This window comes from Musa acuminata, chromosome BXJ1-10, assembly GCF_036884655.1.
Source record: "Musa acuminata AAA Group cultivar baxijiao chromosome BXJ1-10, Cavendish_Baxijiao_AAA, whole genome shotgun sequence".
Taxonomy (NCBI): domain Eukaryota; kingdom Viridiplantae; phylum Streptophyta; class Magnoliopsida; order Zingiberales; family Musaceae; genus Musa; species Musa acuminata.
In genome coordinates this window covers 34,118,916-34,224,874 of record NC_088336.1, presented here as the reverse complement: position 1 = coordinate 34,224,874, position 105,959 = coordinate 34,118,916, and the positions used below count along the sequence as shown (strand labels likewise).

At 39.1% G+C, this 105,959-nt stretch overlaps 15 protein-coding genes, 1 long non-coding RNA gene and 2 pseudogenes across 51 annotated transcripts; 10 read left to right on the top strand and 8 right to left on the bottom strand.

Moving 5' to 3' along the window:
- Nucleotides 1-2,597: 2,597 nt before the first annotated feature.
- On the top strand, nt 2,598-7,494 carry LOC135594648 (AP2-like ethylene-responsive transcription factor PLT2). 3 transcript variants are annotated; one of them, XM_065085056.1, is made up of 9 exons: nt 2,598-2,755; nt 2,869-3,923; nt 4,028-4,110; nt 6,314-6,322; nt 6,397-6,491; nt 6,592-6,665; nt 6,749-6,799; nt 6,921-7,003; nt 7,104-7,494. In XM_065085056.1, the coding sequence occupies exons 2-9, from the start codon at nt 3,103-3,105 to the stop codon at nt 7,244-7,246; spliced, it is 1,359 nt and encodes a 452-aa protein (XP_064941128.1). In that variant the 5' UTR covers nt 2,598-2,755; nt 2,869-3,102; the 3' UTR covers nt 7,247-7,494. The 3 variants fall into 3 exon arrangements, with proteins under 3 accessions (XP_064941128.1, XP_064941130.1, XP_064941129.1); XM_065085058.1 differs by lacking the exon at nt 6,314-6,322; XM_065085057.1 differs by lacking the exon at nt 6,314-6,322 and having other exon boundaries at nt 6,918-7,003.
- A 1,255-nt stretch (nt 7,495-8,749) lies between these two features.
- On the bottom strand, nt 8,750-14,437 carry LOC135594647 (probable galacturonosyltransferase 9). 6 transcript variants are annotated; one of them, XR_010480183.1, is made up of 5 exons: nt 12,948-14,437; nt 10,963-11,291; nt 10,211-10,385; nt 10,094-10,142; nt 8,750-9,042 (listed from the first exon to the last, which is right to left on the bottom strand). XR_010480183.1 is itself a non-coding variant. In XM_065085055.1 (2 exons), exons 1-2 carry the CDS (start codon nt 14,214-14,216, stop codon nt 11,013-11,015), a joined length of 1,548 nt encoding a protein of 515 aa, XP_064941127.1. In that variant the 5' UTR covers nt 14,217-14,437; the 3' UTR covers nt 10,621-11,012. The 6 variants fall into 6 exon arrangements, 1 of the variants encoding a protein (XP_064941127.1); XR_010480181.1 differs by having other exon boundaries at nt 10,094-10,385; XR_010480184.1 differs by lacking the exons at nt 10,094-10,142; nt 10,211-10,385.
- A 1,693-nt stretch (nt 14,438-16,130) lies between these two features.
- On the bottom strand, nt 16,131-21,923 carry LOC135594646 (ATP-dependent RNA helicase SUV3L, mitochondrial-like). Of its 2 annotated transcripts, XR_010480179.1 has the most exons (3): nt 19,495-21,920; nt 16,572-16,830; nt 16,131-16,426 (listed from the first exon to the last, which is right to left on the bottom strand). XR_010480179.1 is itself a non-coding variant. In XM_065085054.1 (2 exons), the coding sequence occupies exons 1-2, from the start codon at nt 21,651-21,653 to the stop codon at nt 16,405-16,407; spliced, it is 2,181 nt and encodes a 726-aa protein (XP_064941126.1). In that variant the 5' UTR covers nt 21,654-21,923; the 3' UTR covers nt 16,131-16,404. The 2 variants fall into 2 exon arrangements, 1 of the variants encoding a protein (XP_064941126.1); XM_065085054.1 differs by lacking the exon at nt 16,572-16,830 and having other exon boundaries at nt 19,495-21,923.
- Nucleotides 21,924-24,550: 2,627 nt separating this feature from the next.
- On the bottom strand, nt 24,551-26,597 carry LOC135594644 (pentatricopeptide repeat-containing protein At5g61800-like). The gene has a single exon (XM_065085051.1). The coding sequence runs from the start codon at nt 26,521-26,523 to the stop codon at nt 24,982-24,984; it is 1,542 nt and encodes a 513-aa protein (XP_064941123.1). The 5' UTR covers nt 26,524-26,597; the 3' UTR covers nt 24,551-24,981.
- Nucleotides 26,598-27,832: 1,235 nt separating this feature from the next.
- LOC135586382 (protease Do-like 8, chloroplastic) lies at nt 27,833-37,845 on the bottom strand. Of its 6 annotated transcripts, none has more exons than XR_010480174.1 (14): nt 37,606-37,845; nt 34,307-34,434; nt 33,444-33,529; nt 33,239-33,337; nt 32,873-32,939; nt 32,575-32,650; nt 32,391-32,457; nt 31,246-31,463; nt 30,334-30,401; nt 29,338-29,417; nt 28,539-28,625; nt 28,288-28,395; nt 27,971-28,153; nt 27,833-27,899 (listed from the first exon to the last, which is right to left on the bottom strand). XR_010480174.1 is itself a non-coding variant. In XM_065085052.1 (13 exons), exons 1-13 carry the CDS (start codon nt 37,758-37,760, stop codon nt 28,025-28,027), a joined length of 1,368 nt encoding a protein of 455 aa, XP_064941124.1. In that variant the 5' UTR covers nt 37,761-37,845; the 3' UTR covers nt 27,833-28,024. The 6 variants fall into 6 exon arrangements, 1 of the variants encoding a protein (XP_064941124.1); XR_010480175.1 differs by having other exon boundaries at nt 27,833-27,869; XR_010480176.1 differs by having other exon boundaries at nt 33,444-33,526; nt 37,606-37,844.
- Nucleotides 37,846-39,096: 1,251 nt separating this feature from the next.
- On the top strand, nt 39,097-40,263 carry LOC135595085 (zinc-finger homeodomain protein 9-like). Its single transcript, XM_065085604.1, has one exon. The coding sequence runs from the start codon at nt 39,238-39,240 to the stop codon at nt 40,147-40,149; it is 912 nt and encodes a 303-aa protein (XP_064941676.1). The 5' UTR covers nt 39,097-39,237; the 3' UTR covers nt 40,150-40,263.
- Nucleotides 40,264-41,519: 1,256 nt separating this feature from the next.
- Nucleotides 41,520-46,257, top strand: LOC103969991 (uncharacterized). Of its 2 annotated transcripts, XM_065085050.1 has the most exons (6): nt 41,520-41,628; nt 41,722-42,000; nt 42,107-43,704; nt 43,865-44,275; nt 44,558-44,787; nt 45,865-46,257. In XM_065085050.1, the coding sequence occupies exons 2-6, from the start codon at nt 41,831-41,833 to the stop codon at nt 46,117-46,119; spliced, it is 2,664 nt and encodes an 887-aa protein (XP_064941122.1). In that variant the 5' UTR covers nt 41,520-41,628; nt 41,722-41,830; the 3' UTR covers nt 46,120-46,257. The 2 variants fall into 2 exon arrangements, with proteins under 2 accessions (XP_064941122.1, XP_009381895.2); XM_009383620.3 differs by lacking the exon at nt 41,520-41,628 and having other exon boundaries at nt 41,694-42,000.
- A 466-nt stretch (nt 46,258-46,723) lies between these two features.
- On the top strand, nt 46,724-50,259 carry LOC135581195 (large ribosomal subunit protein eL34-like). Of its 2 annotated transcripts, XM_065085049.1 has the most exons (5): nt 46,724-46,878; nt 47,055-47,134; nt 49,409-49,518; nt 49,618-49,716; nt 49,981-50,259. In XM_065085049.1, the coding sequence occupies exons 1-4, from the start codon at nt 46,800-46,802 to the stop codon at nt 49,709-49,711; spliced, it is 363 nt and encodes a 120-aa protein (XP_064941121.1). In that variant the 5' UTR covers nt 46,724-46,799; the 3' UTR covers nt 49,712-49,716; nt 49,981-50,259. The 2 variants fall into 2 exon arrangements, with proteins under 2 accessions (XP_064941121.1, XP_064941120.1); XM_065085048.1 differs by lacking the exon at nt 49,981-50,259 and having other exon boundaries at nt 49,618-49,899.
- A 316-nt stretch (nt 50,260-50,575) lies between these two features.
- LOC103969575 (putative pentatricopeptide repeat-containing protein At1g74580) lies at nt 50,576-61,821 on the bottom strand. 20 transcript variants are annotated; one of them, XM_065085030.1, is made up of 9 exons: nt 60,485-61,490; nt 59,140-59,211; nt 58,597-58,760; nt 56,708-56,783; nt 53,042-55,753; nt 51,861-52,012; nt 51,449-51,764; nt 51,168-51,373; nt 50,576-50,899 (listed from the first exon to the last, which is right to left on the bottom strand). In XM_065085030.1, the coding sequence occupies exon 5, from the start codon at nt 55,547-55,549 to the stop codon at nt 53,237-53,239; it is 2,313 nt and encodes a 770-aa protein (XP_064941102.1). In that variant the 5' UTR covers nt 55,550-55,753; nt 56,708-56,783; nt 58,597-58,760; nt 59,140-59,211; nt 60,485-61,490; the 3' UTR covers nt 50,576-50,899; nt 51,168-51,373; nt 51,449-51,764; nt 51,861-52,012; nt 53,042-53,236. The 20 variants fall into 20 exon arrangements, 17 of the variants coding, with proteins under 17 accessions (XP_064941102.1, XP_064941112.1, XP_064941107.1 ...); XM_065085040.1 differs by lacking the exon at nt 50,576-50,899 and adding an exon at nt 61,725-61,821 and having other exon boundaries at nt 51,021-51,373; nt 60,485-60,807; XM_065085035.1 differs by lacking the exon at nt 50,576-50,899 and adding an exon at nt 61,543-61,741 and having other exon boundaries at nt 51,021-51,373; nt 60,485-60,807.
- Nucleotides 61,822-63,247: 1,426 nt separating this feature from the next.
- On the bottom strand, nt 63,248-66,151 carry LOC103969574 (aquaporin NIP2-1). Its single transcript, XM_009383141.3, has 5 exons — nt 65,960-66,151; nt 65,609-65,833; nt 64,188-64,382; nt 64,033-64,094; nt 63,248-63,704 (listed from the first exon to the last, which is right to left on the bottom strand). The coding sequence occupies exons 1-5, from the start codon at nt 66,098-66,100 to the stop codon at nt 63,446-63,448; spliced, it is 882 nt and encodes a 293-aa protein (XP_009381416.2). The 5' UTR covers nt 66,101-66,151; the 3' UTR covers nt 63,248-63,445.
- Nucleotides 66,152-72,397: 6,246 nt separating this feature from the next.
- LOC135586110 (amino acid transporter AVT1I-like) lies at nt 72,398-75,251 on the top strand (annotated as a pseudogene).
- A 1,427-nt stretch (nt 75,252-76,678) lies between these two features.
- LOC135594639 (pentatricopeptide repeat-containing protein At1g62260, mitochondrial-like) lies at nt 76,679-79,913 on the top strand. The gene has a single exon (XM_065085028.1). It carries the CDS (start codon nt 76,786-76,788, stop codon nt 78,847-78,849), a length of 2,064 nt encoding a protein of 687 aa, XP_064941100.1. The 5' UTR covers nt 76,679-76,785; the 3' UTR covers nt 78,850-79,913.
- Nucleotides 79,914-80,546: 633 nt separating this feature from the next.
- Nucleotides 80,547-84,395, bottom strand: LOC135594640 (ATP-dependent zinc metalloprotease FTSH 6, chloroplastic-like; annotated as a pseudogene).
- LOC135594642 (uncharacterized) lies at nt 82,812-85,272 on the top strand. The gene is made up of 5 exons (XR_010480170.1): nt 82,812-82,949; nt 83,085-83,213; nt 83,348-83,699; nt 83,808-84,641; nt 84,787-85,272. It is a non-coding gene; the product is annotated as an uncharacterized LOC135594642 (long non-coding RNA).
- Nucleotides 85,273-86,176: 904 nt separating this feature from the next.
- LOC135594638 (2-hydroxy-palmitic acid dioxygenase MPO1-like) lies at nt 86,177-91,669 on the top strand. Its single transcript, XM_065085027.1, has 4 exons — nt 86,177-86,673; nt 91,041-91,103; nt 91,210-91,281; nt 91,351-91,669. Exons 1-4 carry the CDS (start codon nt 86,314-86,316, stop codon nt 91,462-91,464), a joined length of 609 nt encoding a protein of 202 aa, XP_064941099.1. The 5' UTR covers nt 86,177-86,313; the 3' UTR covers nt 91,465-91,669.
- Nucleotides 91,670-93,390: 1,721 nt separating this feature from the next.
- On the top strand, nt 93,391-95,138 carry LOC135594637 (transcription factor MYB106-like). Its single transcript, XM_065085026.1, has 3 exons — nt 93,391-93,659; nt 93,739-93,868; nt 93,996-95,138. Exons 1-3 carry the CDS (start codon nt 93,527-93,529, stop codon nt 94,861-94,863), a joined length of 1,131 nt encoding a protein of 376 aa, XP_064941098.1. The 5' UTR covers nt 93,391-93,526; the 3' UTR covers nt 94,864-95,138.
- Nucleotides 95,139-95,931: 793 nt separating this feature from the next.
- LOC103969567 (tyrosine-protein phosphatase DSP1) lies at nt 95,932-98,001 on the bottom strand. 2 transcript variants are annotated; one of them, XM_009383134.3, is made up of 6 exons: nt 97,863-98,001; nt 97,532-97,778; nt 97,323-97,416; nt 96,465-96,522; nt 96,342-96,385; nt 95,932-96,267 (listed from the first exon to the last, which is right to left on the bottom strand). In XM_009383134.3, the coding sequence occupies exons 2-6, from the start codon at nt 97,747-97,749 to the stop codon at nt 96,088-96,090; spliced, it is 594 nt and encodes a 197-aa protein (XP_009381409.2). In that variant the 5' UTR covers nt 97,750-97,778; nt 97,863-98,001; the 3' UTR covers nt 95,932-96,087. The 2 variants fall into 2 exon arrangements, with proteins under 2 accessions (XP_009381409.2, XP_018674905.2); XM_018819360.2 differs by lacking the exon at nt 97,863-98,001 and having other exon boundaries at nt 97,532-97,856.
- A 2,248-nt stretch (nt 98,002-100,249) lies between these two features.
- On the top strand, nt 100,250-101,114 carry LOC103969566 (uncharacterized). Its single transcript, XM_009383133.3, has one exon. It carries the CDS (start codon nt 100,380-100,382, stop codon nt 100,875-100,877), a length of 498 nt encoding a protein of 165 aa, XP_009381408.2. The 5' UTR covers nt 100,250-100,379; the 3' UTR covers nt 100,878-101,114.
- The last annotated feature ends 4,845 nt before the right edge of the window (nt 101,115-105,959 follow it).

Genomic DNA, 105,959 nt, shown 5'->3' with positions numbered 1-105,959 from the left:
TATAGAAATAAGATATGCATAAAAAAAAAATTATCAATTCATACTTCTATGTTAGATTATGTGGTTTTATTTAATTAGGTAAGATATATTATATATATGATTTAATTTTGATTATGATTATTGGTCAATAGAAAAGAAGTTTATATTATAATAGAATTTCTTAGGGGATGTCCTTATTATAGACTCTCTGCTCTCGTTTATAAATAGATAAGACCTTTAGGGGCTAGATAGACGCATCTCAACACAGTTGAGAGATTATGGTTTTTCTCTCAATCTCCTTAATCCATCAATCTAAGTGGTCCTATGAAAAGATAAGAAGAGAGGAGAAGGAATTTCTAGTTCTCCCTGTATCTCAGATGCGACGATGGTTATAAATTTTATGCTAACAATCTATTCATTATTTTCCTAACACATAAATAGTATTATAGTTGTTAAATATTTTGTACAAAATGATGGATAGAGAAGTAAGAGAGTACCATGTAAACTTAGTCTTAATTAGTCTTCGAGTTCGAACTAAATAAGTGGTATTCCATAGGCTAATTATATATTATCCCTATGGTAAAACCTTTTTAGCATTCTAGTCTCTTAATTAAAAAAAATTATATTGAAATCTCTATAATTATGGAAGTGAAACATTTAATCTCATTTAACCTGACATCGTCAATTGTACTGACAAAAAATATAGCATATAATAGCACATAACATGAAAACGATAGACAAAAATATAATTTCAATAGTAGCGACATATGGTGACCGTGAGTAGCTGTTGTGGTGGTGATCAACGAGAACAATGATCAATCTTGTTGATGATGATCTAAACATCGACGAGGAGGAAGAAGAAGAGGTAAAACGGTGAGGTATCTACATTGGTGCCAGAAGAGAAAGAGAAGGCAAGTGAGGCATTTGCATCGGCACTACACGCTCTGCTTCACTTGCCTCCTCTTCCTCCTCCGGCATTGATGCAGATATAGAGTGACATTAGAGGGGGAAGAGGGGGCAGAGCGATTGCAGTGTTGACGCAAATGCCTCACCTCCTTTCTCTTCCTCCTTCATTGCCAACGTAAATGTCTTATCGCCTACCTCCTCTTTGTTGATGTTTAAATCAATATTAGCAAGATCGACTATTGCATCATCATTTGCCACCACCACCCATGACGTCAACATTTGTCATTATCGTTGAAATTATTTTTTTATCTATCATTTTCATACTATTCATGCATGTGTTGTTACGTGCTATATCTTTTATCAGTAAAACTAATAGTATTAGAAAAAATAAGATTAAATATTTTACTTTCATAATTATAATAATTTTAATATAAATTTTTTAAGTCTAAGGATTAGGATACTAAAAGGTGGTCTAACTATAGAAATTTCAATATAAATTTTATAAGGAGATCTAACTATAGGAGGTAATATGTAATTAGCCCATGTCGCATTGAATTTAACTTGAAAATATGTCAAAATATTCCTAAAGTCATCCCAAAATAAAAAAATTCTATGGAATTACCGGTTAGATGTTATTGTCCTTCTGTGTCGAACGGTGAAATGGACAAGTATTGAAAAGTTACACTGATATATAATCAACATGAAAAAATAGACATTTACCCAAATAATTCAGCAAGAAATTTCTTTCCACCCTACTATATTGCAGTTCATGAATCAAACATCATGTTTGGACATAGTTCCCCAAAAAATTGTCTGATCACATGGTTCCCCAGAAACCTCCAAGCGAGATTTTAGCTTAAGAAGTTTGGGGTAACAACTAATTCCAGCTTTTTACCCACAAGAAAGGTGTCTAAGTGTAGATTTTGTTCAAAACTAATACTGACCCTCAGCAAGCAAGATGTCCAAATCTCAAAAGCATTTCTGCACACTTATATGCAAACCCATTTGCAGACAGCAGCTATAAGAAAGTCAAACGGTGATGGCTGATTCAAAAAGATGCCACACTTGCAGTTTTGCTGATATGATTTCAATGTTTGAACATACAAAGGTAACTATGTTATTAACAATCACTTAAAAGAGTTTCAACATAAAATGATAAACTCTACTCATCCAATCATAACATAAGTCAAATTTGAACGGAAGTCAAACTGATTAACCACGTTTCTACCCATTTCTATGCCCGATCGACGGGTTTTGTTTGACACAGTCTCCTCTCCGACATACGGACGTACGTCAAGACGAGTGGTATCAATAGGGGTCACGGAAGTCACGTATACGTACTTTAAGCGCATTTATACCCGTGTCCTGACAAATCACAGCCATCGATAGTCTGCAGGCGAAGTGGCCGTCGGATGGATGTTTCTCCACTGCGACTCGGTGTTCCATTTTAGATAGATCACATCGGACGGTGCTCCTGTCTCAAAGGTAGCTGGAGATCCCACATGAAGATCCGTGCCGCTCCACGTGAAGGAACCGCTTGGCCGTGCGAATCCCAACAGACACGCGTCGTACAAGAAGCAATCTTCGGCTCAAGATTCGCGCTTCGGCGAACGCAACATTATGATTCGCACTACGATGCCATCGGACGGCGACTGATCACCCTGCCGCACGGGAGTCTCGTGTTCCGCCGTGCCCGACGCACCGCATCGTTCAATGGATCGGGTCACGGACGGTGACCTTAAAGACACGGCGCAACCAATTCCTTCGAGGCATCCATTTTCCTTTGACGGGTTGAGCACAAACCCTAAGGCGTTCTCATCGCGCTTTCCTCTGTCGACTGAAGGCCACGGATCTCAGTTGTTTCTCCAATGTTTGATGCTCCCTATCTTTGCATGCATATGACCAAAGAATTTTCAATTTTGCAGAAAATTTGGGGTGAATGGAAATCTTTATTATTTATTTATTTATTTTGTATATACTCAGGTCTGGATCTCTCCCGAAAAGTATCAAGTAGATAAAGTTTGAGTTCGCTTGTTTCGGTTTCAATTTGGAAACTCTTGTGGGTACTCGATCAAAATTTCGTTGATGGTGCTGAAGCTATTGATTTTTTCTACACATATTTGCCATGGAGCTGTAAAATTTACTGAGAAACGGGAACTAGGGATCGGAGGATAATATTTTGGTCTGAGAAAGAGAGGAAGATCGGCTTTTGCACGGATGAGCGAAGCGAACGTACCATCAGATCCACTGGTAGATGAACAACTTTCCAGGAATCATAACCTTATCCTGCCCCTCCTTAACGAGGGTTCTGAATTGGTAGTTTGCTCCGACAGAGATGGTGGGCAGGCTGCGGCTGAAGCCCCAGAAGCTGCAGAACTGGAAGCAGATTCTGCGGCCATCGACACCCATCACAAGAATTCTGACCCTGTCACCGAGGAGAAACCCAACTCAGTGGGAGAAGCAGTGGGGAAGGGATCTGATGACTCCGAAGCGATAAGTTCTTGTAATATCGATGCTGATGTCGGTATTGTTTATGAGGGAACAACCATCGTAGAGGAATCCCATGGTCTGGAAGTGGCACCATTAAACACTGGTGATTTTAGCATTATTGTTGGTGTTGTTGATGATGAAACCGATATTAGAAAAGAATCTGATGACTTGGAAGTGACACCAATAGGCACCGGTGTTGTTGATGCTATTGTTGGTTTTGCTGCTGGTGGAACCACTGCTAGAAAGGAACCCAGTGGTCCAGTAATTCCATCAAGATGCTGTGATGATTCACATGTTACAGATAGTGTTGAGGCGATGACTAATGGTGCTGGGAAGCATGACCCAAACATGCTGTCTACCAGCTGTGAGGCAGCTAAGGCCACTAATTATGTTGCAGATAGGGAGACTGAATTTGAAGAAGCTACTGATGGCAGTACCATGGTTCCTTTGCCTCAAAAGGCCTTAGAAAAGAAGGTTGGCACACTTGTCACTGCAGCCATGAAGAAGTATGCGGTGCCAAGATCATCCAGTTATCATGGAGTTACAAAGTGAGTTTTGAGGGAGAGCTAATCCAATGGAGGTTTCATATTGATGAAGGTATTGGAACTGATTCATGGAACATGATGATTGCCTGTTCGTCGTTGCATTGCAGGTTGAAGTGGAGTGGAAAATTTGAAGCACATCTCTGGGACAACACAAGCAGAGTTGAAGGGCGGAAACGGAAAGGCAAACATGGTATGAGTTAAAGTTGATGTACCTTATTGATATTGTTGTATTACATTTATCGATGTTGTGAAAGCAAATATGCTAAGAGTGAATCATCACATCTATGATACCCGTGAGATGAAAAGCTTGTTGTGCATGTTTATCATTTAGCATGTATCTCTTTTTTCAAGTTAAAAGAATTCATTTATTACAAATTCAGTGGCTTGTTTATGAAATACTGCAGCAGATTATTTTAACAACAAGCCCTCATTCCCAACGTTTAGTCTATTAAAATGGTTTTGAGGTGACATATGTGCAGTGCTCCAGTAGATGCAATATGAGATTGGTTGAGGGAGCACAATGTTGGTGTCGGTAATGATTAAGCAAAGTTAGTTGACATTGATACCAATTTTGGTAGAGAACATGTGTTAAGAAAGTCTATATTGATTGTACCTGACTTACAAGAAGAGCTGGGTTATTGAGAATGCTATAGGAGAATTAATTGTAACCGTCACTTACTGAAATTGTCTAAAATTTGATTGACCAATCACAGCTACTGGAATCCTTGGTAATAGCCAGAAATTGACCACGATCTGTCAATGCCAACTAAGTTCTATTGATTTCTGACTGATTTCTCAAAAAAAAAAAAGGTTTCTAGATTTTACATAGTTCATCCCATTTAAATTGGAGGATCCTGCAATCCATATTTAAGGTGAAAGGTTTGTAGGAATATATCTGGAGAAGTACTTCGGATTAAAGATGATAAACCAGGTAAACATTATGGCGTAACTATAGTTTTGTGACGGGCATGTAGATGGCACAACATGAGGACTTGCTTAAAACCTATAAAGCACTTCAAAAATACAAGGCTGTGAATGACTGTAGTGACCAAGAAGAACAATAGACATCACTAGACTTTATAGGCATTGTGAACCATGAACCTTACGAGATATTTTTGTAATTTATTGTCAAAATATCATAAACTTGTTACAATTAATATAATTAAAGATATATGAAACTATATATGCTCTAAAAAGACTTTTTTTTGTATAATTATTATTATTTTAATCTAATTTTAACTTTATCTGATTTAGATGTGATTTTCCTGATTCTTCTTAGCCGCTTCAAACTGGTTCTAGGTCCCATGGTAAATCTGATGGGACCAAGATCCTTGCAAACTCTCAAACTGCTACAAATTTTTGATAATTCATCTCTAATTAGTTGCTCCAACGCTTGGGTTGGATCTTCACTAGATTATGTGGCCGATGGTTACTAAGGGTGATATGAAGACTCTGGCTTTTGCCAAAGTTGACATTGGAAGCTATAGTTCTTCTTTAGATAACAATCTGATTGTACAACAATTAATGCAGGAGTTCATCCAGTTTTGGGGTTAATTTTTGAGCCTATATTGAGTCAATTATTGTTTTGCATTTATCTTGATTATATTTTCTCCATAAATTCTATGTTGATGGTTGTTTGAATTCTTTCTTTTGTTCTTCTAGTTTTCTTGTATTCTTAAAGTCTTTTATTTTCTTTGTTTTGGCCCAATAATCTGTGTTAGCCTAATCCTCTTAGACTGTGTTTCTTCATTTGTTGCTTTTTTTTATATTAAAACTCTGAACTCACAAGGATCTAAAGATTCCAAATTTAGATATGAAATAGAGTTCCAGCAAAATCATTTTTTTTAAACTAGTATCTAGTGGACCTTTTGCTTACTGAAAACCCATTCCTTTTTCTTTTTCCCACACCATCTATAGCTTAAGATAAGGGGTCCACTGTTTTGAGATTATTGAAGAGGTTGCACTTCTTGTCTGCATCAACAAAAATCTAAATGCAGCTCACGAGACTTTCACCAACTAATTCTCTGTTCATTTTGATCATTATATTTTTTTATTTTTTTTGTTTTTGGGTATCAAGACATTTGCTGGTGTAGAAGATGGAGGCCTTCTAATCAGTTTGGAGTCTTGTGCCTTGTCCTCTGAATATTGTTGGCACTGTATTACAGTAGCCACAGGAGTAACATGGATTCATGGTTGGTTTTTGTTATTTAGGGAGCAGTAGCTCTCTGCTGTCTCATTCTGTAATTCTCTATTTTTACAATTTATCATTGTTGAGACCAATTTTTGAAGTATTACTGATTCTTTTTTCTGATTCTCTTTGGTGGCTTTGCATTTTTGGCACATACCTGTGCTTATGGTCATTGCCATCGGTTGCTGCTGTGTTTGTGCATCAGTGTATTTAGGTCAGTACTGATATATATTTTTTAGTCTATAAAGCAAAAGTTGTTTCTATAATGATTCTGAGAATCTCATGCAGGCAGCTATGTTTCTGAGGAGATGGCAGCAAGAGCTCATGATCTTGCTGCTCTAAAATACTGGGGTCCAGGACCTACCACCAAACTTAACTTCCCCGTAAGATATCTTTTACCCACCATTTGTAAGATAACTTTTTGAGGTTTTAAGATATTTGAAACTCATAATCTCATTAATACCTTAATTATTGAACTTATAGGTTTCTGATTATGAAAAAGAACTCGAGACCATGAAGACCATGTCTCAAGAGGAATTTGTTGCCTATGTGAGAAGGTGTGACTGAAGAAGTAGTATGATTTCTGGATCACCAAATCATAGTTTTGTTTTTTTTTTTAATCCTCGAATTTCCTTGACAGAAAAAGTAGCTGTTTCTCCAGAGGAGCTTCGATTTACAGAGGAGTGACAAGGTTGGTTTTTCATTCATGCACCTTCTGAATAATAGAATGTTTCTTTATATAGCACACTGAGGATGGCATCCGCTACTGACCAATGTTTCTGTTGCAATTTGGTGGCATTTCGGACCAGAAGACGGAAAGATGGCAAGTGGCAAGCTCGAATTGGTCGGGTTGGTGACCTTAAGGATGCCAAGGACATCTACCTGGGAACATTCGGTGCGCAATCTTCAAATTTGTCTCTTTAACATTTCAATTTATATGAACCAAAACTGATGACGGTGCTATTGATACCAATGTTTACTCTTGTATAAGCCAGATACCGAAGAAGAGGCTGCTGAGGCTTATGACATTGCAGCCATTGAACTCCGAGGGGTGCATGCGGTGACAAATTTTGACTTGAGCAACTACGATGAAGGAGGTATAAAACGATCGGAGGATCCCTGCACACTTGAGATGTAAAGTCAAATAATGGTTGGTTTCAATGAGTGTATACCTTTTGGACTCGGTCTCCCTCTGACCTTCCGAAGCAATAGTTTTTTAAGACTTTTGAGCAGAGTGTGTTGTTTGTAATGTCTGTTCTGGTGGATGTAGCTTTCTCTGGCTCATTTAAGTTGGACTCTGCCGGGGTCAAATGAAATGCCTGGTTAGCTTTGCTTGTCAGAGCTTACTAACTAGTTCAGCCCCTATTCCATTCAGATTCAGTTTGACATGGGTCTGCTCTGAAATGATCTGGGTTGCAACTTGTTTGTTGTCAATGCCAGTCAACGGTCTTGTGCTGCCTTTTCCTTTTAGCAACTGCTGCTTCTGAAACATGTTTAAAGGTATAATACAGCTATAAACAGTAGCACTAGAAAAATGATTCTGGTAAGTCATTCTCAGAGGACTGATGTGACGAGGGATTGATGCAGAGCATTGAACTGGATGCTCTCGGCCATGGCTATTGGATTCTGCTAATAAGTGGTGAGGAGAATAGGAGGAATGCAGTCTTCACTCTTTATCGGCATCTTTATCCTGATTGTTCCTTGGACATGACTTTTTCCAGATGAAAAATATAATTTCTTGCGGAGAGGCTTGCAGGTGTTCCATTGAGCCTCCAACCACACCTGAGCTAAAAGCTGCATAGCTCAATTATTTCGCAAACGTGAAAGATGTTTAATCTGTGTGGAGCATTAAATACATCTGTGGGGTGACTTTTAACTAACCAACTAACTAACTAACTAACTATATATATATACATAATAGAAATAAAGAGAAAAAACTAATTAATTTTCTGAGGCGTAAATGGATATGTCCGACCATCGACCAGATTTGATCAATACAACCTGATGCAATTGCAATCGGGACTAAAAAGATTGGATGTAAGAAGATAAAATGATAAAAATGGAAAGCAGAAAATAAAGGATTCTTCCACGAGAATATGGAATTGTGGGTTTCTTTCTTATGATCCAACGCACTGTAGCATCTTTCACCGAGAATATGGAAAGAAAATATGTATTCTGAAAAATAATTTGGATAGGACAACTCTCAAGTCCTATCTGTCCTTTATGAGTAAAGGCTGCAATCGAGTTGAAATATATTCCGAACGAAGAATGGCATTCAACTGCAACACTCGATTTTGGCACCTTACGAAAACAATTAAACATAATTTGACTTTATTATAAAAATCATATGTAGATTTCTCAAAACAGAAAACTCTTAATAGGGAGAAGGAAATTTCCAATTTAAAATAGCAGAATCAATCCTGATACAATGAGAGATGAGGAATGCATATGCTGATTTAGAGAAGTCGATTGTTCTTTAGAATCAGACTTCCATATCCATTTATAGTCATCAGCCTTAATAGTTAAATCAACATCAGTAATAAAAACAACAACCATATCACCCCCCCCAAAAAACACTTCAAATTAATGTCATAATGCTTCACAGAAACCTTCAAATTAATTAGTGCAGGATTAATAAAAGTTGATTTAAAGGTAACATAAATTTCAAAAAGCCAAATTGTCAAACATCAAACTAACATATTCTCCATTACCAATAAAGTGTGAAAAACTAGATTTGAGTGTTGGAATAAAACACAAAAGATCAGACATAATCTCTCAACATCCTCTATAGAATTCAACAATATAGTCATCTGAGCTTAGGACTCTTTTTTATCATACCTAACGGAATGAATGGCATCCGAGGCCTCCTACCTTTGAAAAAGGGTGACAAGGGAAGCTCCCTCCTCATTAGAGATTCCAGGCATTAGGGGCCACCTACATGCAACGCCTCCAATAAAAGGATGGTTCCAAAGTAAGTGATAAAAATTGACAAAAGCATTAATAATATCAGGCAGGTGAAAGATAACCTCCTCATTAACTTTAACACAATGGATCCCTGTTGGCTCTCCTTCTAATGGTAATGAGATTATGATAGTATTTAGTGTTATAATCATCATTCGAAATCCATTTAGTTTTGAAGAAGGTCTAATATTTCAAGTTAAACTATCTAAGGGTGCATGGAATAAATTGTACAGAATGGATAAATGAGTCCCCTCCTAGTTGAAAGACCAATCGAGAAGTCCTTCACCTCCAGGTCCCTAATCTTTCCTTCTACCTTGGCCGCCTTATCCTTAAGACGACCCAAAACAAGTCCAATTCCATTTAGACAAAATGCCCCTAAAGACTTCATAGATGCAAATACAGAGCGGCCCTCGGCTCTCGTTGCCACTCTCCTCATCTACAATAGTCACTCGTGGCCCCCAGCGATGTTGTCGTTTGACATCGTTCGTCATCACCAACTAGAATGCTAAGATTATCTTTTTACCTTTTGTTTTTGTATTTTCGTTGATAAAACTGATAACATTAAGATAAATGAATCTAGATGTTCTAACGTATGATAATGTAATTAGCACATTAATATCACGAACTAATTTCAACTTCAGTCTTGGTTTGTAGTTCTTTAAGACAAACCAAGTGGCATCCTGCAAGGTCGCTGATGCCACTATCAGAACAACAACAAACATTTGGATCAGGTGATGCCTTCCTTCTAATAAATCTGGTAATAAAACCGACTTACAATTAGTGTCTTGCATCAAACAAAAGTCAGCAAAAACAAATCTGGAGATCAAGATAGTGAACTTGTAAAAGATTCAGTTTCAGAACTTTTGATACAGAGAACGTCAAACTTGAAGCACGTTTGTGAGAGAAGGAAAGATAAAAATATAAAGAGCAAAAATTGTAATTAAAGTGTCCATTCAAGTGTTGTGCACCAATTAAACAAGATGATTCTAGATTTGCCTCTGAAAACAAAAATAAAAATTCATACCTTCAGACTGACATGGAAATCATAAGCTTCCCACAGAGAATGCCTCGAACTGTGCGTAGCTACAAGGGTCAGATGACCAACAAATAACATAGAAAAGGATATGCTCTCAGTACTGACCATTGTGTTGGTTACTTCAATGACTAATTGTGTAGCAGATAGAATGAACCAAAGATTAGATGTCTCCAGTATCAGAAGTAAACTAGAGCTGTGTGTTCCGTGGGTGCCCTTTGGCATCATAATAAACCAAAGTATGTGATCCCTACACAAAACCACCAATTCTGAACAGCGTTACCTGTGCAAGAGGCTATGCAATTATGGTGTGGCATTGAGCATAAGAATTGCAATGACAGTATAAGTAGTGATCTCTGGAAAATTCATGCTGCTACTGTACGTTGTTGCAACATAAGAAAAAACAATATAGACTATGTTGCTTTTTAGATTGGTTACACCAAACAACATTCTCTACCAAAAGATATGAGGGAATAATGGACAAAAAACTCAAAAAAACAAACGGACGAAGATAACCATTGAGAAGAGCATTAATTTTTCTTCCAAGAATTTCATCCATTGATATATATAATACAGATTAATCAGTTCTGCAAATTGTAGTAAAAGAAGATAACTATTGAGAAGAAGCATCAAACTTTTTTCTCAAGAATGACATCATATATAATAAATATATATCAAAACCAATCCAGATGCATAGGAGCTACAGATTGCAATGGCTAAAGCATCTTCAAAGTGTAACCTAAATAAAAGGAAAAAACTATCGGGCCAAGGACATACATAATAGAGGAGGATATCTTTCCATTATAAAGTAAAAAAATAAAGACAGGGCACTTTGCCTGGTATCACAGGTACTAACTCACAATCAGGTTTTTGAAATCCTCAAGTAGGCAAGGCTTCATGGTCTTATGAATTAGAGGCCAAAGTTGCAGAGCTGGAGGAAGTCCATTTCGGTGTCAACGTACTTCGTCCAGAGATGCTTGTATTGGTTCAGGGCCACATCGAGCCATGGTTTCATGTTCCCATCAAAGTGTATTACAGCTGCATTCTGAATCTCATCAACACTTACACTTGGATTATAACCAAGGCCCATAACATGCCAATTCTTATCCAGTGGCTTTGTGGTAGTGTAGAAGGTGACTAGTCCTGCTGAAAGCACAGATGATGGGTTCCAGAGAGTTCCATCCTCATTCTATCATAAGGAGACAGCATCAATCCAGATGTCAAGTAACTCAATATTTGCTTAAAGAAGAATTTGAAGATATTGGCTAAATGTAATAAATAAATTGGGGAGTAAAAGAAATAGAAGCATGATAGTTAGCTAAAAAGTAAAAAGAGTGGCCATGTTTAAATATTTAGTTCATCAACACTGAGCTCAAATTTCAGTTCTATTTGAAGTCCTTAGATGAACTTCAAACAGTTTTTACTTCTTTGATTCCAGACTATGGAAAACCAAAGTAATTCAAAGTATTACATGCTTGAACCTACCAGTGGTCAATCGACTGTGGGCTTTAGTGATGTCCAATCAACTGCAGGAAACACTACTAGACCATTGATCATCAACCACGAACAAACTACCACTATTTCTTGAATGACTCATGGGACTGTACAACAATTGTTGACCTTGGCATGTTGCTCTTTATGACCTGCATGACTAGGGTTTGTATTGGGAAAGTAGCCTCCTTGAAGGGATAAGACTGTATTGCCAGACCCCTCATTGGAGAACTTATGCACCATCCCCCTTTTCTTTTTCTTTTTAAAAATTTGCCAACATCACATGTAAACATCTCTTAACAAATGAATTTGAAAAGTAGGAATCTCCTTAAAAGAAAATAAAGAAAGAAGACAAGATAATAACTCTAAACTAAACTAATACTAATACATGAAAACCAAATCATAATTCAAACATGACATTAAAGGTCTATTGCTACTACTACAACAACAAACGATAATGTCCCAACTACTGGGATCAACTATAAGGATCTTTGGCCACCCATGAATAAAAATATTTTTTTCTTTCCTGATGACTTCAAAAACATCTCACTATTCTCATGTCAAATAAATAAATTTTTATATATTTTGATTATTGATTATTCAATCTTAGATTCATAAAGTATAATTGATATAACAATTTTTTTATAAACATTTTTAATCTAAAAATACCTAGTGATCACACAAACTCCTAATCACCTTCTTTACTCTAACTACTTAGATTTTACTTGATGAGCTATATCTTCATCCATTTCTATCTTTGTGAATAATAAATCCAAGGTGCCTAAAACTTTTAATTATTGGAGTTTATTATATATCTTAGGTATACTCACTAGACAAATAGTCCTATACAAACAGTAAACTCACAAGATACACTCTCTATGGTTCAAATACAAGTGAATACATTATCATACATATTTTTTTTTTATAAATCAATATAATCAGTGGATACAACATTTCTTTTCTAAGAGCTACCATAATTACAACATGCAGATAAATTGTTTAGTTGTAACTATATCAAAGATGTATGCTTAAATTACCCAATGAAGATTATCCAAAACCATAATTAAAATTTTCTACTACATTAGGTCTGGGAACAATACTAAGGTCCTAAATAAAGAAGCGGGAGCAAAAGATAACGATGTGGACTGTACTGCTTATATAAAAAATGTCTGGATATTGCTAATATAACTTCAGCAGAAGAGAAACAGCGAATAAGAAGAAAATGACTAGAATAACTCTATGGTTACATCTCAGTCAAAAGTATTGTTGAGAGATTTGCAAGAAAAGACAATACTAAGAAGTGCTTTTAAGAAACATTAGACATAAGTGGTAGAAGAAGAAGAAGAAGTCTCACCATTCTCTGGTACTGATGGAATTGCTCGGTGCATCCCTCTCTCCTCCATGCACCGAGGTCAAAGACGTTCACCCCATAGGCCCAGGCACATGTTCTGGGGCTGAATCGATCCCGGATTTCATGATTCGAGAAGTTCAAATACCTGTTGTACCTCCTGAACCCACCGAAGCAAGTTTCGACAGCCCCGTTCACCTTCCCATCCATATCGAGCCTCCACAGTTGTGCCAGATCCTTCTGCACCACTACATCGTCCTCCAAGAGCACAATTCGCCTCAGCTTAGGGAATATTTCGGGCAGGTAGAACCTCAGATGGTTGAGCACCGACAGGTCACCCCGCCCACCCTCAACCAGCCGGACCACTGGCGAATAAGAAGCGTTCAAGAACCCAAAGTCCGCGACAGACCTCACCTCCACCTTGGCGCCGCCAGCCGGTGGGCGGCGGACGAACCAGACCTGCATGGCGGGCAGGTACATGGGGTCGGTGACGACATGGAACACGTGCTTCCAGGGCTCCTCCGCGTTCTTGATGGCGGAGTTGACAGCCACGGAGACGGCAATCACGTTGTCGGAGAAGATGGCGTAGTGGTAGAGATCGGGGTCGGCGAGATCGGACGGGGCCGCGGCGGTGGCGCGGCGGTAGGGCTCGGGGTGAGCGATCCTCTCCTCCATGAGACGCATGGCGAGGCAGTGGAGGCTCTTGGGAGTGGATCCGGCGGCGATGGATCCGGCGAGTGTACCGAGCTTCTTGGAACGGTGGAGCTGCTCGCGGGCCGCGAAGATGGTGTCGCTTAGCTTCTGGATCTTGATCTGGGTGTCGAAGGCCTCCTTGGACTCGCCGACGAGCTGGCGGGCGAGCTTGACGCGGTCCTTGGCCTCTTTCTCGAGGGGGCGGAAGGCGTCCTCGTCGTCGATGGGGGCGGCGAGGCGAGCGGAGAGATCGGAGAAGGCTGCGGCGAGGCCCTCAAAAACGTGGAGCTGGCGAGAGGAGTCGAGCTTGAGGCGGCGAGCGTAAGCCGCATACGCAGTGGCAACGGCGGAGTGATCAGCGGCCTGGCGGTAGATTAGGTCGAGGCGGGCGCGGAGGGGGTCAGAGGCGAGGAAGCTGCGGCGGGGGACGGCGGCGGCGTCGGTCGGGTGGGAAGGGTAGGAGGAGAGGAGGACGGAGACAGCGGCGAGGCAGAGGAGGGTGAATACGGCGGAGGCGAAGACCTTGTAGGAAAAGAAGGCGCGGAAGCCAGTGGCGGGACGGGCGGAGCGGACTCCGGCCATTACAGTTTTCGACAGTGGTTCGCCACTTCGCGAGTTAGGGGCCTCAGCACCAGATCTTATACTGCTGCCCACTTTGGCCCGTGGCCACCGACGAGGAGATGGATTGGGGATGGAAGGTGGAGATCGCAGCCCCCAACGGCGTGCCGTAAAGCGGCGAGACCATTGACGTATGTCGGCGGTGGCGTGGGCCTCAGCATGGATACATGAAGTAGTCTGTTCGGTTGTTCTCCATTGGAAAAGATTAGAAATATGATGGAAGCATAATGAGAATATTAGGTACACTTGCATAATTGAGAGATATCGAGGATTAAAATGCAAAATGCGAATAATTATTTGGGCAACGCGTTTTGACGACAGATGCGTTTGGCACTAATTAATTAGTTGGGTTTCAATAATATTAAACTTACATATGCTAGGTTTGATTAGGGAATTAATTAATATGATTATGCTATCATAATTCAGCTCGCTACTTTGATCCTAGCGTTTATATATATTGTAAATTATCTCTATCTTTTATCACTTACGTTAGATTTCTTCTCTTCTCAAAGAAAGAAGATAGCACACAAGAAGAGATCATTATCCCAAGTCTTAGAACAGCGAAGAAATCTTGAAGACACATATAGTGCAAACTGGTAAAAGGATTCTTGATTAGGAATCAAGAATGATGTTTAGCTGCTGACATTAGTCCAATACAAGGAAAAATGAGAGGTGACCTCCATATATTATGACATTTGAAGTCTCACATCAATGAACCATGTGATCCATCAAAATTTTGTCGGTTCTCAAAACAGACGTTAAATCATTTGCAAAAAAGCAAAATCAATAAGTTTCTATCATTACTAACGTTTAAAACCTCCGTATCCGAGACCATATAGGCGGGTTAATTACATATTACTCCTCTAATTTTTTTATAATTAAAATATTTTAATATTTTAATATCTAAATTTAAAAAAAATTATATTAAAATTTTTATAATTATAAAAATTTAAAAACTAATTATACTTACCTAACATCATCGATTTTATCAATAAAAATATAAAAATAATAGACAAAAAAATAATTTCAATATCCCAATTACATTTTTGATCGTGACGATGACAAAAATGCCAAACTCTCTCTATTTGCATCGATACTGACACAAATACAAATGTAGAGTAGAAACGTTTTGTATCTATATCGACGTCGACAACGATGCTAGGAAGAGCAACGCCACTCTGCATCTACATCAACGTCAACACAGATGTTGAATGACCCTTTCAATACTTTATATCTACGTCAATACCAACACCTATTTTATCACCTCACCTCATTGCTCTTCCTCTTTATCCATAGTAACCACTCGTGCGCCCTAATAGAGCCATTATATGCCATTACCGAAAACATAATTAATATATTAAAATATTTTTTTACTTATCATTTTTATATTTCATCAATAAAATGGATGACGAGAGGAGGTTAAAACCTCCAACTAAGTTTTTACAATAAATGTTGCTTTTGTTTTAAAAGAAAGGATGATAAGTGAATAACAGAGAATGGAAATAGGAAAGCAACAAAGACACGATCATGACTAAACCATATCTGGCAAAAAATTTATTTATTATTACACCAAGAAAAGGGATTGTCCAAAAAATCAAGATCGATCACAGCATTGGCATCAACCGAATCAGAAGTCGCAGCTCGCAAAACTATTCCCTGTAGCTTTCTCATCTCCTTTGTTGCAATTACATAAAATATAAAATCACCAACCAAAAATCAAGTTACTAATATCAAAAACCTGTACTGATTTGGACCACAAAAATTTTTGCTAAGAACCATCACTACAACAACTATGGTAAGTCCAAAACGTAGTTACCAAGTAGTACATTAGAGCAAAACAGCTTCTTTCCTTCCATTTTTTCTTTTAATCTAGCATCATCACTTAAACTTCAGTCACATTATTACCTCATATTCATGGTTATTGCAATTTCTTCATTACAGGTAGCATTAACCCCTCAAGTTTACAAATTTTGACCACACAAAAGAGTGGCTAATTTGACAAGACACTGTTATTTGAAATAACAAAGACACTCAACCTCACAAGACATCACAGTTTGATAAATTAGTGTGAGGTCAAGAATGCTGTCCAAATGTGATTACCTAGACAGAAACACCAGCTAATCCGGTTCCCCATTCATCCAAAATTGAGGATTCAGTCTTTCAAATTGTTTGGCCTGCAGGGACAATAGATAAATCGAGATTTACCTTCTTCACGTTGACGTAAATTAACTAAAATTTGCTTCCAATGAAATTATCTGTCAGATGAAGAGCTTCTAGGCTAAAAAACATATTAGATTAAGCAACAACCATATTCACCACCTTGTAAGTAATTCTGCTGAAAGGATCAAAATCTTCTTTTGCAACACAGGCGCCTCTTTGACCACAAGTTAATTATCTCCTTTCCCAAAGCCATCCATAAAGCCCATGGAGACACAAGATACTCGTGGCACAACTACTGAAAAGTTGATCATCGACAAAAGAACACACAGATTCATGGCAAAAGATTCACGCAAGCAACATTCGTCAGATGACAAACCCCTTTGAACGATTACTTTGTCCGGATTGATTATGCTTTCCCCTGTTGGTCAAAGTGAGACTTATGCATTTGAGAATTTTAAGTCATGAACTAGAGTGTAATATATCATGCTTGAATAAGAACTTTATATCAAAAAACAACAATCAAGTGGCTTAATTTATGGCCTTCAAACTTTTGACTAGTATCCTAAGGGACAATCATATGAGTAAAACAGCTAATAGATGATGACACATCAATGAGTAAACAAACAGCTTAAAGGATCTGTCATAGTTGCACCAAAGTACCTGAAGGTTAAAGCAACTGATATTATGCTCATGCTATTTTGGTTCATCTCTATGTGATGTCTTGATATAACAAAATGCATATCTTGCATGGTATAGTTCTGAACCATTTCATATCTAACCTACTCAGTCCCAAAGTACCTAAAGGTTAAAGCAACTGATATTATGCTCATGCTATTTTGGTTCAGCTCTGTGTGATGTCTCGATATAACAAAAAGTATATCCTGCATGGTATAATTTGGAACCATTTCATATCTAACCTATGCAGCCTGCATGAAGACTAAATCCTGGATTAATGCCTCTTCTAGGTATGATAGCATCTGAACCTTCAAGCTCCCTGAAGGTAATCAACTGCGGTAAGGAAACATTATAAAATAATGACTGGCATACTAGCAAATCATCTCCCTTCAAATAAAGTCCCTTGGTTACCCACACAACATATACATATATGACTGAGAATTTCTAATGCCAGCTAAGTCACCATATAAATCTTCTTATCGAAAATAACTACTCTGATGAACATAAAATCTTAAGTAACTAATGCTAAAGAAGAATGATTAGCTACAATTTCCAGATATCACATGTCAGAATTAAACGATCCCATTCCTGGGTGACACTTTAAGTTGCCACTTGATACCTAGGTGTCAAGACTTTAAGCTAGAAGGAGAGCTCCTGCGTTTGCAAGGGCAAAACCCAGATTGGTAGGAGACTTGTGCACTTGACTTCCCATTTAAAAACCAGAATAAGTAAAGATAAACTTAATTCCTCAGTTCACTGCTGACAAGGGGAATGGTAGAACAGATATAATATCTCAATTAACTACTGCCTGCCGCCTCGGCCCCCATTCTTGATCAGCGCACTCTCCCACTCTGGAAAGCAAGAAACCAGTTGCTACCCAGAAGTCTTACCTCGGCAGAAGGAGAATGATGAACTACAATTTTGAAATTTAAGAAGTTATCTCATTTTTCTTTGGTACCGAATGAACTTTTAGAAGATTTTGATACTACACCTGCTTCCTAATGTGTCCTTCCCAACTCAAAGTGCTTTCAACAAGAACTATTTCACCAAGATGAAACTCAGCTAAACAAGAATAATTTGTCAGTATTCTTTTTTTCTTTGAATATTTTTAAAAATCCTAGAATATATATGTTCAAAATGCAACAACATAAACTAAACCATGATTTCTATATTTAATGCTATTCCTATTTGCTTCACTATAAATTTGTTATCCATTACAGCTCCAAATGTACAACACAAATCCTTGCAATCTCAATTTTAACAAAAGCATTGACTCAATGCAACTGTAAAGATGCTTCATACTGACTCTTCTGGTAGTTATATAGTCTATGTGATCCAGAAATCAGTGTCATATGTCCTAGAAACACAAAGATATTATTGACAGTGACATGGCTGTCCTACTCATGGACAGTCCTAGTGTTTGAGTAGTTCAACTACCAGAATAACGAGTATATTTTGATAGACAACATAAATGTTCTAACCACTGGGCCATCCAATGGTGTGACATAAAGTTCCCTAGAAAACGGAAGATTATATGGTAAGGAAATACATAGATACCCTCCTAGTAATGGAACCACTTCCTAAAACTCTTAACCAAAACTGTTTCAGGAAGATCTTCCAAATCATGGACACTGCACATATGTTCTCTAATCCACAATCTGGCAAAGATAACCTCATTCAAACAAATTCTCCTGAACATGGTGTTAAGTCAGCAATCCTAGTGTGAGGGGTAAAATAAAATTTGGATTAATTATTATAATAAACAAATCATTCACCTGTATAGACAGACTTGGAAATCAAACTCATGGCATTGCAGGTTTTAGGCAAAGTCTGATATTTTGATGCTATCTTTCATTTTCATCTGCATATTGTTTCAAATTTGACCTCCAACAAACTAAAAGCCCTTTCAGATATCAGCCTCTATCCTAAAAAATACCTGACAAGTGTTAAGGAGCTTTAAATTCCGATTGACATTTTCATATGCTCAGGCACCCAACAAAATCAATCAAGCATGAATGCTGAATCATTTTGTTTATTCGAGCTTCTTAGACAGGTATCTTCCAAAATCTCTTAACCAGATAACAAATTTCTTATACAAGTAACTTTTTATTAGACTGATTTTCCTCTATCTAGTATCTTCAGATAAATCTGGAATACATCAAACTTCTAAACCCCAACATGGAACTAAAGAATTCAACTTCAATGCACTAAAATAATTTACCTCAAACAATTAAGAAGAAATCAACACACCACAAAGCTTGAATCATCCACTGGTAATGTAAACAATCTAACAATCCACTGATAGTTTTAAACAATCTCAGTTATTAGGCAAACACAGAGAGAAAGTTAATTAAACTGGAAAAGCTTAAGATGCGAACAACCAGTAAAGGCAGGCAGAAGAACTTACATTGTAAATGTTTGAACAAGTGATATTGACCTTTCATATTCATCTTGAGAAACAGGTAATGCCTCATCGTGAACATCCTGCTCTGGAGCCCTTGGTCTTCCCTGTGGTCTTGATTCAGGCTTCCAACAAACTTTTGCTAGAGACTGACCGAGTAAATCGGCAATGTCCGTGGCCATTGTCTCAGCCTTGCGCGCATAAGGAAATGTATCCTCCTTGAAATGATGCGATAACCACATGTACATTGACAAAACCTGATGCTTTGTCTCAAGGTCCAACAGCTCAGCATCATTTTTAGCTGAACCTTTTGGCATCCCCATTGCTATAGTAACCGGGCGATTCTGGCTATAGTGTGAAGCAAAACGAAGGAGATGATACATTGCCTTGGGATCCCTAATATTGACTGGTGCAAAACAGAAATTAAAACGATCTTGAAGCGACAAGACTGGTATCTTTTCCAGCATGTTGGCAACTTTTCTAACACTATCATGCTGACACAAGAAATAGTAACCATCAAGGCGGCAGTTCTCACGGAACTTGTCCAAAAGCTCACAGAAAGTTGCTTTCGGGAACTGTGCAGCAAACAACTCCACCTGCTCAAAGAATGGAAACAGTCCAACTTTCTTCACCTCCTGAAATGGTTGCTGCAAGCACTCGATCAAATAATCCAAATCATCCAAAATGAAGGTTGTCGCAAGGCCGTCAGGGTAAACGCTCCCTCTCCGTCCGGCTCTTCCAGCTATTTGCTTCACCTGGGATGCAGGAACTGGCACCATTTTATCACCATTGTATTTCGATAATGAATAGAAAACAACCCTTCTTATGTTCAGATTCAGGCCCATCCCCACAGCATCACTAGCCACCAGAACATCGTACTCATTGTCCTGATCATTGAACAAGCTAGCCTGCAGACGCCTGGTCTCTGGCGGCAGTGCTCCATAGATAACACAGCATTTATGTTTGGTCAACTTCTCAACTGCCATCTTCACCTCAAAGATCTCCCTCCTCGAGAAGGCCACGATGCAGTCACCTGATCGCACATTTGTCATATTGCCTAGCAATGTCTTCGCCTCTACCACCAGGGGCTTGAACCGCTCGTAGCGGTTCACCTCCAGGTCATCGCCTGTTTCCTTGCAAACATTCTCGACTACTTTCAGCACGCTCGGGTCTCCGCACAGGTGGATCTCGTCGGCCTTGAGGCCGAGTAGTGCACGGGTCCAGGCGTAACCCCGTGTGGGGTCAGCCATCATCTGGACCTCATCGATTACAGCAACGTCGTAGCACTCCTCGGTGGATACCATTTCGATGGTGCAAGCAACATGGTTGGAGAAAGGAAGCGTCTTCTTTTCCTGACCGGTGTGGAGGCTGCAGTAGACACCGGTGGCGTTCACCCGATCGAATACCTCCATGGCGAGGAGCCGAAGAGGACTGCAGTAGATGCCACTGCTGGCCTCCATGAAGCGAACGAGGGCATTGTGGGTCTTCCCGCTGTTGGTGGGGCCGCAGTGGTAGATCACACGGCGGCGCATGGCACGGGCGAATGGGAACCAGGTATGGGGGCGGGTGAGGTCAGCGGACTCCATCAAGGAGCGGAACCCACGGAGCTCGTCCGGGAACTCGTGAAGGCAGAACTCGGCGAAGATGGGGAAGAGGAAGCGGTCGGCGGCCAGGGACGGACCAAGGGCGGAGAGGTGGCGGAAGGCGGCAGGTGGGCAGCGGCGGAGGAAGAAGAGGCGGAAGCGGCGGGCAGCGGTAGGGAAGAAGGACGAGGGGATGTAAAGTGCGAGGGCCTGGTCGGAGGTCCACGGGGACTTGGCGAAGGAGGCGAAGACCCCGACAAGGGCCTCCCACTCGCTGCGGCTGAGCTTGGCGGAGCCGTCCTGGGCGGCGCGTAGCTCCCGGTAGATGGCGGCTGGGTCGGGCGGAGGATCGCCGTCGGTCGCGATGGGATCAGGGGCTAGGGTTTGAGGGGAGGAGGTGGCGGTGGTGGAGAAGGAGAAGAGATGCGGTGGGAGCCATGGGGAGGAAGGGGAAGGGGATGGGGAAGGAACCAAGGGCAGTCGAAACCCTAACACTAATTGGGGGTGTGGGCGGGAGAGGAGGACGCGAAAGCTCGACAGGCAGGCGGGGCGGAGGCGGGTGCGGAGGAAGGAGGAAGCCATTATGGCGGAAGAGGGGATGTTGCAACAGAGGGTGAAGAAGGGGGAAAACGGTGGAGGAGGCGAGAAGAAAGCGAGCGTCTATATTGATGTTGGGAGGAGGGCGGCTGGGTCGGGAGGGTTTGTAGCGGGACGGCAACACGGACGTACCGAAGAAAACGGGTTATAGTGAGAGGTAAAGGCTCCTTGTCGAGTCCAGCGTTCGCAGGATACTGGGCAAACTCGCTTAGAAGACCTTCTAATCATTTTTCACATAACATCCTTCTTTTCTTTTTTTTTCTTTTTTTTTCCTAAATTTTAAAATAAGAAAAGTAACCCTTAACCACTCTCTTTTTTTTTTTTTCTTCCTCCTCTCTCTTACTTTTCAGATTCATTATATTTTATTGAATCAAATCATTATATTAAATTTACCCAAAACTTGAATAGATCCTAAATAAATACTACTAATATATATTTTTAATGATAAAATATAAAAATCACTAAAAGTTATAAATACAAATATAATAAAAATAATAAAAATAATAAAATTATGAAAAAAAATGATAAAATTATAACCTTTAAATTTTAAGGTGAATTCTTGAAAATTTTGAGAATTTATGACAGTGCATTCTAAGTTTTAAAAAAATTATATAATTTTTTTTATATAAATAATTATTTTACTCTTAGTCCTATTGAACCTATCGATTCTTTTGCCCAACACTACCACCTTGCACTGCTCATTGGTCACCTCTACATTAACCCTTGCACACGTAGAGGTCAACTAGAGGGTAGAGGGAGGCAACTTCACACGAGCAATTGAGGGGTAACCCTAAATGGGGTGATGTAGGGACAACCCTGTGTGATAATAATACTCGTGCTCCATCTTTCACACGTGAGGGCTATATGACAAGATATACAGGGTTGAAGCCAACATAAGTGGCAGGAGATCTAAAAGAATAAATTTTCAAACTTACAAGGGCAAAATAATTTTTTTCACATAATAAGGAGATGTTTTATAATTTTTTTAAAAAAATTAGGGCGTTGTATAAGAAATTCTTAAATTTAGATGTTCTTTTCAATAATTCACCCTAATTTTATTTTAAATTTATCAAAAAATATATAAATAAAATTTGTAACTCTTTAGAACTAAATTATTCAAAATTAAGTATTTTAACTATTAAAAATAGAAAATTTCATAAAATATGACTTCATTAGACAATTTTAAATTTTCATAAAAATTTTGATATATTGGATAAAATAAATATAATTTATATTAGTTTTAAGATGAATATGTTGTCATTTGAATATGGTCCAAAAACAGTATAACCTCATTCAAAAATAGTCCAACTCAAGTCTTAAAAATTCTTTAGTATCCTTAAAATTTAAAAAAATATTTTATGATTCATCTTAAATTAGATAAAATAACAAATACATAATTTCATATTTTAAAGGATTAAATAGATAAATACTATTTTAATGACAGAAGTTTGGCTAAAAAATAATAAGATTTGGATCCAATTATATCATTTTGAAACTCTACAAAAAAAAAAAAGTATAACTAGGTCCAAACCTTGTCAAAACAAATCCATAAAAACTTTTGAGATATCCCAAATACACAAAATAATATGATTTCCTATTTTGAGGTTTTAAATGATCCTTTTTGGTATAGTATATGAATGTGCTGATTTTTTCCAAATCTAGCTAAATTTGACAAATGGATTCATCCATGAACCAATTTACAATATTTACACTTGTTGATTAGTTTGGATGTAATTTTGATAGTTTGGTTCAAAAATAGTAGGATTTGGATTCTGTTACACTATCTTTGGATCTTATTAAAAAATAAGATGTAAGATACACAAATTATATTATTTTCCCTTTTTACCATTTTTAATGAGTCATTTATTATGGTATATTCAGTATGTGAATAAACTGGATTTTTCTGATTTCAACTAAATTTTAAAAATTTAATGAATCCATTAATAGATTTGTAAAAGTTACACTTGTTTATTAGTTTAAAGTTTGATTAAAAATAATAAGATTTTGGATATAGTTATACTATTTTTGGTCCTTGCAACTATTTTTGGTCCAAAATTTATCAAACTATAAATCCCATATACCACAAACAAGTGTAATTTCATTCCAGTTATTCTATTTTTCAATAGGTACCAACAATAGTATAACTATATTCAAATCGTATTATTATTTTAATCAAACATTCAGAATTACTTCCAAACTTAGTTAAAAAGTATGAATATTACAAATTAGTTCATGGAAGCATCAAAATTTATGATATTTAATATAATTTAAAAAAGAGCTTATTTATATGTTGAATTAATCACAAAAAAAGACATTTAAAATCCCAAATATTGAAAAATTATATCATTTTATGTGTCTAAGACCATTTCAAAAGTTTCCGAAAGTTTGAGTTTGTTTTGATAAGTTTTAGTTACTTTTCTTTTTTTTTTGATAGGATACAAAATAATATAATTGAATCCATATCTTGTTATTATCATTAATCAAGCTTTCAGAATTACTTCCAAACTAATTAACATGTGTAAATGATACAAATTGGTTGATAGATTCATCAAAAATTGTCAAATTTATCTGAGTTTAATAAAATCCAACCTCATTCACATACTGAAAATACCAAAAAAGGCTCATTAAAGGTGATGCTTCCAAGGATGACGATATTAAAAGGCCGTATGCCTAAACAACTAATGCTCATGCTTAGAACATGCAAAGTTGAACAACTCACAGAATCATTTTCCACTTGCATCACAATGTGCTTGCGTAAAGCTTTGCTCGACTCAACTTCTTCCTGCATAAAAATCAGCCGAGGATATCATCTTTCGTTCTGATGCGTAAAAGACGAAGAGAAGCCAGCGAGCAAAGATTATGCGAAGGAAGAGCATCCGGGCTAACCAATAAAACAGCAAGGAAGCACAACTTCAGATAGATAGAAGCAACTGTATGATCAAATTTCATTTTTGTGCTAACAGAGTTTAATTTTCAGATTGTTGGCACTGTACTTTGGATTCCAAGTCCGGTAGAGTCAAGAAAACGAAGGGCCTGGGCATATATTTCTTCCTGTGGTTTGGGAATCAGTAGTGTTGGGCTGTCCTAAACCATAAAGAACTTTGTAACCATGGAAGCTTAAGCCATGAAGAGGTGCATCCCTGGATAAGTTCTAAACATCCCTGGAAAAGTTCTAAATACTTTCATCAAACGCTAATTGAATAGTCTTCTCCAGCCTATCTATTACTTACCAAACAGATCTATGGCCAAGCTGATGACTAACAAAACAACTGCAACTGTCATTGTTCTCTCTCTATTTTAACCTCGCCTCACCTCACCTAAAAGGTGCATAGTTCAGTCTGCCATGGAGCGATCCATCACCCACCTCGACCGAACTACAACCAACATTCTTTTTCACTCTCTTGTCACCCATCAACTTCCTTATCCTCGCAACATCCTCCCACCTCTTAGCAGTAGCATATACATCAGACATAATGGAGTAGATCCCACTGTCCTCAGGGTTCAGCTGTAAAAGATGCTGAGCTGCAATTTCTGCGATCTCCACATTGCCCTGTATTCGGCAACCAGCGAGCACGCCTCCCCACACATATGCATCGCCCTTCATCGGCATCCCTTTTATCATCTCCATCGTTTCCTCGACCAACCCGGCCCGACCAAGCAAATCTGCCATGCACCCGTAGTGCTTGAGCTCGCGTTCGACACCATATATGCTCTCCATCTCATCAAAGAGACTCCGAGCCATTTCAATAAGTCCTGCATGGCTGCAGGCCACCAAGACTCCTAAGAAGGTCACCCCATCTGGCTCAACACCCACAGCTCGCATCCTATCGAAGTACTCCAGTGACAACTGACCGTTCCCATGCACGGCCAGACCAACGATAATAGCATTCCATGTGAACAAGTTCTTCCGTGGTGTTGACTCGAAAATCTCCACGGCAACGCTAATGCAGCCGCACTTTGCGTACATGTCCACCAGCCCCGTCGACAGATAGACATTAAGTTTAGCCCTGTTCTTCTTGATGTACTCATGGATGGCTTCACCTCGGTCCAATTTCCCTAGCTGAGCACAGCAAGAGAGTACTGAGACCAAAGCAACCTCATCAGGCCTCGTTCCCGTCGCAAGCATCTGATCAAAGAATGAGATGGCTTCCTCGAACTGACCCATCTGCGAGTAACCCGCCAAGAGCGTACCCCACGACACTACGTCTCTTTCAGGCATATCGTCGAAGAGTTTGCGTGCAAAGGCAAAATCGCCAGCCTTGACGTAACCGTCGATCAAGGTGTTATAGGTGACGACGTCGCGAGCCGACGGGCACTCATCGAAGAGGCCTTGGGCTTCCAGCAAGGAGAGGCAGGAATTGTAGGTGCTGATCAAAGAGTTGCGGACGTAGAGGTCGGCGGCGAAGCCGAACTTGAGGGCTTGGGAGTGGAGGGAGCGGCCGAGGTTGGGGGAGCGGAGGCGGGCACAGGCCTTGAGGGCGAAGGGGAAGGTGTGGGAGTCGGGAGCCACGGAGGAGCGGCGCATGTGGGCGAAGAGGAGGAGGGCGGGGACAGGGGAGGAGAGGAGGGTGTGGGCCCTAATGAGAAGGTTGTGGGGGAAGGTTGAGGGGCTGGGGATGCTGCGGAAGAGGGCCAGGGCGTAGGCGGTGCATGAGTCGGCGGGAGGGAGGGAAGGGGGGATGAGGAGGAGGGTGAGGGCGTAGAGGATCTTGGTAAGGGCGAGAGAGGGGTGGAGGGAGGCGAAGCCCTGAACGGTGATCCGGGCATGGATGGACTTGACCTGGTGGAGGGTCGTGCACTGGCCTCGGTGGAGGAGATGGAACAGCGGGTGGTGATAGCGGTGGGAGAGTTGCATAGAAACCGCATTCGAGGGTGGAAATTTGGGAGGAGAGAGGACGCTGATGGGGTTATATACATAGAAGCGTGCACTTGTTATTTGGTTTCGTTTGGTGTGCATATAACATTTTTTTTACTTTCTCATCTTGTATTTAAAATCTCACACAAATATAGGGAAACCAACTACTATACTCATTGGTTGGCTTCACAAGTAACAAAAAATTTGGAGGGCGCTTCCGAAACTCGAAGAGAGTCGTCAGCAGATGAAACCATGGTCTTTTACGCTATGAAGTTATGCTCTGGGGAACTTACACCATAGTCTTTTACGCTATGAAGTTATGCTCTGGGGAACTTACACACAACATCTATATCGTGGCTTTCGGTTATATAAGCTTTCGCATGCATGTAAGATTTTGTAGGATGCTTCTATGCGGGTTTGACAATGGGCTCGTCTCGGCAGACCAACGTCGTCCCCACGAGACAACTGACATCCGCTAGATAGATACATATCTATAAACACTTGTCCTGCATATCGATTCTATCTTCAATCCTTCATTTACCAATCAGACAAATTCTCTGCTCTAACACAACCAGCTACCAAGACGATCTCAGAATTTTGTCTAACACTGTTTTGTATAATATAACACTTTCTTTGATTTTTTTGCAAAAAAAGAGTCACTAATTGTTGGGTATGATGAGCGAATGCTCTCTCCAAGCAATTCCTGAGAGCAGGAGACTGTTCTGGAATATTATACATCTCGGGGCTGATTGCAGGAGCAGCCGGGAGAAAGGACTGGGGACCTGAGCTCAACATAGTCAATGATCAAAACCTGCTGGAGAAACATAAGAAACCAAGCTTCTCTTACAAGAAGAGCACCTATCTTATAAGTACTTCTTGTAGTAGAGACCAAGACATATCGAATGAATGACTTACAAGTAATTTATTCCTCAAATTTAGATGGAAGCACATGGAGTTCATAAAGCATAATGCCACCATTGCATCATGATACTATCTTTTGTTCAACACATCCATATTGCAGAGAATAATGTCTTTCGTGGCTCGCAGACGATTGCCTTCGTAATTAATGAAGCATTGTCCTCCAATGCCATGACAATAAAGAGCCTTGGAGCTACTTTTAACCCTTGCAGTAATGGACAAAATCACACATACGATTTCAAGAAGTCTGGATCTGCAGATCTTGCTTGCAAATTTCTTGACGAGATATACATGTTCTGCAGTTTTTCTGCAATAAAAAGTTATCGCTGCTTTATTCCCACAGTGATAACAGTCCACAAGAATTTTTTATGTATAAATGTTGGAAAAGTACCTTTATCAAATTCCCAAAAGCAGAAGTAATAAGCTGCCTGATTGGTACCACAGTTATTGATATGGAACTTCAACATTCAAAGTGATACAGTTTATTTAATTTCTTAAAATTGTAACAATTTAAGAGAATAAAATTTACCTATTATTTTGCAAGCTCAGAATGGAATAAGAACTTATAAAATGGAGGAACCAGTCAGATGCTCGTCTCCTCTAAAACTACAGGTAGGTCTAAATTCTCACTTCCCCTCTGAATCTTAAGCAGAACAGTGTTTCCAACATTATACTCATCCAAAATCTTCAATAGATCAGCTTTGCTACGAACCTGACAGGTAAATGTAAGAGTTTAATCATATAATGTACTTGTAACAGAAATGCCAGTACTGACACTACAATCTTGTTTGGCAAAGTAAAAGATCGAAAGGGGAAAATTGTGGAATTAGCTCTATACACACTCACAGGCTTATTATCTACCGCAACAATAACATCCCCAAGAACAATATTACCGGCTAAACCTCTTGTGGTAGGTAGCAAACCTGCTTTGGCTGCAACACTATTCTCAGGAATCTACAATGCAAATTTAAGATTCTTTTTAGTAAAAAGACTAATAACCCTTGCAACATGAAAAATTATCAAAAATTTCTTCACAAAATCTACAAGCTCTCGCAATCTGTGTCTACAGAACAATCTAACCCCACATCAAGATGTACCTGCAGCACAAGAGCTCCATTCCGAACATTAAATTGATTAGCAACTAGATCTGGCGCTATCTCCATATTTAAACCAGCACGCACAACCTTACAAGATCAGGCTATTTAAGAAGCAGATAAAAGACTGTAATTGCAACAATATAAACCCTTGAATGAAAAAAAGAAAGCAAAAAATCTAAGTGAATATTTCAGATTCAAAAGTAGTGACTTGAATACCCAGCTTACCAGCATGTCTAATCATGTACCTATCTTACTTCAATATAAATTCTAGACAGGAATGTGTGGGTAAAACCTTCACTTTCTAGGTGTCCTCAGTGTCCTCCCTTCTTTACAGTTTCATCCAAGCATAAGATCACTTGGTATTAAGTTTCCCTGACAGTTATCATCCAAGTTTAAGATCACTTGACAGTAGGTTCATCTCTCCCTATTTGGCTCCATTGTAACCGAACGTTTATCCCCAGTTTATAGATAATATTGCCAACATTCATTCAGTCTTCTCATTGCTAACTATTTTGTTTTGAGGAGTCTACAATTTCAGCTAAAATTGGACAAAACAGAGAGAAGTGCTAGGTTAAGCTTTTCCAGGTTTACATCATCCTCCCAAAGATTTCTTGTAGCTGCATGTGTTGCACGAGAAAAAATGTGTTCCTAGTTATTGATTTAAATTAAATAGTTGAAGACAATTGTAAAATAAAGATGCCATATGAATGTCTAAGTACCAATAAAGAAACCAAAGAAGCCTAGCTCCTGCAAAGGAAGCATATACCAAATTAATAATTCATATGTAAGGTAAGCCTACTTTTCCAAATTGGATTAGCTGAGGGACAATCCTAAGGACAGTTGAAGACGGGATGGCGAATCCTACACCTGCTGAGGCCCCTGCAATATGTAGATATTTTAATAATCTTAGTATCAGGCACAAAATACACAAAAGCAAGCTACTTATTAATTAGAATATTTTGCTTCATACTCTTCAATAGACAGAAAACATGCAGTTTTACAACAAAAAATAATATCTGACAGTTTATTTGTTCAATTTAAATACTTCAAAATTCAAAACCTACTAATGATCATAAAGGTACAATCATAAAGGAGATTTAATGATCATAAAGGTTCACCACATCATCATCAACATCATCTTCTTACTCCACCACATGGATCACGTCAACGACAACAACAATAAAGCCATATAATCACTACTATTTGGGATTGCGATATCTTGCCACAACTGAGCTCTATAAGAAGTCATATCCTTGGTTTAACTTTAGAATAATTAAATCTTTATCTATAGTTTCTAGTAAGGTCTTATAGATATCCTTCCACCTCTCCTCGCACGCCTTATAAAGTGAATCATAAAGTGATTCGATTTTAACCACTTATGCCGACGAAGTTGTTGATGCAGGACTACTGCTCTATTCCTTGATAGATTGGTACTGGTACTATATATATCCAGCTGCCATCTAATATTGATACTAGAATCAAGATTTTAATCCTTGCTCAAATCAATAGTTACAATTAGCGCATGCTTACTCTAAATATCGTCGTCTTGGTAAAGGATTTACAATGTGGAAAAAAAATCAAAACCAAGTTTGACTTTGAATTCATGTACAACTGTTACCTGTTAATACTGTGTCCACATACAGTTGTGAACAGTGAAGTCAATATAGTCTGATTTACATCTTATGGAAAAGAAAAATGACAAAGGAAAATTGAGTCCTCCATGCAAAATACATTGCCTGATTGCAAAGTTTTCTCATAACATCATACCGCTGAATAAATGAACTCAAACCTTTACCTGTATTTGTGAATATTGCTGTGTTAATTCCAATCATGTTTCCTTTCGAGTCCAGCAAAGGACCACCACTGCCAAAATATCCATTCAAAGTATCAACTTCCTATCTAGTAACATGGCTGAAAAGAAACTCACAACTGATTCAACTAAAAAGTTCTCTCTAGTAAAAGAAACTTTAACTAGGTAGCACAAAAAAAGAAGAAATGTGTGGGTGAACACAATTAAAAAATTATTAGCAGTTAGAGTAGATGGACCGCCACCCTGCTTTAAGCAAAAAAAAGAACATTATTTCAAACGAAAAAAAAGGCAAAAGAAAGTGATAAGTTGGAGAGAAATTTATGCATGTAAGTAAAACAAGTTATGCGCGAGACCATAAGCTCTCAAACAATGTCATTCTTTTGGTTAATCAACTTACTGTGTTTCTTCTCAGTGAACCTAACCAGTGGACTTGTAGGTCATTATGCCACATAAAACATAGTCAAAATCATCATAGTTCATTTAATGTCAATATGAAGTATATTCCAAAATTGGAATTTTAAATGTTTAAGTAATAAGGAAAAAAAACTCCAACAGGAGTCCAAGACTCAAGAAGGTTCTCGAGGATAAGAACATCCTTCAACTTTGCATATTCTATAATCATCTTATCAGTTCATAGATATCTAAATTTCACACAGCGACTTTTTCTTTTACTCTCAATGGTTTACCAAATAGATAAGAGAAGCAGAAGATAATCTGGTGAACTCAGTTTTTGGCTATTTATATGGAACACACTACAAGAATATGAAATTTGCAATAATATTTGACTGGACAGAGAAGCTAGACTGATTTAGAATTGAATATTCGAATGTACCTCATACATTTTCAAATAAACTTATAAGCAAAACAATATTTGGGACTAGGAGATCCAGAACTCACCTATTTCCAGGATTGATGGCTGCATCTGTCTGAATGCCACCTCCAATTGTCACTCCAGTTTTGCTAACAATATCGCGATTCAGTCCACTAATAACTCCAACAGTAAGAGTATGATCAAAACCAAAAGGATTTCCAATTGCTAAACACTGCTGGCCAACTCTTAGGACTGAAGACTGACCGACGTTAATTGGCTTCAAAAGATCCGCAGAGGCATCCACCTGTAGTAAAGTAGTACAAGAAAATTTTCACAAGGATATTCCTACAGAAATAAAAGGATTTGCTTTATTGACACTGCATGGAACTTGAGTTTGTGGTTTCAGAGTTCAGAGAACTTCATGTTCTCTGAATTTGCTCACCATACATGTTCTATATTGCAATCTGTCAGCTTCAGAAATATTGGAACCTTTCAGATCTTTGAGGAATACTGCCAAAGTGTGTGAACACCTGAAGAGTAATACTACACTAAGCCATAAAGGATCTTGTTTTTCATTACTTTCTTTGCATGTATCGCATGATGGCAGACTTTTCTTTTATTTGATCTTTTTATGCCTCTTTTAATGCAATTATTGCCCTTTTGCAAGCACAACCAAGAATTTTAAATTATATGATAACTTTTCATCTTAATTAGAAACCATTGTGATGTCACGATTTGTGCTTCATCATAGACTCTAAACCTGTTTATTTGTGCTTTCCTTCAAAAACAAAAATTGTTTGTCCATCATCAATTTGTTTGCCAGTGTTCTATTGTACGAGGTGTCATACATAGTTAATAGTTATTTGTTTACGTATCCTCTTTTTAGAATCTCTGCAAGTTATCATATTACTCATAATCTAATTCATTTACCCTTTAAGGTGAAAGATATTCTTGCCTGGATGAAAAAATTAATTCAATTGTCAATTTATGAACATATCTACACGTCGATCACAGTCTAGAATAAAGATGGATAACCTGTATTAAAAAAAAAACCTGATATCTGTACTCTTTAGATGATATGATACTCTAAATAACAACAGTATCAAATGCAAAAGTTGGTTAACAACCCTGCAAGCAAGATAATTTGGGTTGTCAAAAGTTAGCTTGGATCACAACAATTAACATCAATATTCTTTTTAGCAAAACCATCGAATTCAAGTAAAAGATCTACCTTCAAGACAGCAAGATCTTTAGCACGATTTGCACCAATCAGCCTACCCTCAAAAGTCTTTTGTACCCTTTCAAGAAATGAAAATGCTTATAAGAAATAAATGCATTATAGTAAATAAGGAAATAAACATTAGCTAAAAAAATAAGCAGAACGTTCATTCCTGGGGATTAGTAGAAAATCTTACCCTTCAGCAACAAGGATGTTCACACGTGCAACAACTTGATCCGGGTTTGGATTCTTTGAAAGAGCATTGCCAACAACTAGAAAAGAAGAAGATAAAGAAATAAATATCACAACTCACAACAAGAAAACAGAAAATATTAGCTCCATCATAACTGTCCCATCCATCAAAACATGCAAAACAGCAGATGGTTATTACCAAAAATAACAGCAGAAAAAGGCAAAACTAGTAATTATGCACGAAAGATTTCCCTACAAGTCAAATATCTATTACATTGACTAATAAAATTAGTGGCTCTTACCGTGATAATTTGTCACGATGTGTCCAAATTTATCCCAAACAACTCCAGAACCATTTCCTTCAGGCACCTGGACTTTGTAAATTCAAAGGAAAAAATATAGATAAAAGACCAATAGATAATGGAATTTCTATAACAACTCATACCCTCGGCAAATACTGTCATATCCAAAACAATGCATACAGTTTATTAACGCTTCTAACACATAAAATTTGTTAGGCACGCTTGGTAATAGTAGTATCCCAAGAAAGAGTATATACCGGATGCCACAATTTATTCCTCAACAACACACCATTAAATTTGTTGGACAGGCTTGGTAGTAGTAGAATCCCAAAAAAGAGAATATATATCAGATGCCACATTTTATACCTCAACAACACCAGTTGCATTAAGCCGAGGGCGTAATGTTACATCAAAGATGTTGATGACAGAGTAAGTGTTCTTCTCAAAAATTTCCACAGTTCTTTCCTGTCAAGCAAAAGCAAGGTGTGTGGATTCATATTAGATATCCTGATAAAAAACTTTAATCAATTATTTGTAAAAGCAGAACCGAAGAAAAAATAAGAATGTATACCTCTGAAGGAAAGAGCGGCCCAGATAAGAAAACACGAGGTGTGACGTCTTCAGTTGTGATAGATGGTTCTTCCAATGCAAGAGCTGCTATAAAAAAATATTGAAGATATTAGGACTAATATTGTAACACAAGGAACATGATAAGTTCTATTTTGGATATGTTAACACCATAAGTGATGCACAATACACTAACACTGAAGGGAAACATACATATTACTGCATAAAGAGCTGAGAATCAGCATCACATGAAGAAGAATTTTCAAATGGAAACAGAAGTCCAGAGAATAATTTAACTGTAACCACCCTCATCTATGGCTGGCAAATAAAATATGATTACAAACAGCAAAAAATAAATCATAAGTAGTCCAATCCACAAGTCAAGAATAGTAAATTAAAGAGATGCACACTACAATGTGTTGATCTTTGCAACTGGCATAATCCAATTTTAGGTATGATAAAACAAAATAATAAAAAGATCATAACTAAATTACAACAAGATCCTCAAAAGTGTAACATATGTTCCACATTGACAAGTAGAACAAGAAAATAATGACAACAAACTAGCATTTTGTAAGAATTATTCAATAACTATACTAGTGTATGGTAAACGTGGATACTTCAAAATGCTTGCCATATTTACATCGAACACTGAGACTTACTGGACAATTCTTAAGATGTGTTAAATGTTCCAGAACATAATAGGATTGTTATATCATTTACACTTATTTGTGTTAGCATATTGTGGATATGTACAGAAATTCATCTATGAATCAATATGGTTTATAGAGTCACTAAATATAGGTATGCTGAAAGACAACACTTATGTGACACTATGAGAACGGTTCCCTATTGTTGGTCAGTTACCTGGAAAGTACTTTGAAGTGTGCAAGCAAAACCATAATGTTGAACCAGCAAACAGCATTCGCCGAGAAGTAAATGGGAAAACAGTTTTCATAGTGTCACCCAGGTTAAAAGTCTGTTCATCAGATGACCTAGAATATGAAAGTTGAAAACACGGCATTCATATCAGCAAAAGAGAGATATTGCATCAAAAATACTATAAAATAACAAAGAAACAGAGAAGGTAATTTGGACACAAGAATGTATCAAAAATCATAATGAAACTCATTTATTACGAAATTGAACATAATTGTAAATGAATATTCTGTCAGGGTGTCCTCCAATTCGAGGAGAGTTGACCTCCCAAAGATGGAAATAAAGGAAAAAAGGAAAGAGTTTGATTACAATCTATGATAAATCTACTATAATAACCAAGTTTTGATATTTTAACCCGATATCAGTATCGCTTCCTTGTTGATTGCTGTGGTAGTAATATTTGGCAGTACACGACCTATACCACTTGAAATCATTGAAAAAATAACATAAAAAGGAGAATTTCTATTAGTACCAAGCCATATGGTAGATAATTGGTCCTTGGTCAGACTGAAAAGTACCAGCCGCTACATGTTGGTTCAACAGGTAGTTTGATACCTTGACAATAACAAAATCAGCAAACTTATACAGATTTACGGCCTACATACACCATACATACTGTAAACTAAAAAAAACTTATGGGAGTAGAATTTCCCCTTTAACAAATCTCCATAAATTATATCTAAAGACATATCTAGCTCTAAATATGACCCATAAAACCTTATGGACTCTCCCAATTCTATCTAAAATAAATCAAAATGTTACTCTGTAAGCAACACAAAATAACAACTAAAAATATGGACCGAATACATTAAAATAACAGAAGTACAGCAATAAAAAAGAAAAATGCAACTGAAATGCCCTTTATATGGTTGGCCAAGGTGAGAATTTCAAGAGGTGGTCCTGGGTCCAAACACTTTGTACCAACTCCCTATCCTTCTAATCCACATTGTCCTAAGATGGCAGTCCATGAACATCTTATCAGAGAAAATCCTTGATCTTCATCATCCTTCTTCTCTTCTTGGCATGTCAAAGAAGGTTGATGACCTCAATATATGACGGTTATTCTGATACATCACCAAAATCAATCAATTTCTACAAAAATCTATCTTCTGAACTTCTATAAGAACTAGAATGTGCTGTACCCTCATATGATGCTGCTCTTGGGATCCATCAAAAGTATTGATTTCTTTAGTACATTGAGCTTTGATCCAACCAAAGTTTTAAGGAGATGCTAGATGTTAAAATCTTTGTTCCATTATAGTGCTTCTAAATAGTTGAACAGCCCTTGTCTAGGTCTGCATAGAGCTGGCAAGCTGCTGGTTAGGATCTTCAATGTCACTCTTCAGCATTCTGAAATCTTTGACATGCTAAGGCTTCTCCAGGATGATCTGGGGGATCATCAGGTCCTTCAGAATTATACTCCGCAATAGGGATGAGGAGACAGAGTAGTAGACTTAATTTATTCTGATGATGCAGGAGAGGTTATCTTTTCATCAGCCTAATTTGTTGAGGATTTTGGGGTAGTAGAGCTCATATGTCAAGTTCCTTGAGCCTGAAGAATCAAGTGGATTTACATCCTTTATCATGTTGACCATGCCCTCTGCGATATGCCTTCTTCATTGATACTAGTGTTAGAGGATTGTTGTTAATGGTTATTGAAGTCACCTAGCTATGAAATGCAAGGTAGCAATGATGTGACTGTAACAAATTTGATGCTGGATGAGGCAAAGAAGCACTGTTCAAAATAGTTAGAGTTATAGAACCCTATAGAGACTACCATCAATAAAGAAAGATATATAATAAAATTACTCTGATGGTACTATCACCAAAAGGGGTACCCTTAAATATTTTATGAATTAATGGTATCCTCTGGAATGATTAACATCTCATACAAATTTTGGGAATAACTTGAATACAGGTATGACAAATTGATATACATAAACAGGTAAGCAATTGTTGGGGTTATCATATAGGTGGTCATATAGATCTCCATGGACATCATAAATGTTGTTGCAAAGCACCACAAATGTTTGTAGTGAATGATCACCTCACTCTAATATCAAATGATAAAAATACAACCCATTTATCAGGGCATTCTCTGATTAGAGGTTGAGAATTGGCCTTGAGGATGAAAGAAAGAGAAATAATTGTTTACTACTAAACTACAATAAATCTAGAATCACAAAATAACCAACAAGGTCGTATCTAGTGTCAACAAAGATTTGAGTCCTCACAAGGTACATGATCTAGGATCTGACCGCTTGATAACAAGATACTTTTAAGCAACAAAAATAATCTCAATCTATCATGACAAAGAAGATGCGTAGCTTGCTCATCTCTCTACTTTGATTTTCTAATATCAAAGTCCAAATCAAACCTCAACTTCAACCTTCATTTATGCATTTTGAAATAGGAGGATTGCTCTCTCATAACTTTATTACCATGACCAATAAGGTAGATATCCCTACCCACCAAATTCAAGAAAGAAATCAAATCCATCTTCCTGAGTCTGCAACGGACAGGATTTTATTGCAAGATGTGGATTGATGCGGTTGACAACCAGTCATAACCTTAAGTTGTCGACAATAAAGATTTGGATCGTTCACATACGGTATCGGTATACCAAGCACCATCATGTACCACTAGTTAACACCAAAAATTAATAAAAAAGTAAATATCAAGTGGAACCAACCTATATTATCCTGTACCGGTCCTTGGTCAGACCAATAGATGTCGGAATATACCAATCCAACCGGTATAGATTTCTGACCACATCAATATAATGTTAAACACGTGATTATAAATTGGCAAATCAGATTTCAAATAATGGAGATAAACAACACTGTAAGTCCTTGATTATGAAAATAGCAATGCTTTAGGATCCCAGTGATCAGCCAGAAAGAGTCAATGGGATCAGATTCGAACGGCTGATAGAGGTCTATCTTTGGGTTTCTTCTTCTATGGGAGTCCATGGATTACTCTTCCGATACACCTCTTACAAACTGAGAGCAACAAAAGGCCGTGAGTAGCAAACACAGAAAAGCTAGAATTGGCCACCACAATTTATCAGAAAATAACACCTTAAGTCCTTTAAAGAAAACAACGGTGAAAGTTTGCACTACGAAATCAGCATTCAGATGGGGGCAGACCAGATTGTTCGAAGCGGATCTTGAACCCAAATACGGTAAAGACATGATTAACATCAAGAGACAAGGAGCGGGGTTTACGAGCGAGAAGAGGCGGCGAGGTGGAGATGAGGAGCAGGCGCGGTGGGTCTTTGGGAGGAGATAGAGGAGACACCATCGATGAAGAGCTCTCGCCGGCCGAAGCATCTCGGAGGTCGAAAACTATGGAGTGGTCGGCTGCAAGCCAAGACGAGCATTTGTGGGAGAAACGTTCGCGGAGTTCTCTTCGAAAGAGAGAGTGAGAGCGGACGAGAACGCGAGATAGAAAGATCTGATAAGGTTAGGGTTTTAACTGATCGTAGAAAAGGCTTTTTGCCTTAAAATTAACATTAAAAAAATGGCGGATTTTTTAGAAAAACTTATTTTTCATTTGGACAAAAAGTGTGATTCAATTTTTAATCATTTATAATGTATCTTTTTATTAAAATCAGGTTGGACCAATTTCTTAGTTTTTTTTTATTTTTTTAAATACTACACGAAATATTTATACTCATTCTTTGCTGACTATTAATTTTAATGATATCATACACGAAATATTGGCTTTTTTGTTTCTTTGTTTTTACACTTTTGTTAATGATGTTGTAGCCTTTTCAGATTCATCTCTTAAGTGGATTGAGATGTTGCATCATTACTGATGACAAGAAGAGAGAGAGAGAAAAGGAGGAGATTATTGGGCTAGACTGTGCTGGATTCTTCCACGTTGTGATTTAATGTCATTTACATGGTTTCCTGAAGGCTAAAATCGACCTGTCAAACCAATTAATTCCACTTGTCGCTGCCAAGTGATGCCGATTTGAGAATATTAGACTAAGTACATTGACTCGATGCGACATTTGGGGGTTTTTGGAAGTCTTCAGATCCCGTTTTGTTGTGTGGTTTAACTTCAAAGATACAATTGCACTAAATGTGAGTGGCGTGGATAGAGAGGAACCTTCAATAATTACATCCACTTTCCAAAGCGACTTCCCAAAGGCACGTACGCAATGTCATGGTTGCGTGTAATAATCCTCGTAATCGTTATTATTATTCAGATTGGCATCGAGTTTGATCCACCATTGAAGCCACTATGATAACAGCAGTGGATGTGGAAAAGCTTATATGTCTAACTAACTATCTTATATACATAATAAAATTTTTGGGATCAAGTGATGTTGATGATTAACATATGGGGAATTATCAAGTGATTAAGAGTTTATCGACATTCATGTTATGAGTTATGACACATCCTGTGGAAGCAGTAAAAGTAATATGAATTTTCCTGCAGTTGGAGCAGAGCAGAGCGGCCAACAAGGCTCGATGACGAGGCACCTACCGGTGTGTATCACAAGTTCCCTTGCACGTTGTTCCCCATCACTGCACCAAACCTAACCATGACGTATTATTAACTCACCACCGCCTACCTAATTGAAAACGTGGGGGGCGTACATCGCATGCCACTTGTAATCTTCTTCCTCATCCTCCTTATCTCTCTAATTGTGTCTTTTTATCCTCTTCTCTCTAAGTCGCCCTGTCTTATCATCATCATCACCACCATGATTCTCTCTTAGTTTCTCTCAGCTTCTTCTCTCTCTTGCGTTAATTGCCTCCATGGCCCCTTCGGGAAGCTAATTCTTTTATATTAACCGTAAAAAAAAAAGAAGCTAAATATCTTAGTCCTCTTCTCCCTTCTCTGCCATGGACCACACCACAAAGGTCGCGGAGCCGGAGACTGAAGGCAAAACCCTCTCCTTCCCCAACGGCACGCTGCGGAAGCACCACCAGCGGCAGCCAGCAGTGGCGGTCGAGGAGTTCCTGTACCGGGAGTGCCTTAAAAACCACGCGGCCAGCCTCGGCGGTCACGCTCTCGACGGCTGCGGCGAGTTCATGCTCTCGCCCGCAGCTGACCCCGCTGACCCCTCCTCCCTCCGCTGCGTCGCCTGCGGCTGCCACCGCAACTTCCACCGCCGGCTCCCGGATCCCCTCCACCACCGCCACCGGCACCATGACCGGGAAGGGGAGGATGAGAGGAACAGGGTGGGGGGAGACGAGGAGGAGTCGGAGATGGATGGCAGGCGGGAACCCACTCGGACCCACCGGAGCTCGAACTCACCTCCGCCCTTCTACTCTGCTCCCCGCATGCTCCTCGCTCTCAACGGCGGCCCGGTCCCGATCCCGGTTAGGCCTATCGTCACCCCCATCGCGGCCGTGGCCGCGGCGACGCCGATGGCGGCGGACGTAGCGCAGCCGAGAAAAAGGTTCCGGACTAGGTTCACCCCGGGTCAGAAGGAGCGGATGCAGGAGCTGTCGGAACGGCTGGGGTGGCGGATGCAGAAGAGGGACGAGGGGAAGGTGGAGGAATGCTGTCGGCAGATAGGCGTGGACAAGGGCGTGTTCAAGGTCTGGATGCACAACAACAAGCACGCCTTCTTCGGACAAGCAAGGAAAGGCGGGGCCGGTGGCGGCTGCGGAGGCAGCGGGACTGGTAACGGCGTCGATGGCGGAGACGTCGTCGGTCGAGTTGAGGAGAGCAGTCACAGCGCGAACGGCGTCGACGACAGCCGCGGTGGCAATGGCCATGCGATGAATGGTTCTTCCTCCTCGTCTTGAGTGGGCTGAGCAGTGTCGTCTCCCTCTCTGCTAATGCCGATGATGTTGTAATTACAGTACTAAAGTGTACTCACTGTTACTGTGCTGCACTTCTAAGAATGCATCCCTTAGATTCCTTACAACCTTCAGTCAGCTAGAGAGAGAGAGAGACAGAGAGAGAGAGAGAGAGTGCTGCTTTGTGAATCAAAGACGGAAAAAAGGATAAATTATTTACTTGTCTTTTAACGATCACAATCCTGCATTTACATGACAAACGTCAGTTCTCTTTTCTAATCAAACTTTCCAAAGTTGGCATCTTGGGAATTATACTTCATTAAAGAGGTAGTTGGCTGCTTGACTTTGTTAGAGCAAGTATTATATACTTGTGTAGCACTACTACTTCCGATTGCTATTGGTCGCATGGGGCTTGCTTTGGTGGTGGTGTTAAGCTTCCTTGATGTTATATTTTATGGGTGAAAGTCTTTAAAAAGTTTATAATTTTAGAATTTTTTTCATAGGGCGTTTTAAACTTGAAAATCTTTAAAATAATATTTTAATAATAATAATAATAATGAATAAATAAATATAATATAATCGTCGTCCATAAATATGTTCCCTCCACGGGTCTACCGGAGGCTGCATTATTAACGTGAATTCCAAAAAAAGTCAGATTTGAATGAATGAGCCTATTGAAATCATTAATTGATCGACAAAATATTTCAGATTAATTATATATGACCTTTCGGATCTAATTAGTAACGTAATTTTTATATTTAAAAAAATTATATTTAATTTTTTATAATTTTAAAAATAAAAATAAATAATTTGATTTATCCTAATATTGTTAATGTGACATCATATATATTGGATCTATACAAAAGCAATGAGTAAAAAGATAATTTTAACTTCTTTATTATTTTTAATATATAAAATATTTTAAAATTATTTTTTATTGATATATATATATATATATATTGGAAATTGGAATCGGAATTGAAATCCCATAGCTTGAAATGAATTCGGTTTGAAACCGTGATCGAGATGATGGGAAAGAATGCAAAAGTAGTTTCGGTTATGTGCTTGCTTCTCATGTTTCAAAAAACAAAAAAAAAACAAAAAAGCTGATATATTTCTAATTGAATGTTCTGTGGAATTCAGAACTATTGATGGAAAAAAGAAAAATCATGTTTGGAAAATGATTGATGGTGCAGAGAATGTAGAGAGAAGATGGAGGTGGCATCTATCGACTCCCACCTCGTAAGATGCTGCTATTGGCTTAGTCAGCTTTCCATAAGAATCAGCTCATCCCTTCTCGAACCACTTGGCAGGAAAACAACGCACCATCCGACTTGACGAATTGTGCCCATTTTGTTGCGAGAAAAAGGACAGTAGCAGCCATGAGATTTTCCAGGGCCTGAAGCCAGTTGTTCTCCGGTTCTTTTCCACCCTCCTCCTCCTCCTCCCTTAAACGGCACCTGATGCCTTCCCGCCTCACATCAGGTAGAACTGAACACCATTCTGCCACCATGTCTTCCAAATCCCAGCTTTCACTCCTTCTGGTGTAACGTTTTGCTTGTCCTTCACATTTCACAGTTGAAGAGTTCATTTCTTCTGTTTAATTCACTGGGGAAGGACTAGGAATTTCTTGAATCGCCTTTATGGATTGCTTCAAATCGAGATGAAGTGCTGGTGAAGTGAAGCCATGGAAGTCCGAGGAGTTGCTTCTACCGGTAACCATCTCGGTTCTGTTCTTAACAAGCCATCGAGTCACGGTTTTTACACAAGGATGGCTCTCTTTTTTGGCTCCTGCTGGTTCTTCGTCACCGATTCTTTGATTTGGTTGTTCAGTTTCGTTGCCATGCATCTCTTCAGGTAACCGAGGTTTGATAATTGGTGTTTCAACTTACATGATTCGAAAGCTTCGGTTTGTATTTACTTTTCGAGTGGTACCATCATTTCTTTCTGTTCCTAATTGTAGAATTAGGAAAGACAATAACGCTCAGGGAGTTGACCTCAAAGTTTCCTCGATGCATGATTCGACGAGAGTGGAGCCATTTCCCCAAGTCGGTGACTCATATATTAGAGAGGAGAAAGAATCTCCAAGTTTGAGTTTTAAGTTCCAGTATCAGTTCTCCGATCATCATAAACTCGGTGAGGAACAACTGCTGCGACCGGTTGCGAATGAGGCATCTCTGAAGACTAGCATTCGCAAATATCACTTCTTGTCTGAGAAAGATTATGCCGGTCTCATGGAAGAACCAGAAGCCAAAACTTGCAGTGTCCGAGCGTCTTATGTTCAACTCGGCCTTTTCTCTTTGTATGATGACGAGAATATTAGTGGCGAGCTAAGTACTGGTTTTGAATCATCTAAAAGTTGTCACCTACCATGCGATACAGTGCACACGATTGATAAGCTGGATGGGATCAGAGAAGAGAAATTTTCTAATGTTGCGCGGTTGGAGGAGGAGAACACCAAAAGTAGTTCTGAAACTAATTTACCAAGTGAATTTGAAAGAACCGATCAAGCAAAGTTTGTGTCGGAGGAGTTTTCTGGCTTTGATTCCGACACCGAATCCTTAAGTGCAAGTGATGGTTATTCCGTGAAGGACCTCATCGTTGATTCAGATAGTGATGACTTGTTGTCCGAGTATAATCATGGAGCAGAAACCACACGAGCTTCCATTGATGGCGCTGTATACAAAATAAAGCACTCGGAAGGTATCAGAAGACTGGAAGAAGCACAGCCACAACTCACTCGTGATTATGATTCAGAATCTGTTTCTGTAATCGGTAAACATTCTTTCACTGGTGATCAGAGAAGACATGCAAACATCAGCCTAGATGAAAATTCTCTAGAAAATGAATCAGGCAGCCCCCAACCTGAGCAAAATGGGTTGACGAATCGTGGGGAAGCTGGATCAAATCAAGTTCGGAGGCTTGATGAATCAAAACTGCCGACTTCAAATGCCTTGCAAATGGAACTTATGGAATATAACGAGGATGAGCTTCGCGGAACTAAAAAGCAGAGAAATCTCATAAAAGGTTCTGACGACATCAGCAGACATGAGGATGAGGGTGAAAAAAATGCAGATAGCAAAGATGGCGTTGAAGCTATCACAAACGAAAAGTTGGAGCTTTCAAAAGGATATGATGTTTCCCTTGACGGGTTTCTCGGACAAGAGGATGATGGTAAGCTCATAGCAGAATTGGATGAACTGACACAGGAAGAAGAGTTTGAAAGGAAAGATAATGTACGAAAGAAAAGCAAGGAGGACAAAAAGACAGAGATGAAAGATTTGGACGATGAGGATTGCGATGAGTTGGAGTCTCTCTGGGAACATCAAGATCTAATAGAACAGCTCAAAATGGAACTGAGAAGAGTGAGGGCCATCGGTCTGCCGACCATCCCAGAGGCATCAGAAACGCCCAGAGCGATCAATGATCTGAAACTACGGAAGATGGATGAGAAGTTTCTGCATGAGGACCCCATGGATGAGCTACACAAGTTCTACAAGTGTTATAGAGAGAGGATGAGGAAATTTGACATCTTAAACTATCAAAAAATGTATGCCATAGGTAAGTCCAATGTCTCAAACTTGTATCTTTTACTGCTGTTGCAGTTCATGGATGGCTACTATACCACCAAAATTGCTACTGTTTGGCATCTGATAGTAGTTATTATCCTAATTATAAGTCAATTTATATCAAGGGACTGAGTGCAGTGTCTGAATTCCAGGCTTACTCCAGCTGAAGGACCCCCTTCTGTCAATGGGATCACAAAAGTCCCTACTTCCCAAGATCACATCCATTCTTTCTCAAAGTTTCTGGGCCTGTAGTCGTCAATCTGGTATCAGTCCATCGGAGAAGTTCATCAAGGAGCTACAACATGACTTGGAAGTGGTTTATGTTGGGCAAACATGCCTTTCATGGGAGTTTTTGCGTTGGCAGTACGAGAAAGCGCGGCAGCTACCAGAATGTGATCCGTATCGGAGCCATCAGTACAACCGAGTGGCTGTAGAATTCCAACAGTTTCAGGTGATGATGCAAAGGTTTATAGAGGATGAGGCTTTTCAAGGGCTGAGATTACCCAATTATGTTAAACATAGATGTGCTGTTGAGAATCTTCTCCTAGTGCCAGTCATAAGAGGTAAGACAAGATGTAGACATTGGTTTGGCATCCTAAAAGAAGTCCCCTGGTTAATTATTTCAGCAAAATTTTTCCATTGCATAGATGTTGAATCACTGATGAAGGCACAGAAAAAGCATGCATATTGAATTGAAGTTCTTCCCCTTTTCTTTAAAAAGTTGAAGCAAATCATCTTCATCAAAGTGAAATGGCTCATGATTAAGTTAAAACCTTGGAGTGACTTGTTTAAGAATGAAATCTGCTGGTTCTGTAACATAGGACTGTTTGTTTAATTTGTTTCAGAGGATAGCTCCAAGGAGAAGATGGAGGATCAAGGCGATGGTAATTATATTGTTACTAGTGAAATACTAGAAGACATCATGGAGGAGTCCATTAGGATCTTTTGGGAATTCGTCAAGGCAGACAAGGATGAAACTCCAGGGATTCTGAAGGGTTTGATGGGAACTCATGTTGAACTGCAGGATGCAGCAGATTCTGAGCTCATGACAGACATCCACTCCAATTTGCACAAGGTAGATTGTGATCTTCATTTAATTTGGAGTTTTTGATTAAACCATAGTTTTTTTACATGCCTATTAATTATATATATATATATATATATATATATATATATACAAATAAAAAAAGGGCTTTACATATATATCATATCAAAGTTTGGAAATCGTCATTATGAATTTAGTATGGCATATGTCCCTCCAAATTTTTAGATCATTTATTTTACTCTTGTTAGCATCGATATCATAGAATCTGGCCAACCATTATAATTCGTGGTCACAAATAGCTAATTTGAGTCAGAAAAATATTTAAAAAAATCGGATACCGAAAATACCTTTTATTGTTCTAACTGATTACCATACCCTTTGTTTGTTCACTTCACCTTCAGCAAACTTAGGCTTCTTCTTTCCTCTTCTCCTTCCCTTTCATCACATGCTTCATCCCTTAAGGAGAAATATATTTTAAGAATTACATCAGATGCTGTAAAAGAATTGGAGATTTAAAATTGAAATAAGTTATTAAACAGGCTTGAAGCCCAGAAAGGATTCAATCCTGTCAATTAGAGTCTCAACATCATTATGCTAACAATCAAAGAATGAATATTAACTACAATGACTTATTTATATATGCACATATGCTAAATTTAAATTTGAATGGGTAAATACAAAATAAAAGAACGTTAAATGCAGAAAACTATTTCGTCAACTAATTGATGGCTTTTGTAATTGTGACATAAGATTCCAATAGAATTCTGCTAAACTTGTGATTAGCTAATATGACATGAACTATTGGTTTGCGATGAAGGTGTACTGAAACTCTCATTCCTTTCTAATAGGAGTGATCAAGTTTGAAAACTCTTTATACTTATCCAAATAGGGCAAGAAAAGGCGATTAACCTTCTCGAAGAGTTCGTCTATTTTTTCTTGCTAAAGTGAGACATCCATGTTGATGCTCTATTTCTCTGAACTGTGTGTGACACACTTGGTTTTCTGTTTCAGTGACAGGAAGAGGAATCAGGAGACAGATACTAAATATCCAGATGAATTTTCATCTGATCTAATCATCGACATTGTTGTATTTTCTTGTGTTTGCAGAAAGAAAAGAAACTAAAAGACATTTTACGAACCGGTAATTGCCTTGTCAAGAAGTTCAAAAAGCCTAAAGAAGACAGATCTAATCAGGATATCTTCTTCTCTCAAGTAGACCTCAAGCTGGTAGCAAGAGTACTCAGAATGTCAACAATTTCAACTGATCAGCTCGTGTGGTGTCATGCAAAATTGAGCAGTATAACATTCACAGAGAGAAAAGTTCAGAGAGAGTCTTCTTTTATGCTCTTCCCATGCTGGTAGTAGACATTTTTCCTACAATCAGTGCATGCATAAATGTCTTTCCTCAGCAGAGTCTTGAACAGTCTCAGATACCTGTGTCAAAGAAGAAGTATTATAATGTAAGTTTTGTCATCATAATATAGAGATGAATGATTGGTCTGTCTATGTTCAGTTTGTGGGCAGCATGTAAACGAGATCAATTTTAAGGGGGAGGGAAGGGAGAACTGCAGATAGAGGTAATGTGAGATGTCAAATTATGACAAAAAAAGATTCATATAATTTATCATAAATAAATGAGATTTGCATGACTAATATTATTATTGTCGTTGCATGCGCACTTCTACTGGTTATCAAAAATTGATCGAAGGAATACAAACTAAATAATAAGAAGCCATCAACGCACCAAAATTCACGTAACAACATTATTAAGACCTCGATTACCGTAACAACATTGCGTGGTGTTAATTAACTCGGACCGGTTCGGGCTGGAGCAAACCCGAAGCGAACCGGGTTTAGACCCGAACTTCTTTCTTCTATAGAAGTAACAGAGGCAGATTTAATATGATCCGTTCGATCTAGGTCGTCTTATTTTGGCGTTCTTCTCGGGCGGCTCCTTAAAAGGCCAGATCCATCGATCGGGTTTACTCCTGTCGTTGGTCTCGTAGACGGAAGAGGCGGAGAGGGAGAGGGAGAGGGGCGAAATGGTGCAAAGATTAACGTATCGTAAGAGGCACAGCTATGCCACCAAATCGAATCAGACGAGGGTTGTCAAGACCCCAGGTAAAGATCACATCTCGCCATTCCTTTCGTCTGTTCCAGTGGACGCCGGATCTGTTGTCGATCGATGTGTTTTTTTTCTTGCTTTATCTTTTGCAATCTGATTGGCGTGTGCGTTTTGTACTTCGACGTCTTTTACTGCTTTACTTTTGTTAATGGTGTTAATCTTGAAACCGCAGGTGGGAGGCTTGTGTATCAGTACACGAACAAAAGGGCGAGTGGGCCGAAATGCCCTGTCACTGGCAAGAGAATCCAAGGAGTATGCTTTCCCTTTTCTAAAATTTCATTAAGATTTATCACTTGGAATTTGGCTGTTTGACTGTTACCGCACTTGTTTGTTGTAATAGCATCAGACGTTTCTTATATGGTTGCCGCTTCATTTTGCTTGTTGATAGATTTACGATTGTTTAAATTGGTGTAAGATGGATGCAGATCTAATGTGATTTTTTTTTGGAACCCATTCATTCATCTGATCCATAAGCTCTTGCTGGGTGTCATGAGTATATGGTTTATGTCATTTGTTCTCTTCTGCACTTATCTACTTTTACATGATTATACTTGAGCCTTATATCAGTGCATAATCATCTTGCTCAAGGAAAATATTTTATGTTGATGAGTTCAGTCATTTTGAGTGTATAATTAAAACAATGGATGTTGTGTTGATTAGTTGTCTATCTTTTCAGAAACGAATTACACATAATACAGCTAAAGTGAATTTGTAGACAACAAATTTTGGTGTTGTATTGTATTTTATAGCAGTGATTTAAATAGGCGTTCGGGCGAAGAGAGGCAAGGCCTGAGCGCATCATGTGTGCACCAGGCGGCGTGCTTCAATGAGAAGCTTTCGGCGAGCGCCTGATTCAATTACGCGAACCGAACCGGTTTAAGGCTGGTTTGATTCATAGTTTCTTACCTCAAAAGCCATGCTTCACGCCCGACCCCGAGGAACCCTAGCATTGCTTCTGCCTTCGTCACCGACGCTCTTTGCCGTTGCCTTCACCTCAGAAACAGTGCACTTAGCCTTCCTCTGTTGTCAACTGACGAGTCCGAGGGCCCCGTAGCTTCCTTCTGCTATCGCTTCTTTCCATTGTTGAGGGAGAGGACTGCAGGTTCCTTTGCCACCTACAGAGTCCCTCTAGAGCTTCGGTTGCTGTTGTTGTCTGTAGCCTTCACCGTTGTTGTCCGCAACTTTCGTCATTGCCCTCGGCTTTTGTCTCTGTCACTACTACTGTCCGTAGCTTCTCTTGTTGCCGCCGCTGCTGCTGTTGTTCGTAGCGTTGTTGCAACAATCTTAAACTAATCCTTTGTTGTCGCGTTATCTCCCTCTGTTACTGTTAACATTTTTTTCTTCCCCATCTAACTTTAAGTAATATACTGTTAACAGTATATATTTTTTATTTAATATCATATTTTTATTTAAAATAATTATATTATATATATTTTATATTTTAATATTTCAGAGAATATTTTCTCTCCCTCTAACTTAAGTAATAATGTATGTAATATACTGTTAACAGTATATTTTAATTTAATATCATTTTTTATTTAAATAATTATATTTTTAATTATATTATATATATTTATATATTTTAATATTTCAGAGCGTATTGGGCATTTTGAAACCTTGGTGCCTAGCATTTTTTAAATCACTGTTTTGTAGAATCAGAGATGGTGAATCATTGTATTTTAGTGATTCTTGTTAACCTATGCATTCCTTTATTTGGATGATGTGCTTTTGTCGAAGCCTTCATTTGGTTTTGTCTACCTGCTGTTTAACTTAATAGTAACAACCTTGCTAACATGTCATAAAGATGGGATATTCAAATTTTTGCATGATCTGAGTGTCTGATTGAGGAGATTAATTAAAATCATACTTACCTTAGAAATGTCTAATAAATATTGGTGGTGTGCTTGCTTTAGGCTGATACAAGACGAAGGGTTGATGCTCACTAGCTTGGCAGCTAAAGCATCCAAGTCTCCTTTAAGGATCGTGGTCTGGATCTCCCTATGTATTTGTATGCATTTGTGTCCTGCTCTTGGTGGCAAATGACTACAACGTGTATGGGACCTTAATGTGCTGTGTGCACAATGTATAAATAAGAAAGATAAAGGGTGAAGGTATGCTAGGGATTAGGAAGACGTGAAGGGATAGGTGATGTGGCTTTCGTCCTTTATGTTGTCTCATTTTATGCTTCTAATAATTAACTGTTTGGAGGTTGAGAAGTTGCTCATCAACGATGAACATCATAAAGTTTGTCACTTATCAGTAATCCAACAATGACCTAAGCCTGCATACGGTCTTCAGATGACATAGGTTGATCGCTGATACTTGTGTGATAGCTATTCCCTTTTTAAATTATATCGACTGCTTATGCTATCCTGATGAACTATGCTTTATATTGGCGATAATGCACATAAAGTTGTGAATTTGCTGTAAAATGGTTCGCAATTTCAATCTGTTAGACCGGTGTTAATTTGACAAAAATGTTATAACTCTTCTATGTTTGATTTGATTTTTGTTTTGTATTTTCAGATACCTCATCTAAGACCTGCTCAGTACAAGAGATCCAGGTTGTCCAGAAACCGGCGGACTGTGAATCGTGCTTATGGTGGAGTTTTATCTGGAAGTGCTGTTAGAGAAAGGTTAACAGCAGATTCTTTCAACTTTTCTTTTTTCCTGGTTTTATTTGTCACCCGATTTGATGTTGCCTGTATCTTAGTTTACTTTTGCTGGTTTTGTAGAATTATTCGAGCTTTTCTGGTTGAAGAGCAGAAGATTGTTAAGAAAGTTTTGAAGATCCAGAAGGCTAAAGAAAAGCAAGCCTCAAAGAGCTAGACAAGGTTGAGAGGATCATAAATGCTATGAGCTTTTTATTACCCAGTTGAAAATTTTGACACGAGTATATGATGAGGGCTTGACAATATAACTGCTAATATTTAGAGGCTGATCTTGTATTCCTATGGTGGACTGATTGTTGTAGCACAAAATTTCTGGGACATTGAATCCCCATTAGTCTTTGATTATTTGTTGTGCTCAACTCTCTTTTCCTACATGTATTCTTTGTCAGTTATATTGTTTGCTAAGTAACTACTACGATTTTTCAGGGTGATTGTGGCTGCAACTTCCTGATACAACTGTCCAACTGTTTCTGTTGTACGAGGAAGGCGGCGGTGGATTGAGTCCAATATTTTTATCTGCATAGGCTTCCGTAGAACATTTGGATTGAGTAGAGCCGAGTGTGTGCATAGGCTTCCGTTTAGAACACATTTTTGAGAGCTTAAGCTCCTTCCAAATTGATTCATACGGATACTCGGGTGTCCTACGAGGGTATTGTTTCTCAGCGATAAAAGTTAATTCTGATATACATGCTGTTTATTACTTTATCAGGACGTTGTGACATGATTTCGTTGATCGTATATTCTCTTGCAATGTGGCGTGAGCTCTTTAGCCTATTAAAGATGTCTCAGACTATTGGTTTTTTCTTGTAGTTAATTATTTTTAGCGTCTCAAACTTTATATTTTAAAAAATATATATTGATATCCTTGTAGTTACGAAAATAAAACATATAGGTTCATTTATTCTAATAGTTTTAGCTTTATCGATAAAAATATAAAATATAAAAAGATAATTTTATTGTTCGATGGTGGATGGTGACATCGTTGGCATCGATACCGACAAAGTTGCTTGGTTGCTTTCGGTGATGATAAGATTCACTTTCACTGCGATGTAACTCGCCTACACGAGAAGCACATTGTCGACCTTATCGTTGCCTGCCTCGCGTTGCTCTGCATTTATGTCAACGTCAACGTAATTATCGCTCGACAATTGTGTCGGCGTCAATGCAAATGGTGTGATTGCCACGACGTTTACAACGAAGATGGTTGTTGCCTCGCTGTTGACTCGTCGAGCGGATCCCAAACCCGACCCTTCCCCTTTTGCATTTATGTCAGCATTAATGTAGATTCTGAGCGGTCATCGCCCTTCGATCCAGAGGAGGAGGGTCCTTGTAGTCATTTGATATTCTGCAGGTAGCTTTGTTTCAGCTGGAAGCTAAAGTAATGCCTTCATGAGAAGAATTTGCCAACATAAGCTAAAGTAACTTATGTTGGCAATACAAACATTCAGGAGAAGAATTTGCAGATGAACAACTTCATCAAAGGAATATAAATAATTGACTGGTGAATTGTTTGTACTTTTCTGATCAGATAACTTAACACATTGTAAAAAACAGAGACAAACTACATCAGAAATCTGTATCTAATACATGTGACAATAGAGAGAGTTTAGTACCGAAGCAAGTAGAATTTAGTTCTACTTTTGGTCAGCTCCCCGGATCAGTCGAACCATTGTGGCCAGCATCCAAAGAAGAGTATCAAAGCCAGTAGAATTTAGTTCTACTTTTGGTCGGCTTCCTGATCAGTCCAACCATCGTGACCAGCATCCAAAGAAGGAAGTCAAACTTTATGAAACTGACTTGAAATGGATCACAGTACATCCTGTAATCATATCATCGATGATATACCTCCCTGTTCAGTTATGTTGCAATAGTTCAGTATGTAAGAAAAACATACATGGATGGGAATCTTTGTGTAGCAAATTAAGCACTCGTATTGATCTCTAGTTGAAGAATCAGCTCTCTCAAAGACCCTTAACAATCCCCATACTGCAGTACCTATTGCGTATGATCTGCAGCATAATCACAGCCAAATCAGTGAGCCATTGAAAACTTCACATATCATATGAATAGAACACGTTGAATTATAGAATAACTTAGCTGCCAAGCATTTATAACCACAATTTCTTCCATTATTATTCTGGAATTGCTGTCATACCATCACCATCACTGCTGTCAGTTTAAGTGTTTCGAGAAGCAAGCACTTCGATTTACTGACATGATCAATCAACCAAAAAAGGAAAACAATATCCAGTTTTAGGTTCTTATGGCAGAAGAATTAATGATATGCAAGAATAAACCAAACATACTGATGATCCATGAGCATGAATTACAAACAGCCAGAGGTTTCCCGCTAAGACAAACAGAAATAAAACCTGAGAATCACAGTAGAACAATCCATGAGCCTGAGATATTTGGATCAAAAAGTTTTGGTGCTCCCTCTCAATTGTCCACAAATAATCTACAGATAATGAAGAAATTAGCTTAAGTAAAAAACCAACAATATATAATTATTCAACAATCTGAATATAGTCAAATCAACTAAAAGTTATTGTATGTTATAAAACTAAGATTATAACTGCAGAAAACAATCATAAGCTAACACATCAGGAAGAGGCTTGGAGACCAGAAGGCAGGGTGGAGATCAAATTTGCACAGAAAAGTCTACTTAAAGATTGTTGGCACAATATCTGCCTGGGTTAATTGTTCCAAGCTTGGTAGAGGATGAAGCGACAAATCCATATATGACTATTAGGGGTTAAGACTAACATCCACCAGGATTAGTGTGGGATCCAGATGATAAATCTCTGAAGCATCAACTGTATAGCAAAAAGCTCATTTAAGTGGAATGATTGACAAGGGAAAAAAAATGATGGCAAATATAAAAATGTACAATATCAAACACTAAGCTTGGACATGTATTGGTTCTCATCAATTCCAGAATATTTGGCAAGCCCAATTGTCAATGTGAAATTTAAGCAGGCAGGGAAACATGTAGAGTTTAGAACTCCAACCTGGAAAAACTAAAGTAGGGTGATTATGTGCGCATGGTTCTGGCCAATGCAACAATGGAACAACCTAAATCTAGTGCCAAACTCACCCTCTTAACATAAAATATCATCCTTTTCTTCCAAAAAGAGGGAGACAACTTGTTGTCTGTACAGTATCATGGCAAGTGATAGAAGATATCTAAGGTCATCAATCAGATGGATAAATATTTCTTGATATCAACCATATTTTTTAGCAGTCCCTGGATTCAGAAAATTGGGTTTCATTGTAATTATATCTCTAGTCAAGTTGAAGCTATAATGACATTTCACTGTCCTCAAACAGTCACTTGGCAATTGTGCATAATAATAACAAAAGTCATACCACGAACAAACAAAAGAAAGAATAAGCAGGCACTACTATCGGAAGAACCAGAGCTAGAAGCCAGTTATAAGGAAAGAGAACTACATATTCTTTGGAGAAAATAACATTTTGAGAATACCAGATTGATCAGCTGCTAACCGAGTAGCATTAGTATTATATAATTTGCACTGGCTTCTCGATTCTTTTGATGGTATTGCCATAGTTGAAGTATGGTTGTGAACTGATTGGTGTCTTTTTTGACAGGCCTTAGAATATTGGATATTTTCATCTTCAAGACAGCAAGCTCCCACTTAAATTAGCTCTTTGAGATGTCCTAATTAAGAGCTTGATTAAGTACAATATCCTCACGAAATTTCATTTGGCGTTGCTTTCTCAATAACTTTTTATCTCTTATTGCATCATAAAGCAGTTCATAAGCATAATAAGTTATATGACCTTTTTTCATCAACTCCTCCACAAGAATCTTAGGAGCTGCTATTTCCCTTTTATCAACACTGAATATGGTATGCACTACTTCTGGGACAACACCACTCCTCACCATTATGTGAATGAGGCCAACAGCTTCATGAACTCTGTGGGTTACAGAAAGACAGTTTATTACCCGTCCAAATGTTCCCATTGTTGGAATGAAACCTTTGTTGATCATGACTATCAGAAATTCATAAGCACGGTCAGTATTTCCAGTCCTACAAAATCCATTGACTAGGACACTGTAAGTGTATGTGTCAGGCAAGCAGCCTTTGTCGATCATCTCATTATAAATCTTCTCAGCCATATGAATGTTCAGCTTCTCAGAAAATGCACAGATCATAATGTTATATGTATCAATTGTTGGAAAGAACTTATCTTGTTTCAATTTTCTGAACAGATCATAGGCTCCATCAAGATCACTGTTCCTGCAGAATCCATGTATCAATGTGTTAAAACTAATGGTATCTGGAGTCAATCCTTCATTTGTCATCTTCATAAGCAAATCAGAAGCTTCTTTTACTCTATTGGCATTGCACAGATTTTCTATGAGTATGTTGTATGTGATAATGTTTGGATGACATCCTTTCTTAACCATCTCTGTAAAAGTTTCAATGACATCAGATGTTTTTCCAGCTTTGCAGAGGCCATTCAGTATGGAATTGTACGTGATAGCATCTGGCATAATACCATGAGTCCACATCCTGTCAACTATTTCCAAAGCTTTATCCACCTTCAGTCGCTTGCAGTAGCCATCGATCAATGTATTGAAGGTAAAAACATCAGGAAGGTATCGTTTGGCTATAGCATCATTCAGAACAACAGTTGCATCAGAAACATTTCCCATCTTGCATAATCCGTTTATGATGATGTTATATGTCCAAATATCAGGGCTACAACCATTTTCGAACATCTCACCCATGACTTCCAAAGCCTGCAGTATAAGGCCTTGCCGAGACAGCCCCTTTATTAGTGAATTGTAGATAATAATGTCAGGTTTTAGAAGCTTACGCTGAGCTTCATCAAACACCTCGAATGCCCTGTTGATGTCACCTTCCTCGCAGAGCCCATTGATTAGAGAGCAATAAGTCACGCGGTCTGGCACAAACCCCTTGAAAAGTGCATCTTTTAGAAGTTTACAGGCATCTTGCACGCGACCCATTTTGCAATATCCATCAATGATTGTATTATATGTAAAATCATCCGGCAGGCAGCCTCGATTTGCCATCTTATGCAGATATTGTTCAGCTTCGACAACCTTGGAACTTTTGCATAAACCAGAGATAAGTGTGTTATAGGTGATCACATCCGGAGTCAGACCCTCACCCATTTCCTCTAACAACGAAACAGCCTCAGACAACTTACTATCCTTACACAGACCTTGGATTAGTATATTGTAAGTGAACAGGTTTAGAGAAATGCCCCTCTTCATAACCTTGGCAACAAGCTTGTAGCTTTCTAGAACATTCCCTTTATGACAGAGGACATCTATAAGCTTGTTAAATGTAACTATATCAGGGCATAGTTTTCTACTTAGCATTTCTTCAAACAGATTGCAGGCCTCACATCGACAGTCCTCCTCGTAGAGCCCACGGATGATGGTGCAATACGAAACCGCATTGGCGTCGCACCTTCTCTGCGGCAGATTCCTCAGAAGCCTCAGGGCTGCGTGCGGTCGTCGAGTTCGACAGAACGACTTGATCCTGATCGTGAAGGTGTAAATGTCGGGAACAATTCCTTTGTGGAGCATTCTGAGGTACACTTTATGCGCTTGATCGTAGTGCCCGAACTCGACCAAAACGTTCATGATAGCATTGTAAGATATAACAGTCGGCTCACAGCCATAGAAATCCATCCTCTCGAACGTATCCACCGCGGCCTGGACCTTCCCTCGTCGCCCGTAGCTCCTCATGGCGCCCACATATACCCCTTCGAGCGAGGAGTTGTCGAGGTTCATTCTCATCTCTGAGATTACATCCTCCATGGCCTTGAACTCTCCATGGGATCCGAGCTTGTCCGCCATGCACTTGTAGGTGAAGAGGGTGTGCTTGAAGCCATCGTCACTCGCCGCCGAATTGAACATCTCGAGAGCCCGAAGTGGGTCCTTTTGGTGCTTGATCACGGCGGCTACATGTTTGGGCAGCAAAGTGCGGCCCATCACACTGGCACAAAATTACATAGCATCTGCGGCGATTCTTCACCTCCGACGACGACGATGCCAAACAGGTCGGGTTGAAGAAACGGATCGAGGCGAACTATTATATAGCGTGTCTCTCAAGTTCGCTCTCGCGCAAACAACACGATTTGACTTGGACGCGAAGACGTTGAGAGGGTACGAGCGCCGTCCGTAGGTCTCTCCGGCCTTAAAGCAAGCAAGAGCAAGACTTGCTTAGAAAGAGCAAATAATGAGATTTATCTAAAGAGGAAATATTGCCGGATGGATTTGTCTAATTATTTATCTAAAGAGGTATATTCCAAAGAGTTTCAATTGGTGAAATGAGATTTTGTATACCCTACCAATCATATTTTCAAATTGTACAAGTTTTTACATGATCTAAATATTCGAATAGTCAAATGACGATTTAAAATAATTTCATTTAATTTGGAGTTAATTTAATTCTTAGAGAAAAAAGACTAAATGGTTTCTTTTTTTTCAATCGCTCAAAGATAGTAAATATATAAGAGAATATAATTAATATTTAATATCTATTATTATTATTTGTTCAGCGATTTATATTTTATTTTTAAGATATAGTTTATATAATTATTTTATATTAATGCAAATAAATTTATAATACTATTTTTATTAATTATTATTTAGTTAGAACTTGTTATTATTGTAATAGCATTACTTGGTTTGAACTGATTCAAATCTTATATTAGGTTAAACCGATCCAAATCGGAGGATGGATTGAAAAATGAAGGAAAAAAGAACAAAAAGATTTGATGGGACAGAAAAAAAATGAAGGAAAACATGAGGCTTTTCTAGAGAATTTGATGTATTTTTTCAGGTATTGATGGATTTATCCTCACCGATGTTTAAGAACATTCATGTTCGTTTTCTTGCATGGCACTGAAAGAAAAATTCTACATCCAAATGCATATGACACCATTTTTTAATATTAGGAATCAACCAAAGAATTGTCCGCCCTTTCAATCAAAACTACCTACGAGGAATTAGGTCTCTCTATTTCCATCAGTATGGTTTACTTAATTTCTCCACTGCAGTCTCCTAACATTTAATACAGCAGAAAATTAAATCCCATATGTTTATAAATATGTGCCTGCAACTTATAATTTTAAAGGGGTTGCTGACCTGCCTTCGCTTTAGCCGTCGCAGAACACTTATGGCCCAACCCATGATGTTACATAGGAACCTGAAATCCAGGAGCCTGAGAAAGAAAATTTTGCAAAATAAATCAGCTAAAAGGTTATTGTGTCTAGAACAAGATAGAGCTTAAAGAAAAAGTATGGGTTTGAATTTTCACAAAAGTATGTGGAAGCATTATCATAATCCCCATTAGCATGAGTAGTGGTAAATGAATCCCTCGACAACAAATGAATTATTACCTGAAAAATTTTAGGAGAGGAAAAGAAAGAAAATGTAACATTCCAGCTTATAAATAAACATGAAACATCTATAATTTCAATGCAAGCCAATCGATCTAACAATTGCATTGGCACCCTTACGTTATCCGTCCGCATGTAAGGACCCGTAAAAGAATCAATAAATATATATAATAATATCTCGGACTTAGTTGAAATTACTTAAGTCATGAGATACCCTTATATTATCCATACGTAAAAGATCAACCTAATTGCAACATCGCTTATGTTTCAAAAGAAATGTAAAAGAGCAAATTGATTAGTTCTGAAAATGAGCAATGAACAAGTCTTGACATCTCTCAAAGATGATATAAAATAAAAAAAATAAAGATTTTAAAAGATAAATGAATAGTTCAAGTCCACAAATAACTACTCACAAGATGTTAATTGAATTCACAAATTTGTATGTTAAGCTTACGAAAACTTACTAATGCACTTGACACCTGGTAAGTAGTCGTTTGCATATTTACGACTCGTTTGTCTTCTAAAGTTTTTATTTTTTTTATTATCTCTTTTCTCACTTGCACACTAAGTTTTGCTAAATTGTTTGTAAAACCATCCTCTTCGTGAGATGTCGAGATTTGTTAATCAATTTTCTCTTTTATAAGTCTTTAGGGATCCGAGCGAGATTACGACTAAACTGATCCTTTATGAACATATAATGCAAGAATACCTCGTGACTTAGATAATTCAAAGTTAAGTGATTTTTTAATAAGAACTAACAAGTTAAAAGGAGTCGTAAAAAAAAAATCTGCACAAGCCAACAGAATGAAGATAGCTTCTGTAGAGGCAAATAATAATGTAATATAACTTTAACAGGTAATAGATTAAACAAGATGATAAAACTGGTGGCATGACACGTAGTATCTGACCAAAATCTAAAGTTCAACTTCAGTTCCCACTTTCCACTATATAATGTAATTTTAATGATAGCGGTAGTGGCCTATTTAGAAGTGCTCTACGTGTAATCCATTCCAAAAGCAAAAGCATGCCACTAACTTTAAAAATCAGTTGAGGATTACGATATTTTTTATTTTAAAAAAATGGAGGTAGGTGTCATTCGTACACTTTTATAATTTCAAACACTAATATAGATATGTAAGAATAGGTTGAAATAGCATTATCTTTTTTTTTCCTATTTAAAACATAACAGTGCATTATGAGATCCTTGTCATGCCAGTATGATGGCTACAACAAATTTTAACTGAAACTTAAATAAAATGCATCTATATGGCCAAGGAGAAGATACTGCTGAAAAAAGAAAGCACAAAAATAGTTTGTAACTTAACTTGATAAAACAAGCCAAAATCAAAAGATCAGGAGACAAAAAAGGCTTTATTGTTCCAAAAGAATTCTTCTTGTGTCATCTTCTTTGCCACATGAAAGCAAAGTATTCTATAAAGTTTGACAAAAAATCTGTTTTTTACCTAAGCAATAACTAGAGGTACCATTTACAGAATAACTGACAGATGGATACAAGAAAAAGCCAGAACCTCAAGGCATAAAAACAACAAAATTCAGTGAGAAATCGTAGATTTTAAGGGTTTCATTATGAAAAGAACCATCAATTCGTAAGTCTAATGCATATCAGGGGCTTACCATTAGAGCGGCAGAGCAGAAAGAAACGGCACCACTAGCATTCGTAGGATAATCGCCATATACAGCTTCAATTCAGTGACTCTGTACTGCTGCCAATGCTAGTCTCTCAGAGTCATCAAAATTCATAAGAAAACCTCTAATCATCCATCTGACATTGCTGTCTTCTGAGATCATAGATTAATGACAATTCAGGTCAAGGATAGTAGATCTACAATAATAAAAAGAACATACTTCTCATTAATTAAAATATCATCACCACAGCCTCTTGGTAGTGCAGTGTACGCAGATTTATATTGATGAAAATCATAAGAAGGGCTGCCATTTTTATCACAGCATATGACAATAAATCATTCTCATATGCATGCACGAATTATAATAAAAATCTGAAGATTACTAGAAGATAAACAAGTTATAACTATGTTTAATGAACATTTTAAGCTTGTTTAAGAAGAAATAAACTATAAATTTATCTTCACACAAGGGACACAAATACCACAATTATGGAGGAAGAATATTGAGAGAATAAGCATAACTGCAACTCACCTCATGGCAGATCTCACAGGTTATATCGCACTTCTTGCCGCACCAATGTTGCACACATGCCCTACGAGCATACTACACATTGCAAAGTACAAAATGTGAATAACTTAGGCATAAACAAAGCAACAAAAAGCTTAAGAAGACATTATACTACATCCAAGAAAGAAACTTATAATAAAGAGCAAAATTCAACAGTAGCTAATCAAGCCAGCCCTATTGATGTTTGCATCAGTTGCTTTCAGAAAGATGTAAGATATTAGTAGAACAAATCCGATGTTGAAAAACTAAAGTTTAAGAACAAGTATCCAAAAGAAATGATGGGGCTTTTCTATTCCATCATCAACCCCTGGATATCCAGACTTTATTGACATGTTTCAAAAAGTTTAAGCTCTTCTGGTGAAAAGCAATATAAAAATAAAATATACTATATGCAATCTCTCTGAAATTCAAGTGGGCAGAAATCAATTGAGAGCAAGCCATCAACAGCTTCTCGTCTCTATAAGGCCACTCAATTGCTAGAATCTTAATCTAGTGGTCCTCTCTGCACCTCCTTTCCCGTGCTCTCTAATACAAATGCTACATTCATATTGGGATAATAATATATCTACAATTTTATTCTGCTAGTTCTTTAGTATTACGTTTAGAGACTCTCAAACTAAAGAAACTACACGACACTGCCGCAGAGCAGAATAAGACGCAAGACAAATCAAAGCCTTGTGCTTCAAAAAACAATAGAAAAACATTGGTGTGGCTAATAGTATAATATGAAGGAAGAGCATAATGAGCTCATTCAGAAGAAGAACCTGTATTCAACAAATCAAATGGTTTTGCATTTTTTTAGAAAAATAATGTTTTCTACAAATAATCTACAAGTCACTCGTAGAAATCACAAGAAGAATATCCACAAAAAGAAACATATATTCTCATTTACTATACCTTTGCATATAGACATAGCACTTAAAACTGATTTGCATGCATATTTCAAAACCCAAGAAAAGCTAAGTCATGACAAATACCTTACAGATAAGAAATATGACAATATACAAGAAATTAATTCCTGTTCGACTAGATTAATATACATGGTTTTCATATCCATTTACTGCAAATAAGCGTATAGCCATATAGAAGAGAACATGGTGAAAATTTTTAACACATCAGGCATCCTAACAAAGGAGCAAAGCTTAGAGGAACATGAAGGTCAACTGATTTACTTTGCACAATATTGGTGTGGAAGATCGGTGGACAAGGTATATAATAACTGGCATGAAATATGCATTTTTACTACTAATTCACAATTCAGCGAAGAATTGAAGACGATGAGGCTAAGTTGGTCAAAAAACTTACAGACCTTCAAGCTGCCACTGCAAGTGAAAGGGGAATCTTAGTTTTGACGTGATCATCGCCTTGCCATATTTGGCATTCAACCATCTGAATTAGAGGCTCTTCTTCACCAACCTCCTTGTCTTCCTCTCCTGCTTTCTCATCAGCAGAGCTGACAGCCGAAGTAGTAGGAAAGGTTGGTTGACAGCCATGGGCAGGCCAGCAGAAGGCGACGAACCCTCCCGTGCCTTGTCTTCCTTGTCATTAGCCGATCCGTATGCAACACCAAATGATCGCCCATCTCCTTCCGGCGTCTTCGCTACCAGAAACTCCTCGAATGCTCCTGCAAACCTAATGTTTTTTGACAAGCAACTTGAGAACATATCCAATCAATGATTGATATCAAAGGAATTCTTGGTCGAGAAAGAGGCAACAAAAACCAAGTAAATCACGCGCGATTCGAAGGCTGAGACAAAATTTGGAAACCCTCAAATGCCGCGAAAATTGCACAAAATCGCAGCGTTGTTTTCCGCACGAATCCAGAATTTCACAAGGGAAATTATTTCCCCAATTCCTGATGTTTTGGATCAGAAACAGAAGGCCAAATCAAGAAACGAATTATGAAAACAAATCATGCTAACAAAGGAATTCTTCATCGAGAAAGACACAATATGAATGGGAAGGCACCAAATCGTCGCGTTTATGTCCGCCAGCATCCAGAATTATTACAAGAGCGACCTAAACTATAACAAAGAAGTCAAAATAACAAAAAAAGAAAGAGGAAAAACATTTCTTTTCTCTGCCCTTTGTAGACACAATATGAATGGGACTCAAATTGATCTTTTAAAACGAACAAAAGATTTTTTAACATCATCAATATTTAAACAATTAATATAAAGGATTAAAATCATACAAATTAACTAAGAACTAAGACAATCAACCAAAATAATTATCCATAAAATCACGCTATAAAAAAGACGAACCGTATAAAAAAAATTGAAACACTCTGTCGTCGAACATCAAAAACAAAATAACTATTCGTAATTCATAATATAAAACATCAGTTAAACATAAAAGTATCCCTACCCATCACGCTACCGTGTCTTCTACTTCTTCCACCTTTCTCTGCCCTTTGTCCACCAATCCCCTCCTTTTTCCTTTCTCCCATCTAATTCTTCCTCCTTTGTTATCATTTCTTTTCCTCTTTTTAATCATCCAATTAGACAAAGACAAAAAGAAGGAGACCAAAAGAAGCTCTTAGGGCCTACCTGGGAGCGGCAGCTTTCGGATCGTCTTACGGGTCAAACAGGAGCTGATCATGTGAAATCTTATAAAAGATTATGAAAGTTGGTTTGCTGTTTTGTTTTTTTGACTTTTTGATTCTATTTCGAAGGTTCACATATCTTATTGGGATTAATCACATATTACCCTTATAATTAGTTATTTTTATATTTTAATTTCTATATTTTTAAAAATTATATTGAGATTTTTATAATTATAAAAGTAAAATATTTGATCCTTTGTTCTAATAAATTTTCTCTCAATTAATTTTTAATCATATAAAATTATCTTTTAAAATTTTAAAATTATACTTTATAAATATAAAAATTTAAATATAACTCTTAATAATGTACAGATTAATTAATTATAGGAATAATTTATAATTAGTTTATTTTATCGATTCTGATTTGTTAATAGATAAAAATTATCAATTCGTGAGTTGATCTGATTAGTTCACTATCGAAAGTGTAAGTCCTTCGTAATGACTCCTCCTTGCTGACATGGAGGGTTTGCACGATAATCTTATGAGGAGAGCTCGCTAGGGGAGGTGGTTTGTAGGGGTGATCCAACCCTCGTATAGTGGAGTTAGGTTGGAGAGCTAAGTCATTTTTGCTATTGAGTTACCTCCTAGTTGTGTCTTCAGATGATATTAAGGATCTTATACAACAGGTTTGCACTGGGGGCATTCCAACTCGACCTCTCTGATGCTTGAGTTAAAGAGATGGAGAGAAAGATTAATAATGTAAGTGAAAGAGCGAAGAGTTTTGCCTCTCTTGTCTTTGCTTAGCCTTGGGCTTGACTTTTATACCTAAGCACTTGGTGATGTGGACAAGTGCTCGTTAATATCTCCCTCTTTTCTTATGTGACAGAAGCATTTAATAAGAGTGACTTGCCGGTGTATGACCCCCAGGGGCATCGTATAGAGCGGATTATCAAGGTAGCTCATCAGATCTAACTCTCATTCTTTTTTGGGTCAAGCAATGCATGGTCCCTCTGCCAATCGTCCAAAAGGGAATGTTCATGAAGTCGGGCCATACCGACAGTCATTAATAAGAGACGTGATCTCTTTCTCGATTGTGGTGAAAATGAAGAGAGGATATTGTGAGCTCATTTTGGGAGGTTGGGACAGATGTCGTGACCTCCTGTTGTCTTTTACGGGGAGTAGGTGACTCCCATGTTAGTGCTTAGGTATTGCTTCATTGGTCTAAGTGGTGGGAGGAGCTGATAATGTTAAGATTATCTTTATCATGATTATAACTGTATGTTGATTTAATGTCAACACGACTTTGGGTGATCTTATTCTAATTCATTGATAGTTAGGTATTAGATTTTTATATATTCTTTAATTATAGACAAATTGTCATGTCACAAGAAAATCATTTAGTAATGTTATTTCTGATAAGGACTTTATTTCTTCTTGTTAGGGACTAAATGAGCTGGCAAAAAGCCTTTAGCTTCATGTACAAAACACTCAACCCCTGGAGATTCAAGTCTACAGATCACATGATGCTAGTGAAAATATATAGCTCCACGTTAATGCTGCCTTAGAATTTAAGGCTTCAAAAACCGCATTACCATATCCAATATTTCACATAGCTCACGAGTAGAGACTTCAGCTAATATATGCTGATAGATTATTGGAGGCAACAGTTGGCGATGCCCAGAAACCTCCTCCTCCTCCTCCTCCTCCAAGATCAAGGCCCCTTCACTAAATGTTATCGAAAGCGTTGTTGGTAGGACTCGCCATTTCCAGGCTCTGCAAGCGGCGGAGCTTGAAGGAGGATAGCTTCTGTGCAGCAGTGGCTTGTGGTTGCCTCTCGGTCATCCTTATGAAACTGTAGGAGCATGCTCCTGACAAGGTGCCCAACACCGGGCCCAGAAAATACACCCAAAGCGAGTCGTAATTGCTGCTCGCGACGGCCGGTCCGAGTGTCCTCGCCGGGTTCATCGATCCTCCAGATATCGGCCTGCACAACTCGATTCATCTCAACAGCTGTAAACCTAGCCATTTTGCTTGCCATTATTCACATCCTATGTTGTATGTTCTAAAAGTGATGTTCTTAATCGATTCCATCGATCTAAATTAGTGGTGTGGTGTGCTGAATGCCCGTATGTGGTAGCTGTTCTTTCAGTATTGAAATGACACACTGTGTGAGCAGGTAGGTTATTGTTATTGTTGTGCATGAACGAGACTGCGTTTCATCTTCGAAGATACTCGATGTGCATGGATTTAGGTCTTTCTTGACCGTGTCTAAACTAGTTGAAATTGATCAGAATAAAATGTTCTTAGTTTACCCAGCTAGAATGGAGGTTATGCACACCGATGAACCCACAGCTAACCCTGCCAACTCTCCTACCTGCATCAAACGAAGACGTGTTCCACCAGGTGATCAGAAGAAGAGCAAGCATGAAGTATTAGAGCTCAAGTGAAAGCAGGATAAGAGGCTCACAGCTTTGGTGTCCGTCGCCACCGCTGACGTGACGAACATCATGCAGAAGGTCACCACGATTTCCATGACCAGTGCCTTCACCGCCGTATCCGACGGCGCCGTGGTCCCGAGATCGGTGATCGGGTGCAGCAGCTCGCGGAGGACGAAGGAAGCGATCATGGCGCCGGAGATCTGAGCAGCCATGTAAAAGGGGACCTGCAGGTGACCGTAGGAAGAGCCAATTGAGTCAACCGTAGGTCGCTGCATGGTGACAAACTGATGGGACTTGGATCCAGAATCAAAGTTTCATTTGCAAATGATCATTTTTCTCCCGTGATTGCATGCCAAATTCTGAGGATTAACCACCTGTTTACCATGTCAATACCAGCCGAGTTGATGTCGAAGCAATACCTGGTTCGTATCCCCTTCCGGCTTTCGGTCCCAATTCTGTAGAAATCGAAGGGGACAAGAAGGCTGTCGGCCTCCGGCAATGAGGATTGATGTGGCTTGTGCTATTATTGGGGAATCCTATTGGTTCGATTTGAGCTTGCCATGGGTCCACTAATCATGGCATGTTGCAAGCCACTTGTTGAATTACAAATCAGATTACGGCTCTTTTCTCGAGACTTCTTTGATTCCATGAATCTGAGCCACAAACAATGGGAACTAATATAAGGATTTTTATTTTTCTTATTTTTTGGTTCATATAGTTCAAAAGGAGCTCCAAGCCAAAGTCCTTAAGGCACACAAGATCCTCAAAAGATTCATCACACAGTCAGTCATGCACCTGTCATCTACCTTCCACCACCCACCACAATTATATCACCGAACTCCTCGAGTACTCATGTTCTATAGGGCAAAGCCCTTCCAAAGCAGGATTGCTAGTGGCTAGCTATGAAGGTGGAGTTTTGGCATCAACAGGAGTCAGATGGCGATGCAGCTAGAAGCAGAGTACGCAGTTTGATAGTTGTTGTGGCCCACAATCATAAATCATGCACTCAATTATTGTTGAATTATTCTTCTGACAACATGGATATAGAGTCATGCAAAAGGCGATTGTTTATTAGATGCAAAAGGTATCATATCAACAGAAGTTGGAAGAAAGATTGCCTCTCTCTTCGATCCACTTGTGAACTGGAAGAATCTTATCATCACGTAATCATCGAGTGGATTAAATGTTTGATGTATTAACATAGAAGTTTCGTCTCATTTAGAGATCCAGGACGATTCGATGGAACTCATATTTATGAAAAAAGCTGATTGGTTGTACTACGAAAAAAGCTCGGAGTATCGATGGAAAGGAAGAAAATGGTAAGAACAAAAAACCAGTGCATCGGTTTGTTTATATGATGAGCTGTCTTGCAGCATAACATCATCTTAGAAGAAGAAGAGCAAAAGATGATGCCTTGCAAGAGCTCGATGCGCGGAAAAAGCAATCTCACCTGAATCCATGGAAAATGCCTGGCGACGGCGAAGGCCAACGTGACGGCAGGGTTCATGTGGGCGCCCGAGATGTGCCCCACGGCATAAATCATCACCGTCACGATCAGTCCTCCGGCGACTGATGCCCCGAGCTGCGAGACCAGGCCTGGGTTGCTCTTGCTCAACGCGGCGGACCCGCAGGTGGCAAATACCAGTAAAAAGGTAGCGATCGTCTCAGCTACAACCTGAAGTGCATGCCATCCACAGCCATGAACAAGTGAGTCGTCTCGTGAACATGAAACGAACAGCATAGATCAGAAAAAGCCCAAGCAGGATATATGTGGATTAGCAGTAGTCGATCGACACAGCACCTTTCTTGCAAGAAAGGGTGGGAAGACTTCTTTAAGGCTCTTCTGGTGAAGAAGAGTCGGAGAGATGTAGGAGTTCTGAGCCGTAACTACATCGATGTCATGGATTTCATTGGAGCTATTAGGCCTTGTGGAGGAAGCCATTTTTCCAAGCTCCAATGAACTCCTCGAGTATGGTGTCTGAGCGCTCTCCACATGCTGCTATTTATAGAGGGAGCTGCAGTGGTTGATGATGGCATGTCCTGGAAAAGAAGGCTGTGGCATCTGCGGTCAGCCGGGTTTCCAATTTACCAATGACCAAAAGCTGTCCCTACACAGGTGGCTTCTTGGCGCAGAACATGCCTAAGCTCAGCCATCCATATGAAAGACGTGAAAGATATCAGTTGGGTCACTCAGCTACTGCCGACCTCATCTTTTCTCTCTCTGAGGGCGAGACGCACTAAGACTATGAAGCCACGGTTTATAGTGCCAAAGAAAGAAATGGAGTTTCGGATTACAGGACATCTCTACCTCGATTGGTGGGAGAAACTCGAGCTGGGGCAGGCAACATCTGGGCTTTTGTGGATTCCAACACTCTCTTGGAAGGGTAATTAATTAGGTATAGCGACTGCACTAGCAGTGGACTTAACTGTTCCTCTGTTGACTCATGTCGGGGACAAAGGCGATGATCTCTGTGGACTCGTATGAAGAAGGAAGTCATATAGACGCTGCGGAAAAAACGAAGGAAGAAAAGATTCAGAGCATACAATATAATACGAACATTTACAAGTGACAGATGATTGATATCTTCCACTTGTGTTGCTGTGACCTTTATAAATCATGGTAATTTGGAGAACGTATGTAAGACTCCTGCACAGTTATATTCTCTTCTCTTTTCCCAGTGTCGGGGAGGTATAGAACTCGTTTAGTCGGAAAAGCTACAGAATACAGTAATCGCCACCTTAATTGGTGGTGCATCTTTCAAGTAGCTTGATCATAATAATATACATTCGTTGGTGTATCTTTTCCAACGAACGTCATAACATCAATCATGAAGGACCTGCGCTTGCAACTCAAGAAATTTTAGCTCCACAGTTCATTATTATCATTATATCTATGTACTTTCATCTGTCAACATTTTCTTCCAAAAGTATAAATCTATCAGCTAAAACCAAGTACAGTTTTGACTTTTAATGTGTATATTTATGAATATATATATTGAACTTTTAATGAAAAGAAATCTTACCTAAAACGAGTTTAGGATAATGCAATTAGTAGGAACAATTCAAGGAGTCATCAAAATAAGCATTCAAACACTTGTGCTTTCTTATCATGTATCGATTGCTACTTTTGGTCTTATCAAAACATCAAGAAGACCTTCGAACAGCGATACTCGACAGGTAGTGAAGTTGCAATGATGCTATATCGTGGAATGATCCACACTAAAATGATAGATATATTATTATACTTTGGTCGAACATCAACCGCAAGTCTTTCGGTGTCTCATTAGTGTGACAAATGAATTGACTTGCTACTATTATGTGAATCGGCATTTCTCTCCTCCAATGTCTTAGACAATCACAAAAGTGGACAGAAGTGGAAGACATTTGGAGGTTTAATGAATCCCTGCTCTCGAAGTTGAGATCAAACATTCGATGAGGATGCCAACTAATTGAGAAGATTTTTGTATAAGATTGCTATGTCCTTTTTAGGAGTTGATTTATGAGAGAATTGACTGATTGCCATCGAGTCAACTTTAGGCAAAGGGGACAATGCATGTTACTTGGACCAACCCCCACCTTCGAAAAGCCACATTATTGAAGAAAGAATCTGACATGCGAGCACAGTTGGGTGCACCATCTGCTCCACTATCGATGTATATGAAAACAGTAACATGATCGATATGTGTGATATATTTCTTCTTTTTCTGGGAAGAAATCAGAAGGTGGTCACACCACATTTGATCTAAGGATCATTTACGGATTTGAATAGTTGATTTAAATACGTAATTTGAGTACATGATAGAGGATCAATCACATTTGTATATACATCGAAGAAGCTAATCGAGGAGTTTGGGTTTGGTTTCCAAGCTTAAGGAATATTAAAAGAAAAGTAAAAAAACCCACTGAGTCTAAGTTCATGCACACTAGAAGACAACTGAATTATGGGTAGGGTTTTAGCGTCAAGGGATGAAAACCCACTGAGGTGATCCAAGTGATTTTGTGCAGGCATCATTGTCACAAGACGGTGTGAATTGACGAAGAACTTAGAACTGAGTCATCGACATAGACTTGCCAGCTTATGAAAGAAGAGATCTGTGGCAATTATTTTGTTGGATGATATTATCATAGGCAGCAGCCACAGGAGGTCTCCGAAGTCCTAAAGAATTGAAGTGAGAATAATGTCCCTACATTAATTTCAAAGAAAGAACACATCAATCTTTTTGTTTCTCTTGTGGTATTTATTGTTAGAGAGACTTTCATAACCTTTGAAGATTATGCAGTAAAATCTCATCAACATATTTATATTTATGGCATTAAGATGTATAGATATGGGGATAATGGGGATATCTCTCACTAACTTCTCTTTTGCAGGTTGGGTTGAGCATTGATAGAAGCAAAGCAGGGCCAAGAAATGCATTCAAAATTCTCACTGATGAACTGTGGGGGTAAATTAGTAAGAGACATAACTTTGATGATAAAAGTTTCTCCATGATAGATTTTGATTATGATGTGTGGAATTTTTTTTCTTGAAAATCATGAAATCATATTGTGGAGGTGACTAAGACCTTAACATTACAAAGAGAGATCAATCTAAAACTCTATCTTCCTTAAGATTTCTTAGGATAAAGATATTATGGATCTTAGTCTACTCAAGTAGGAAATAAAGGCACAAGAAATGAGATTCTAATATTTCTTAAACCCATTGAAAAAAATGATATGCTTGATTTTTTTATTGATAGTGTATATGCGTTTATATACACAACAAGCGATTACAAAATATGATAATTATATGATTTTTTTCAATCAATAATAAATATAAAATATTGATAGAAAATATAATGATCCTCGTTATTGATAGAATCATGATAATATGGTATCATAATTTTTATGATTTGAAATCATTATAATATATCATTGACGACGGATCATGATAATTTTATCATAATTTATTTTCTTTAATAATATTCTTCGTAGTACTCGTCACTAAAACGTAGTAGAATTGATTTGCATATAAAAAAAAAATAAGTAGAAACAAACCTTAAAATTATGAATGTGAAGTAAGGAAATAGATTGAAAGTGAAATAAGTTGCAACTAAATGCGGAGGTTGTTCACTCCAAATTACCATCCAGAAACATAATTTTCAGGTGGGGTTCTCAGAAAATAATGACAATGAGGTTGCCTTTTGGACAGGCTGCTCGTCGTCGACCAAAAATACTTGGAAGCAATCGAGTGTGCTTGTCTCTATTTCATGCGCCATAGTTGAATTGGGTCTTACATAGTGGAGTAACTACAGGAGGAAGAGGAGGAGGAGGAGGAGGAGATGTAGCGTGCGTTTGGTCCTCACCACTAACTGAGCTGAAACTAAAACATGATGACCAATGGCTGCGGGGAGTACTCTTCCACAGTGGAGGCCACTGGCACATGGCGAAGATAGGCACGCAGAGATGCACTGTCACCGCCAAACTGGGAAAAGTGCGTGAGAATTCCCATCTTTTATGGATCAGAGACCACATGAAGTGTCTTCTTCTCCATCAGAAAAAGACCTACCCCTTTCCCAGAGAGATCATACAGCACCCAGCGCATGCATATAATTTGGTGTGGAATTAGTCGCTCTTCCCCATGATACGATGGTGGTGGTGGTGGTGGTAGTGGCGGTGGTGAAGGTGGCGGGGTGGTGGCCCTACTACGAGTCCTTGATGCCTACCATATGGTTGGTTTGGGAATTCTTGGCTAGGAATAGCTTCATGCTCACCAGGCGTTGATGCGGAGTTCCAGAACGTCCTTGATATCTCTGTGAACGACAGCAGGCATCACATAATACAATTCGATTCCTTATCTCCACAGGAAAGGAATGCTGCCTCCCGTACGCTGTCACGAGAAACTAGAAAAAGACTATTAAATGAAGTGGACAGAAAGATTCTTGGATCGACAAAAACATGAACTTGCGTTATCAACCCTGGCGATAGCATTCTTCGATCCTACGTTTGGCAGCAACAGTTTGAGTAAGCAAGCAGCAGTCGGAGTCTATATTCTGCACTGAGTCTGAAACTGACTCCTTTCCTTGAGGTGGTGAATTTGATCTTAGGACTTTGCAAAGGGTTGACAGTAAAAAAAGTCAAAGAACAATAAAACAAAAAAAAAAACATGTTTATCGTTTTTGTTTGATTCTTAAAAAGAGAAAGAGAAAAAAAAAAAAGACATGAGGATGGAAGAAAATGAATCTTATTTAAAAAACATGAAACATGTGGATAATTCTTTAAGATTCAAAGATCTCTCATATATTTTTGCTGGTTATTCCAGTCATATATATAATTCTCAATATAAAAAAATTATAAGATATATCAAAATTAAAGAGTGAAAAATGTTAACTAAATTGTTGCAACTTGGTGTTGACGGAATGCTAAAGGTGAAGAGGGCCCACAAATCTATTGGATCACGGGCCATTTCAAAGTGTAGGCATGCTAGCCTTCTTTGGAGTGGGCTACAAGCTATTGGTTTGATGTTCTTTTCTTTTTCTTTTGGTTGACTGAAAAAGGATCTTTTTTTTTTTTCTTTTTTAATAAGCTGATAACATAATCCTACAAAACTTGTGGTTTAAATAAGTTCCTCTTCTATGGGTCTATCTATTCAAGACAGCCAAAATTGACTCAAGCTATAAGTCATCGTCCTATTTATGTTTCTATGAATAAACTTTATATATCATGATACACATTGAGATATTGACATAGTTAATAATTGACTTTATATATCATGGTACACATTGATACAGTTAGCAATTGGCTTTATATATCATGGTACACATTGACACAGACTTTATATATCATAATGCACATTGACACAATTAATAATTGACATTGATATATCAACTGACGGGACCAAATCTCCGCATTTTTCATATTTTATATCTTTAATTTTTTTATTGTTCACTATAATATTATAATTTTATATAATAAATAAAACGTAAGGTTAAGATCTCCTCCCTCTTTTATTTATAGAGGTCATTCATGGTGCTAATGTCGCGGAGGAAGGAGAAGAGATGCTTGGTGATTACCAACTAAATATTAGGTAGGGATCCTTCTCTCTCTCTCTTCTTGTTTATTTTTCTCTCTTAGTATTTTATTTATGTTATGTTGGGCTCTCTTTGTATCATCATTGTATTATAATGAAATTATAATCGATACAAATATGATATGTTAGCATCAAATCTATCTCTTTTACATCCAGAGAGAGATGCTATATGTCCCTTCCCTGATAATGGGAAAACCCTATCGTACTCTTTGCTCACCTCATCTCGCTCGTTGCAATCCTTTCTGCCCATCGGGATCTCTTCTTCTTAGCTCATGGTGATTCCTCTACCTATTATTTATCATTCTCGCTCGTATTTATGTCTATTATGACCTAATCCCTTTAGATTTATAAGTCTCCAACTATATTCTTTTTGTCTCTTCCATTGAACCATCTCCTTCCTCGATAATTCGTCTCTTCTCTTTATTCCTTGTTTCAGGTTTTTCTTTTCTTCCCCGTTGTATTGCTCCCACCTCTCTTTTGGGCTAATATCGTCTTTGGCTATGATAAATCTGATTTAAGCCTTTTTTTCCTTCTACTATCCAATTCGATTGTATCAAATCCATCTCACAATTTTATCACCTGGACTCGTAATCTCATCAAATATTTTCTTCGATATCCATCGTCTCTCTTTAGGTTCTTTGTTCTCTATTATCAAAATTTTGATCGGTAACCTCTCCATTCATCATGGATTTAGCCGATGGTTATTTCTTTTTCAATTTTTTTTAATTATTAAAAAATTAAAATTAAAAGTATTTTATATTTTTTTAATTTCAGGTTTAATTTCGAAAGACCTTTCGGTGCTAACAATACTTTTATTTAAAAAAAAAAAATCAAACTAACCACACAGATAAAGTGAGCTCACTTCTTGTGAGAAGTTGATTTGTGTGACTTCATAATTCAATCGACACCAACACCATGTCGATTGAGGAGCACAGTAGATGTTATGTCTTTTTATACTTTTGATTCCGGCAAACTGAAGACTCCTAAACGGCAAAAATTTGCCACATTTATGTTCCCAAAAAAATCAAAATGTTCTATAAACTTCAACCTGACCAAAAGAATAGAGAGAGAGAGAGAGAGAGAGAGAGAGCGATAATTTAGGCACCCACGAGCAACTCTCAGTAGCAAATTAAAGCTATAAAATGGAAGTCAATGTTCATTATTAAGTAACGCTGACATAATGAAGCTTCCACAAAAGCCCAGAGATCCATCATCGAAGAGATTCGTTGTCCGCCAAAGGCCAAGAACTCCAAAACATGACAGCCACGGATGCCTGCAAGAGTTCAAATAACAGGACGACTCTACCATATAACCAGGAGACAGGCATAGATCATCGCCTTTGATTTGGCTGCTTTTGGTCCCATCGAATAAAGTAGTCTGCTCACGAGGGAGACGGACTCCAAGCTTCATGGTCATAGCTAGCAGAGAGGGAGGGGCATGCAGGGACCATGGATCTATCGGGTTAGCTGCACCTTGGATCATCGTGCTCATATGTTAGCATCCTACTCCAATGAAAGATAAAGAGGCGATGCTTTTGATCGACCCTTTGATTTCAGTGGAATCTGCGTGACATTCTTGTCTGATGATATTTCTCCAAGAGTTTGTAACTTTGTCTTAAACAACCCATAAAGAAGAATAATAAACCAGAAAAAACCACACACACACACACACATACATACATATCCAGATAGAGCCTACAGCTAATCGGATTGTGCTGACTAATCAATAACTCCTCCCATCAACGGAGGTCAAGTCCACACCAAACTCTTTGTTCCCGAGACGCCGCCGCTGCCGCTTGCGTCGCTGGTGCAAGTGGTTGAGATCACGTCCTTCCTCTCTCTCTTTGTTTATTGATCCATAACCAGTTCTGTCTGTTTCAGCGAGAACAAGAGGATGGCTGTGAAACCATCAATATCAGATCCGGAAGCCGGAACTCATGCCGTGTCTGTCGTCGGTGACGAGGGTGGCCCTGGCGTCACCGTGCCGCTCCTCCGCCCATACGGGCATGAGATCCAGTACAGGAAGCAGCGGCAAGAGTCTCCGCAGGCTGGTGCTACCTTTGTTAGGACTTGTTTCAATGGACTCAATGCCTTATCAGGTGACTCCTCCTCTTCCTGACACCGTTTCTGTTCATGGATTTCTTCCATCTTTTGATCAGTATTTTGTAGCGAAGCCATGGAGTTCTTCTTTATATTTTTTTATTTCTGTTTATTCTATTATCTTACAGCTAATTTCATCCCTATCTTTTGGAAAAATCCAATTAAACTTAGCACCAATCTCTTTCCCTATGAGGTTTGAAGCACTCATGAACAGTGTTTGATTCACCATACGACTAAAAATGAGATGAATAAGGTGACATTCCTATGTTAATAATCACACGATCCTCACAAAATTATTCATATCTATCTAAATTAGTATTGAAAATTCTAAAAATATCTCTAAATTCATTTTGAATTTTCTTCTCTCAAATTCTAATTGTTAGGAATATGAGGAACCTGTAATTTTGTGGGATGTTCATTTTGTGTGAAATATAACCTATTGTGACTACAATTATAGTCTTGAATTGCCATCTTCATAGTGTAATTTGTGTTCTTTGAGCCACGGATGTGTATTTTTATCATGCTTTGCTGATCGTAGTTGCACATTTCGTTCTACGTTCTCATTTTGGTCACACGATTCATGAAATATTGGTGACTCTCTACGAAAGCATCACAGAAACAGATTCCCGATTCATGGTGGTCTTTGTTTCGCAGGCGTTGGGATAGTATCGATTCCGTATGCGCTCTCGAGTGGCGGATGGTTGAGCCTCGTCGTTCTCTTCATGCTGGCAGCCATCTGCTGCTACACCGGACTACTCCTACAGCGCTGCATGCAGAGGAGCCCAAACATCAAAACCTACCCAGACATCGGGGAGTTTGCATTTGGCCACAAGGGAAGGGTAGCCGTCTCCGTCTTCATGTACCTCGAGCTCTACCTCGTCGCTATCGGATTCCTTATACTGCAAGGGGACAACTTAGAAAACCTGTTCCCCGGCGCCAGTATCCGGATCGGAATGCTTAACATAGCAGCGAAGCAGCTGTTCGTCATCCTCGCCGCGCTCGTCGTCCTGCCGACCACATGGATGCGGAGTATGGGGCTGCTCGCTTATGTTTCTGCCGGCGGAGTGCTGGTTTCCGTCATCATGGTCTGTGCTTTCAGCTGCCACGGTCGAGGTTGGCTTCCATGAAAGAGGCAGACTTGTGAACTTGAGTGGATTGCCAACTGCGTTAGGTTTGTATGCCTTCTGCTACTGTGGTCATGCAGTGTTCCCCACCTTATGCACCTCGATGAAAGACTCCACCAAATTCTCTAAGGTCAGTGATTTGCAGGAAATCACTCGTTGATTTATGTATTCTAGTTTGTCTTAACTCCCCTTATCGTTCGCAGGTACTGATCGTCTGCTTTGTTCTCTGCACTATCAATTATGGATCAATGGCGATCATTGGATACCTCATGTATGGCGACAACCTGAAATCCCAAGTGACGTTGAATCTCCCCATCGGAAACATAAGCTCAAAGATTGCGATATACACGACCGTGGTGAATCCTTTCACGAAATATGCACTGATGGTTACACCCATCGCAAATGCCATCGAAGAAAGATTGGCAGAATACCACAAAAGCTTGAAACCGTGCCTTACGAGAACACTCCTAATGCTCAGCATGGTTACCGTAGCTTTAGCGATTCCGTTCTTTGGATACCTCATGGCATTCATTGGATCATTGCTGGGTATGGTTGTCTCCATTTTGCTCCCATGTCTCTGCTACCTCAAGATCTTCAAACCCCACTGCATTCATGTGGTGGAGCTGGTGACTATTTTCTGTATTCTGATGATGGGGTGCGTGATGGCAGTCACAGGTACTTACACGTCTTTGAGAGAGATCTATCACAAACTATGAAGAGGCTGTAAGGTGTGATCAGCCTTATAAGAGAAAATTTGTTGACTGGTGAAAGGTTAAGCTATCTCATAGCATCATTGCAGTATGTCGTATAGGAAATCTATTGATGATTGAATAAGATACTATATATATATATATATATATATATATATATATATATATATATATAGATGTTAAGCTTATATATTTTTTCACACATAATACTTCCAAATATTTTACTTATTTTATTAAAATTTTAACTGTTATAATATATCAAAGAAGAAACATAACAATCACTAGAATAATAATTAACATTAAAAAATGTGGGTTTTATAACCAAAGGAATATAAAAAAGCTAAGTACTATTGAAAACATCTATATTTTGCCTATTTAATAGAGAAACTAATTCTTTTTTGTTAGAAAGTAAATTTAAATAAATGTAAACCATAATCCTTAAACTCCCTTCTTTTCTAGGGTGAGTAACATTCTCCTAAGAAACAATTGGCAAACATCTTTGGTTATATTTTTTTTATTAGAAAATTAATTTTATAATTTTTAATATTATTAAGGGCAGATTGAGGTGATAGATAAATAGTGAAAATGAGTGATGTGGATAGTAATTATGATAAGACTCGGTTGACGTCAGATGACGCCTCACGCAACAGCACCTGGTCAATGCAGACCGGAACGCCGACCGAGGTGCATTAACATCCTGCCAAAGCTCAATTCTTCACGCCACGCCAACACAAAGTCAGATGCTACCAGTCTGCCTCCTGCAAGCGGGTAGCTCAGGAAGCAGTATGCTTCCCTATAAATACCCTCTCTTTCATTAGAAGGGGGGGGACAGACACACAAAAACCCTTTTTCATTTGAAACCCCCTCCACATCAGCTAACTTGATCGTCGGAGGGGTCGGGCCGAGCGCCTCGGCCCGACCTTTGTGCAGGTGCGAAGCCGAAAGTTCCTTCCGGACAATCGCCTCAGCGGGCTCGAGGAACGCCCCAGAGCCGCGTCGGCCCCGAGGCCACGTCTCATAGTTGTTTCCCACAACAACGAGTAACACCCAAAATAGTATCCCTAAGGGTAACCCTACGTGCTTGAGAGAGTCAATTAGTTTATCATCCATTAAGTTTATTTTGCATTTGATTAAGAGTGCCCTATTTACTTAAAATAAAATTTTATCTATATGATAATAAATTTAGTATAAAATATACTTCTAGTGTTTCTATCAATGTGGCAAGGAAAAATATTCTAATTTTATTGATACTAGTATCACATAATTTATGATTAATATAGACATTAAGTAATAATTTTTTTTTTATTCTTGAAGTGAAATGATGATAGCTTACCTTTTTCACAGACATTATATGACATATTTGTATTTATAAATCTTATATAAATAAATAAATAATATATATATAATATAATATATATATATATATATATATATATATATATATATATATATATATATATATATATATATATATATATATATATATATATTGACACAACGGATGCAATGTGTCAAGAAATCTATTGAACTTTTGATTGGTAACGGAAGGGGCAAAACACCGCACACGCGCGCAGGAAATATGTCGAATACATGATAACCATTCGCGTTGGAAGAGGTGAGATGAGATGAGAAGGTTGGCTCCGCCGATTGGGCGCAGCCGTGCGATCCCCGCCGCTCGTTCTCGTGCTGGCGCTGACCCTCCCCTCGAAGTCCGCCGGCGGAATCAGGCCCTATCCCAGCTGATACGAAGCGGCCGCCTCCGCGAAGCGCGCCGGTTCTTTGACGCCCTCCTCGACCGCCGCAGTGTCGTCTCCTGGAACTGCATGATCGGTGGCTACGTTCGCCACCGCGAGCTTGTCGAGGCCCGGAAGTTGTTTGACGAAATGCCACAGAGGGACGTTGTCTCCTGGAACTCCATACTCGCGGGCTACGCACTGTCGAGGGACCCTGGAGAGCTCGAGGAGGCCTGCCGCCTCTTCGAACGCATGCCGACCAGAGATATTATCTCGTGGAACACCATGATCACTGGCTACGCACGGAATGGCAGGATGGAGGAAGCCATGCAACTCTTTGGCAGAATGCCCGATGCGAACGTCGTGTCCTGGAACACCGTGATGACCGGATATCTTGGTGTTGGTGATGTTCAAAGGGCTGTCGAGCTGTTCGACAGGATGCCTATCCATGATGCTGCTTCCTTGAACGCACTGGTGTCAGGCCTCATCCACAATAACAGGCTGGAAGAGGTGGAAGAATTTCTGCTTGGAAAAAGACGAAAAGCCAAGGTGATTGATGGGGCTATTGATGCGTACAACACCTTGATCGCTGGTTATGCCCAGCAGGGAAAGGTCGAGGAAGCAAAGAGATTGTTCGACTTGATTCCTCATGGTCCGAATCAAGATGCAGAGATAGATGCAAAGAAAATGCATCGTAAAGTGAGAAGCTTCGAACGGAATGTTGTATCATGGAATTCTATGATCATGTGCTACGTCAAGGCTGGTGATATTCTCGCAGCCAGGGCACTCTTCAATGAGATGCCTGAGAAAGACTTGGTAACATGGAATACCATGATTGCCGCCTATACACAAGCCTCAGCAATGGACGAGGCTGAAGCTCTTTTCCAGGAAATGCCCAATAGTGACTCATGGACATGCAACTCAATGATATGTGGATTCACTCAGAAAGGCCAGGTGGAACGAGCAAGGAGAATCTTCGACGAAATGCCCCAAAAGAGCATCGTCTCTTGGAACGCAATGATCGCTGGATATGAGCAGAATGGAGACTATGATGGAGCAATTGACTTGTTTGCTAACATGCTAGTTGCCGGTGAGAGACCGGACCGGCATACTCTGTCTTCGGTGCTCAGTGCTTGTGCTGGTCATGCAAAGCTTCTTCTAGGGACTAAAGTGCATCAACTGATCACCAAGACGATCATACCAGACATTCCAATAAACAATGCCCTCGTCACTATGTATTCTCGCTGCGGCAAGTTGATGGATGCCAAAGCCATCTTCGATGGCATGGGAAGTCAAAGGAACGTTGTCACTTGGAATGCAATGATTGGTGGATATGCACAGCATGGGCAGGCCAGAGGAGCTCTTGAGCTCTTTGAAGAAATGAAACGGAGGTGTATTAGGCCAACTTACATAACCTTTATCGCCATCCTCAATGCATGTGGCCATGCCGGGCTAGTGGCTGAAGGTAGGAGAGAATTTGATTCCATGGTTAATGAATTCAGAATTGCACCTAAAGTTGAGCATTATGCTTCCCTAGTAGACCTTATAGGCCGGCATGGGCATCTCAAGGATGCAAGGGAGGTGATAAGCAACATGACAGTTAAACCCGATAAAGCCGTATGGGGAGCATTGCTAGGTGCTTGTAGAGTTCACAACGATGTGGCATTGGCTCAGGTTGCTGCAGAGGCCTTGGTGGAGATTGAACCTGAAAGCTCTGCTCCATATGTATTGTTGCATAACATGCATGTAGATGAAGGGAAATGGGATAATGCCACTGAGATAAGGAAAAACATGGATAAGAACAGGGTTGTGAAGCAGCCTGGTTACAGTTGGATTGAGATGCACAACAAAGTTCATATATTTGTTTCAGGGGACACATCACATCCCTCTTCACATGAGATTTTTTCACTGATAGAGAGTTGCAATAGGCACATAAGAGACTCACAACTTGATTGAATTGTAGAATGGTGTTATGTAAATTATGGCACCAAAGTTTTGCATTCACTAGGAATTTTGAGTCCATGTTGGTTATTTTCAAGTTAGCTCATCAAAATTAGTACAAGATGCATCCCCAACAATCAATCCATTTCGAGCCAAGTTGCCTCTTCAGTGCAACTCTCGCTAGGTACATATTTCAGGTCTCTAATTGCTCTTTTCATCAGTAGCTTAAGAAGAACAGGGCAATTGAAGGTGAGAAACTGATAAACCTTCCTTTGGTTTGGATAGATGAGGAGATTTATTTACTGGGTTAGTCATTAGTTATCTAAATACATAGATGATTTTAACCAATTAAATAGTTTGGTTCAAGGTGGCATTTCATCCTTTTAGATTGGGAAAAGCATTTTTATGATTTTTTAAAGAAGGATTTGATCTTAGTATTTCCAAAAGAAGGAATTTTGTTCTTCTGGAACTTAGCCAAGCATGAGGAACACAGATTTATGTAAAACATCAACGGAATACCAAAATGGAGCTTTTAGCAACATACATCTAGTTTCTGAGGAAAACTTTTAACTGCATCAAACTGTAGAGTCTCTCAAAACACTTTTGCTTTTGGTGACCTTATAAGTTGCTTATGGATTCGCGTACATAGACTGCATCACACCTTCAGCAGATCCCAAAACCCAACATCTTTGACTGAATTGCATCTACGATGAAATTACTCCTATGGCAGCTTTGATGTTCCCCTTCTATGAATTGAAGCGGGGATCATTCTACCCCTTTCATCTGTCCTCAAGTCTTGCCTTCGAATCTCTAGATCTTCTGGAGAAGTGCATGGAAGGATCTTGCAAGATAGGTATTCAGAGGAAGTGAGAATTCTTACGTGTATATAAAGAAGAAAAATAATAAGAAAGCTTGAGCGAGACAATGTAGCATGGAATGTTGTGCTATCCTGCTGCACGAATAAACATCATACCTCTCATGCTCAGAATTGGTCTATATGTTTGATGAGTACAAGGCAAGTATGGCTTATGGATTGCATGAGTTCTGCTGAAAATGTTCATTTATATTCTAAGCTTCACCTATGTTTTCCTCCGATCAATGAAGTAAACTTCCTGGTCGAGGTTTTACATTGCACAGATATGCTTGAATATTTGAAAGATATGAACAAATGTAAAGCCTGAGATCAGTACTTTTTGCGTGAAGAAAGAAGGTGTCATTGACCTGTCTTGATACAATCTACTGTTTTACTTGGCAACTTTCTTATTAACATATTTTGCAAAATTCCGGAGAGAGTTTTCCTGAAATAGATGTTGAAGGCGGCAGAAATAGAGCAACAATGATGATAACGATATTTTTTATTTTCACATTTATTGATGCTCTGATAATGTTTTGTGGTTGGTCTTTGCTTAAAAGGTTTTTTTTGCATGGGTTAGTTGTTGAAGTTCTACATTTTCATATTTTTTCCAATTCCAGAACCCATACAAAATCTTGTTGGATGATACTGAATGGGATGCTATGGATTATGTCAATAAGAAAAATACTAAGATTGTTTGATATGTCGTTGCTGATTGGTATGGTTGGTACAGTGTTATACCAGTATGCTATGATCTGTATACCATTGTCCTTTAAAACCATATGCATACTAACCTGTGTGCACACTTTGCATTTTTCCCCTAATGGAGATTATAATCTAGTGGACAGTCATGGCTACAGACTCCTCAAAATTTTGATTGTTCCATAAAGCTTGTATAGATTTTATTATATATACACATTAACCGAAAACTTATACATGCATCACCAATTGACTGCCTAGCATTTTTCATTAGGCAGCATATCAAGTCATGTCACTGGGAACTTTTACATGAACTAACTGGACACCTCAAGCAACAACCGGTTCTGTACCAGCTCTTGTCTCATCTCTTTGTTGTGCAATATCGATGAACTCGGATAAAATTGCTCTGAACTCATCACCTGTGAGAGTCTCTTTTTCTAGCAGTACGTCAACCAAGTGGTCCATGGCCACTCGATTGTTCCTAATGTGTTTCTTTGCTATTTCATAGGCTTTGTCAATGATATCTTTTACCGACTTTTCAATGTCTTCTGCAAGCTTTTCAGACATGGAATTCCTAGCTAGCATTCTCAGAACCACATCACCACTTTGCACTGCTGGATCCACCAATGCCCATGGCCCAATCTCAGACATTCCAAACATGGTGACCATCTGATTAGAATCAAAAGGATCAAAAGGTAAGAATGATAATTGTATGTCAGCTCTGAATTTATTTTAGCTTGAAAATATGAAATGAATAGATTTTCTTTTACAAGTCTATGTTAAATAAAAGAGTATACCTGTTTTGCTATCTGTGTTATCTGCTGCAAGTCTCCAGAGTGGTTACTTCTGTTTCACCAAATATTACTTCCTCTGCTGCTCTGCCACCTAAACCTCCAACTATTCTAGCAAAGATCTGCTGCTTCGAAATAAGACTTGGGTCTTCTCCAGGGAGGAACCAAGTAAGGCCTTTAGCTTGACCTCGAGGAATAAGAGTTACTTTTTGCACTGGATCATGTCCAGGGGTGAGTGTCCTGCAATTTGGGATCCAGTTAATTAAGAGTGTTGAATTGATACAATCATAAGAATTTGAGATTGATTGATATCGAGGAGAAATATGTTGATAAAAGAACACCTAAGAATTTGAGGCATAAGAATTATGCTTATGTCTCCTAATGTACTGAAAATGTGAAGTATTGGGGGGTGAACTTCATAAAAATTCTTAAAATCATGAAAGCATTCAATTGTTACATTGTTAACATTGTTCAATATTCGAATAACATAGTTTAAGAGTTTGGCAAGTGTTTGACTCATGAACACATGGGTATATATTTGATGGGACTTGCAGACATGGACATGCGTGTCCATGGAATAAAAATAGCTAAATCTGATACCTCATGACCAGCCCATTACATTATGATTCTTAACCTTGTGCTTTACATCTGACAGCTTAATGATGCCTGGCTATTTGATGCTTTGGATCACAATGTTTTCCTATCTTATCATATTCAAAGATGACTCAAACCTCAATGTTTCAGATACTTGAGAAGTTCTCTTTGTTCAAGGAAGCTCTTTTGTTAACCAATTGATCAGTATAATTTATGTAAGCTCATGTATGATGTCTCAAACTCTTTTCCCTTCACTTTCAAAATGCATCACTCAATTTGACTTCCAACTAGCTTGTAACTAAATGTTAACAAATTTGTGAGATTTTGTACCATGTACAAGATATATTCCTATATTTATGAGAGCAAGAAAATAGAAAATTCTATATATTTCTGATCAAATGCAAGATCTGAATATTCTATGTGATTGACAGTAACGCCTCTTAACTGTTATGTTCCTTTTTCGGTTTGTCAATGGTAAAAACTACATTATGGAAATAAAAGAGAGCAATTATACAGTTTTCTACATCTGGTTTCCTCTGCTTGAAGTCCTAGTAATTTGGTCCATGTATATGGATAACTTTTCTGGTACGATCTACATTTTGCATTAATTCTTTCATGCTGTGTCTACTTTGTCATGATTATTATGTCAGTTATGTCAATGCAAAAACTAGAACAGTCATCTTAACAATCTGTTTCTTGCATTCACTGCAGTACCCAAGTTCACAGATGTTGATACATATGGACATTGAAGATGAAACGCTTTTGCATGGTGGCTAACAAATTACAAGAATTGCAATTATAAAGAGAGAAAAGTTATACTTACGCGCAAATGGCATGTCCAATCTCGTGGTAAGCCACCAGTATCTTGCTTTTCCCATCTGTCATCTTGGTTCCTTCCAAGCCAGCCACAATGCGATCGATTGAATCATCAATCTCTTTTGCTGTTATTCTAGTTTTTCCTCGCCTTCCAGCAAGAATTGCTGCTTCATTCATCAAGTTTGCTAGGTCTGCACCACTGAATCCTGGTGTTCTCATTGCAATAACACTCAAGGATATATCTTTGTCAAGCTTCTTATTGCTGCTATGCACTTTTAGTATTTCTTCCCTTCCTCTGATGTCAGGCAATCCAACAGTTACCTGCAAGGCAAAGTAAGAGTAAATAGTCACTCTCTCGTAAGGTAGATTGCACAGTTTTGTTATACCTGCTGAAACTGACAAACTATATCTGCTTTCATGCCTTACATTTGACTGTAATCGTATGTTAACTGTATTATGATAGCATTGCTAAATCTTGTGGCCTTGTCTAATAACAGTGTGGAAACAATTTTGTTACCTGTCGATCAAATCTTCCTGGTCTGAGCAAAGCTGAATCAAGAACTTCTGGTCTGTTAGTAGCAGCAATTACAATAACTCCACTATCACCACTAAAACCATCCATTTCAGTGAGTAGCTGATTCAGTGTCTGTTCTCTTTCATCATTTCCTCCTCCAATTCCTGTTCCCCTCTGCCTTCCTACTGCATCAATCTCATCAATAAATACCAGGCATGGAGAGTTCATCTTTGCCTTGTTAAACAGATCCCGCACTCTCGAAGCCCCGACTCCGACAAACATCTCAATGAATTCTGAACCTGACAGAGAAAAGAAAGGAACCCCTGCCTCTCCTGCAATTGCTTTAGCCAGCAAGGTTTTGCCAGTCCCTGGTGGACCAACAAGGAGCACACCCTTTGGAATTCTTGCTCCGACAGCAGCAAACTTCTCTGGGGATTTCAGGAATTCAACAATCTCCTTGAAATCCTGCTTTGCTTCATCGACTCCAGCTACATCATCAAAGGTGATTCCTGTGTTGGGTTCCATCTGAAACTCGGCTTTTGACCTGCACAGAGTTCATAAGCATCAATGCTTTGTGTGCGTACCTTCTTCTGAACCAGTAAGCCTAAGTTCCTACATTGCTATCAAAGATTTTACTTGAGCTCAACAAGAATTATGTTTTGTGTTGAATTATTTATTTCTCTATGATAACTGATTACCTTCCCAGTCCAAAAGGCAAGTTGGGGCTTCCTGGAGTATTCGGTGATGAAGATCTAAGGAACAAAGTTCCCAGTAACAGCAAGGGGAAGACCAGATTTCCCAACAAGTCGAGGATTGCAAGTCCCACATTGGGTTCCACGGGATGCGCTGCAAAATCTACATCCTTCTCTTTGAGTTTCCTGAGAAGCTCCGGGGGCAATCCAGGAAGCTGCACTTTGACTCTCTGGATCTTTTTCAAGGCTGGGTTAGATATCTCAGCAACGGCGACCGTCCCATTCTCAAATAGATCCACCTTCTTCACTGCTCCTTCGTTCAGGTACTCCAAGAATCGTGAGTAAGACATCCTGCTGGATGCAGACTCTTGAGGACTCTCTGGCTGAGCCATTGCCGGCTTAGCTACAGATAGCCCTGCTCCAACGAGGCCCAGCCCCACAGATTGGAGCAGCTTTCTTCTTCGAAAATCGGCATCCGAAACCGTTCTCTGGTTTAGGTTCTCTCTCCTCACAGATGATTTAATGTGGCACTTTCTGGCAACATCCAGGGAGTTGCAGACGGAAAGGTGGGTGGCAGCGAGAGACACAGCAGCAGGTGACATTCTTCTTCCTTCTTGAACAGGAAAGTTCTTCTGGTTCTAACTATGCTAAGCAAATGAGATGTCAAGGGACCACTTGTACCGAGGCAGATGGACAATGGCGGTTGCTGGTGGTTTAAATAGCATGAGCAATGCAATGGAATTCTGAGTTGCAGAAACTTCAAGGTGAAAATGTTCATTCATCAGTAGTAGTGTCTGCTGAAAGAAGAGAGACATCGCATGATCTGTCGATTAAGTCGAAGCATCCAGGTAGTTTCAGTAGCTCCGTTGTCGTTATCATCTCTTGACTTGTATCTGCTTGTCTCGAAAGATCAGGATATGTTAGGGATTGGCAAGCTGTGTTGTGGAGTTTGCAGTCTGCTGCTTCCTACTGAGTTGTGACATTGGTGGGCAGGTTGACCACACACGTGGGGGACTCGGCTCTTCGATTGATTGAGGTACATCGTGCTTATCAGGACATGTGGAAGCGGCTTCTGTGGTTCCATGAAGCCTGAGGTGAATGCTCGACACTATCAACTGGAGAGTTCTGACTGGTTCTGGAGATTACTGGAGCCAAATTCTAAGTAGCCAAGGTGGTGTTAGATGATATTTTTAGAAAGGTGTAAGCATATCACAATGAAGCAAAAAAATATATGGTACATCGAATTAATAATGATGGGAGAGTATAAAGAACAGGTAATCATCATCACATGAAGGTCTTTAGTTGTAAAGTATTTGATTATTACATCAAATACTAAATAAAAAATTAGAGTTTGACAGTGACGTAGAAAAAAAAACGTTTAATAGATATTAATATCGAACCATTCAGAATTATATGACTGACATATTTTATATTGATGTTTTGAATGTCAACAATATAAGAGGTTGCCATTTTTCTTCCTATCTTGCCTCGATTGATGAATACATTATTTGATATATGGCATTTAGTCTCCGGTGGCCCAAACTGCTCGGCCATGGAGCAGGTGAAGGCGATGACAAGGTTGCACGGCTTCCAGAAGCAAAGAAAAAGAAGCTTTGCATCTATCATTTTCCCAATCGTCAATTCCACGCAGGTAGACTGAGCGGGCAAATTGATGCTTCGCGAGAAGCCAAAATAATATTAAATAACGAGTTATTTGCTATATATATATTTTTATTTAAATCTATTTTAAAAATCAATTATATTGGATAATAGTCGCCATGTTGGACTTGGACTCGTCCATTCTTAGCTACTGGGATGAGAAAAAGGTTGGAAGGAGATGACATGTTACGACGTTTACGGAATTAGACTTGGAAGGCTCATCGGAGTCGTTCATCGGTGGTCCCAACTCCATAGCGACAACGTGGGATGCATCTATTGGGTCTTGAAGATGTTATTTCGAATAATGCTTCGCGTCTCCAACTTTCTCTGTGCGTTCTTTTGTTCAACACCTGTCTCGTGGGGTCGGGCGTAACGGATCATGTACTTGTCAGGAAAAAATTACGTGTGTTCCCGAGGACACGAAGCACACTTGTCGTTCTCGATATCCGGGAGGCTCCACCTACAAATAAATGGGGGCCCAGCTCTGAGGGGAACGGGACTCGTCTGTTCCCTGCCTCGGCCGGAACAGGTGAGTAATTACGAGTTCGTGGGCCCGCCCGGGTGGGAAAGACATCCCCAATCGGGGGTATGTAATTTTCATTTTAGTCGGATCCAATAAATGCATACGTGGACGATTAATTAAGGTATTCTTACAGACGCGGTCAACGTAGGCTTAACCCCCAAGCAAGTTGCAGAACGGCTTTCATCCTTCCTCCTGTTAAAAGCTTTCCGCCCCCTCTTCTCTCTCATCCTCTTCTTGTTGGCTGCTGCTGCTGCTGCTGCTAAAGATTGGCGCCGAGAAAGAATCAATCGGTATTAGATAGGGATCGATCGAGACGGATAGGAGAGATCGAGGGAGAGATGGGGAAGGGGGGTTTATTTGATTTGGAGCGGCACTTCGCCTTCTACGGGGCGTACCACAGCAACCCCGTCAACGTCCTCATCCACATGCTCTTCGTCTGGCCCATCTTCTACACCTCCCTCCTCATCTTCCAATTCACCCCGCCCTTCTTCCATCTCCATCTTCATCTTCCTCTACCGGGAGGAGGCGACGCCCTGACGCTGCCCTTCAACTTCGCCTTCGTCGGCGCTCTCGTCTATGCCCTCTTCTACCTGTTCATGGACAGGAAGGCCGGCTCCCTCGCCGCCATCCTCTGCTTCCTCTGCTGGTTCGGCAGCCACGCCCTCGCCGTCCGCCTCGGCTTCTCCCTCGCATGGAAGGTCGGCCCCTTTTTACTTTTCTGCCTTGAGATATTCCTTCCTGACTAATCCCTCCATATCTTCACTTAATTTATTTATCGGAATGGTGTGTTTATGCCTTCCATTTTTTTCAGCCTGATTCGAATTCATTCGATTTATGTTGTTATTTTCTTTCCTTTTCTCATCCCCGAACAGCAATTGATGAACTGTTGAACATGCCTTTACTGTACATCCCGTCGACTATTCATCGTTCATCGTGTGCTGTGCAAACTTTTTGTTATTGTTTTTTTCGTGGTGGGTTCGTGTTATGCTACGTGGTACTTCTTTAGCATTGTTGATGAGATCAGGTCACCTTGTCGACAAGTGATTTGCTCCTGGTATCACTTTTTTGGCATTGGATTCTTGGCCTTAAATTAGTGAATGATTATTGTTCCTTCTGGAGAAATGATTTGATGTGGATATAAATTTTGGTTGCTTGTTAGCTAAACGCATGTGAAATTCTCTAACGTCCATGAACTGGTAATAATTGCTGCTAGTTCATAAGTCTCTTGATCGACCTGCTGTGTGTCTGCTAATCCTGTTTATGGCCAATGGAGACACATTCCTGATAGAAAGCTCATGTCCTATTTCATTCTATATTCCAGTCAATTAACTTGAGGCTTGGGTCTGACTAGCAGTGCTGAAGACCAGTGATCATTTCATACTAATTAAGTTATGATCTAGGAATAGCTAATGATCAGAGTGAACAATTTAAAAGTTCCCTAGACAGAAGAGCTAAATTTGATATTTGCAGGAAAAAAAATTGTGGTTTTTTATTATTTATTCTGTAAAACCAAAGGAATACTGATTTAAGATACTCCAAAAGGGAAATGCCTAATTGTCCACGTAACATAAACTTATTTCTGTGAGAAATACAAATTCCAGTAAATAAAATCTCCATATTGTGATATTGTGCATTAACAAGTCATAAATGGCATAAATAGATTCTCAGGAGGTGTCAAGCTGACTTCCCTGAATGTGCAAGTGGAAACCCTTTAAAAGAGATATAAAGACATCAAGGAGAACTATCTGCATTATAGAATAAGTGGTTGTATGTACTCACTGATCACTCGTTATGAGTTGCTGCTAACTAAAAATATATATTCATAATGAAATTATAAAAAATATATTTTTATCATATATTCTGGAGTTGTCCTTTGCATATACCCATCCTTCCCCAAATTGCTCAATTTTCCAAGTGCCATATCTTTCGATCCATATATCTCATATTTGTATTCCTGATCCATATGTATCTGATAGTTAATCTCAAGTATCTTTTGCAACCGTGAGCTTCTGAATCAAAGAAAAATTCCTTTTCTGCAGGATGCAACAACTTTCATCCTTATTTTAAGGTGATTTACATAGTAACCTGAAGATTAGTCTGTCATCTTTCTCTCCACTTGTAACCTTCTTCTATTTCATCCATTATATATTAGTGAGGTGACAAAAAATTTTGTACTAGCTTGACATGCATTTTATGCTAATGAACTGGTGATTTTATCTTCACCATCTATTTAGAACCCTCTGCACTTTCATGTCCTCCAGAAATTTAGTCTCTATTCTCCACTTGCCACAGGGAAGTCCTAAGAGAATCAACCAACTACACGTACTCTACCATGTTTGTCCTGGTTGGAGGGAGAAAACTGCAGCTGTCAATCAAAAACAAAATAAGATTTACCTTTCAAAATTTGTGTCATATGCATACATGCAACACTTATAGAAACATGTTTCAGGGATCATCTGCCTGCCTGCTTTAGTATATAGGTTAGATTAACTAGAGGGGCTTTTTTTTCACACTTCTAGACAAAATATGACATATAGCTCTCTCTCAGTTACATATCTCCTGTATTTTTTCTGGGAAAGATACAATTGTTAGTACTTATGATTATACTCTGTAATATTTTTATTTTTATTTTCTGTGATTGACAAATATGTTTAGTCTTCATCCTTTTGAAATAGCAAAATTGTGTTACTGTTGCTGGATTTGCTTCTTAAATAAAATAAATTATTTAATTATGCCATGGTCAACAGTATCATAAAGAGATGTTAAACTGTATCAAATGCATTTTATTCTTTTGTAGAGTGGGGTGCATGGCCTGGAGCACATTTAAATAGTTAGCTTTTGCAATAAATCCTTGATCAGATGAGAAATTGTTGTGAAAAGGTTGCTTTATGATCCCCAGCTGCAAGCCTGCTAAGGCTATTGATATCATAGCAAGAAAGAGAACTACTGAGTGAAATAAAGAATTTCTAATGCATTACAGCCCAATATCCGAACAAATATATGCATAATTTCTTTTTATTTCTTATGAGAGTTGTCAACATGTGATAGGCAGAAACAAAAAGTCATGTTTGGTTTTAGTGCTTGTCCTTTCCCCCCATTCGGATAGATGGTTAAATTGAGTGAAGCATCTACATCTCTACGTCTCATCAAGATTTTCCCTCCAAAGTTCACTTATTTATTTTTCAATATATAATCTTTTACCTTTCTTAGACATTTAGCCAAAAGAATCCCTTTTTTTTATAGCAGCAATAATTATTAAGATCTGTATTTACCATAATGCAATGAAGGTTGGTTTTTGCCTAGAATTAGTTTTTTCTTTTCTTGGGAAACTTTAGTTGAACTTCATAGTTATTTTAGTTGTTATTCTAAGATTCCTTCAGTACTTTGGAAAGAGGGTGATAGATATTGGTTTAGTCTATGACTATTTGGAATCGAGGTACAGATGGTTGACTATTTGCTTAAGAGAGTCCTTCAAGGATTTACTTTGTTGGTGCAGGCATAAGACATGTTCAAATATAATTGAGTTTTAGATGGTAATATGATTACCATCAATTCAATTAGTTTGTTGTTTATCTATGAGCAAGTAATACAAATTTTTTGATATCTTGAGTCAGATTTAGGTTTGGTATTTCCGGAGTTTATAGCTAGATAGGAGATGCAGTAGGTGGTTCAGTGAGTTTATCTGGAGTCTTTCCCTTATCTCCTCTGTTTCTGTTTTTTTCTTTTTATTCTTTGCCATATCTATCCTTGTTAACATCAATCCGTCCAATTATCATTAATCTGTCCAACCTGCTAGGAGCTAATCACTGTAGATCTTAGCCAATCACATCTCTTTAGTTTTCTATCCAGAACTTTGTCCATAAAATAATCTATTGCAGCATATAATTGATTGTTTGTTAAAATCATTAATTTTGGTTTTGGTGGTCACCTGTTACTTGTAGTAGATTAGTTGTATAGCAACTGGAGGCTACTGTTTAACTGAATCTGATGACAGAATAAATGTAGCATGTTCTCTCAGCAAGGGCTAAGTGGCTTTTTCTTAAAGAGTGGATTTATTTCTGTTGTTCGGTAGCAGCAAAAATGAGTTGTCCAATTTTCCCCAATCCTTTGGACCTTCCATTCCTAGTTGGCTAAATCAACCTGATTCTGCATTATCAATTACTTTGGCTTCACTTACGTAGTTAAAAATTTAAATCTTGGTCTGACAACTCATTTTATATGGTCCAGCTAAATTAACCAGAGAAAAAAAAAATTCAAATACTGACCAGTAATTATATGGTTTCACACCAACCTTGACAGAATCTGTAAATACAGTTATGTTTCAATTTAAACTAATGTTCCTTTTACCACTCTTCATTTTTCTTTTGTTTTGTTTAACTTAAGAAACTATAGACTAGCTGCCTTTTTCTCATGTTTTGTTTAACTTAAGAAACTATAGATTAGCTGTGTTTTTCTTATGTTTCGTTTCACCCAAGAAACTAGACAAGCTGTTTAGGTCACCTTTGGCTTTCGTCTAAGTCTTTAGTTTGATTAATTTTTTTGTTTTAAGTTTCACTTTTAAAAGGAGTTGTTCAATTGCAACCAATTCATGTACATTGTTAATTGTTGAGTTTTGTCTAGTAGTTTCTTTCTTGTTTTTGCCTCATTTCTTCATTCTATTCTATATCCTGCTGCAATTTTTTTAGCTTAGAGCTTGTTGTTACTGGTCCCTATTACCTGTATACCCTGTGCCCAAATGAGTTATACCAGATTCAGGGTAAAACATGGAGAAATTTTGTGAAATACCCTCTTTATATAAAAGAAGATGCCAGAATGGCATGCCTTGTGTTTCAATAACTACATGATATGTTTTGGTAGCACCTGTGCACATCTTTTTTTAGATATTCATCTTATTTCTAATCTTCACATTGTTTCATTAGAAACTTTGAGCTGGTTGCCATTCAAATTTACCGAAAGAATTTCAGCACAGTTTGTGCAGTCCTTAAATGTTGAACCGCAGACAAACTGATGTGACTGGTCTCAAGTTTATTCTGCTGAAATCGTCTATCCAACATATTGTACACAGGTGGTTCTGGCAGCTCAGTTGTTTTGCTGGAGTTTCCAATTTATAGGTCATGGAATGTTTGAGGTACGCCTGCCACAGTGGTGTAAACTAAATAATTGCTGATTGGCAAGACCTCCATTGTTTCTTCTTCTTGAGATGATACAACACAGTTGCTTTTGTCCCCTTTCAGAAACGAGCACCAGCTCTTCTTGATAATCTTTCTCAAGCATTCCTGATGGCTCCATTTTTTGTTCTGCTCGAGGTAACAATTTCCAAATCTTTACACTAAGAATGATTTAATATATATAGTGACTAACATTTTCTAATTCAGGCACTTAGTTTGTTGGGATACGAGCCATATCCTGGCTTCCATGCCAGCGTCCGCTCGAAGATCGACACGGATCGCAAGGCATGGCAAGCCAGCAAGCAGAAGAAGGCTTCTTGAGTTGCAGGTTCCTTTCAGTTGCTTGTGGTTGGGGTCGGATGTCATCAAATGCCGATATGCTCATCTGCAATATGTCTCTACACTGTCTAGTAATGTTGTACGACGGCTTAAGCATAAAAGGGTGAAATAAGGTTCTAATGTTGCATCATTTAATTCCGTTTGTGGACCAAAAGATATTGTGACTATTTAAAATGTTTTTTCTTCACTGTTTTGCAGAAATTAATGTTGATAAGCTCATAGTTACTGTGGTGACGATAGGCAGAAATTAATGTTCATAAGCTTCTGTTTGTGACATGAGTTGGCATGACGATGGTTTGGAATAGAACCAGAAATCCAGCCTGGATGGTTCAGCTCAGGTTTCGATTGCATAAAATCAAAATAAAAATTAGAATGGTGATTTTGTTTCCAACCGATCAAATTATATAAAAAAAATATTATTATGTGTATTATGCATATGAGAGTTAATTATAGAGTACTTGATGTAGCTAGTAGCTAGTAATTACATTTAGCATTTAGATTTTTATATTTTAAAAAATTATATTGACATCTTTATATTTATGAAAATAAAATATCAATGTTTATTTATCTTAACGTCATCGGTTTTATTAACAAAAATATGAAAACAAAAGGTAAAAAAATAATTTTAATATTTTAATTGAAGATGACGGATGACATCAATGATAGTGGACAACAGTGTTGTTGGGGTCGTGGGTGGTCGTTGTAGATGAAGAGAACAACGACGAGAGGTAAGGGTCACTCTACATTTATGTTGACTTTGACGTAATTATCGAGCAGCGTCGCTCGATATCTACATCGGTAGCCTATTCATCGCTCGATAACTACATCGATGTTGATGTACATGCAGAGCAGCGTCGATCGATAATTGCATCAACATCAACGCAAATGCACAGCGGCACTGCTCGACAACTGTGTCGACGACCCTTTTGTCGCTTGGCAATTACGTCGGCATCGACGCAGACGCAAATGACATCAATGGTGGTGGACAACAATGTCGTTAGGGGTGACGAGTGGTCGTTGTAGATGAAAAGAACAACGACAAGAGGTAAGGGTTACTCTGCATTTATGTTGACTTCGACGTAATTACCGAGCAGCGTCGCTTGACATCTACATCGGCGGCTTATTCATCGCTCGACAACTACGTCGATGTTGATATAAATGCAGAGCGGCGTCGATCGATAATTGCATTAACGTCGACGCAAGTGATCCTTTTTCTATGAACTAATCTTTATTTTTTCTTTTGCGATTGATCCTTTTTCTAATTATGATCCTTTTGCATGTAATTATTGATTATTAGGGGGTGCTCTCTTCATTATGTTATTAGGGGTGTTTGACTTTTAATTTCTGCACTCCAATTAACCGATACGATCATGTCTTATGACAATGTATATGGTAGAGAGAGAACCTTCCAAGCTATGATCGATGCTTTTCCTCTTCAATCAATCAATCTTAAATTTCCTTCTTTTTTGCTTTCGGCCGAAGCACACGTGTTCTTCTTCTTCGCCGATCATAATGGTGTGTGGGGGCAGACAGTCCATCCAACTCGGTGTGCAGAGTCAACAAGCATCGGTGCAAACTGAGAAGCGACAAGCTTCGTTGTCCACATCGAAGGATTAGATGAGCGGATGTCACCTTAGCAAAGAGGGCTTAAAATGACTGCAGAGAATGCTTAGAACTACGAGCGATGCTTCTTTTTGGGTCCCGTCCATGTATTTTTCGGATTGAGATTGCGACAAGTACGATAACTGCAGCGAGCAACCATCGTTCGTTCACCCACTGTACATCCCGATGAATCTTTGGAAACACGGCATACTACACTCGAGGTTGGATCGAAGGTCGTTTACGCCGTGACACACCTCCAAACAACATTTATTTCTGCATGAAGACCCATCTGTTGTTGTCATCTATTAATCCTCGAGACCTTGGCTTCGTTGTAACCTCTTACTCCTTGTGCATGTCACTTGCAGTGGAGATCGGCTCTTTGAAGCCCCCCCTTAGAGCTTAAGCATATCTTGCTCGATCTGCAGGTCGGGATCCGACTGAGATGGGTCGATCACCATGCTGTGACAAGGTGAACCTGAAGAAGGGACCTTGGACTGTGGAGGAAGACCAGAAGCTGCTCGCTTATGTTGAGAAGCACGGCCATGGGAGCTGGAGAGCGTTGCCCGCCAAAGCCGGTGAGCCGCCTGAACTATCGTCGCCGCGACTGCGTAAGAGCGTGGTTGAAGAGAGTTGTGATGCTTCCTGTAATTGCAGGACTGCAGAGGTGTGGGAAGAGCTGCCGGTTGAGATGGACCAACTACCTTCGACCGGACATCAAAAGGGGGGAGTTTAGCCCGCAGGAGGAGAAGACCATCATCCAACTCCATGCTCTTCTTGGGAACAGGTGACGGCTGCTGCTACTCCATGAATCTTGATTACGTCTGCGGTCATTCACGTCATACTACCCGCCTGGAAGCGTTCTTTCCTCTGCTAATGCTGGTAGATGAGAGTCTCGTTTCCCTTGCTTTCAGATGGTCCGCGATCGCCAGCCATCTGCCCAAGAGAACCGACAACGAGATCAAGAACTACTGGAACACCCACCTGAAGAAGCGGCTGGCCAAGGTGGGCATCGATCCTTGCACCCTCAAGGCCACCAGCAACACCCTCAGCTCCGCCGACGGCCGACCCAGGAGCGCTGCCAACCTCAGCCACATGGCTCAGTGGGAGAGCGCACGCCTCGAAGCCGAGGCCCGCCTGGCGAGGGAGTCAAAGCTGCGTGCAGCTTCCGGTTCCATGAACCTACAGCAGCAGCAGCAGCAGCAGCAACAGATGAGATCCTCGTCGTTGGGCGAACCCATTTCATCTCCCTGCCTCGACGTGCTCAGAGAACGGAAGAACACTCCAGGCGAAAACGTCGACCTGGAGTCACCCACCTCCACGTTGAGCTTCCCGGAGAACCGTCCTCCAACGACGGAGTCCGGCACCGGGCTCGTGGACGGCGATGTGGCCGTCGCACCGGCGAGCCAGCAAGGAAGCGAGAACTCGGAGCCAGAAGGCGCGGAGTGGAGATTCTCGGGAAATGATACAACGGACTGCCTCACAGGCTTCTCTGTCGAGGCCTTCGATGGGGAGGCGCCATGGCTATCGGAACCGTACGCTTCGCAGGCAGGGTGTTCATGGGGGCAATTCGGAGCAGGATTCACCGGAATGCTGTTGGGTGAGTTCGGGGAGCAGAAAACTCGGGACCACTCCCGAGATTCCCATACGAATGGGCACGAGACCTGCGCCGACGAGGAAGAAGAGGAGGGGGAGGAGAACCGGAACTACTGGAACAGCATTCTTAACTGGGTCAACTCTCCCTCCTCCAGTTCCTCCCCGGTGTCCTACAACCCAGATTAAGGCACTTCCCTCGCGTCTTTTACGTACATCTTCCACGCCATGAACCACTAGGCAATCACGTATCCTCCCTCTGAGATCGAACCTGTCTCGATACTCTCGGAACCACACCGAGATTAGATAAAACAATAAGAAAACGCTGAGAGATTGTTCATTCTCTCGCTCTCTCTCCTTCCTTTCATTTAGTTGTGTTTATTTCCTCTCATGATTTGCTATATATCCTGCAACTCTGCTTGCAAATCTTAACACAGAATTCATTGCACGAGATTCGAACTGGATGTCTCATCTTCTACATCTACAGAGTAATGCAAGAGTTCCACATGTCTCTCACCCACCATGTTCTCAGCACCATGAGAGACGGCTTTATCCTCACAAACGCCTGCTGCCTTCCATTACGGTGGAGGCATGTACCACCTTTGACCACCAATTCTTCACGCCCAAAACAAGTGTGTGTGGTTGGAGATGGAACACTCACTCCTTGCAGATGTAGGCGCAATAGATTACTGGCATGAACAGGCACAACCCACATGCGATCATAACTCCACGATTGCACTCCCACCATAAATCACGTAAATTGTAGTCATAAAGAGGCGGTCCATGGACTTGTCGGTAAAGCATAAAGACATCTGTTTCCCTGTCCTTCTCTAAGATTAAATGCCGAAACCAAAGCTAGCTCTGAAAGCTCATCCTAATCTGCTGCACCAAGGAAAGGAGGATGTGGTCATCGTTAGACGTCGCCGTCGCCTCATTTAAGGCAGTGTGGCTGTTGCTTCGGCTTCTTCTGACACCAACCGGAAAACTAATCTGTAGTTGAAGCTGGGCCATGGCTAATCACAATTGACTTGAGCAACATTAGCTCCTCCTCATTTAGTATATGTGATAATCTAACATCTTAGGATTTCCTAACAGGCCAATGATGTCATAAAAAAGTGATAACAGGTAAAATGGGCCACAAATATCAGAGAAAAATATTTCCTCAAAATAAGATATAATGTTCACAAACACAGGCTGAAAATTCTGATGCATGCAAGATAGATGGGATTTGGAGGAAAAGAAATTGCAAGAAATATATGAAAACTGCAATCTCCTCCGGGAAATCAATTAATCGTTAACACTCCATTACAATTACCATAAGCAGAAATCTATGTTACTGGTACATTACATTAATGTGGATTCTCTCTCCAAAATCATGCTGCAGTGATTCTACGAGAGCCCAACTCGACCATGTCAAATACAAATGCAAAGTGATAATAAATGCTTAAAGCTGGAAGTGTCGAATAGCTCGATCAACCTCTGATCCGAAACCCTCGCTTTAGCAGCAGCAAATTGCTGGTACTCATCGAACACAGAAGACAAGCACCATCTTTGCAGCTTTCTCAAGCATCCAACCACACAACCTGTTCGATGCTGCACGACAAACCCGTTCTGAAGCTTGCTACTCGAACAGCAACCGAAACATACAAGAAGACTAAGCATCTTACTTTTCCTCTGTTGCAATGGATAAGCAACGGGCGATTTCGGGCATCTGAAGGGAACAATCAAGAAATCATGAATATAACACTGGATTTTTATCTTGCAGAAAAAATTACAAACATGTTTAGTACCAAGCACGACTCTGAGAGCCTCTCGAATTTTGTCCTCCGGAATGTTGTCAAAAGGCTCCTGCAAGGATTCATTTTTCCTTGTTATTTTGGACATATAAATGATTTAAACAAGAGAAAACTATTTATTCATCATCATATTAAATATTTAGCATTGGTATCTTCATATGATCATATAATTAATAAGCATAATATTTTCACAAACTACTTTGCTTCAAATACATTCTTTAAGATATTTGAGTTTCTTTCCTCTGTCTTGTTTGATACCTACAAGTTCCAACCTTTCATTATAGGATTCCTCCACAGCCATCAGATGTTCCATCTTTTCAGTCCAATCCAAGACAAGAAAGTCTTTAGTTTTGGCAAAATTTATTGTAGAGATATGGTCTCCAGGCTGTCTCTGTCCTTTTACCAAAAGAAAGCTACACTAAGAACAATGTTTGTGTCTTCACTCCTTACATATCATTTTCAGTGAAACAGGAACCTCCTTCCAACTTTCTTCCATGCCACAATACTAGAGATTTGAAACCCTAACTATAGCTGCCCAATTAAAGCTCTTTATTCCTTGTGTCTATTGATGAACCACATCTTGGGACAAGGAAATCAATACTTATCCTCCGAGACCAGCTCTTCTCAACGCCCACTGCAACCCTCAAAGTTTTGACTTGAGGTGTTGATCATATCAGAAGCGACGAATTAATCGATGGTTTTGGAGCTTCGTCATCTGCTTATTTACATTAAATCGTAGCTAATTCTTCTTTTTCTCCAAAGAATTATTATCTTAAACATCCAAATAATTCGTAAAATGGAAGTTCGGAAAGCAAAAGCAAATCATTATGCAGCCAAGATCGGATCACGTACCTTTGAACACTCCATGCCGAAGTGGAAGAGCCTTATCCGATTGGACTCGAGAAACACCTTGTTTGCCTCCGGATACGGCTCCGGACACAGGTATCTGAATCGAAAGCAAGATAAGAAAGAGAAGAGGCGGCTGCAATCAGCCGCACCGCAACAACGACGACGGGAAAGAAGGAAATGGTGACGATGGAGAATAATAATTCTAGTCTCACACGACCGAGCGCAGTTGCAGCGTATCCAAGAAGCTGAAGTTGGCAGCGTCGGGAAAGCCGGACCGGAAGACGCCGCGGTCGACGGTGGCGAAGTTGAAGGGTGGAATGAATTGTCCCAGTCGACCTTCCCTTGCTATCACGCTACTTCTCCTGCTCTCATCCTCTTCTGATCTCAGTTTCAGTTCCAACTCTACTGCAGCACCTCTATGATTCCCCATCTCCGGTGACGTATCTTCCACGGTGAATTCTGGGCAAAGAAGGAGGCAGTTGGTTATTTATAGTTTTAATAGCACACCATCGACATGGTGGGGAGAAGAGATGGGAACGGAACCCAAGAAGATCCCAGTTGGAAGACTCGGAGCTGCATTATTGACTCTTGGAGCAGGACAGCCTACTCGTCAAGGCTGACGAGGAGGATTTGCGGGTCTCTTTGACGTGTAAGCGACAATGAGATGTTTCTTGCTCTCCACTGCATCGACTTTTCTTCTTCTTCTGTAACATCTGCTCCGGAGTATTATGTTAATATCATGCACTGTAGAACGTTTCCTTCCATGCGAGTTTTGTCAAACACATCTTGCGAAGGATAATGTAACGTTCTCTTTCTATCATTTAAATCACTCAATTCGAAGTCAAGTTCTTTCCCAACTCATCGATTATAAACTATTTGCACCGATGATTTCTTTGATGAAACAAGAAGATGCGGGCTTGACATCGTCATGGAGCCCTAAGTAGGTAATTGTTGGTGAACAAATGTGTTGCTGGGGAGTCAGTACGACTAGGTGTACGGGCCGATGTTGGGAGCTTTTTACAGGGTGATTCGGATGATGTGGTATCCGAGTTTTCGAGAAGGAGTGTCAGTTGGCATTGATCGAGATCGGGACTGATTGATGACTCCTTGGTGCCGAGCAAGTCATGCTCCCATGCCGAGTCCCTCACCGTCGATGAGCGGTAGCCCTCCTGCAAAATAGCCTCCGTCGGATGGTACCCGACCGTGGCCCCTCCGACGAGTAAGTTAGTAACGAGAAGGATTGCTCTTTTCCTTCTTCCCCCTTTTTCTTTTTTTTCCTGACCAAAGGCCAGTCATGGGTTTTATACTGTAGCGAGAAGGCTGATGGTGCGTCAAACGGCACCGCCCCGAGCCCCCGGGACTAGACGTGTGGTTCAGGGTTCTGACTTAGCATGCTGTGTCGGCTATGACGTGTTCAGATTGCCAAAATGTACCATATCAGTACTAATGCATAAAATGATGATTGGATTCCACGAAACAAATCCAACATACGTAGGGCATATAATTGTTAACCATATCCCATTAGGTTGTGTTAGATCATTGCTGGCGAAAATGTGCTACCACATGGCAACAAGGGCCGGAAATCTCACTGACGAACATCGATACAAAGGATGCATCACCTCCTTAATTAGTGTGCAAAGTGCACCTCGACGTGGGTTCTCCAATTGCGAGTAACCAAGCAAGCAGAAGAAGAGGTCGTCACGGTAGGTCGGGACATTTGTCTTCTATGCAAGTCATGTTAGGTAAACTCAATCGTGCACAAAGTCACATATTTATATAGTCAATCGAATTCGAATTCGAATTCGATCATATAACTTTTGAGACGATCCTAATCTAATTTGATGTACGATTTAATTTAAATAGAACAAGTGTGATATGCGGATCGATGTGACCTCAACTTGCAGTCGGTAGTGGATTCAGAGAGTGCAAGATACCACTACGCCACACCACGCAAACATAGCAGCGGCACCAAAGAGGGTAAGGCGAGGCAAGGCAGACGACCACCACCACAGAAAACAGTGGCCTCCGTATATGAACCCATCTCTGGTTGGTTCCAAATAGAAATGGGCGCATCCCTAATCGGATAGCTCCCGTTTCGTTCGTGATGCCAAAATAATTGCGTCTGCGCCGAGTAATTCCATACGATAAACTCGTTTGATGCGTCGATGAATAATGTATACATTGAGTTCCATTTCATGATTGCAACATAAGAGGATGGAAGACAATGGAGGGGTAGCGAGTGGAAGCACCACTCGAGGAGGAGGAAGGCCATGAAGGGTGCTCGATTGTAATGCTTGCTTTCTTGACTTCCCCGTATCGGTTTTGGAGGAGATTATGCAGATATTGAGCAGCTTTTTGTTGCTCTGCATCTACATCGACATCGATATAATTATCGAGCGACGTTGCTCTATGTCGGTATTGATGTTGAGTGGCCCTGTCACTGCTTGTGTCGACGTCGATGTAAATCCAGAGTGACCCTTAGCTCTTACCATTCTTTTCCTCATCTACAGTAGCTACCTATAGTCCCCAGCTGACACTGTCATTCGTCACCACCGACGTCGTTTATCACCACTAACTGAAACGTTGAAATTATCTTTTTACTTATTTTCATAATTCCGTCGATAAAACCAATGACATTATGATAATGAAGCTAAATATTTCATTTTTATAACAGTAGGTATTTCAATATAAATTTTTTAACACTATGAATCAGAATGTTAAAAGGTCCACTTTTTATTAACTACATAATTCTTTATTAAATACATAATTCTTTAGAAATCACTTTTTATCTCAACCGTCAATCTATTTTGAACAAAAAAAATAAAATTTTAGAAATAGATCCGATCAAAATAGATAAACGGCTGAGATGTAAAATGAAAACGTGATGGGCGGTTTTAGAGAACCGTCGATGTGTCTCGTTTGCTTCGACACCTTCCGAAGAATTTGCTTTAACCAGTCAAGTCTTCCCCACTCTTATGATTTGCTCAACTTTCATCGTTGCCTACGAAGGAGTCGAAGAACAACCGCCGAAACCCTAATCCTTGATCCCTTTGACCAACCATGTCCGCTTCGCCTCCTCGGCCAACAACCACAGATCCGACGGTCCCCGCACCGACTTCTCCTCCCTCTCCTCCCCAGTCCGATCATGAATCCCTGCCCGTCGCCGCCGCCGTCGTCACCGTCGCTCCAACACCGGACCAGAAGGTCGCGGATGACACAGGGGAGGCGAAGAAGGAGGAAGAGAATGGAGCAGCGGAAGCAGAGGAGGAGGAGGAGGAGGCGGAGTGCGGTTTCTGCCTCTTCATGAAGGGGGGCGGCTGCAAGGACGCCTTCATTGCGTGGGAGAAGTGCGTGGACGATGCCGAGAAGAGCCAAGAGGACATCGTTGACCGATGCTCCGAGGTCACGGGCCTCCTCAGGAAGTGCATGGATGCCCATGCCGACTATTACGAGCCCATTCTCCGGGCCGAGCAAGCTTTGGTCGACGCCGCTGCTGATGCTGCCGCGTCTTCTGATGATCCTGACCCGCAGGAGGAAAAGAAAGGGAAGGATTCTTGAATTCCTTTGTCCGTTCCTGTTTCTTTTTGCGGCTTTTAGTTTCTCCGTGTCGTACTGTTCGACATTGGATTCATTGATGGATCACCGAGTTCTTTTAACCCAAGCTACTTTTTTAACTTCAAATTGTGGGAATAATCTACAGTGGAGATATTCCTGCTTGAGCAACTCCAACGAGATGTCTTCCTTTGTAGAACTAAAAGAATTTTGAATTCATACACACATTTTTTTTCTTGTTAAGCTACTTCTAGTCTGTTCTATGGTTTTTGTAACCGTGATATTTTCTTTTTGAGTAGTTGCATATTCTGAATACAGTAACTTGTAGTTGGATACATGGTGCAAACCATCGAAGCATAATATCTGCAATTATATAACCGATCCTGAGTTTCTTTTCTTTGAAATATACTCATAATATGATCAGTTACATTGTTCTATCATCCATATGGTGTAATACCACCAAAAAGATTGGAAAGAAACAAATGCCTAGAACTAACATTTTGATGTTATTTTTTATCAACAAATAAGTTCTGTCATATTCATGCTTTTTTATGATAACTAGTCTACCTTGGAAGTCAACAAATATCCTAGTATTGCAATTTGCCAATCTTTGTTATTTATTCAGTGTGTTTTGTCCTTAATTTGACTAAATTAGATGAGACTTGTTGATGGTGAGATTAGTCAGAGGTGTTATTGTGAACATACTAAACGTTGTTCGCTGTGATTGTGTACGACACTGTATTAAACTTGTCTTTCATATTATTGATTGATTAGGTATTGTGACTTGAATTTCAGCAAAAAGAGGCCTTTAAAGTTGCATGACCATGTTAATGGGGTACAAAATAATTTTATTGATCATCTTAAACTCCGCATTGTTGATTTGACTGAAGGTTTTGGTATCTTGTTAGGTCCTAAAATCTTTCTTGTTTAAACAGTCATGGAACATTTCTAGAATCAGGTATTCATGCTCTTTAAAATTCAAATTCGGACAGATTTTGCACCAAGAATCATCAGACATTTCCATAGCTGGGTAAGAGAGCAACTATGAAAATCATGAGGATGTTGAAGTTTTCTGCACTGGGAATTAGAATCCTACATCGCAGATGAGGTTCCTAAAGTTTTAACCAATGCAAATCCAACCAAATACATCAATTATTTGTCCATTTATTATCTATTGTTAGCAAATTCAAGGATGAATGACCGAAGTATTGGTTCTAAATATAGAACAATCTGACTTTAGTTGACACACGTGTGGAATTTGATAGTGAACAAGAAATGGAAATACAGCATTACCATGATGAATAAAAGATGGGAAAATGAAAGTTGCAGCAGTCTTTAGCTTCCCATTCACTGATATTTCTAGTTGAAATGGAGCCGTTTGTCAGGAATGTAAATTAAATCATAGATTCTATATATCCAGGAATTACAACCTAGTGATAGAACGAGGCATATTTGACTACAAGAGTGCTGCAGCTGTCATGGAAGATCTTTTTTATTTTGTATTTGGTGTTTATTTGATTAGAGATACATTATAAGCAAACTCTGCATATTTGGAATCTCAATGAGACAAGTACTGTAGTTCTTTTCCTTTTTGGACCTAAGAAAATTAATCATTAAGACAGAAATGCTTTATTATTGAAAGGGTTATTGAAATGGCTTGTTCAGATTGGTTTTTAGCAAACAATATATGGCATGCAATCTTAAAGGTCACTAAGGAATCTTCATATCTCATGATTGTGGCTTGAAGGTTTCTGGTTGGCAGTTTTATAAAATAGGCAACACCCAGTAAATCAGCATTTTATATAAGATATCTATTGGACAAGTTAGGTGTTTTAAATTGCATATTCTTTAAGTCCTGTTTTATTTGACTAAGATGGACATCATTCAAGACTAAAGCACCTGGTCAAGAGATAGACCCTAACTATTCATTCTTGTCTCGGGAGATGAAAGAAAGCCATAGGAACCAGAAAAAAAGTTTCTTTTATTTTGACATGATCACAACCTTATGAACTTTTAAACAAGAACTGATTCGTTGCATTTTATGGATGTAGATTCTTGGATTTAAACAAATGTTTTTCTTCACACAGTCTATGCCAATGCAGTTCAAGGATTCTAAGATCTAGTGTGACTATAAGCCTCTAGGTCTGATTCCTGAAACTTGGAGAAATTAGGCTTTTCTTCTTTAATATTGGCTCATTGACATTTATCATGCTCCATTCTTTTTCCTGTCAAATTGGGATTGCCTTTAGGATAGAACTTTGTATGAAAAGGCTCCATGGAATTGAATTTTATTACCGGTTGTTAACTTGATATAATCATCTGAAGCTGGTATCTAATTAATTGTCATGACAAATCAAAGCCTGAAAGGATTGGCTTGTAGAATATAATCTGACGTTGACTCCAGAAAAGAGTTGAGGAAAATTTATGACCAACAGATTTAGGTATGAAGGCACATGCCTTATATCCCAAAAGGCTAATTGGCAAAAAGAAAAGAAAATTCTTCTTGGTTGCAGTTTATGCACATATAGCCAAGTAATCATTCTTTGAAATCTCCTAGGCTGCGTATAGTCTTGAAGAAAGGCACAGGCTTTGTTATATGATTCGCTTTGAAGACATGATTAAGCTAAAATGCCAGTGGAACACAATCCCAGTTAATGTAATATTATGCCAATGACTTTGTTTGTGAATAAAATCTTGTTTTTCTATTTTATAATTAATTGCAGTCACCGCAAACTGACAATCTATTTCTTGTTGGTGTTTCTTGTTCTGATGCACCTAAAATCATCCTTTTATGACCATTACCTCTTGGTCGTTGTCACATGATAACAGTTTGTTGGTTCTCATTCAATTTATTGTTGGCTTCACATGAATTTAGCTGTGTTTGAAAATTTAAATTTGGTTACTCTATAAAGTATTAGATACTCCAGAATGCTTGCTGTAGCCCTATTGAGGATGTGACTAGTATTAGTATTTATCTGATTCTTCTCATATGATATCAAACTTTTAAGTAATTATTAATTGCTGAGTACTCTTTGGATGCTTCGAAACTCTTTGTAGAAATTTCTTGCAGACTTAGTTTTCTTGAATGTAATATTTTGATGATGAACAAGATGCATGAAATCGTTTTTATTGAGCCCACGTAGATATTCATCACTCATTAGTTTCTTGATAAAATATTTCATGATTTATTGCTACAAGTTTTAACCTTCTAACCAACTGGATATGGTTTTACACAATATTCTATATTCAAATCAGCTCTATCACCTATGTGGGTCATTAATCTTTCCATGATTACATGTATTTATGTAGATATATGCATTGCATTGTTATGGATCAGTGTTTGACAATATTTACCTGGTTGTCATGGTGAATTTGATTTTGATCCAATCTTGGTGCCTCTATTCTTTGTGTGTCTCCAAATCAAAGTTGGACTTTAATATTGATGTGGAACTCTTTGTAATTTTTCGTAAACTTTTGATATCTATAGTTCAGAATGCCAAAGGAAGTTTTGGACTAACATCTTCCATCTGTCAGCAAAAACCTCTTAATTCCTTTAGTGTTCTCTAAGAACTGGCACATAAATACATCATTAAGCACTTTGGCTTAGGATCACTCATGTATACTGGAGAGCTGCTTTTACATATAGTTCTGGTCACAGTGTCAAATCCAAAATCATTCCATTTTGTGGCAAAAAGTTTATTTCTTTGTTGTCATAGATGACAAGGTGAAAAAGTAGTTATGCAGTTGATAATTAGGTTCTTAGAACTTAGCCTCTAAGTGTATCTTATTGGTTTTGGGAGCTGATTAAATTGGTATGTTGTTTTGTTATGCCTGTACGAGGACAGATATGAAGGCTTGCAAAACTTGATACATGAGTATTTGCTTCTTGTAATTACCATGCTGCAAGCCATTTTGTGACCTTAACAGCACCACGTCCTATTTATTTCCACTATGACCATATGGAACTCGTAACCCATGGGGTTATATCTATATGAGGAGAAGAGTACATGCATATCTAACCAAGTGAATTTGGTTTGGCTGAGAAGAGTACATGCATATCTAACCAAGTGAATTTGGTTTGTTTTACATGTAGTTCTTTGTTTTAGTCAAATAGAAGCTTTAAACATGTGAAGATTGGACTGGTACATAGTACCAACCAGTATTTACTAAGTCTCACCAAGCATCAATACAGATCATATAGGTCAGTACCAATTGGTATTAAATATCAAGTATTTTATTATATTTTTCAGTGATTTAATACTGGTATGTATTGTAAGCAGCATTGGTTTGGCATTTAAAACATTGGAATTTCATGTTTTTGGTGCTAAATTTTGCTAATGAATGTAAATATGCCTGAAAGTATTGGCGAATATTGCAGGTTACAATTTGCAGTGTTCATATAATTCACCTGCCTTATAAGCACATATGAGCCAGTGTACATATTACTTCTAGACATGTTTTGTTAATTACAGCTTGGATTTTGTTTTCTGTTTTGTTATATGTGCTGGACAGGTTATTCATGCCAGTTTGATAGTTCAATATCTGATATTTATATGCTTCACTTGGACTTCATGCTTGTTTTATATCAAATATTACTAGTATTTAGAAGCAAAATAAATGGGGGGCTAATTACATATTAGTCTTTTAGTTAGTTATCTTTAGCATTCGGTTCTTACATTTTAAAAAGTTATATTAGCATTTCTATAGTTAAACAAAGTGAAACATCTAGATTTATTTACCCTGACGACATTAGTTTTTATCGATGAAAACATGAAAATAAAAAATAAAAAATATAATTTTAATATTCGATGGCGGACGATATTGGTGGTGGCGGACGACGGTATTGTTGGTGTCGATGCTGACGTAATTGCTTGACCGTCTTCGACAATGATAAGGATCGTTTCATTGCAACACCACTCGTCTCTACGTGGAGCGTGTCGTCGATCTCATCGTCGCTCGCTTCGCGTCGCTTTACATTTGTATCGATCTTGATGCGGTTATTGAATGTTAAGATTATATTTTTATCTTTTGTTTTCATGTTTTCATCAATAAAATTGACGTCGATATGATAAACGAATCTAGATGTTT

What these genes read in the sequence shown, in the direction of transcription:
- LOC135594648 (XM_065085056.1), top strand. Translation starts at nt 3,103, where the DNA reads ATGAGCGAAGCGAACGTACCATCAGATCCACTGGTAGATGAACAACTT. An exon ending in CCACCAAACTTAACTTCCCC is followed by an intron (nt 6,492 to 6,591) that starts GTAAGATATCTT and finishes TTGAACTTATAG; the next exon opens with GTTTCTGATTATGAAAAAGA. An exon ending in TTTGTTGCCTATGTGAGAAG is followed by an intron (nt 6,666 to 6,748) that starts GTGTGACTGAAG and finishes TTTCCTTGACAG; the next exon opens with AAAAAGTAGCTGTTTCTCCA.
- LOC135594647 (XM_065085055.1), bottom strand. Translation starts at nt 14,216, where the DNA reads ATGGCCGGAGTCCGCTCCGCCCGTCCCGCCACTGGCTTCCGCGCCTTC. An exon ending in TCCATCAGTACCAGAGAATG is followed by an intron (nt 11,292 to 12,947) that starts GTGAGACTTCTT and finishes TCCTTATGATAG; the next exon opens with AATGAGGATGGAACTCTCTG.
- LOC135594646 (XM_065085054.1), bottom strand. Translation starts at nt 21,653, where the DNA reads ATGGCTTCCTCCTTCCTCCGCACCCGCCTCCGCCCCGCCTGCCTGTCG. An exon ending in CTTGTTCAAACATTTACAAT is followed by an intron (nt 16,427 to 19,494) that starts GTAAGTTCTTCT and finishes TTGTCCCTGCAG; the next exon opens with GCCAAACAATTTGAAAGACT.
- LOC135594644 (XM_065085051.1), bottom strand. Translation starts at nt 26,523, where the DNA reads ATGCAACTCTCCCACCGCTATCACCACCCGCTGTTCCATCTCCTCCAC.
- LOC135586382 (XM_065085052.1), bottom strand. Translation starts at nt 37,760, where the DNA reads ATGCTCGTCTTGGCTTGCAGCCGACCACTCCATAGTTTTCGACCTCCG. An exon ending in CTCGCCGCCTCTTCTCGCTC is followed by an intron (nt 34,435 to 37,605) that starts GTAAACCCCGCT and finishes TTCATATTCTAG; the next exon opens with GTCATCTGATGAACAGACTT. An exon ending in AGCTAATCCAATTTGGAAAA is followed by an intron (nt 28,626 to 29,337) that starts GTAGGCTTACCT and finishes TGATCTTGTAAG; the next exon opens with GTTGTGCGTGCTGGTTTAAA.
- LOC135595085 (XM_065085604.1), top strand. Translation starts at nt 39,238, where the DNA reads ATGGACCACACCACAAAGGTCGCGGAGCCGGAGACTGAAGGCAAAACC.
- LOC103969991 (XM_065085050.1), top strand. Translation starts at nt 41,831, where the DNA reads ATGGAAGTCCGAGGAGTTGCTTCTACCGGTAACCATCTCGGTTCTGTT. An exon ending in TCAAAAAATGTATGCCATAG is followed by an intron (nt 43,705 to 43,864) that starts GTAAGTCCAATG and finishes TCTGAATTCCAG; the next exon opens with GCTTACTCCAGCTGAAGGAC. An exon ending in TCCACTCCAATTTGCACAAG is followed by an intron (nt 44,788 to 45,864) that starts GTAGATTGTGAT and finishes TTGTGTTTGCAG; the next exon opens with AAAGAAAAGAAACTAAAAGA.
- LOC135581195 (XM_065085049.1), top strand. Translation starts at nt 46,800, where the DNA reads ATGGTGCAAAGATTAACGTATCGTAAGAGGCACAGCTATGCCACCAAA. An exon ending in CTGGCAAGAGAATCCAAGGA is followed by an intron (nt 47,135 to 49,408) that starts GTATGCTTTCCC and finishes TTGTATTTTCAG; the next exon opens with ATACCTCATCTAAGACCTGC. An exon ending in GGAAGTGCTGTTAGAGAAAG is followed by an intron (nt 49,519 to 49,617) that starts GTTAACAGCAGA and finishes CTGGTTTTGTAG; the next exon opens with AATTATTCGAGCTTTTCTGG.
- LOC103969575 (XM_065085040.1), bottom strand. Translation starts at nt 55,549, where the DNA reads ATGGGCCGCACTTTGCTGCCCAAACATGTAGCCGCCGTGATCAAGCAC.
- LOC103969574 (XM_009383141.3), bottom strand. Translation starts at nt 66,100, where the DNA reads ATGGCTTCCTCCACAAGGCCTAATAGCTCCAATGAAATCCATGACATC. An exon ending in GGCATTTTCCATGGATTCAG is followed by an intron (nt 64,383 to 65,608) that starts GTGAGATTGCTT and finishes GGTCACCTGCAG; the next exon opens with GTCCCCTTTTACATGGCTGC. An exon ending in ATAACCTCCATTCTAGCTGG is followed by an intron (nt 63,705 to 64,032) that starts GTAAACTAAGAA and finishes CGAGTTGTGCAG; the next exon opens with GCCGATATCTGGAGGATCGA.
- LOC135594639 (XM_065085028.1), top strand. Translation starts at nt 76,786, where the DNA reads ATGAGAAGGTTGGCTCCGCCGATTGGGCGCAGCCGTGCGATCCCCGCC.
- LOC135594638 (XM_065085027.1), top strand. Translation starts at nt 86,314, where the DNA reads ATGGGGAAGGGGGGTTTATTTGATTTGGAGCGGCACTTCGCCTTCTAC. An exon ending in GCTTCTCCCTCGCATGGAAG is followed by an intron (nt 86,674 to 91,040) that starts GTCGGCCCCTTT and finishes TATTGTACACAG; the next exon opens with GTGGTTCTGGCAGCTCAGTT. An exon ending in TAGGTCATGGAATGTTTGAG is followed by an intron (nt 91,104 to 91,209) that starts GTACGCCTGCCA and finishes GTCCCCTTTCAG; the next exon opens with AAACGAGCACCAGCTCTTCT.
- LOC135594637 (XM_065085026.1), top strand. Translation starts at nt 93,527, where the DNA reads ATGGGTCGATCACCATGCTGTGACAAGGTGAACCTGAAGAAGGGACCT. An exon ending in AGCGTTGCCCGCCAAAGCCG is followed by an intron (nt 93,660 to 93,738) that starts GTGAGCCGCCTG and finishes CTGTAATTGCAG; the next exon opens with GACTGCAGAGGTGTGGGAAG. An exon ending in CATGCTCTTCTTGGGAACAG is followed by an intron (nt 93,869 to 93,995) that starts GTGACGGCTGCT and finishes CCTTGCTTTCAG; the next exon opens with ATGGTCCGCGATCGCCAGCC.
- LOC103969567 (XM_009383134.3), bottom strand. Translation starts at nt 97,749, where the DNA reads ATGGGGAATCATAGAGGTGCTGCAGTAGAGTTGGAACTGAAACTGAGA. An exon ending in CTGCAACTGCGCTCGGTCGT is followed by an intron (nt 97,417 to 97,531) that starts GTGAGACTAGAA and finishes CTTTCGATTCAG; the next exon opens with ATACCTGTGTCCGGAGCCGT. An exon ending in TCGGCATGGAGTGTTCAAAG is followed by an intron (nt 96,523 to 97,322) that starts GTACGTGATCCG and finishes GAATCCTTGCAG; the next exon opens with GAGCCTTTTGACAACATTCC.
- LOC103969566 (XM_009383133.3), top strand. Translation starts at nt 100,380, where the DNA reads ATGTCCGCTTCGCCTCCTCGGCCAACAACCACAGATCCGACGGTCCCC.